Source organism: Lepeophtheirus salmonis, chromosome 6 (genome assembly GCF_016086655.4).
Source record: "Lepeophtheirus salmonis chromosome 6, UVic_Lsal_1.4, whole genome shotgun sequence".
In the NCBI taxonomy this organism is placed as follows: Eukaryota; Metazoa; Arthropoda; class Copepoda; order Siphonostomatoida; family Caligidae; genus Lepeophtheirus; species Lepeophtheirus salmonis.
In genome coordinates, this window is record NC_052136.2 from 1649817 (window position 1) to 1793995 (window position 144179).

Consider the following 144179-nt stretch of genomic DNA (forward strand, 5'->3'; position numbering starts at 1 on the left):
ATTAATATAAAAAAATCTAGTATATCAAATATACGGTTCCCGTCAAATTTGAAAAATAACCTTACTTTTTGAAATCTATAAGGCAAAGCGTATCTGTATGAAATACATTCATGAGGTGCATTGCATATAGTGCTCCCTGATGTATATCATATACCAGTACACTATAAAGAAAAAAAAGAGTATAATATAGAGGGAGCGCTTTATAAAATGAATTAAATCTCGCAAGCGTTTAGTTGAACTCATATTAAAAAAGAAAAAAAGGAGAAGAACTTATTGATATATATCAAAATAATGTGAGCTAAAGTATCATATTAATCTTTTTTCTCTAGCAGTTATTATTTTTTTCATTCTTGAGGAGAGAACGTCTCTGTATTGAGTGCGTAGCTGCGTGAGAGTGTGCTTATGAAAACGGGGGTAACGCCAAGGATTTGTTTGTGACTTATCTTCTATATTATTAAAGCAATATGTGTCTCTTCTTCGAAGCCTAATAACTAGTATCTAATAGTTTAGAATCGGAACAATAATATATATTTTATTTAATAAAAATGTATATAGGAACACTATTTAAAAAAATGATAACGAAATAAAGAATATTTTAAGACATAAATTTCAACAATTTACTATTTCAATAAAGTAGATCATTTATTTTTCTTTCCTGCGGCTCGCTCCTTTTATACAGCAGACACGTTTTTTCTATATTTTCTTTAGAAAATACACAAGATCTTTGTTTATTTATAAAAACTAGTTGTGGGGATGGAAACACATCAGACTATAGAGCGTTTGTCAAGTGACGACACAATTTTAATGTCCTCCATTTTGGGGCCCTGAACAAACAGGTTTTATAACAATTTTTTCAATAGTATTAAGAAAAATAGTGTACTATTGAATATCATAATGGGACTAACTAATAGAAGGACTTAAACCTTAGTATCTTTAAAAATGTTTTCGCCCAATTGCCTTGTTTTATTATATACTGGGTATTCACAAATATGCAGTACACTTCATGCGGCATATCATGGACCACACTATAACTCCTGCACTCAAAGGCTACTATGGAGAGAGGGAGTGGATCTGAACTCAAGAATAGGCCTCCTCTCACACTTGAAACAACGTACAAAACTACTTGAAGTGCGACTTGGGTTTTAATACATTCTGATCACAAGACTTATGGCCGCCATTAAGCCCAAACCAGAACTCCTTGGATTATTTTGTGCGAATGTTTGTGGAGCAGAAGGCTTGTGCTATCCAAAACCTAAAGGTAGAGTGTCTAAAAACAGATGTTAATCTCCACTTGAACAACATGTCTGCCGAGAGTCCTACTGCAAGTCCTTCCGTCACCGTTTTGAGGGCTGCATCAGTGAGAATAGGGGAATCTTTCAAGTAAAATAAATAAATGAAACACATCTCTTGTCTTTTTTTTTAGGTATACTTTTTTAGCACCTCTAATTACTGTGAAGATCTTGATAAAGCGGTATTAAAAAAGTGATCTGCATATTTGGTGACACCCGGTATATGGCCCTAAAATGTATTTAAAGAATGTTATAACAATTTAATTTCTGCCTTGTTGTTTATCTACCTATTATGCTGTTCTTTTTTTTAGGGATTGTCAGTATATATTTCTTTGATTAAATTCAAATATCAGTATTTATGATTGGCATTAGGTAGTAGGTATTCAATTGAGATGTTAAGTCTTTTTTATTCATAAAGCCATTTGAGGGAGTTTTATAAAGGTTGATTGGAAATTTATGTAGAAAAAATGTCACTTTTGAGGCACATTTTTTTTTTCCAAATTACATTTATTGGACCTTCCACTTTCAAAAATGGTGCATGGAGTCTGCATACATTATTAAGGAAGCCAGGGTTGATTATCACACTTAATAATAGGTGATTTAAAACAGTTCTGAGTTTTATTTTGACAATAACATTAACATTCATAGATTAGATAAAATTTGCACCGTTTTGTTGGATAACTTTTGTCCTTTTGAAGGCAATTTCATAATTCTGCGATTGATGAAGTCTTCGTATATATTGATAAAAAACTTGACCAGCTCATTTTCACAAGCCTCTCTTGAGGTCAGTTTTTTATTATAAAGAAAATTTTGCAAATGCTTTAGAAGCTAATAAACGCTTGATGCTAGGTTTGTACTATACGGCAGCTGTGACAAAACCTCCCAGCCAAGCTGTCAGAGATTCTGGGGCGTCGTTAAATGTGGCCTAGCGTTATTTTGATAGAATACAACACCTTTTCTATTGGCCAATTCAGACTGCTTCTGCACGATAGCCTGCTTCAATTTGGTCAGTTGTTGACAATATCGGTCCGAACTGAGTTTTTTCCCGATAAGAACAGCTCATAGTGTATGATTCCTTTCTAATCCCACCAGACACAAAGCATAACCTTCTTGGCCGTTAATCCGGGCTTGGGGATCGTTTGAGCCGCTTCACCGTGCTTTTACCAAGATCTTTTTTGGCTATTGTTCTTATATAGGACTTTAATTTACATATTTGACAAAGTATAATTAGTTATCAAAAGTACATAATAATAGCACCTATAATTACAAACAGTCGCAACAAAAATTACATAGACGTTTTTTTGTGTTATTTCTTCTTTCTTCTTTGATAATTTGTTCTTTCCTCTAGTAAAAAAAAACCCTCTCTAAATGGAATTTGATATCTTAATACATAAATCTTTATTCATTTTATGTAGAAACATCAGGGTTCTAAGAAAAAGTTATTAAGAAAGTTTTTCAGAGTCACAAAAGTAGTACTTTTAACTATGTAACATATATAGTAAGTTTATATTTAAATGTATCTCTCAGGATACCGATTTTCCGGGGTTTTACACCAGCAAGAAATTCCCAAGAAATCTTGGAGTTAATTACGTAATAAATACGCTTCTTTTCTGTAATTTATTCAATGAAAAGTTGAATATATATATGCCTAGAGTGTTTTCATATTAGCATTGTTGATGTCCCTCATTTTGGGGGCCTAAAAGGGGAATAACCCCTTTTTCATTGATATTAAAAAACTAATAAACTATTGCTCTGTATATACATCTAATAAAAAGTTTTATTATATATCCTAGCCTAATATGTATTAAAAATATGTTAGTACATCGTTATAGAATAAATTTTTATTATCTAATTATCCTACTTTTCTCTTCCTTAATCGAACAAAAAAAACTTTGATTTAATTTAAAAAATGAATATTTAACATTGGTGTCAAGTAACATTCAATGCAGCTGTTAAGTTTTAATATTTTAAGAGCCATTTGATGAAGTTTCATCAATATTTATTGGAAATGTGTCCATTTTATCAAATTTGAGAAAGGTTGTGCCCTTAGAGGTCTTACGGTTCAAGCAGTTCCGGTTCTTGAACTGCTCGAACGACACCGGAACCGACAAAGTCGAAGCGAGACCGCTATACTGCTTATCGATCTCGGTTATTGTGCTTTTGTTCATATACATATATGATACATAAAGAAAAGAAAATATATATTATAAAAAATAAATTAGCTTAAATCAATAAGATAATTTTCTGATTTTTTTTTTTTTGCAGTTGCATCGTTTTCCAATGATTTTTTTTTTACGTTGCCAGAGTGATACAGTTGTATCTGAGTTCCAAATAGCTCAGGACTTCTTATGGATCTGGAAAAGTGGCTTCAACACCAGACGGTGTAAATAAAAGAGGGAAGGGTGGGGTAGATTATGGATCCAGGTCCGCTACTAAGCTTGACTGTCCCCTATAATATGACAACTATAATATTTCTATTCCAGGGTTTCTCAAACTTCACTATGCCCAGCTCCCCCCCCCACACACTTATATATTTTTAACCGAGACCCCATTTGTACGAGTTTTCAGGGCCCTGCTGGAACTTGGGGCACTATGCACTCTGTGTATAAGGTAACTACGGCCCTGTTTGTATCTAATATCATTTCTTAGGCCCTAATTTTCTAGCGATGCCCTTTGTTTTAAGTGCCTGTTGGCAAACTGAGCTAAGAAAGTAAATCTTTCAAAAAAGAACTTTTACCCCTATTTTGACATAGAAATTTTCATTCAGACCAAAAAAAAATTCTATTAAAAGTAAAAATACTTTTATATTTTTTTTTTTTTGGGGGGATACAGCTTCTCCAGCTCACACTGTGCAAACGCCCTAATTTTACTTTTAAGACGAGAAACATTGAAACCAAAAACAAGATATCCCGTGTAAAATCCGTTAGTGGTTTAAAAATACATTTTAGATTAAGATTTTAACAATTTATGTTGTAGTCAAATGATGTGTTATATGCAGGGATATAACCAAGCAAAAGTAAGCAATTCACCAATGCATACTAACTAATTTTGGATCTTTCACGACTAGTTTGAAATTTATCTTTTGCCCTTACATTATTAAATTATATTATTATGGGTGGGCGTAGTTCAATGGACAACTTGCTCGGAAGAAGTTATTTCCTTAGACTCAATGTGCGTAGATTCGATTCATGGCCGCTCCTAAAGAAGGAAATGTACATAATTTGAGGGGTTTCCTCAGGATTATATTTTTGGGTGGGCTTATTTCAAAAATTAACATTTATTAGAAAATAAATACTTGATTTTTTTTTTCCAAAGCGATAATTTTAAATTCTTCAAGGAAAAATTCCCCATAGAGGCCCCACAGATGTCCCTAAATTGTATATAGACTTCAAATATAAGCATTGTAATATTATAATCTTCAGTAAACATTTAGGTACTCAATTTCTATCAACAAATCATTCTTATTGGCCCTTTGTACGATCTGAAAATCGCACTTAAAAGGGTCAAAATTGATCATTATTATAAAAGATTGAGAATTTGATCAATTCTATTTGAAAGTTCATATTGGGGTCAATATAAGACTCTTAAATCAAATGAACCTTCTAAACTATAGTTAGTATTATTGAGTATCTTAATTCATCCCACAAATATGAATACAAAGCCTGTAATTAACACAAATATGTCTATGAAATATTGAGCATATTGTACCAATATCTGAATTTAAAAAAAATATGTATATATTTTTCTCTAGGAGAGACCAAGTAACCAACCTACGGAGATTGAGTTCAAGAGCACATTGTCCACTGAACCCCATACTTTTTCTTCCCAGAATTTTCCTGTATTTCGAAATTTAAAAATAAGTGTCACAGAATCTTGTGAAAAATAATTTCCCTAGTATATACTGATTTGCAATATTTCTTACTAAGAGTGCAAAGGATCATAATTTATTTAAATAGTACTCTGCAATTTAACATACAACAAAAGCAAGATCATGTATTTATTTATTATTATTTTTTGAAATATTGATGCCCTGAATACCTCCGTTAACCAGCAGTGGAGGATCAAGAAAAAAGACTACATGCCCATGTGTCCAAGGGTTTCTGGAGGCGGTTGGAGGCTGTCATTGAGGATGATGGTAAGCTATATTCAGAATTAATGTGCATGGTTATAGTAAAAAATATTATAAAATAAAGAATTTTTATTTACAATATCATCCAGATCAATTATGAGTATTTTAATGACTACTTAGAGGCAGGCCTCAGTACTTTTTCCACGCCTCATAAATTGCACCAATAAAAATTCAATAGCTAAATTTAAATTCGTTTAATTTCATAAGATATTCTGTCAAACCATTTTTAGGCAATACTTATTTTCGATGGTAAACGCACGTTCCTCACTACTGATATCGAACCTGATATTGAATGACTGTATTTCCAAGAAAACTATAGATTCTTATCTCTAGGATGGACCCACGGTACCCTGGTACTACGTCTACAGCCTGATTGCCTCACATTATAAAAAGGAAGCTATGTTGCCGCTCACTGTTTAATGAAATAAATTTGTATCCATACTATATAGTTCAATGACCGGGGGATTAGGTTTCACATATTAAAACACCAATGATAAAAGTAAAAAAAGGTAAATGAATCTACACATCAAGGAACAATATTTTGAGCATAGCCTGTTTATTTGATCTTTATTTTTGTAACAAAAAACAAACTTAATGGAGAATTTTTGTAAAGAGTACTATTAGATTCGTATCGGCACTGTGTATACAAGAAAATAAATTTATAAATATAATCAATACTTGAAAAAGCTATTTTTGTATGTATAGAGGAGGTAAATGAACTAAAGTAGCCTCATTTTGTTTTAATTTGGCATGAATGTGAGGGGAAAATACTGGGGTTGGATTCTAGTATTTAATAACTCAAACTTAAAAAATACTCGTCTTTTTGTCAAAATGTCTAATTATTTGACAATGACTCGTACTTGCCAGAAATATTATTTCTTTGTGAAATTCACTTTACTTGAACTCAAATAATCAAAATCAATCGAAATATTCAAGTAAGGATTTGTCAAATTTCAAGTACCACTAAACAGGATAGTAAAAAAACCCACAGACGCTTCTTTCTTATAGAAAGTTTTCCCTGACGTCATAAATTGCATCATAATTGAAGGAGATGTCATTTTGGTTATCAAAGTTAATATTTTTACTACATAACATCAACAAAATTCCAATAAATCTTGATAAAAATGCATCAAATAGTTTTTAGAGATAAGAAAATACTTCAAACTTGCATTGACTACTACTTAATGCCAGTGATATTTGAATTAAATCAAAGTAATTAGTGCTGAAAATCCCTTGAAAATGTTGAAATTTGTACAACTTTTTTTTTTTTTTTTGATCCATTAGGGACGAACAAAATTGGAAAGTTAGAGAAAAGTATATTATTCTTTCCATTGTCATAGTTAATTTTTATCATACTATAGAAGAAAGATTGTTTAACGATCTAATACCATATATTTAATACATTTTATGGTTAGATATCTAGGCATTAGAGGGATACATTTTTGATTGACAGTAAGGTTTAAATCCTTTTATTTGAAGGCATATTTTGACATCTAATAGTTCACCATTTTTTGTAATATTAACGCTCTATTTCTGTAGCTTTGTGGGCATATTATTCCAAAAGAGCACAGGGAAGGCTGCTTATTTAGACACTCACAACAATCTTATCAAATACGTATCAAATTAATATTTTTGATTGCCCCTGTAATTAAATATAATATATAACTAGACAGTAAGGTTTAAGTTCTTTTATTTGTTGATCCTATTTTGAAAACCAATAGTTCACTATTTTTCTTAATACCTAGTATGAACAAAGGTTCATAAAACTTGTTTTTGTGTAAACTCTCAAAATGGACAATATCAACAAGGCTCTCGTAACGTTAAAACACTCTATTAAAAGAAAAAAACAAAATTGTTTAATAATAGGTTAGAGAAAAAGTAATTTGCATTTCTCGCTTTATTTCAATACTTTATAAGAAGTGTTATAATCCACTGATTTAAGCAAAGTATGCCCCGTTCTGTATGATAACCTGTTGCCAACGAGATTCCCGCTTCATAATACCCTTCTTGTAAAAACTCTTGTCTATATTGGGGAAAAAAAAAATTGGACAGCCAATTTTCACAGACCTATATTGAGGGGCAATGTGTACTCCCTAGCGCGTTGCCGATAGACAGGGCTTAGTGTCAGGTCTGGACTGTGAGGTGGATGCATAAAAACTTCCCAGCCGATCTCCCGGAGCCTCTGGCGCGTCATCCAAGATGTGTACGCCTGGCGTTGTCTTGATGATGTCTTGTTGTCTCCTATTCACAAATATTAACACAGTAGAGGCAGAATTAAGGAGGGAAAAAATTTCTCAAACCACTGTTGTGCAACACGAACCGAAAGGTAATAACAAAAGTCTTATGATTGATTTCAGAAACTCTTTTTAAGTCTTTTTTATGGAAACGTAAATTTCCTTTTGTGTGTTTATTTTTTATTTTTCTACATCTAAATATTTATAAATAAAGACGTTGCGGTTTAGAAAAAAACCAAAAAAAAAAAAACCTTTATGTATGACGTACGTCATTATTTTTAAACATAAATTATTAAACCAAAATATTTCATCTATCATTTGACAAAATTGTATAAAGCTAGCATTAACTATCTATGCGATATTTAATGGACATAAAAAAACATCTTTTTTAATTCAAACAAATCATAAATTTTTTGTTAGGACTGGGTAAAAATATTACTACAACTTCTATGAATTTTCTTTGTTTTTTTTTCCACGTATTTTTTGAAATACAAAAATAAATAACATTAAATATATATTAATCAATTCTTGAATAACCGTGTTCATTCTCCAAACAGTAATTTTAACGCTTGTTTGAAACTTAAATTATTCAACCAAAATGTTTCATCTATCATCTGACGAAATTGCAAAAGCATGGCATTAACCATCCATGCAATATTGAAACATTTTAGTATTAATAACTAACAAGATTCAATTCCTAACATAACTTTGCCCCACACAATAGGTGACTCATAATCCATAACTGCGGTGCCATCAACTAAAATTTCGTCACTCTATATATTCTCTATGGTTTTTGGAGGAAACAAAGAATACTGCTCCTGACATTTCATTAGATCAGCTACAATTATCTATGACAAGAGAGGAAGGAGAAAAGGATATGAACAAGGACATTTGATAGAATTACTCCGATGTCGATACCCCATTCTACTCTGAGTCCAAAAAGGACTTACAATTATATCACCGCAACAAATCCTCAGTGTTACGCTCCGGCTTATATGAGTACACACGAATGTTCTATCAGGCTTTGAATATAATTGAATCTATATAGGAAAAAATGTTCACTACTCATGAATTAAATAAGAATGACAACAGCTAAGGAAAATAAAATTCCTTCTTTATAGTACCAATTACAAATCAACAGGCCAGCTAAAAAGTACACCGGATTGACATCTTTGCGCATGAACATTGTTAACTTATATTAGTTTGCAAACAGAGCGATACAGATTGACCTTGCGGCAAAATAATACAACTTTCTGTATAATAATATTATTTAATATAAAAATGTAATTCACATAGATGACGTTCTAAAAAAAATCTTTTCATACGGCATTTTTTAAACAATGATCTTCAGACTTTTGCACCAACTTGTAGATAATATGTATATATTTTTAAGTTTGTCATACCCGATTGATTTTTTAAAATGATATCCCCAGCATGGCCTTACCTTTAACGTTTCTCAAAACCTTTCCTAAAAAAAAACACAAAAAAAAACAAAAACATACAAAAATCAGTTGGTAGAAGTTATTCAATTTTTCTCAAACCATATAATTCAGGGGTGCCCACAGGGGAAGGCTGGAGGGTCTCACTTCGAAAAATTTATATTTGAAATTTTATTTTAGACATTTTCTCATAAAAAATTTCATTTTTGTGAAAAGCTCAGGATTTTTGAATTTTTTTTCCAAAAGATTAAATTTTTTGAGAATAGCTATGGATTTTTGATTCTTTTTTAAATGTAATATTTTTTTTCTAAAGAATTCCAAAAACCTAGCCACTTCCAAAAAAAATATAATCCTGCGTAATCCCCTGATGTTTTTTGTTGGCTGTCAATTTTTTACTTTTTTTCTCCATATTCTAGCTATAAAACATTTAACACACATGAATTTCCTGGCGAGAAGCTACTGTAGAATAGTGCAAAAATTGGGCAATTGCCTAAATGAGTTTAAAACTCGGTTTGGAACGTTTTTATAGATTAATTGTTGACGACTTTTCATTTGTATTTTTCAAATGGTTCTAAGCATTGGTGCAATGACGTCATACGTAGTTTAAAGTGTTTTATATGTCACGGCAATGATATAAGTAAAAAAATTTACTTATATCATTATATTAATAATTGTATTTTGTGGTTGGCTTTTGATTTTTCTACTTTTCTCCCTTTATCGAAGGACTACTAGCAAGAAGGACATGAGATAGAATTGAGACACCTATGGACAGTAGTCTCAAATTCAATTCATTTATTACTTTTCCATCATTGATTCGATTGTTTTTGTTTTACGTTGATGACGTCACAAATAATAATGAGCAATGAAATTAAAGGGCTATAGTCAACAGCTGAGTCAATTCTGTCTCCAGTCCTTCTTATCTAGTAGTAGTTCTTAGATAAGGGAAAGAAAGTAGAAAAATTGACTGCTGACTGCGTTATTTACTTATATCACATTTTAAAAAATGAGCAGGAAGTGGCACCCTCTTTCGGAAAAATATACAACTCCCTGAATGATAATATTATTTAAGAAAAAATATAGGTGTATGCAAGGTTAATAGAAATACTAGGTTATACCATAACGCATGTACGACATATGTTTGACTTCCACCACGCTTTTAATATCAACGTCATAGTAGATGAGTGGTTGTGTGTTTTGTTCAAATCGGGTTTTTCTTGCCCAGCAGTCGGTATGATACATTAAATTTAAAATTCTAGCAATAGTGACGTCATAGACTATAAGTAGTTGCGTGGTTTGTACAAAATTTGCCTGTCTTGCCCAGCAGTTGGTACAATACATCAGATTGAAAATTCTAGCAATCCCGATTACATGTTGGTGTAACTTTGTATTTCTATTAACCTTGGGTCTGTGTTACTCACATAAATGCATTGTGAAAATTCGTCTCAGCATGCACCATTTTTTTAAATAACAAGCAACAGACTGTTATACCACCTTGAAGAGAATATAATTTATTTTAGTTTGCTCATGTTCTATTAACTTATAATATAATTGTATATAAAAATATTTATTATTTCTCAGAACGAATAACAAAACTCCAAAACAGAGGTAGAACTGTTTGTAAAATAACAAACCATATCGTGCAGTTCTATTCTTAAAAAAACATACAGGTATTAAAGATTCAAAAATACATACAAACATATTTTAGTTCCGTATGATAAATATCTCGTAAAAATACGAGTAAGAGGTAATTTTGATTAATTACTTTGTAGGTATTTTATTCTATTTATAGTCCTGGATCTACATGGAGTTCAGAATGTAGATATTGTAAACAATATTGTTTCTTTTTACCTTGTTCTTGTATAAAAGGTCGTCCTGAATTTAAGCCTTTTAATAAAATTACTCACAGATTAATGGTAACTTGTAAATAGGTCCTCTCCATTTTTGTCACAATATTTCTGACTTAGATAACAAAATATCTACGAACTATACTCTTAATAAAACAACGTAAAAAATGAGACAGTACTCTATACCGCCCTGTAAATATCAAATTCCATTTCAATGAATAATATGTATAGGACGTTAATTTGGGATCCACTAGAAGACATTTCAACATTAGAGTGATATTTTTTTAATATTTATATTGCATAATTGATTAGGGGTGTTACTATGTAGGACTGTATCGTTCGCAAACTTTTGACGTCCGGTTCGCTCCTAAATGCTAAATATGTGTCCGAATTGGATGTAAATGTTGTCTCAATCAAAGAATTTGATTAAATGATGAATAATTATTATTAATGGCGAAATATTATAGAGTATGAAAGATACTTTAAGTTTTATGTGATGTAATTCAATTATGTGACTGAAGTACTTTACTCATATATTTGTTATAATTATTAAAAAAGGCACTTGCGTAAAGAAAAAAACTAAGTGTAGGGATTAGAAAAGGAAAAACGGTAGTTGCGTGTGCTCTTTCTTCTTTTTGTTTATTATTTAATTGGTCGTCGTGGTGTTAACTTCTCCCTCCGAAATAAGAATTTTCACCCGTCTATGGTGTCAATTGCTTTAACAATCCATAATAAAATAAATATATATTAATTTGGATATACTTAAAATATTTTCCTTGCAGTAATGATATCTTAAATGTAGAAGGTTCTCCTCTTTATAGCAATAATTCATTTCTCCCTTCAAAAATCATATCACAGGCAGCTGTTATTACAAAGCCCCTCTTACACAAACCTCAACTCAACATATATCTAGAGTTCCAAACATGTTCCAGCTATATACACAAACAAAAAATAACTAAGTAAACAAAGCTCATACTGTTTGATGTACAAGAATATCCACTAAGACATCCCTATACAGTCAAAACCTGACACGATCTCAAATTTCAAACACTAACAGGAAGACAAATTTTTTGTCGAAAAATTGAAATGACTCCATGGCTTTATTTTCTTGGGGTATTAATATGGCTTTGAGCTTAAATTCTACACATTTTATAATGGTTTGAGTTTTTTTTAATCCTATTGAGTTTTGCTGCGATACTTGGACCTCGTATCTGCAAACAAGTCCTTCCGAACGTCAAATAGTCCTTATAGACCATGGATGTCCAACCTTTTAATATAAAGAGCCGCATTGCCACTTGAAATATATTAACCTTTTAACCCCCTGCTCGACCGTTTGGTAGAGTGCATTTTGAGTCACCATATCTTGGATATACACCTAGAAATATATTCTTCTATTGTTCAATGCATAAAAATCATGCACGTTCTTTAGAGTACACATTTATCATAAAATCAACATCTGCTCCATTTGGTAGAGGCTTTTAAAAAACCATTGTGGGGTCTGTTAAAAAGAGTTAATGGGGGAACAGAACCTATTAAATTTCGTACAAAATGGTTCTTAACAAACTATTTAATACAAATTTATGTCAACTTAAGACCAAATATAAAGCAGGCTAATTTATTTTTTAATGCTAAACTGCTTCTAAAAGGCCAATCTGGCATCATTGTTAGAGTTTCAGAAAATACAAGATAACGTCTAATATTTCTCAATGTTTGTATGTATTATGCAAGTTCTACGCGTTTTGATGATATTGTGACAATTTTGCTACAAATCACTACTTGAAGTGAGATTGAGAAGTGGGATGCACCTAAAAATTAGTCAGGTCGCAAAGTGGCCAGCGGTTTACGGGTTGGACATCCCTGCTATTGAGTTTTTTTATTTCCCATCACAATTTTGATTTCGTCAATTTTGGGAGGCTAAACAATCAAGTTTTATAACAATCAAAAGCTTATTTTTATTAACATCAAAGAAAATAATAAAGCTTTTGGATGTAATAATGAACCAAAGAATAGAAATACTTAAATTTTATTGTCAATATAATTTGTATCCCTCTATGGCCCAGTTTTATTATTAATAAGGCTCTATTATTTATTAAAAAATATGTTATTATATCGATATACAATCTCATTTCGATAATGTATATACATACAAAGGGTATCCTGTATAAGTTTGCACACACGTCATACTTTCCCTTTCTATATCGACATTGGAGACAGCGTCAGAGTATAGTTGAAATTCAACTCTCGCAACCTTTCAATAGTAAGTGAATAACTTTGGTACGTCAAGCGCAGGGACGCGAAGTGAAACGAAGAATATATTCATGGAGGAAAAGTGGAAGTATCTCGACTTTTTGAGGGACGCGAAGTGAAACGAAGAATATATTAAAAGAGAAGAATATCAACTTTCTCAATCTATTCGGTTAATTAGCACTTTAATGCTTCACGAAAAGTAAATGGAGGATAGTGTGGAAGAAGTTGTATATTTGGATCTGATGGAGTATTTAGAAGAGGGAAGGGGGCAGTTTCGCTCAGAGTCCATCCGTTGACTGAGGGCGGAGGACATCATATCCCATTTAAAAGAAATCCTTCCATTTTCCCCAATCAATATATTCTTCGTTTCGCTTCGCGTCCCTAGGCTTGACGTACCGAAGTTGTTATTTCCTTACTATTGACATCTTTTAGCAAAAAAATATAAATTCATGAATATTAGTATTATATAACCTTTGTTTAATAGATAAGTTAAGCATATTTAGAAATAATTTATTTGTACAGAAAATAATTTATCAAAGAATGAAGTATCAAAAAATCTTGAAAAATTACATTATTTCTATTTTTGTTAAATTAACTATTATTCAGTACAAAACCACGTACCATAGAGGGTGTACTGCTGTAATTACAGAACAGTGAGTTTAGCTTCCCAATCGATCCAAAAAAAAAAAAAATAATAATTAAAAATCTAACCAATTTTAGGGATAGTATTCAAATATCACTCTTTATTAAAGGAATCTAGTAGTATTACATGCATGTGTTTAGTCTTTTTTATTCTTAAAGCCATTTGATTAAGTTTAATCAAGATTTATCGGACAAGGGATTATTTTATATCGTAAAAATATCAACTATAAGCCCCAAAAATGGCGTCTCCTTCAATTATGATTCAATTTATTACGTCAATGAAATTGCTCTATTGACAAGATATATTAATAAAAATATATTGATATCAACAAACTGTCACAGTGGATTATTAGTTCGAATAATCATTAGATTTATATACAAATCCCATCACAATTTTGAAGCTTTATGTGTAAATACTATGAAATAGAATCCCCAGGAGAACAAATAACATATTTTTTCAAATCCTTTAATGGGATTGTAAACATTTGTTTATTTGTTAATATAAATTCCCTTTAATCGGTTAAATATTTGATAAACACCTTTTTTCATATTAGGATTTCAATGGAGGAGAGAGATCAAATCAGTAAAAGAGTTCTACTCAATTTTTACCTAGTTCAAAAATAAAGTAAAAGCGATCATAATCATTGAAATGTTCAATGTTGTTATCCTTAAAGTATCTGCAAGGGCGTCATCACCTCCAAAAGAGATTATCTGGATACACAAACATCTAAGGGCATAAAGGACTTCCTAAACAGAGACAAGAATAAGCCAAACCAAAGAAACAGAGAGGAAAGATTGAAGCCCAGGGGTCAGGACGCACCTTTCATGCCCCGTATAACCCATCTAAGAGTGTGAGTAAGTTAAAATGGTGTCAAATTTAAGAGGCTCCCTCTCTCGGGGAATTCAATCCATATTCAGAAATTCATACTCATACTTCAACTTCCGGGATTGGCATCTCTTTTTCGGACGAAAAGTTGGAGCAAGGAGATAAAATTACATATCCATACTCCTAAAAGCATAATTTTTGCTCAAATTATTCGCAAATTTACCTGTATCATCTTTGGAAAATACAATTTTATACTTATGGAGATGAAATCAGGAGAGCTGAAGGCACCACTTCAGCATCTCGTTATTACAGAGTGAGTAGTTTCATTGCAGTTCAAAACATCATTTTTGTTATAAAGGCCCAATTCCTTCGTATCTCCTTGGATAAGTGAGATGACCTCCGTGTTATCTTGATGTGATCACTCACTCCCATTTTCTGCCTATTTATCTTCTGGATCTTTGTTTTCAATACCGATTTTTCCAACGGAATTTGATTTTTGGTGTACTTCAAGGTTAATAGAAATACAAGGTTATACCATAACGCGTGTACGACTGATGTTTGACTTCCACCACACTTTTATATTGACGTCATAATTAAAGAAAGGTTGCGTGTTTTGTCAAAATCTGTTTTTCTTGCCCAACTGTCGGGACAATACATTAAATAGAAAATTATAGCCATAATGACGTCATAGACTATGAAGGGTTTCGTGTTTTGTCAAAATCTGCCTGTGTTGCACAGCAGTCGGTACAGTACATCAAATGGAAAATTATAGCAAGCCCGATTACATAATGGTCTAACCTTGTATTTCTATTAACCTTGGTGCACATGAAGTTTCCCTAATAGGCTGCATATAAAGAATTTTTCCAGGAAAAAAATGACGTTAAATGCGCTCTGATACCAAGAGCTCACGATACATAATGTGACCGTATATTATTTTAAAATGAATTCTAAATAGGTACAGTATGTAGTGATGAACAAGATGTTCAATTTAATAAAAACTAAAAAAAAAACAAAAAACACACAGCAGTAACAGCAAACCACTCTAGAATTATATTAAAATTGCCAATTGTCGTTTTATTGTTTTAATTATTAATTTTTTCATTGGAGACAGATGAGTTTTAAACCTTGTACATAGGGGGATTCTTCATGAGACGATCCACTCCGATGGTGATACATGTGTGAAGTGAGTATCTAAAATGAATCTATAACTAAACAGTAAATAAAAGCCTTCCTCCAAACAAGTTGGAAAGAAGGAACACAAATTCAAGCATAATTTATATACTTTATTTCTTTTAATTTATAATGGAATATGTATATATACCACATTTCAGATCAACTCCAAAAATTAAATAATTACCGAATTCAATTACGGTCTCTTCAGTAGCATATTTTTGTAGGTCACATCAATCTCTGCCTCCTGTAGCCCGGGGCCCTCATTTGTCCTCTTTTCCTTCTGAAAAATGAGACTCATCAAATTCTTGTGTGAAGGATTCAAAGATGGAACTTTTAAGTTTGAAGCCTAATGATAGGGGATTTCTTTATTAATCAAGCCCAATGTATTTTCCGAGAAAGAAACCGCTGGTTCTTTGGGCCTAATAGAATGGAAATAACCTTGTAAAGGCCTTTGCTTCTCAGGAGGAGAGTGCCCCAGTCTATTTTTGGGCATACAAAGGACGACTCCCGAAGGAAACATGATTGTCTAAGCTCAATTCATCCTCCCCAAGGACTTCTTAGTGAATTTTAGAATGAAACATTAGACGGGAATGTGCCAGTAGGTATCATGCGACAGAAGGATCAAAGCCATGCTGTCCTTGCGGGGGTGAGTTGACTGGCCGAGTTGCAAGAACTTTCCTTCCTTCTAAAATGACTCTTGGCATCATAAATGCTCCCTTGAAGGACAAGTAGCAAAGCTGTTCCTAGTTAGTAGCTACTCTTGAAATAATAACAAAATTCCTTCCCCTAGCGGACAAAAAAGTAAATTTTGAGCAAGACATTTTTTAACTATTGATGACGTTGGAATTCGATGCAAAAAATGGTGCTTTAGTTCTGGTTAAGCTGTGAATGATTCCTAATATATATTATTATCGATAGGAAGAATTGACTATCAACTGATTTGGCCCCCTTTTCTGTTTTATTGTGAAAGAAGGGCTGCGATATACAATAAGAAAGAAGCAAATAAATCGTCGGTTGACAACAAATACAAAATACTAGTGAGGTGATCTGAATATAAGTTCGCATTTTGGGGTTATTTGTTTAATAAAAACATTTAATATATTTAAGGATCTAACAAGGAAATTGACATCCGGTAACCTCTGTTTGTGTACATTCATCTCTGATTCCTCTCTAAACAACAACCTGCAACGGATCATATTAGTGATGGGACGATTAATTGGAATCGGACTCGGGAGTCAAGTATTAATATTTTTTTTTAATCAGGATCACCATTGGGAAAATAATGTTTAATTTGCAATTACCATTTGTATTACTATTACTAATGACTAGTATTGAACTATTTATTACTTTTCTAAGTTATTAAAAAATAACACCCCTTCCACAATACAAAAACATTAATTTTCTGTTAAAAACTATCTATTTTTGTAATTTTTCTCCTAAAATTTTTTTTTTCCAAAATAAATTTTTAAAATTTTGTACCTACAAAATTATATTTTTGAGAACAGCTGGGGATTTTTTAAATTTTTTTCTAATTTTTTTTTACAAGTTTGAAATTTTTTTAAATTTTTCTACATAAAAAATAATTTTTGAGAATAACAATGGGTTGTAAATATATGTAGATTTTGAAAAATTTTAAATATCAAATTGTATATTCAATTTTTATCTTTTAAATTAATATTTGAAATTAATTATTGGAATTTTTTTACAAAAATTTTTATTTTTGAAATGTTTTTTCAAAAAAATTGTTAAAACATAGGCCCCTTCTCCCGCTCCAAAAAAAAAAATATATATGTATATAATCATATAGCTGATAGAAAAATGGTATTTTTTAACTGTTATTAAAAATATTACAGAATCGGAATCGGTAATTTTTACTAGGATCGCATCGGAATTGTCATCGGGATTTTTTCCGGAATTGTCCCATCACTACATCATATTAATACATTATATGATATACTGAACATTGAATACATTATCCTAAAAAAACATTAAATCTGTTGCTTCACAGCCATGAAGTCGTTTTATAAAGTCATAGAAAAGGCATAAAAATATTATTTTTTTTATTATTCAAGTCCTTGTGTGCGAATGGTACTTTTACTGCCTACATTTTAACATTCATATTAAAAAATTATAATACATTTCTCCTCCTGACTCGCACTAAAGGAGCGCGGACTTTCAATCAAACGTAAACACAAAAATAAATTTCGACATAGTTAGTTGATTTCTACACTTGGTCTAAGCCTCACGTGCGATTGTTATTGATATGAATAATATTATATTATAAAACTGGTGATTTAAAATGGGATTAAAGCTTTAATAAATACGAATATAACATTATTCAGAATGGAGCTTAAAAAGAAGGAAAGTGTTCTCAAGTCCTTGGCCCTTGGGTGCTCTACGTTTTCAATTTGTACAGGTATGCAAGTAGAAATGTCACTTTCTTTTGAATCCCTCTGAACAAAATAAGCCAAATTGAATCCAAACTACATCATTTATATCCTTCCTAATTTCTATTAGGAAGGCTTATACGGATTAATTCTTATGAAGAATTGCAAATTGCATTTAAAATTCGTAAAAATGCATCGTCACAATTATATATTCAGAAATTTATAGATTTTATTTGGGGAAAAGGGGGCATATGCGGCCAAATGAAGGCTCAATAATCAATTGTTGAATTTAGACGATAATTGATATTCTAGAGTATCTCCATTCGGTGCAGAAATTTGCATACAAGGCCCCTATAACAGACTCAAATATCTGTATAGAAAAAAAAATGGGCATTTATAATTTTCTTAATGAATTTTATTGTTTATTGTTTTTGTGGTCAACCAAAACTTATGTTCTATTTATTTATATATATCGTGTACATTTCAGGGCCTCTCTGGAGTCCTTGTAGCCCTCGTTAGCTGCAGTTTCTTTATTTTGCATTCTCTGTTTGTGAAAAACATTTCTTTTTCTAAATAAAATTAATTTCATTCAAGTTTGATATCATTTTTTGATTCGATTCTTTTGTTACGCATGAAATTTATTATTCAATGTATATCAATCACTGATAATCAAGCACAACGACTAAAGTATTTACTTTTTGAAGTACATTGTATATAATATAATGTTATCCTTAACTACTTGAAATAAATGCATCAATGTGTTGTTAGTCTTCATTTCAAGGTCACCTATAGGTCAAAAATGTCTCACATTAATGACGTTCATATATACATTTATTATAGATAGTATTATGTCAGTCCTAATTTATTCTCCAGTCATAGTACAATACTAAGATACTTGGGACTGGTCTTTCAGACTGACAGTTCTAGAACTGATTAGAAAAGAAGAAATACAGTTGAGTGATGCTGTTTAGGACTCAACTTTAACAGTGTTAGGACTGATATGCAGGACTAAACAGGACGAAACTCCCGTCTTCAGTCCTAAATAAAGATCACCACAACACTAATTATACATATGTTATACATATATTGAGTCTTAAATCTACTCATGCTTTTTCCATTCATATCTGAAAACACACTTGTTGAGACACACATTCGAAAATGTATTTCCATTCATTCCTTTCTTTTAAGCGCACTTTTGTGCAAATGTAGTAGGCTACTACGGGGGAAAAATCCTTTGTGGCGAGATTTAATTTCTGAATTTTGAAATGGTGAAGTCACGTATCAATTTTTCTTTGTGACAACATATGTAATCCCCGACAGCAGAATTCACCTTGTGAATTCATTGCGTAATTAGTTATTGAGTACTAATTCATGATACCTTCTACGCGCCCCCTAGCGTGTACCCAAATAAATCGGCCATATGGTCGTTTCGCCATTGCGTTTTACCTGAGGTCCTTGGGTAAAAGATGTCTTAAGAGTACAGTAAAAAGAAACAATGAACGGCTAAACGAACGCCGTTCAAAGATTTTTCAGGTTAATCCTACAAAAAAAAAAAAAAAAAAAAAAAAAAGCGTTCAGCTCCTCAATAATGAACGGAATGCATGAACAGTGCTCAACACCTTATCCTGAATGTATTCAAAGCTATTTTTGTATTCATTTACCCGACATAATCCAGTTTTTTCTTCATAGGTCTCTTGATCATTTGTGGTCTATTCTTCATTGTTTTTGGAGCCTTGATTTTCGTATTTATAATGGATCTCTCAAACTACGTTATTGAATCCGTAAGTACTATAAAATAATTGTTATAAATGTAATGTATCTCAATTCCCTCTTTATCTTCTGTAACCTTGAAAAAGATTATTAGTAGGACTTCCAGGGAATTTCACTCTTCAAAGCCAAATTGTTTCATTTTTTATAACCCACTTATTTAACCTGACCCCCCCATTGCTCAAGTAAAATTAATTACATCTACGTTAGTAATGTGCAGGTTCGCTTTTTTTTTATAGAGACTTTAAATCCTGTTTCTTTTGAATTATGTAACACGACCCGCAGTAATGTATCTAATTTGACTTCTATAGTTGTTTTTTTTTCTTCAAAAAACATCATATTCAAACATTTCTTACTTTAATTCAATCCATTTAATTGAAATTTATAAGCTTATTTGCATGCTTCATGATTATATTACTTTTTAAATTCTATTTTTAGTGTGACGTAACTTTTTTTTTTAGCTTACAACAATTTATATTCTCAAAAAAATGGGAGAACTCACAACGCTTAAATGTTAGGTTAAATATGACTTTTCATAAAAAAAGGTCCCACATCAAATTCAAGGTTACCCCTTTCTAAAATTGAAAAAATATATGCGACATATAATGTCTGGCATAAAAGTGTAAGAAAGGATAGACTCTAAGATCACTCTCTGTCCATGCCTGAACTTTTTTTTTTAGTTTAGCTTTTAAAGGGTTAAGACCGAATCTAAAAAGAATAGTATTGGACATAGTTTCATTCTAGAGTCCATCCTTTCTCACTCTTTTATGCCGAACATTAAAGGACCACATTATTTTTTTTAAATATGTTTTTAGCAGTAATATGCATCATTTATTGTAAATATAAGTTGGGAGAAAGTTTTAAAAAAATAACTAATTTATTCATATTAATTGAAATGGACGATTATCTGTACCAATTTGTGGATGGATGATAAAAAAATTCCCTCCAAATGGCACAATTACGCGCCAGTCAGTATCAGGCTAAAAAAGTTAAATGCATATGGCATAATTTTTTTATGTCCATAGCTTACCTAGAAGTGGAGTAGTACAAATTAGTGGTGTAAGATCCAGCTGATCTCTACCGCCATTCATTACAATAATGTCAATAATGCAAGACGCAATGTAGACCAGCTTAAAAAAATAATTCAACAAGTTATTTCTCCATACTTTCATTCTATTTCTCGTTTTGAACCGATATTTAGGTCCAAAACACGAATGTAGACCAAATTTAATCTTTTTCAATTAGTAAACCAATTTTTTCGATCTCATTATATAGACAAATTACTTTCGATTTCAATCTACGGACCGATTTTCCCCTACACGTATTTAGGAGCTGTACAAAAATGATTTTTGGCACATATATACATCATATGACGTTATTGTGCGAATGTGTACAATTTTGAAGCAACATTATATGATTAGTATTTCTTTTTTTTTTTTTGGGGGGTGATTTCCTGTTTTATAGAATTTTTAAAATAAAAATACAAAAATTAAAATAATTGTTTATAAAAAATTCAAAAATCTATAAAAAAAAATTAGATTAAACTATATTTCGGAAAAAAAAATTTCAAAAATTTATAGCTATTCTCAAAAAAATCACAAAAGTAAACTGCTATTCACATAAAATTATTTTTTTTTGGAAAAAAAATACGAAAATCCATAACTGTTGACAAAAAATTATATTTTTTAGAACAAAATTTAAAATATTTTTTTTTAAAGTTCCCTTAATTGGTTAGATGGAGATGCACTGATTAAGTATAAGTAAACATTATAGTATTACAATTACTCCATCTAACCCAAGAATCTTGTGTGAAGTCCATATACATACATAAAGTATTATATATTTCTTTCTCTAGGAATCACCTGGGATCGAACGCACATTGAGTTCAAGAAAATAATATCTCCAGAGATATTTTGGAAAAAAAATTCAAATTTTTTTTTCTTCTTTAGGACCGACAAAGACCAAATTTATATTTTGTATCGGTCCAGGCCGAATTAGTTGGGGCAAAAGATCCACGGATTTCCTTGAAGATATATATAATTATCTAAAACCATTTCAAATAAAAATATATTGCTTTATGCAGATTAGTTAATTAATTATACAATGATTGATTAAATACCAAAATAAAATGGTAAAATTCTTCTTTCTTTTTTTTAAAGCAACTTCCGCTATCAAGCACGTCCGATGTGATACAATACTGGATAAAACCACCAATCAAACCATACCTGAAAGTCTACATCTTCAATGTTACAAATCCTGGAGATTACTTAAAGGGACAAAAGCCAAAACTACAGGAAGTGGGACCCTATTTCTATGAGTAAGTGATAGCATTAATTATTCAAAGGGAGAAAGGCCAGGAAAAAACAGAGTATGAAGACTATGCTAATTGTTAAATTACCGTGCAATTAATTAGGACGACATATGTAAGTAGTTATTTTCATTGATTGTATGAATGGTAACATCTTATGGAGAAAGAATTGCAATACACTTTCACTTTCATTAATGAGTATTCAGATCAATTTAGAATGACTCATACTTTTTATTTTACAAAAAAAGTGAAATTTTAATAGCATTTATTATTTACTGTGATCTTCCCTTTATACCACGGGGAAGTGCTCCATGTGTATACAAATATTATGTGTATATTAGTGTTGAGACTCGGTCCGAAACCAATTTTCTCGGGGTTGGTCTTAAGTGGGGTTTTTTTAAAAATGTTTCTCTAATTGGTCAGATCGAGTTGCAATGATTAAGTATAATAAACATTATTGTATTGCATTTACTCAATCTAACCTAAGAATCTTGTGTAAAATCCATGTACATTAAGCATATTTCCTTCTCTAGGAACGACTAAGTTGTGAACCATTTAGCTCTTGAGAATAGTTTTTCCCGAACTTGTCGTCCATTGAGCTACGTCGTTCCACTCAAGACATATTTTTGACCGATTTGAATCAATATTTCAATTCATAATTATTGCAGCCTTCTAATAATAAAAAATGACTTCAGAATTAACGCTTTGGGTGAGTATGAAAGTAGATTGAAGGTCTCATTATGTGGAGGGAGTTGTGAGTTTATCTCTAATGGAGTATGTCGGAGGGGGGCTCGGAGACAATTTGTGGACTGAGGAATGAGGCGGGAGGAAATCACCGGGCTTTACACATTAACGCTTGTTCAATCGTCCGAGACAGGCAAATATAAAGTTTATATGCTGTTTGAAGGGACAAGTGGTCCCAATTCATGCAAATTAAGTTTGTTTCGTTTGAATTTTTTATATGGCCATTTTTTATTATTTTTTTGGAATTGGTAATATGAAAAATGTTCTTTTCCTTAGGAGTTGTCATTATTATGTATTTCCTAAGTAGTGAACTTCTTTCTCTAAATAGATCCAATTATGTACAAAACCTGATTGAATATTCGTGTCTGCTCATAAAAAACGGAGAGTGCCCTTGAGGATTTAATTAAAATGTTGTGGAGTCAATTGTAAGTCCTAATTGGACTACGAGTAGAATTCTGGATCGACATCGAAGTAAGTCTTCCTAATTTCCTTGTTCATTTCATTCTCCTCCTCCTCCCTTGTCACAGCTGATTGTAGCTGATTACCTCAAGAAATTTCTTCAAATTGTCAAGGTTACCTTGTTCGTTTCGTTTTTTAACATTTTCATTATAAAATCGATTCTTCTGTGGACTTTCTAGTTTTCTTCCCTTAATTAGTGCTCTGAACGTTGATTGGTTGAATTTGAATTAGCTCTTAACCAATCAACGTTTAGAACCCTAATCGGAAGAAAGGTTGCGATATATACTAAAGATAACAATGTCTCCGAAGATAAATCAAGTCTTTCATATTGAATAAATGTACATATTATATAATTAATGAACATTTTAAGAGTTTTTGTTTCTGCATAGTTAAAGACAAAGTTTGTTCATGCCCAACATGGGCCTCGGCGGCGATACTTCACAAACATAAGAATATACGGTGTATTTTGATGTCAGCTATAAGAGTGTCTACTTTATTTAACTTAATCATTCTTATGAACGTTGATTAGCTGAATTCGAATTAGTTCTTGCTAAGCGGTAAACACTTTTCAACAATTATTGAATGATATATTATTCCATATTTGGGAAGGATTGACTCAGAATTGGATCCCCCAGTTTGTGGGTTTTTTTTATGTTTCTTTTAGTATGAAAGTTTTCGTGATACAATAAAGATAACGACGTGAAATATGTATATTTCGTTGAATATAAGAAAATTATGGGGATTTTGTAGTTTGTCCGTTTTTTGCAGTTGCCAAACTAAAGAGTTAATTTTCTTTTCCTAAGCTGTTGCCATTATTATAGGAGCAATAATTAATGAAGGTTGAGTGATTGAAATTAATTCATATTTCGATATATTAAAGTATAATCAATTAATTACAAAATAAAACAAACCTCAGCTATCTATCATACGTACAAGTCGAGAAAATGATACATGAACGTGATCAACGAATTTCCATTACCGCACACTAAGCAGTTGGGCGTCTCCAGGACACCATCAGTAAGTCCGAAACGTCGGAGAGGAAGAAGGGATCTATCAAAAGGATCAAACTGGACCTGGAGAAGTTAAAAAAAAATAGCCCAGACCAATCCCCTCAAGTCCAAGTGTAAGAGATCTCAGGGTTTTACACCAGACTATGCAGAGAGCTATCAAACGTCTTATTAGGGTGAAGAAGCACCTTTTGACACCAGCAATGAAAGAAAACCATCTCCTCTGTTGCAAGACTCTTTTGAGTATTTTTGAACACTTTTTTGACACTTTCGTCCCCTCGTACAGCCCTGATGCCAACCTTCTCGACTACACCTTTTTCAGTGCATGTCGAGGGGAAGTCTTTCAGTGTCTGTCATCCAAGCACCGAAGCCCTCAAAGCCACTGTCAGCCATTACTGGGGCGCAATTACAGGGGATTACAATTGCAGTGGGTGTCAGGCCTTCTGCCACCGCCTAAAAACCATCATTGCCACTGAGGCCGGCTACATTAAGGATTAAGAGAGATCAGACACAGATCTATTTATAGTATTAATTTTGTTGAAATTCTATTCTTAAATAATAAATTATATCTTGTTGAATTTTAAAATTCAAAGTGGTTAGATTTTGATGGGCCACTTGGACCAGTGTATAATTTGTTGTCAGCTATCATTATTTCTACTTATTTTTCCCTCATCAGTGGTCTGAATCTTGATTGCCTGAAATATTTGAATGAGCTCTTGTTAAGCTGTGAACAATATTAAAAAAAAATTCATTGTTAAATAATATTTTCATAGCTAGGAATAATTCAACAACTTCTGATTGATTTTGGGGGGGGGTTTCTGTTTCTTTTTTGTGTAAAGGTTGCAATACACAATAAAAGTACAACGTTCTATGGGATTTAAGACGGAACCAAAAGGGGCGTTAAAACTATGAACGGCTATACATCCGTATTAAAATTATAGGACTATTGTTGGACAATTGTCTATTAAAGTGACTCGAACAAGGCATCCAAATCAATTAATTTTTTTTAGAAAATATATTATATCAACTTTTTCTTGTCTTTAGATTATAATGAAACAATACAATTCCATTTCCTGAGGTAAATTCACTAACTAAGGGATATCATATCATGTTTGATACGGTGGATCCCTTCCTTCTTTTCATGATGTTTGTAGCCTTCGAATCTCTGGTAGATTCTTATTTTATTACAAAGATTTTCTACGAAAAATGTCTACCCTCAATCTTACTCTGAGCCCAAGGAGGTCTTAGAATTATAACTTTACAACAAATATTCAGGGCTACGTTGCGTCTTTTATGACACACACAAATGTTCAATCAGCTTTTGAATATAACTGAATCTATTTAGGAAAGGAAGTTCACTACTCAGGAATTAAATAATTATGACAGCTCCTAAGGAAAAGATAATTCTTTCTTCAGATTACCAGTTCCAAAAAAACGGGCCAGCTAAAAATATCAATGGATTAACATCACTGATTATTTGTGTGTAGTCTGCAAGATATTTGTGCTCCTATGAGGTTTTTCTCCCTATTCTGAAAATTCCAGCGTATTACAGAGCAATAAACTATAGTTAATATAGAGATCTCTGTGTACAGATATGTCATCTAGTAAATTTGTAAACATATACTTTTCTTTTTGATTTACACTCACGAAGATTGAGACAATTTTCTCATCCATAGTTATTTGTGTCATTTTTGTTGAATTCAGAGTAGAATTGAGGATAGATATCGAAGTTATTACAGCATATCAGCTAACCTGCTCTTTCTCCATACATTCTTGATTGTATCATAGTGGCCATGAGATTTTTCAGTTTCCTTCATTTTCACATACCGGTAGGTCATATTCATTACAACTCTACAAGTGTTTCTCGAATGATGGCATGTGGAGAGGTTCTAAGATGTTACGCCCCAGGCAGTTTCGCCTTCATACATATTATTAACGCATAAATGTATCTTCCACATATAATTTAAAGTTTAAAATGAGTCTCATCCCACTTGAAGTCATTTGTAATGCCTTTTTGCATTCAATTAGTGTAAAATAAGTGCATATAATTCAATTTTAGAATAGAAAAAGTCAAACATGAATGTTGGACTATTTTATAATGAGTTCGAACCGACTTTTTTATACACTGTAGTACTTATGAGAGGAAGAAACTATATAAACAAATAATATCATAGGACGAAGTCTTATCATATCGCCAAGAAGCTTCGAGAAGGACCCCTACCAATAAGGAGCACAACAGATCTGGCATATCAGGAGTCACATCATGAACTTCTTAGTGAACCATCAGATCGCCATAAGGGAATCTTCCCGCAGCTAAAGTACAACGGTAAAAAAAAAAAGGGTTCGAATTCATTATAATAAGAAACAACATTTATTTCATATAAATTACTTTCAAAATGCCATAATTTCATAATTAATTACAAAGGACTTCAATTAAAGGAAGACCTTAAATTATATGTAACATTAAATGATATGAGGACGTAATTTCCGGTCACCATGTGGGGGTAGGGAATAGGTGAGATTGACATAAATATATATTATTTACTACCTACAAAAAATGTCGTTGTGTATAGAATATGTGACTAAAAGCATATTTCGAAGAGTCTAGTGAATGATAAAAGATTGAGAGCCACTGGTCTATAATTTAGAACTTATTTTACGCAAGAAACCAAATAAAAATATAATAATTTATTCACTATTCCCATTATCATGCAATTCATGCTAAAAAATGATATAAAATTCAATGCATTCATTGGAACTTTATTGAAAAATAGATATGGAAATTATATGCAATAAATCTTAACTTAAAGAGTAAACCATGCAAGAGTGACGAAACTCGTTTTGCATGATGAACATCTCTTCTTATCAATTTACATCAATGCTAAACTTTACATAATATGTAGATTCATTTTCGGTACTAAACACACACAAATAAAAAAAAGAAAGATTATTTATGATAAGTAATTTAAAATGGCAAAATATGCTGGCACATTTCAAAAATTGCAATGTTTACATACTATGTATACACTAGTGTTGGGGTGCAGTCCAATATTGTTACAACTTTTGTTGGACTGAGACAAAGCTATCCCGTCGTTATCTCTAATGTATCTCGCATCCAAAAAGAAACAGAAAAAAAACCCAAAATCATCTGGTAGTTAGCCAAATAAGTCAATCATACCAACTGCTATATATTACTTAAGTCTCCCAAGCCTATGTATATAGTGTTAAGACTCGGTCCAGCTCCTAATTTTTTTTTTCTGTTTGGTCTAAAGTGATTTTTTCTATAACAATTTTTCGGTCCAGACCGTGAACCCATTTTTTTCGGTCTCACTTTATGGAACGATTTTATTAATCGATTTCAATTTATAAACCGATTTTTTTCGGTCTCATATATTATGAAGGACTAATTTTTTGTTTCGAGATCAACTGTCATTCATTTTGTTCTGTTTTTTTAATCTCAAAAGTAGACGATACTTTCCAGAACAAATATTGAATACATATAAGAGACGGCGGAGTGACAGTTGGTATGACTTACTTATTTGGCTAACTACCAGATGATTTCTGGCCTTTTTTCTGTTTCTTTTTTGATCAAATGTTTCGTCATACATTAAAAGTAACGACGGTGTATAACTATAAGAGCATTGTGGGAAGTTCAGATAAATTGGTAGCCTTCTTTTGTACTCCATTACATTCAGATCAACAACTGATTATAAAGTATTAATCAATATTAAAAAGTATCAACCAAAATGTATACTTTTATCTATAGAATTTCTTATTTATGTATGTTGCCGCTCCTTTCATTCAGCTGACGCGTTGCTCATCTAGTTCATTATATATTTTCTTTGATTTTATCTCTATGCCTCAAGCTATCGTTTCGCCAATTTATTTTAAAGCTTTAACAAAGTATGCATTTATGTTTGAAATGACGTCACGCATGTTAAAGAACTGCAGTGTACCTGACTGGAGGTTGCTATCACCTTTAGCTAGCTTATAATGGCTAGATGCAACATGGATTTATGACATAGATATTTATAGCTATATAAAGCTAACAGTCTCATTTCGCCATTTTGTTTAGAAGTTTTAGATTTAACTAATCTGCCCTTTACATAACTTGGTCTGGATCGGTCACATAGAAAAATTTGATCTAAAATAAAATAAAAAATGGCCTATATCCGATCCCACGTCATTATTTTTTTTTTTTTTTTTTTTTAGAAAATAAATTAAAAATGACATTTTTAATTTAGACAAGGAAAATAATATATGTACGATCTTTGGTCCAGATCGGTTTAAACAAAATCATTTAAGACCGAACTGAAACTGACTGCGTCTCAACACTAATATTCACAAAATGTTTCCTTTTGGAAAAAAAAAATACACAAACATAATTTATATATTTATCCAAACAAAAAGATACAATTTTTGTATGTTATTTATGTCTTGTACAAGTTGTAACTTGTATATGTTAATTGTACAAGTTGTAACTTGTATGAGAAAATTGTACAAGTTGCAATCCAAAAATGATTTGAAGTGTTTTAAATGAAGAATTTATTGCCTACCTGGGATGAGAATAATTCAACTATTAAATATTCCATGGACGGTAAAAAACTGCGATTCGGGAGGCACATACCCCAGGCTCCGGTTTTGATTGGAGCCTCGCGTTGCAAATAATTTTTGACTATATCGACAAAAATAAATTAAATAAGACCATAAAAATAGAGAAAAGATTCACCTTTTCTTAAATGGGTTTAAAAATATAATCAAACCTGTATTTAGCGGTTAGATAAAGGAAACTGACAAATCGGCCGCTTAATGCAGGCTTCTTCTTAAACAATATTTGCTTTTTTGAAAAAAAAACTAAATTTGAAAACTGGATATGCCCGCTTAGTGCGATGGCACGCTTAAAACAAGTGGACGTTAGATCTGGTTTGACTTAAGTTCTTTTAGAAAAAAGTCAACAAATGAAATATTGACATAAATGTATTAAAAATGTCATTCTAAAAGCAAATGGAAGATTTTCTATCTTTTTGCTACTAAAAAAAAGGTCATTTGAAAAAATAGAAAAGGGCCTATGATTTCATTTTCTAATAAAGTTTAAATTTTAACAAATAAGAGAAAAAAAAGACTCGTCTATTATTCTTTATCTCTACTCAATCTAAAATTATGTAATTTTTTCCAATTTTGATGAAAAAATATTAATTGATGAGTAAATGTTATGTGGTGCTCAATTCAGTGCCAATACCACCAGTTATATTACTCATAAATGTACAGGGGCGTCCCCAGGATTATATTTTGAAACTAAAAAATTTTGTAATTTTTTTCCCAAAATTTACAGCTATCCATAAAAATAAACATTTTGTAAAATAAATTCAAAATTCCATAGCTATTTGCAAGAAATACATTTTTTTGTGGAAAAAAAAAATCCAAAAATTCCCAACTGTTCACAAAGTATTAAATTTTTCGGGGAGAAAAATTCAAAAATCTACCTCTTTTCACAAAATTTTGGAAAAATTTCAAAAATCCATAGTTATTCACAGAAAATTAAACTTTTTGAAAAAAAAAACAAAAAAAATAATCAATTTTATAGTAAAAACAAAAAATGCCTTAATTTTTGGGGGTGGGGGAGTTTCAGCCCCTCCAGCCCACCTCCTGCGGACACCTCTGATTTATATTAATAAAGCAAAGTTTGTGTCCCAAGGACTCATTTTTGAGTGAGCGGTTAATATTTTAGAACTACACGACTACTTGATCTAAAAAATAACAATGTAGCAACGAGGGGGTGTAGTTTAGCTCAGCGCAACATACAAAAAAGAATATATAAAATCTATATTATTAAATAAAAGTTTGTTCGTCTGTTTGTCGACGCTTAATAATTCAGAGCAATACCGGGTACTCCCTCTAAAGCATAATAAATATATAGTTTTAATAGATAAAAATAAAAGAGTAGCATCAATTAATAGTTGGTAATTAAAATAACACATTTCCTAATTGAATAAGTATTATGAGACTTATAAATTGTAACTTGTACAATCTGCTGATACAAGTTGCAATTGAACAAAATCTCATCCTTACTAAATGTACCTAGTGTTTCATTAAAATCTGAACTCTTTGACATTTAAACTTCAACAAGGTATAATTTAATTTATTAATTAACTATATATTAACCAACAAAGACTTAGACTTGTAACTCGCCAATAGATCCTCAGTGTTACTTTTCCCATTCATGAGCACATGGATTTTATAATTAGACATTCCCTTCTCAAGTATGAAAGAACAATGAGAGCAGCTTAGGCAAATAAAAATCCTGTTGAAGTTGCAACTATAAAAAGACTCGCGCTAGTCTGAAGTTATATTTTTTACAACTATAGCAATTAAAATAGTCACCATGATTGGAAACTATTTTTTTTCCCCCTTTGATTGAGATGTTGTGTTTCTGATTGATTTTACCCCAAAAAATATTAAAATAACCTCTATAACTTAAAATTTCTGGTATTGTGGCCTACAGAGTGTTTTTTGAAAATATTGTATACCAAGATCTACATAATTTAGTATTATTTTTTCGTCTAGAGGGAAATAAACAGAATAAAAAAGCATTAAATTTAGTTTGTAGGTATATTTTTCCAGATTCAAAGTATTATATTTATATTTGCATCCTCTTCTGAAATGAAGAAAATGCCATCTTTTAGGGTTTCTACGCGGGTGTCCAGATAAATCGATTTCAATTGCTTATATCTCGGCTTTTGTAGGTGGGATTTTAAAAAATCATTTAATTCCGAATAGCCACGAATGTTGTTAGCAAACAAAAAAAGTTGGACAAAAATCAGTCGACAGTTACAGATGGAGCAGACCAGAAGATATATGGAAATTGCTTGGCGCGGGATTTACTCCGTTTGTGATTTTCTGGTCTTGCAAAGACCAGGAACGTGAGCAAGATAATTATCAAGAGAGCCATCAGTGTCAACCTGGGATATCTCTCTAGGGTCAAACATCTACTTTGTGAGTACAACAAGGTCATCAGGGTGATCAGAGCAACAAAATCATCAACTGAAGGATTCTTGATATTTTTTTAGACGATAAAATTTTCACGGTTGAACATTCATCCAACCGCAGAAACGACAGAGGGATCTGTTCAGCTCTTTCTAAAGTCCACGCCACTATGAAGACGAAGAAGCCAGTCGGAACCATGATTCTGGGTGTCATCTCCAGTGAGGGGGACATAATAATCTTCAAGAATGGCAAAAAAATGAAGGAGGAAGTGTACCTGAAGGTGCTTGAAGAAGTGGTCATTCCATGGGTGGCTGGATAGATGAGTAGCTCAAGGAAGAAATTACACCTTCCAATAAGATAGTGCATCGGCCCACAAGGCTAAAAAAGTACAAGGTCTTGGCCACAACATGTCCTCACTTTTGGAGCCTGGATTTTTGGCCTGCAAACAGTCTGGGCATGAACCCATGCGATTTCTATCTCTGGGGGAGTGTCGACATGAGGCATATACCAATTATAATTCGTCTGTGGAGGCCCTGAAGACGTCCATTATCCGTACAATGCCATAGCTGGATCCGCACGAGGTGGCCCCATCCTGCTAAAGCTTCCGGCGCCGTGTGGCCAAGGATTTCAAGAAAGGTGAATCTCATCATAAATAATTGAATGTCATTAAATTTAGCTTTCAAATAAAATAAAAATATGGTTTTATAAAGGTTATTTTCATGTTTCTCGAAGTAGAATCAATCAGAAATACACTATCTCAATCCAATCGCAAAAATTTGCTGACTAGTTTTCTTTAATGAAAATTCAGTGTAGAATAGACATGTTAAAAAAATAAGAAAATGAACATTTAACCCTAACAATTTGAAGAATGTTTCGGAGGAGAGAAAGAATAATGTTATTGACGTTTCATTAAGATCAGCTACAATCAGCTGTGGCAAGAGAGGAAGGAGAAAATGATATACACAAGGACATTTGCTAAAATTACTGCGATGACGATCACCAATTCTAGTCTGAGTCCAACAAGGACTTACAAATATATCTCCGCAACAAATCCTCAGGGTCTCAGGTCCTCTATCTTTTATGCACACACACGAACGTTAAAACATATTTTGAATATTGTTGAATCCATTTGGGATAGGATGTTGATTACTCAGGAATTATATAATAATGCCAACTGCTAAGGAAAAGAAAATTACAAATTAACGGGCCAGCCTAAAAACACACCGGATTGACATCTTTTTGTATGAGCATTGTTTACTTATATTAGTTTGTAAACAAAGTGACAGAGCTGCAAAATAATACAACTCTCCGAATTATAATATCATTTAATATACAATGTAACTCACATAGAGAACTTCTTAAAAAAAATAACTTACTTATGCCATTTTCTTAAACATTCTGTGACAGACCTAGTCTCAACAATATTGCATGATTGATTAGTCATAATGAAGGAGTAAGTTATTAACTAGAAAACTTACTACTTATTTTTTTCTACTAATAGTGATTAGCTAAAGACGATATTAATATTTCCCAACCACGACAGTAGGCAGCAAATATAGGGGCGTTTAATATATATAATAGCTAATAGTGAAATACCGACCTGAAGTTCACTTCCTACAAACACTCCCAAGTGGCACATCTTGACATCGAAGATGAAGGAAGTCCGGTTGAGCAGGAGCCACAAATTAGGGAATTTCATCAAGGATAAGCGTCGTCCTGTAACTTTCTTCAGCGACGAGAAGAAGTAAACTATAAACATGGAATACAGCAGCCAAAACGACTGCTTCTTAACTGACAAGAAGGAGAAGAATGGGTCGGCGCTGACAAGTACGGCAGGGTGGTGAGGACAAAGTCATCCCATAGATGAAGCCAAAGATGCGGGCAACGAGTGCACGTTCCAGCTGGGCTTAGCCCCTTCTCACAAGGCCAAAAAGACCCTCGACTTGCTCAAGTAGGAAAACATCGACTTATGGTGCCTACAGACTTGGCCCTCTAACTCTCCCAATTTGAACTCTATGGACTATTTCTGTTCGGAGGAGTTAGAAAGGCAAGTCTGTTGGAGGCCTTACAACAGTTTGGCCGATCTCAAGAAATCGATCGTGTAGAACTGGGCCAAGGTAAATCCTGCAAACGTCGTCTCGGCCTGCTCCTCCTTCTGGACCCTCCTTGACAAGGTCATCGCCACCAACGGCGGACACATCGAAGAATCCTTTCCTCTATCGATAAATGAACAACTTTTGTACAAAAAAAAATTCTGTAAAATTAAAATTTCCACAGTTATATCCCATTAAAAAATGTCCCAATTTACCTGCACATCCATGTATATTGAATTATTTATCTCCATATGATTCCAACCTATTGAAGTCCCATTACTTGGGGGATCCAGATAATTTGATCCAAGATTAAAAAAATATGTAGATACAATTCCACCTCTTGGTTCTCTTGGTGTTTGGGAGAGGCGAGAAAAAGTTATTATACTGCAAGTCCAAGTTGAATCTCAAGTTTTTGCTCATAAGTTCAACTCCTACTGAATATTTTTATCGAGTTTTGTTCAAGTCTCGGAGAATAAAAGATACCTTAGAAAGTACTTATACATTTAAAAAATTAAAATTACTTTCTAGTACAAATCAATTATCGAGTCATTGATTGTGTAATCTAGTCGAGTTACAAGTCTTCAAATATGGAATCGAGTACATGTCGAGTGAAGAGAACACCTTAGCTTTCATAACGTTTCATTAGACCAGCTACAATCAGCTGTGACAATGGAGGAGAGGTAGAAGGAAATAAAAAAGGACATTGGCAAGAATTACTCCGATGTCGATCATCAATTCTACTCTGAGTCCATCAATCACTTACAATTATAACTCCCCAGCAAATCCTTCTTTTATGAACAAATACGAATGTTCAATCAGGTTTTGAATATAATTGAATTACGTAGAAAAGTAAGTTCGCCACTCAGTAGTTTATATAACTTTGGCAACAGTTTAGGAATAGAAAATTCATTGTTCAGATTACCTATTCCAAAAAACGATCAAGCTAAAAAATACACAGGATTTTCATCATTATACATACTACCTCGTTTGTCCTTCAAGATGTTCTGGAAGCGCTTCACAAAATTGGCAAGCAAATGTAACGAACTGTAGATTCAGGTACTTCACTCTTGCATACCGTTATTGTCGTAGCTTTCATAGCCTCGAATGAACAGTCCCTGTCTTCTAAACTTGATAAATAAAGTGTACACTTGATTGGAACTCAAGGAGTTGTTTTGCAATTCCGAGCTTTGTCTTATCTTAACTGTAGAGAAAAATAATCCTCTCCCGAATTACCATGATTAAACTGTTAATGCTAGAATGATCAGGTGTTAGAAGAGTATAATAACTTTTTTAAACAATTCATGGGATTAACTTTATAAATATATGTCAAAATTATCTACACCACCCTGCACATTCTATCTTAATTAACAAATTATTTTTCTTAATTAAATGTATATGCTTATATTTTTTTAATGGCTTGCAGAGAAACATGGGAGAAAGTGAATACTAAATGGACCAAAAATGATACTCAAGTAGAATTTGAACAAAAGAAGATTTATCATTTTATAGAAAATTTATCTGCTGGCTCAGATACAGATCAAGTTATAATTCCAAACATACCCATGATTGCTGCCATGGCAAAATTGAAAAATTCTTCATCCCTCATTAAAATAGCACTATTATCCATTCTTCAAGTATTTAACCAAAAACCTTTTGTAAAACTCTCAGTCAAAAAAATACTTTGGGGGTATCACAATCCTCTGATCAAGCTAGGTAACGATATTTTACCTAGGGATGAAAGATTTCCTTTTGATAAATTTGGAATCCTCATCGGAGTAAGTTCAATTGACTTCATTTTATATTACAATTATAATTAACAAATATGATCTTATTTTTACAGAAAAACGGGTCCACATCAGGAAAATTTAAAATCCACTCTGGAGTAGATAATCTTTCGAACCTCGGGGAAATTATGAGCTTTCGAGGGAAAGATAAGCTTGATGTTTGGAGTGGAGATCAATGTAATGATATAAGAGGTACCGATGGCACAATATTTCCACCAGGTTTTGCGAAAAACAAAACCCTCTATGTATTTAGTCCAGATTTATGTCAATCCCTTCCACTTGTATTTGAAAAAGAGATAATAACCAATGACATTCCTGGATATAGGTATGTTTACATATCATAATTAAATAATACATGGCATCAATTAATTATAAACAAATTTATGTTATTTTTAATCTTAGATACATCCCACCTTCTAATGTATTCTCTGGTCCGGCAAAAAACCCTCGTAACAAATGTTTTTGTGACGAAAAGAATAAATGTATGGCACAGGATGGATTAATGAATATATCCCCCTGCCAATACAATTCTCCAATAATAATATCATGGCCCCACTTTTATCAGGCAAATCCAAATCTATTAAACGAAGTGGAGGGTCTAAATCCGGATCCCGAAAAACATCAGTTCTACATAGACATTCAACCGGTAAGGGTCATTGAAGGGAAAAAAAACTTTTACAATATTGCTAGATATAAATTAACTAATATTATACCTTTCAGAAACTCGGAAGTGGCTTGCGCGCCGCCGTCAGAAGTCAAATAAATATTGCAGTCACTCCAATGGAAGGTGTGGGAGACTCCTCTAAACTACGAAAAGGTGTATTTCCTCTAATTTGGGTCGACGAGGGACTGGACGAAATCAAAAATGAAGAGGTTCTCAACCTCTTAAACATGGCTGTGAATTTACCGACCGGAATTAAAAAATTCGGGGCGCCTACAACCATCTTCATTGGAGTACTTTTGATCATAATTTCCTTACTCATGCTCTTTCATAGAAGACATAATAATCGTGTCGCACAATTTCCCTCCGTAAATAAAAGCACAGATAGTTTATAAAACAGGTTATTTTAATATATAGAATAAAACATAAATTGAACAAATTAAAATTGAGACTATAAAATTTAATCAGTTATGCAAGCAATCCTAGACCAATAGTATCCAGGCATAGATTTCGAGGGTTTTGCATCAGGACAAAGTTGAAGAGGATCGCCTCTGGAAGAATCCACATAGCACCACACTTTCAGATCTGGCTTTGTTGAACCAACGTTACAGTTACCACGACCATCCTCCGAATAAGTAGCTGGATACGCACAGGTACAGCCCTTCCATCTGGACACATCACATGAGTCACCACAAGTTGGATAGTTTTCTAACAATTCGGCTATGTAATCCAAATGATCAAGCCCCACGACGGGGTCTAACGAAGGAGAAGACCCACGGAAAGTGGTATCCATAGGAGGACTATTGAGAAAAGTAGGACTAGGAGGTTCTATGAGATAATCGTTATTGGAATTTGAGAGAGAGAGGGGTTCCATAAATCTATCTTTAGGATTTGCAGCAATGGGACTATGGCCATAGACAGCTCCTCTCTCCGAGGGTAAAGTCCTGTCTGTAGAAGATATTACTGAGGCTTCATCATCCATCTCCACTTCATAAGACGAAATCCCGTCCTCTCCTCTCACGACGATGACAAAGAGACAGAGGGGCAACAAATACTTCCATAAAGCTAACCGACCCATTCTCGAACAGTTCAATTTATCTACTGAGGCTCTAAGTTTTAATAGATCATTTCTAAGAAAAACTTTGCATAGGTACTCTTGATGTTAATCTTGTAAATAACTCTACATCGTAACCTGTAATAATAGCTTTGCAGAGTGCAGACTCCAGTTGTGATAGATAAAATAATATGTACAATGATAGCGTTGATACAATTATTATTTGAAATCATTTCTAAAGAAGTAAATGCATATACATATATATTATATAATTAATTAATTATAACGTATCTTTTTATTTTAAAAGAAATATTTACATAATTAATAAGTATTATAACTATCTAATGAGCTCTTTATATATACTCAACGAATTTTTTTTCATGACTTCCAACGACATCGTTTTTCAAAATCAATTACAAAATTGAGAAGCTCCTTAATTATACATCATAGCAAATGGACTATTATGTGCATACATTTTAAACAAAATGTAATTGGGAAAAATGGGATTAGTAATTAAATATATTTTTTCCTCGAGCTGTAAAATCACTCAGATCTCTCTTTGTTTACTACAATTTTGCCATGGATAATATGAGTCGGAAGATTGGATTACTTATATAGTCACTCGGAAAAAAGCACATTTGATATTTGAGTCAGAAAAAGTGTCTATTACCACAATAATAATTGAAATTGACTTTTTAAATAGCCATGCAGAAGAAAATACATTAATCCGAGAAATATACAAGTCAAGACTAAATTATATAAGTATATCATCAAAACTGATATAATTTCTTTTAGAAACTAACAATTATTGGCTCTGTTCTTGCAGTTTTTCTCATGTTCTTCTCGGTTTACCTTAAAATGATTGTGGTAAAAAGGTCGGGGACAAAATCGTTGAAGTAGAATCTTATCATGGTAAAATTGTGATGCATATTATAATTGTGACACAAAATTGTCGTGACTAATAATATCATCGTGAGGAAACATGCCATGAAAGACCCCATTTCATATCCCATGTGCAGGTAAACTACTAGGCTCGGAGGTAGGTCAAATTCTACTATCACATGAAGGACTCCTTTTAATATCTCAAAATACGCACCGGCCCATGGGCTGTTCAGATACACCGCTAGGTTTCATGGCCAGAGAAGCGGAAGTGGAAAAATTTAATAAGTGTTTAGGTCCAGTACTTGCCTCCACTACCCGTAGGCTGAGCTGTATTTTGGGATATTAGAAAGATTCCTTGAGGCTCATTGAAGCGGCGACGGAGAAGTTTAACCTGCCTCGGGGCCAAGCAGTTCACCCTCACAACCCGTAGGCTGGGTTTTATTACAGCATATTAGAAAGGGTCATTGATGCTCAGAAACGTGGCGGTGGTGAGTTTAAACTCCCTTGGGACCTAGCACTTCATCTGTACAACCTGAGAGCCGGATTGTGTTTTTAGATATTAAAGGGGTCCATGATGCCCATGGAAGCAGCTGCAGTAGATTTTTTTTTTTTTTTTTTTCATCATTCAATAGTATTGTCTTGGAATGAAATTACTCATAGTCACAATGCTTATAAATAATTATGTCTTGCATGATAATGTACACCACGATTTTACCACGGAATGATATTACCCTAACGATTTTGTTCACAATCATTTTACCGGACACTGTTCTCCTCAACTCATATTCTACCTAGAGCCTTGAGACAGAGATGGATGAATGAGGAAATATCAGTTCAATATTCAGTTGTGCTTTGGAGATTCTTTTCATTATAGTACTTCTTTTTCGCAGGTTTTTTTCCCCAAAAAAATCAATCCTAACTTATATTGATATTTTGATCTTCCTCAGTGACTGGATTATTCGTGATGTAATTTCTGTAATAAGAGCTGGTTATTAGTACTAGTACAGGTACTAGTCCCTGTGTTTTTTATTTCATAATGACACTATTTAATGATTCTTCACCTTCGCAATGAAAATGTCCTCGATTTTCATTTCAAATATCTGGTTACCTTAATATAAAGCCTATAATTGATTGATCAAAATACTGTGTCAAGAAATTATTTGACTAAATGTATCTTCGGTGTAAAAATATAAATAGGTATATTTATAATATTATTGATTTTAATTCAATTCAGGATTGCTTATGTTGTAACCGACCCCCCAAACATATTACATTGAATATTAATTTTATTTTTTTATGTTAGAACTTAATCGTAAAACATCAAAATATACTCATTTAAAAAGGAAAAATGATAGAGATATAGATTAATGTCTTGAGCCAAAATCTTATATAATGTACAATACTCAATATCAAGACCCTTAAATATATTGATCATTATTGAAATTAGATTGAGCTGTTAAATATCTTAGTTAAAAAGACATATTTACATACTATTAAAAACTTAGTATTTTTCAGTCAAAACTCAAATAATTATTAATCATAAAAACTTAAACGATTAATGAGTCGTAATCGTATTATTTAAAAGTTAACATGTATCAGTGTTTGACAGAGTTGATGCTTAGTTACTTAATTTTATATTTATAATACTTTGGACCATAGAGAAAATAATAATACATGTCTCTATGCTTTGGACTCTGACTGTCTGGGATTTTTAATTAGTTGACTAGACTCGAGGGAATTATAAATAATTCTAGCTAAATAGACGTTTTCAAGTGACGACAGCATTGATGATGTTGGCCATTTTGGGTGACTTGAACCCAGTTATATAACAATGAAAACCTTTTTTTCATCAATATTAAGAGAAATCCTGAACTATGAGATGTCAAAATGGGTCCAACGCATTAATGAACTTAACCCTTACTGTCTTACAAAAATATATCCTTCTTCTATCCTGGTTTTATTATTATTTATCTGACCCTGTTATTACATCGTTAAAAAATCTTATTTCCATATATATTGTAGATAAAAATTAACTATTACAATACAATGAAAAGAGTACAAAAGTAAAAGTTCATTTTGTACAAGACATTTATTTGATAGGAATTTTGATTTTCAGTACATATTACTGTGACTATATTCAAATATCACTGTTTATCATTGGCATCATCTTTTTATTCATTAAGTTATTTGAAGAAGTTTCATCAAGATTTATTGGAAATTTTAAGTTGTAAAAATATGAACTATGAAAATCCAAAATGTCGTCCCCTCCTTGTTCAATTATGAAGCAATGTGTTATACATTGATATTTTTGTCTTCCTCAGTGACTGGATTATTTGTGATGTAATTTCTGTAATAAAAGCTGGTTAAAAAGTACTTGTCCCTATTTTTTATTTCATATTGATCTAATTCCTCTATACGGACTGTTTGATGGTCAAGAAGAGCCAGTAGAGCACATTCTATGCAATCAAAACCTGGCAAGTATAAAATTTAGTACTAAGAAGAACTCATAATTTTCATTTAATCATAGATTAATAGCTATGATATAAACTTGAAGTTTTCAGATACTTTCATTGTGTTTTCAGTCATCATTATCATTTAAAATCTGATGAGGTTTTGTCGCGATACTAGCGCCATTTCTAAAGACTGACAGTCTTTGGTGTAGCATGACGTCAGAGGTTCCCAAAAATATTTACGTAAGGGGGGATATGAGTAAATAGCTAGTTAGGTTTGTTGTGTGAAAGTGAATGATCTGGCCAGCCTGTTGCTGTTAATAGCGTTTGATCGAGAATCGTTTATTTACAAATTTTCTCCTTGGATTCCACTGCTCATTGGTAGGGTTCCCACTTGACTCATTGAATCCTCACTTCATGACTGGACTCAGTTTGGGTTGATCAATCCCTTAGATGTAGAATTCCCTAGCCGGAGTATTTCCTCATGTTTTCATCTCGTAAACGATATCATTCGGATTCCGAGCCCTGTAGCGACTCCACCTCTGAATCTCATAACAAACGTGTACGCCAATCCGAGCCAGAAGGATATTTGGAGTTCTGTTGGAGAAAGATTTGCTGCCTCTTTGGCTATAGCAATCTTAGTAATCTGGGGGACGAGGAGAAGAAGAGTCCCTCGCACATGGGGTAATGTAGTGGGCTTTCTACACTATGAGAGGCTTGAAACTAATATCCATTGATTTTGCATTTCCGTCCTTTTCGTAGGTCCAGGCGTCATGAGACACAACACTCCGGCGACGAATCAGAAACGGATAATGACGACCCTGTAATTGTTGCCTCCACGATTCCATCCTCTCGTGGAAGCGTGGAAATCATTAAAGAAATGAAATCCCATCGTAGTGATGCTTTTCAACATCGAGAAGCCTTTTCTTCTCTACGATCCAGACCTGCCTACACAGTTTCGACTAAAGAGAAAAGACTCAAAGATAAACAACTGAATACGCCACAGTCTATTCTTAATTCCGTAAGAAGTTCTTCTCCGCACGAACGAAGTTACTCCGTTCATCAGAATGTTTTTCATCCAAAACTGGGCAAGAATCGTCGATCCTCTATTCTAAGAAACTTTGTTAGTCCAGTTAGGCCTAACAGATCCAATGGGATATATGCGTCTATTCGACTTGAAGAGAAGGATCGCTATCGTAAACTCATTTCCGATTATGGAACACAGTCATTGAAGGATTTAGTCAATTATGGCTTTAGTCCCATTCCTAAATCCAAAGCATCTCCTCTGGTTGTTGATTTAATGAAAAGTTATGACGAAGATGAGTTACCCGTTGTTGTGGCTGAGAGCACTCCCATCGTTAGATCACATATTCGCTCCAAGGACAATGATGTGTGTGACATCATCGAACGCTATGTGAAAAATGACTCGATCCTACCTTCTCCTGTTACTCCTCAAACTAATAAAAAGTCTTATAAGATTAATTCCTTGGATATAGAGTTGTCTAAAAGTCCATCCTATAGTGATGATTTTCTACGCAATCTTTTGGACAAATATAGTACTCGATCACGTGAGCGGGAGAGACAAATTATTAATGAAACAGCGAAAAAGAAGTACTATAATGAAAAGAATCTCCAAAGCATTAAAAGTGTGGAAGATCGTATCAGGAAACACTTATCCATTACAGATATTGCCATCGAACTCCCTGAAAAAGAGAAAGAGGAGGTGAAGCTCCCCGAAATTACTGATGAAATGATGACTGTGATTAAAAAATCATTTTCATCCAACAAAACGCTAATTGATGAATATAAGATTACAATTACTCGTAAGGACATTGAAACTCTCAAGGGTCTTAATTGGTTGAATGACGAAATTATTAACTTTTACATGCAAATGATAGTCAACCGCTCGGAAAAAGCGGAAAATAAATTTCCAAAAGTCTATGCTTTTAACACTTTCTTTTATCCAAAACTCATGTCGGGTGGCCATCAAGTTCTTCGCCGATGGACACGAAAAGTAGACATTTTTTCGTACGATATCATTCTTGTACCTGTACATTTGGGTGTACATTGGTGTTTAGCCACCATAGATTTTAGAAAACCTGGGGTTTTTTATTACGACTCTATGGGTGGAAATAATAGTGCATGTTTGGATGCATTAACTAAATATTTAGAGGACGAACATTTGGACAAAAAGAATTCAGGCTTTGATACTTCAGAATTTAAAAATTTGATTGTTAAGGATATGCCTCAGCAAATGAATGGATCTGACTGTGGTATGTTTAGCTGCAAAACTGCCGAGTATTTATCAAGGGATTCTCCTCTTTCTTTCACTCAGAAGGACATGCCCTATTTCCGAGAGAGGATGGTCTACGAAATAGTTAAAAATGATATACTTCACCCCTAACAACAACCTCCAGTTCATATCTATAACTACTTACTATAATATGTTTGTGTACAGTATTTATCTTAAGCAATCTTAATTTGTGAAAATTACGATTGCTTCTTTAAAATAAAGCTTTGGATTTTAAGGAATACAAATACAAGTCTGTGATTACTATTCCATGTCCTTCATTAATCTATTATTATTATTGACAAATGAATCTCTTAATTATCTAATGACTCATGTTATATAAGGACATACATATCTGTACACCTTCTCTTTAAAAGCATATAACCCTTTCATAAAAGACCCTCTCATTAATTTTTGTTTTTTGTCATCATGTGCTGTGGGCGTTCTGATATTTAATTGTATCACCATCAAAAAAACTCGTAGGGTTTATAAAAAATGATTTGAGACACAGTGACTCGAGTTAATCTAGGTACTCTTAACAATTTGGACGAGGAAGTGAGACTATTACATGGTTCTTTAACCTTTCAAGGGTATTACAAGAATATCAGATTGTGTGAGCTTTTTGCGACAAAAGTGAGAGGGGAAGGGTTTTTTTGTGAGTAGGAAGTTGTAAAAGAGATAGAGAATGATGGTTGAGGGATCATAATTTATATAATGGAAGGGATTTTGGGTTCGTGCCTGCTTCTACCGGTTTGAGAAAAATTACTGGATTTGGCCGGATGAAGAGCTAAAAGCTTTATGATGTAGTTCAAGATGGCGCTTGTGCGCCTGGATGACAAACTGCTGCTATTTTATTTAATATAATGTAAAGCTGTTGCAGCTAGCTAGCGGAGAAGGAGAGGAGCGATAACTGATAGCTCGGCTGTTTTGGGCTACTCTGGAACCTCTCTCTCCTGCGCCAACTTCATCGTCAAATGAAAATGTAAACAAAGAGTCTAAATTAAATTTCTACGCGAGAAATTTCCTCAACCCGATTCTCAATTCATTCCTCACTCATTTTTCATTTTTGTGGTTCCCATTTTTTCTTGTTTTTTTTTCCTTTTTGTTGTTTTTATTTTTGTTAATTATTGTTACTTATTAGATTATTAGTATTATTATTAATTACGTCTCCCAAGACTTGAGTCTCTAAGTGAGTTGCTCAGCTCCAAAGTTGTACAATGTTCTTCAGACACAACACGTGCAGTCATCACAGTCAGATCGACGTCCTTTTCGAAAAGACAGATCTCCAGCTCTCAGAAGTTCTGGAGCATGTTGAAGTCATTCAAGAAGTCAAAAATCGAAATAAGCATCTCCTGAAATAGTTGAGTATCTTTCCCGGTGTTCCTAAATACTAAATATGCACTGAATGGCAAATAGTAGACAGAGTTGTCTCTTTGATCCAGGATCTCCTTAATTCGAGTCTTTTTCTCTTTTTCCGCAGTCTCATGACCAATGAAGTACTTTCAGAGCTCATCGGCATCATTATCACGGAACCATCAGAGGAACTCAGTGATGATGTCCGCTTTAAACTCCCTCATATTGCATCAGAATTGCTCAATTGTGATATTCCTGAAATTAATGATATGCTTAGCTCCAACACCGCATTGTTGGAGCACCTCTACTCCTTCATTGAACAGGACTCGCCCCTCAATCCCCTGCTTTCATCATTTTTCAGTAAAGCTTTTGGTGTTTTGATGAAGAGGAGTAATGGACAAGTAAGGAGTACAGCTTTTCATAACATGTGTCTGCATAACGGGTTGTCATGGACTGGGAATAGCTATCTATCTCGCTAATTCATACTGTCATTTAAACCCACCCCATTATCATTACCATGTATTTTATCAGTTCTCTAACTTCCTCATGTGTCAAAATAATTATTTTCCCACTAACTATATTGTGGAAGTAGGGCCGGATTTAACTTGTACGGTGCCCTATGCAAAATGGATTGCATGGGGCTCAAATCCCAATTTGGATAAGGATAATGACCCCTTTTAGGAAATAAATTTCATTTTTTTTCTTATATTAATTATAAAAAAATAAAATACGGGCCACTTTCTACCCTGTGTGGGCCCTAACGGTAGTGCAGGTCCACGGCATACAGAGATTTGACTGTTAAGATTCCTAATTTATCTGCTCTGAGTTCATAGACCGGACCTGTGTGGAAATTTTATTTATTGATAACCCTTATTATTAATTATTGGCTGTTCCTTTACTCCACAACTTGTTGACCAGTCTCATTTATGGACCTACACTACATTATAATAATATATTTAAAATGAACTAATTCATATTTTCTTTGCTAAAGAACTGGTATGAGTATCAAGTGTCATCAATCAAGTTTTATCATTTCCTGAAGGAAAAGAATTTCATAAATCATCTCTTGAAGCACATAGGTACATCAGCTATATCAGACCTGGTGATAAAATTAATTACAAGTGCCGAGGAAGGAGTTAAGATAAACATTCTTCAAGTATGAGTTATTCATATATACCTTGTAATATATCCTTACTCATCTCTATTTCAGTGGCTTGATGAACAAAACTTGGTTGGATCTATAATTGATTTATTGGATCCCGCAAACGATCTTGACACACATGAGAATGCCTGCTACTTACTAATTGAAATACTAGAAGCCTCTAAAGAAAATCAATCAAAGCAAACTACTATCGATCCCATTTTGGCAACACTAGAATCTTCCTACACAGTTGACTCCCTCCTAAAACGCATCCTTGGTTCAGAAAAGTGTGAGTCAATCATTATCAATGGCGTGTCTGTCTTTCTCGCATTATTAGACTCGCCGTATGGAGACTATAAAACAAGCAAAGAAGTCAGAGAGACAATCATCGAGGCTCTTGTTCCTGCTATTCCATCCTTTACCTCTCTATTACTGGATCCGCCCTCTAAACCTACATTGCGAACTACGGCAGGTGTTTTGGAAACACCACTAGGTGCCACTCGGCTCAGTGTTGCTAAATTAATCGCAGCCTTACTCACTTCTAGTAACATGAACGTTAATTTGGAGTTGACTAAAAATAAAACCCTAGATATTTTATTGGTAATCTTTGAATCCCACATTTACTAAGGATTTGTTCTTATATATGTTTGTATTTTTTTAAACCAGGATTTATTCTTTAAATACTCATTAAATAACTTTTTACATTACCAAGTCGTTACTTGTATTTTGAACGTTTTTAATTGGAATGTAGAAGACAAAGCGTCAAAAGTATTTGATTTGTTCTCATCCCATGCAAATATGATGTTCAACAGTTTTGAAGAAAAGGAAACACTTCCTGGAACCGATGTGGAAGAGGATGAAGTAACAGATAATCCTCTATTGGTTCATGTAAGGAAATTGTATTGTCTGCAAATATTTTTTATCATTATAATTTTAGCTTTACACGGATTGTCGTCTTGTGGAAAGAGTTCTAGGTGCATGGGTTGAGAATAACTCAAAGGAACGACAATCTGGATTTCATCGAAAAGGATATATGGCGCATTTAACAAAAATAGCAAATGTGATGGTAGGTATTGGAGATATTAGATAGCGTTTCAGAATCTATATATTTTTTTATAATTATTATTTTCAGCATGAGTTTGCCAATAAAGGTGGCTCAAAGAAACTTATACAAGAACAAATTGAGAAACTCCCTCCATCTACATTAAGTGATTGGGAAACGTTTGTTAATGGAGACTTAGTAGATATCAATGAAAAGAATTCGACTAATTTACAGCGTTCTTTCTTTGCTGATATGAATGATCAACGCCCGGTGAAAAAATGTTTATTTTATTTTAAATTTATGAAACTTCTTTTATTGTGTCTTTTAGTTTGAAAATGAGACTATGTTCAAAAACATTATTAACCTCGATGCAGGCACGGATGACAACAAGTAAGTTGATTTTGCTTTATATATTTGCCCTCAATTTATTTAACATATTTGAGAGAAAGTCTATGCATTGCTTGTTCAAAGTCTTCGCTCACAAGTCTCTTAATCAAGTCCACGGATTTCTGTCTAGTACTTTTCAGGCCATAATAATTATTTATTCATTAATTGAGTCTTAATGTTTTTCTTGAGTCAGTTATGCTAATATTAGTTATGATATAATCAAAAGTAATTTTAACAACCAAACCAAATCTCGATTTTTAAGTAGCAATCGTTAATATTTGTTGTATATTCTCACTCAAATTGAGGTTGTCCTTTAAAAAATTTATTTGAAAGAGTTACTCAATATCTAGAGACAATATTGAAATGATCGTGAAAATATTTGTCTAAAAAAAAAAAGGTATCAAGTCGAGTATCAGTTTTCGAGTACAAACCAAGTTTCGAAACTTTAATTTTGACCTCAATATTTTGAAATTTTAACCCAATGGCCAAGCTCCCACTTCTTCTATTTAATCGCTTTTTGACCAAATTCCAAAAAATCTTCCTTATTTTTCCTCCTAAACTATAATTGAATCTATTGTGATCATTATGTTAAATTAAATATATTGGAAATATTCCTATGTTTTATCATTCTTTATTTGTATCCCTTTTAATTCTTTAGTCCTGCAATAAATATTATTAAAGTTCCTGAAGTAAAGAGTGTAGATTGTGTAGCCTGGATTGGGGAGGATAATTTCATAGTCAAAAATTTCGATTATGATAATGAAAATGACGAAGGCAATCTTAAAGAGTATGATAATGAGGATGACAGTAAGTTTATTCGTATTTTCTTCAGGATATCAAACATGTTAAATGTATATTATCATTATTCTTTAGATGATTGGATTGACGTAGACAATCAAATTGCTATTGACGGCGGAAACCCCTGGGAAAACGCTGAAAATGAGGTAGGAGATCATATCCGTGTGAATACAGAACTATGGGCATCCTTTGATACATTTGACGAGCCCTCCAATACACGTGATATCTTTTCAAATAACTTTGAAATCGAAGCTGGGGATGTAGAGCCAAATGTGGGGGATCATCATACGGAATCCAAGGAGAAAGAAGATGAAAAACATAAAAATGTCGAAGTGGTGGAAGAGTAAGTTTTGCATTTATTGAATACACCAAGGGTTTCTATCTGGTGGGTAGCAATTTCCTTGGGAATTGCGAGTGCTCCTTGATTTTTTAAGAGATTTATTTCCCTCACCTTGATGGAAAATTAAACTGTTAAGTGATTAGTTGGGAGTATCTTGGGTATCAAACTTTTAGGAAAAAGAGTCGCGGATGTCCAAAAGCTTGGGAATCTTATAGTTGATATTTTTTGGTGGATTTATATTACTTTTATGGAGATATAATAATTATTATTATTTTCTTTTTTGCAGATCTACAAAAGTTGTTGAGTCTTTAGATCCATCATCGGAAATAAAAGAGAAAGAGGAGGAGGTTACTTCTAAAGAGAAGGATTTAAAAGCGAAGGAAGAATCGTAACCTAATGTCATAATCAGTAGATATTTTACATGCGTCCGGCCATTCGTTAAAAACAACAACAACAACCCTCTAAAATAAACATTAATTGAACGATATTTTAATCTCTCTCTCAAGCATTGAAGATAATCGTCTCTCTTTGTGTTGAAATTTACATTTTTACTCTCTCAATAGAGCACACACACTCTCACCCATAACACATTCATATATTTCCATAAATAGATACACGAAGAAGGAGGTTCTTTTAACAAACGCCATACACATACATACAAACCGATTTAATATTCCAGAAGACTTTTTTCTAATTGTAAATATATATATAATACATATATTATGTGGAAATGCATCGAAGTGTATTCCATGTTTACTTCTGATCTTATCTGTGGTAGCCTTTATAAATAATATCTATATTAAAATATATATCAATACTTATATATATATTATACACGTTTAAACCTATGCGATTTTATTTCCATTGTTAAATTTTATAAAGCTATTTGTGGCAATAAAGCCTAAGAAAAGTTTTGTAGTGAAGTTCTAATATGTTGGGTTGAGTTTGATGTACTCCTTGATTGACTGACTGATAGTTATAATAAAAAATTAACTAGTGTAGAATGGACGAACTGAGTCCTTTTTTTATAAATAATATTTATTGACGTAGTTCCTAGGAGGTGGCATGTCCCCCTACTCAATTTGTACCTCTAGCTTTACAACATTTATGAAGCTGTTTATTCTTAGAATACCCCCCTCAGTTTAAAAATAATATTCGCTCCCCTGTAAGGGTTGACTAACTTAAAGATTGTTATGTTATTTTGCGGCTAATGTACCAACTAATTTGACAAAGTAGACAACACACAACCGGAAACGTATGGAAACAGGTACTCAAACGTAACGTAGTGTAAACTTTGCTGTGTTAGTCAATAAATGTGTACATAAATTACTGATTTATAATTAATTTTACCAACATTATCGTTAATTGCTTCTTTTTTTATCTGATCGTGCTTACAATAATCCTATGTCAGAAATAGGGATAATCGATAGAACGAACAAAAAGGTAAACTACTCACAAGAGGTTGAGAAGCATTGGTTTAGAACAGGGTTTCTTAACATAAAGTAAACTTAACTACTTCATGTATCCTTAGGGCATGAATCTCTTGACAAACGAAACAAACCAATTGTGACATAACAAAACACAAGCTATCGAGATATATGAGTAGACCTAATCATTTATAAAACATCGGATCAGAAAATGTTTGATATCTACCATGTGTAATTGGGTGTAAATCTTGATGATAAAGCGATCGGAGTGGTAAATTTTCATTAAAGACCTTGTTAATTTTGTCAACATTATTTAAATTGTTATTGCCTTCCTCACGACATGTCCCTTTAAGAATAACATTTTGTTTTAGAAAGAAGGAACAGAAAGAAAAAAAATGCTTATTTTTTCGGAGGAAATTAATACTGTTAAAAAAAAAAAAAAAAGGTTAATGTCATGTTAATACTTAAAAAATTAAATGAGACTATAATGATAAAATCCATAGTTTAAGTGTATATTTATGAGTAATTATGGTCTGAATGTAATGCAATAATAATATGGACAACCTACATAAAAAAATCTAATGAGTGTCTCAACTCTACATTGACAAAGAAATGACTCAAAGAGAGAAAAATGAGGGAACTCCTTTTCGATTATTCATGACTTTGACATGCTTTTGCGCATCCAAAATAGGCTTTGAAGGATCCTCCTTGTCTTTTTTATCAATAGGTTCCGTTAAACTCGGGAATGAGAAAGAAAAGTCCGTAGGGAGCATGACATATGCTATTTTGAACTCATGATCCTCTTTTTTATACATGATATTGTTATCATATCTTGAGGTTAGGATTTTTTGATTGGAGTGATAGGTGTGAACATCCATAACAGGGATCTTATAGATTTTCTCTAAATAACTCTTAACGTCAAGTCGACTCATTTCCGGCGAAACATGGAACTTCACAACATTTCCTGGAATGGATTCATCTCTTGCTTTAATGAGGCGCATCCAAAAGTTCGGAAGGAAAATACGTAGCTGAGGATTGCCCCTCTGATACAGAGGATAAATGCGAGTTGACATGCTAATGAGATGGATCAGACGATCAAAAAGAACTTGATATTTTTAATGATAAGTAATGTCGATAAATGTTCTGATATATAATGTTATGATTATCTCTAATAGTGCCCTCTGTCTCAAAAAATACAACTCAATATGTTAATATTTGTTTATTATTAACTCCATTATGGAAATATAGCCAATCCGAGTGATCCTTGATTTTTTTTCCAACTGTTTGTTTTGAATCGTAATATGACGTCATAAAATAAACGTCAGGAACATTCATTTTATTTATATTTTTTATTCTGTAGTCTCTGGGACAATCTAATACTATCTGGAGGAGCACGAGCTCCAATCAATCCGCCTTTTGTGGTGAAAAACATCAAACTTTGATGATAAATTCGACTTGGTACACTGATATGAACTTTGTACAATTATAAATTAATATAAAGTTATAATTTTTGTCGTAGTAGTAATTTTTCCTCAACATCAATGTTTGAAATCCCAAAAATTTGTTCTTTAACAAAAATGATAGTTTGACTGAATGTTTTCAGTTCAGAATCAAAGTAGATTTTTATTCAAGTGTTTTCTAACGTAAATATTCAAAATATTATGTAACTAATTAATTATTTAAACTAATGAATTCGTCCTTCAAAAATAAAGTATCTGAGTCAATGACTACTTATCTTTATAGTATAAGAACTCATTGACTCAGCCCCATGTGTTGACGTTTATTTTATTATTTATATTCCAACGCAACCTTTCATTAAATTAAAATGTTATCATTCAAATTATTATAAATATATATTATTGCTTCAGAAACGGTTTTAGCAAGAATTTTTTTGGCCTTCAATTAGCATATTTTAGCACTTCACCTGTACAACCTGAGGGCCATTATTTGATGCTCAGGCATGTTTAGCGCCACAACAGGTTGCGTGATTTGGGAATTGTGCTCCTCCAAATAGTATAAGAACTCATTTACTGAGTATATTAATATAAGATAAAAACATAAAATGCGAAAAGAACAATTGACGTCATTTTTTGAGAAGGTATGAGAAGAAAATTCAATTTTCGAGTTAGAAAAAGTGCAATAACTCAGTGTTTATCCAACAAATAAAACTTATTTTGGTGTCAACGAAATTCTATACTTAATATACATCGCAGGAAACTATTTGAAGTTCTTGATTAGGCTATTTTCGATTCTTATAACCTACCTACCATGTTGATTTTCGGTCTCGTGTTTGAACATGCCCCAAATGGCAAATAGTAAATACTAACGATTTTCATAACTACACCCAGTTTATGAGTGCACCTTACTCTTTTTAAAGTTTAGTTTTCTGTTCCTCGTACGACGTCCCCAGTTATTACTTATTGGAACAGTCACAGTGTATTAAATAAATCAAATTCTGTTCTGTTCTTCTACTCGCTTTGAATACATGAAGATGGATATTGAAAGTGATCATGAGAAGATTAAAAAATTCCCATGTAGTTACTGCTCCAGTTCTTTTACAAGCTTTCAAAGCTTGAAGACTCATATTGAAGGGGTTCATGAGAAGATAAAAAAATTCCCATGTAGTTACTGCTCTAGTTCTTTTACACAATCTGGAAACTTGAAGATTCATATTGAAAGTGTTCATGAGAAGACTAAAAAATTCCAATGTAGTTTCTGTTCCAGTTCTTTTACATTATCTAGATGCTTGAAGAGACATATTGAAGGCGTTCATGAGAAGATAAAAAAATACCAATGCAGTTACTGCTCCAGTTCTTTTACACAATCTGGAAGCTTGAAGATTCATATTGAAGGTGTTCATGAGAAGATAAAAAAATACCAATGTAGTGAATGCTCTAGTTCTTTTACACGCTCTGATGGATTGAAGACTCATATTGAAGGTGTTCATGAGAAGATTAAAAAATTCCAATGTAGTGAATGCTCTAGTTCTTTTACAACCTCTAAAAGCTTGAAGATTCATACTCAAGGTGTTCATGCGAAGTTTAAAAAATTCCAATGTAGTTACTGTTCTAGTTCTTTTACACGCTCTGGAAGCTTGAAGACTCATATTGAAGGTGTTCATGAAAAGATTAAGAAATTTCAATGCAGTGACTGCTCTAGTTCTTTTACAACCTCTCGAGACTTGAAAAGGCATATTGAAAGTGTTCATGAAAAGATTAAAAAATTCAAATGTGATTCTTGCTCTAGTTCTTTTACAACCTGTCGAGGCTTGAGGATTCATATTGAAGGTGTTCATGAGAAGATAAAAAAATTTCAATGTAGTGACTGCTCTAGTTCTTTTACACGATCTGGAGACTTGAAAAGGCATATTGAATGTGTTCATGAGAAGATAAAAAAATTCAAATGTAGTGACTGCTCTAGTTCTTTTAAAAGCTCTCAAGGTTTGAGGTTTCATATTGAAGGTGTTCATGAGAAGATTAAAAAATTTCAATGTTGTTACTGCTCTAGTTCTTTTACACAATCTGGAAACTTGAAGACTCATATTGAAAGTGTTCATGAGAAGATTAAAAAATTCAAATGTAGTTACTGCTCTAGTTCTTTTACACAATCTGGAAGCTTGAAGATTCATATTGAAAAAGTACATGAGACGATAAAAAAAATCCAATGTGGTTCGTGCTTTAGTTCTTTTACACGAATAGGAGACTTGAAGATACATCATAAGACTCATCATAATTAGACATAAAGACGTGCAACTTTTCTAAGATGGTAAAATATATTTATACATAAGATTGCTGTAGGAAAATATTAAAAAAATATTTTTTCATTTTTTTCTAATTTATATATATTTATTTTTTAAATGCATTTACCTTCCTTTTTCACTTCAAAGATCGCGTGGCTTGTCCAAAGTGCATGTTTCCATTGGTTTGATAATTCCTAATAAACTAGAAATATGATTATAAGAAATAAATTTATATCATAATAATTAAATATTAATATTGAAGACTGAATTAGGACTAAATTTATCGATACAAAAATGTATATTATTCTTTAAATAGGCTTCGAGGTTTAAGAAGACATATGTCTGTGATCAAAGTTATTAGCTCAACATTAGGCTTTAAGAACTCTTTAATTAAGAATGTTAAATTGCTACACATTAATTCCTCAAATAAACAATTTGCTTCATTTGATTAAAATAGACAGTTTTTGATTATTTAAAATAGTTATTAGAGGAAAATTATTGGAATTAAAAGTTTCATATATTGTAGATCTTTACTATCTTGAACTAGGAAATCCCCTTTAAAGTTTCTCACAAACTAAAAGTGAGTGTATTGAAAACATGGTCAAAAGAAGAAATGAATGACGATAGTTTGTTTCATGGGTCAATGATCGCTGCACTTGTAGCCAAGTTCCATCTTGTTTACCTTGAAGGATCTGAGCTACAAAAGAAAACCAAGGCCACTGGCGAAAGACTCAAGGAAGGTCTCCTTGCTCTTGGTAACGTTATCACAACTCTTGGAGAAGAAACGCATTCTTCAGGTTACAAGCCCATTCCCTATCTAGATTCCAAGCTAACTTGACTTCTTCAAGACTCATTGATGATTGCTTGTTCTTCACCATCAGACTCTAATTTGGGTGAGAAAATTTCTACCCTAAGATATGCAGATAGGTGTAGAAAAATCCTATTGTGAACCGTGAAGGGAAGGAAATTAATAAGTTGAAAAACGAAATTGCGAATCTTAAGGCTCAGTTAGAGGTAATGGAATTACGAATTTACATGACAAGGGACATGAATATGGAGAACTGCAAGACGCGATAAATAAACTGGGAATGAGGAACTTTCTTTTGCACTTATGAATATTGAAGAAGAATTAGCTGTTCTTCATGAGGAAAATCTTAAATCGGAAGCCTTGAATGATAGATTAAAGATTCAACCAACATAATTGTTCAAGGATCCTATATCAAGAGAAACTATGACCGAGTCTACCATTAATGAAACTAACTCAACGATCCAAGTTGAAAACGAAGATTTAAATTATACGGAACAATGTGAAATTGATAACAGAAATGAAACTCCTGCTTCGATAGCATTGAGACATGGCACAATTGACAAATAAAGTTCCTTATCCACGAATTAAGGCGAATGTAACTCGTCAAAATACAGCACTTAAGAAGATTAATCATTAATGTGAATGAAACCTGTATATATATAATGTAGGATTGTATAGAATATATTATATATTTGTATTCAATAGAAACGTCGTAAATTGATAACTTAACAATACACTATAACAAATACACTTCCCCCTACATTAAGTTAAGTGATTGACACTTGGTCCACTCCAGATATTAGTAGGAATCATTATTCCATTGCTTTCAAACGTTTTCGAACGGTCCGAGGGTCAGCACCCAGTTGTTCTGCGAGCTGTTCTTGGGGTTAGCCATCGCCCATCATCTCCATCAAGCAAGCCATGCAATTACGCGTCTTCAATCTTTATCAGTGCCCGGCCGCACTCTTCATTTCTCACGTCAAAATCACTACTTTGGAATTTTTAAAACCACCTGAAGCACTGTGCTCTGCTTAGAACATGTCCACCGTAAGCTTTCACAAGCATTCGATGGGCTTGAGAAAAGCGTTTTTCTTTCAATTGGTAATAGAAAATCAATATTTCTGCACATCGTAGTTTGTAGGCACAAAATTTAACATTTTTACGAGCGAAAAACTTTACAAACAATGATTTAAACAATGTTGACACATGTCGAAATAAGCATCTAATGTCTAACTTGCAAAGCCTAGGGATCAATAGCCGAAAGTCTAATTTCTTAGGCACATACCTAATATATTGGTTTTTTTTCAGTTGTTTGTTATGGAATGTAATATGACGTCATAACATAAACGTCATGAACATACTTTTTGTTTATATTTTTTTATGTAGTATTTCAGATTTTATTGTTGTTGAAAGGGAGCACGTGGAATTGGTTGGAATATTACGGAGTATCCTCATTCATATCAATAAATATGGGTTCCACGGATTTTAATTCCATGGGATTGGATGATCGGCTTTTGGAGTCAGTTGCAGAACTGGGTTGGTCGGAGCCAACGCTGATTCAATCCCGTGCAGTTCCACTTATTCTTGAAGGGAAGGATTTGTTAGCCCGTGGTAGAACGGGATCCGGAAAGACAGGAGCATTTGCTTTGCCTGTATTACAGCGACTCTTGCTTGGAGAAAGTACTGGATCTGTCCGTGCTCTTTTTTTAGGTATATAGATTAATGTTTCATATTTAATCAAAATCTCAAACACACGTTTTTAATTTTTATTTATTATTTATTTCTAGCCCCAAGTAGAGAATTGGTTCAACAAATCCACGGTGTGGTTCGAAGTCTCCTCTCCCATTGTGGAAGAAGTATATCAATAGGAAATCTTAGTATGGGTGAAAACCTTGAAGCGGGTCGTGCCCTACTAAAAACTCCACCAGATCTCCTCGTATCCACTCCCGGAAGGCTTTGGTCACACATTCAAGCTAAAGATATTGATTTAAGCTCCTCTTTGGAGATCCTTGTTATTGATGAAGCGGATTTGACTTTTTCATTTGGATATGAGTCCGATCTGAAAGTAAGTTTTGCAACAACAAGTTATTCCTCAATATTTTAAATTATATCTTGCCTTTTTTATTTGTTAATTATAGGGAATCCTCATTAATTTACCTTCCATTTATCAGTCTGTACTAACGAGTGCAACCTTGAGTGAAGATGTCAATAAGCTCAAAAAATTAGTTCTTCATAATCCAGTTATATTGCAATTAGAAGAGCCACAGTTAGCAGAGGCTAGTCAACTTGCTCAATATTTGATTAAAATCGAAGAGGAAGACAAGTTTCTCCTAATATATGCCTTATTCAAACTACGACTCATTCAAGGGAAGACCATTATATTTGTGAATAATGTTGATAGATGTTATAAAATCAAACTGTTTCTGGAGCAATTTGGTATCCCTGTCTGCGTATTAAACTCTGAACTTCCTGCAGCCTCCAGATGTCATATCGTGACACAGTTCAATAAAGGAATTTATGATATTATTGTGGCTTCCGATGAAAATTTTCTGCTTTGCAGTAATCCTAACGATAAGGATAAAGGGAAAAGAAAAAAAGATACGGAATCGGGGATATCCAGAGGAATTGACTTTCAATTCGTCTCTAACGTTATCAATTTCGACTTTCCCTTGGATGTAGACAGTTATATTCATAGAGTTGGTCGTACTGCTAGAGGTAATAACACTGGAACAGCACTTTCTATGATTGCAGTGAAGGAAATGCTAAGGCTCGAGGAAATTGAGGAAGAGCTTAAGGAGAAAATGTATACGGAGAGCTCCGTGTTCAGACCATACCAATTCAAATTGGAAGAACTGAATGGGTTTAGATATAGGACACGTGACGCATGGCGAGGTGTAACAAAAATTGCGATTCGAGAGGCTCGACTTAAGGAATTAAAACAAGAGATTTTAAAGTCAACTGAACTGCGTGCTCACTTTGAAGACAATCCAAGAGATGCTCAAATTTTGAGACATGATAAATCCCTCTTCACAGTAAAACATCAAGTACATATGAAAAACGTTCCAGACTACATAATCCCTAAGGCTCTCAAGAACATAGTACCCACAGGGAATCGAAGATCCCACGCAAAAAGGAAAATATCAAGTGCGAAGAGGAGATACGAAACCGCAAAGTCGGATCCTTTGCTTTCTATGTATCACTCCAAAAAAAAATGTTAATATGTATTGAATAATAACTTTTTTTTAATCAGAAAAGAATAATATCTATCTATATATATATATACACAATAAGAAAATTGATTTTTTTATAGTAAAAAAAAAGCCTTTCATACACTATTATTTTCTATCTTTGGCTTGTCTCAAGGACATGCCCTCTCCTTTAAAGGCTTTAAAATCATTTGTCACCTCAACTCCATTGGTTGCTTTCTTGGGTTTTGAATTACGAATGAATTTCAGTGTTCCAAAGACGAAGTCTTCGTCTGGTATTCCTCGTACATATTCTCGCTCTTTGCTGTTCCCAGAGGTAGAAGCAGTTCTTTTCTTTTTACCATCCAGCCTTACACCATCCCCTGTAAATGCGACAAAGCCCTTTGGAGCGGGCAACAAATCTGTCACATCCATGGGTTCATCTTCATCCTCTTCTTGTGCACTTGCATTTTTGGAGGAGCTTTTTGCGTCTGGCTCCACGTAGCCCACAGGGGCTGCGAATTCAACATTCATATCACATTCAATAATGCTCACAGCCTGATCAGGCTTTGTTTCAAGGACGCTCATCTGATAGATTCGATCATTGTAGTTAATGGCAATCACGTCCCCAGTGGAGAGACAGGCAAAGTTTCGTAGCCTGGACTCGAGTACTGCTTTAGGGTTGGAGAGTTCGAGGAAGTCCAACGAGTGGGGTTGGAATTTGGAGTAGGTGGCTACGGGGAGTGATGCGGACTCTACTTGGAGAATATCCCCTTCGCCCAACATGAGATTTTCCATCATCCAATAGGGGAGATGTACTTTGCCCTCGTCTGCTACGAATTCAAGGACTCCAGCATGAGAAGTGCGACCTGTTTTACGGTTGGTTAGTTTGAAGAGCATGGGGTACACGATGTTGAGACGACTTAATTGATCCAGAGCAGAGCCAGGAAGGATTATTTTCCCACCCCATTCTAATTGGCTTCGAACGTTTCCACCCAGCATAGAGGTGGAGTAGCAGGCATATTGAGTGTTGAAAGGGCGAGCCGGAATCTCCGGTCCAAAAAAAAGAGAACATTCTATGGACACTTTTCTATTATTCGTCGAAGAATCCAACTCTTTACTTTGACAACCAAAAATATACTTATTCAATTCATCAAAATCCATAGACAATGACAATTGACAGCAGTATATAAATAATAAATAACAAAGAGGTTTGGTGATCAACCAGAGGGCGCTACTAAAATTCTATCACGAAATAAGGCGTGAGTGTCATTTCCCCTCGGATAAAATTTGATGATATCTTCTTTTTTTTTATTTGTCTGAATTTTTCCCCCCTTTACTATATTTCAAGATCCATGCTACAAATTTGACTACATGAATAATTTATTTCATGGTCTTATTGTAGCTATTATTGACTTTTAATTTTCGAGTCTCAAAAATCGGTGTACATATCAGAATTTGGCTTTACATTATGAAATTTGAATTTGTATGTAAATATTTAATAAAGTTTCATACATTTGATGAAAATCATAGTATTTTGGTTGGTTATCTTATATCTATATTAACTAAGCAAAGTTTATCGGAATGATAGTATATTAAACTTTTTTGTTAGCTGGAGGGGCTGTTTAGTTATTGTTTGGAGAGATACTTAGGAGTTAATAGTTATAATGTTATATAATATAATCTCTTGAACAATGAGCAAACTAGATCCCAGGAATTTTTAATTCTCTTATGTAAGCATAAGTCAATGGCTCAATCTTGCGTTTTTCTTTCTACATCTCGCAGTTATTTTGTAGTATCACGCAACCTTCCACAAGAAAATAAACCCAAGAACGACAAAAAATCAGATGGTATTTAGCCAATTTTTCTTAATTATGTAATTATTATTCAATAATTTTTAAGAAGTGTTCACAACTTAAAATTAATTAATTCTAATTCAACCAATCAACGTTCAGAACACTTATTAGGAGAAAAGAAGCAGAAACATCGACAGCTGACAACAAAATTCACAGTATAGTTTTTATTACGAATCTTGTTAATACAGAATTAGCAATATAACCGTGCCAATGAGTTCTAATACTATCTCGAAGAGTACAAGCTCCAATCACGCAACTTGTTGTGGTGAAAAACATCACTTTTTTTTAGAAATTTGACTTGGTAAACTCATACGATTATATTATTATTTATTAGAGTAAAAATATGTATATGCTATACATCTGGGACCACTATATACCCTGTGGTCCATTAAAATATGAAGACTTTGAATGATAAACTTTAACAATATATAATCTATAATTAACAATAGAATATAAAAGAAATTAATACTATAAATAGATGTATGTCTGAGCTTTCTTAATCATTAATGAAGCCGCAGTTAATGGCAATGATGGCTTCCAGGAGGCATTGGAAGTACTGACACCCGCTGCTGATATAGTACTCTGTCATTGTGACCCAGTACTAGCTGGCGTTGGAATTGAGGGCCTCCTCGGTGTTTGGATGATGGTTAGTGCAGGTCTTTATCTCATCATGCACCCAAAAGGTGTAGCTGAGGGGATTGTCATCAGGGCTGTAGGGAGCCAAAAGAAACGAAAAAAAAGTTCAAGCGACTCATTCAAAAGAGTATTGCAACGGAGGAGATGGGTTTCTTTCATTGTTCGTGTCAAAAGCGACCTCTCCACTCTCACAATGCTCTTTCCACCCACCTTTTTATAGTTCTTTTGACAGTCTTGTGTGAAACCCCAATATCTCTTGCATCGGCCCTCACGGACTTGAGGGGATTGGCATAAGATGTTTTTTTTAACTCTTTGGATCCAGTGTGACCTTTTTGACAGAACCCTTCTTCCTCTCCAACGTTTTGGACTTGCTGACGGTGTATATGGTGGACTGGGGACGCCCAACTGCTTGGAGTGCGTGAATGGGAATTAGTTGTTCACGTTCAAGTGTCATTTTCTCGATTAGTATATAAGCTAGAGAGCTTAAGTTTGTTTTCTTTTTAACTAATTTTTTATGCTTTAATATATCGAAATATGAAGTAATTTTCAATCAATTAATTATGGAATTAGTAAGTGTTCATATTTCAATGTATCACCTGGTATAGTGAACTCTGTATCCACACACCAGCAATACTTCATTAATACTAATACATTGTTATTTTTTAGAACTAAATAATACTATAGTAGTACTATAAACAGTTCACCTTGTGACTAGTTTTTATATATTTAGACATACAAACTTTACTTTATTAATATTGATTAAGGTGAAATATCCTTAAGGTTTACGTATTTATTTGGTAGACCACTAGTTTATCTTTTACGTACTTTTTCAATAGAAAAATGTAGAATTACTCATTCTACGAATCCTCTACGATTTCCGTGTAGTAATCAGATACAAATAATTATTTGCCAACAAAAGTAATATTTGACAAGTAAATAAAATAGTTTATACCGTGAGCTTTTTATAAAATCTTTAAATTAAATAATAACTTATTAATTAGCCATGCCATTCCCATTCATTCAGAAATTAAGAATGTGACCAGGGTCTTTTGAATGTCCTGATTTTAATTTTTATATATTTTGTAGGGTTATAAATTATACATATTTGTAGAACCTACAACTTCCTCTGAAAAAAGAAGGGTTTGTTTGTTCAGGATTGTTAAACTACTTTTTCATTTGACAAATATATTAATTATGTACATATATGTGGTCAAAATGACTAATGAGATCTTTATTGTGTCTCGTAATCTTTCAACAAATGAGAGAAAACACAAAGACCTAGTCGAAATCAATGGGTTGTAAGTCAATTATGTCAATCTCCCCCAAAACTTGGTACGTCATTATCTTTATTGTATCACGCAACCTTGCGACCAAAAAGAAACAGAAAAAAGGCCTGAAATCATCGGATAGTTAGGCAAATAAGTCAATCATACCAACTGCCATTTATATCTTATGTACTCCCAGACTATCACTGTCATATTATTTCGTCGCCCTTTTTAAAATGAATTACATATCATTAATATCTATGTAGTATTTTATTCGATACTGTATTATAATATTGCTTATTAATATTTGATTAAAAAAGTAGTTATGATTAGTTATTAAATTATTTCTATGAAGAAATAGCCAAAATTTCTTCAAATAAATAATAAAATGGCGAATATATATATATTATATAAACTACAAAGGATCAACTAGAAATTGTATTTCGGTTCTTTTGGAAGCGGAGCATATGTATTGAATAACTTATTACTTTGTGTATTTATGAAAAAGAGTAAATTATGAACTAGCCATGGCGTATCAAGGGAGAAGAGGGAGTCGACAGCTGAATACAAAATACGGAAATGTTATTTTTGTGCAAGCGAGGTAACGCCGTGTTGGACTATTATAGGTTCTGTTTGATGTACAAATATAGACACTGTGGTGCGCTCTATCCAGTAAAAACCTAACAAGACCTCAAATTTTAAATACCAAGAGAAAGTCTAATTTCTGTCAAAATATTCAAATTACTCCGTGGCATCGTTTTCTTGTAATATAAACTTGTTTTTGAGCTTGGATTTGCATATTTCATAATATTTTTAGTCAAAATTATCGATTTGTATATCGCAACCTCTGCCCCGAAAATAAACAGAACTAGTTGTTCGGGCCTTAATATAATTGGATCCGAATTATATAATTATTACAGGGGGGATACGCAGGATTATATATATTTTTTTGGGGAGGGGGTGGGGCAAAGTTATTTTTATCTTTTTTGAAAAAAAAAATTTAATTTCAAGTTTTAAATTTAAAATTTAAAGTTTTTTTTTGAAAAATCAACAGCTACTCACAAAAAATTTAATTTTTTGGAAAATTTGGTTAGCCAAATAAGTCAATCATACCAACTACTATTTATCTCCATATTACTCCCAGACTATCATTGTCATATTATTTTCCACGATTTCGAAAATGAATTCCACATATTTTAGAATATTAAAATCCTGCATAATATTTTATTCGATATTGTATTATAATATTGCTTTGTAGTGCAGCTATACATTTTTTTTATGATAGGCAAAATTTCTTCATAGAATTAATAAAATGGCCAATATATATATATATTAATATACAACGACTATGATGGATTAACAATAAATAACTGTATTCTTGTACTTTTTGAAATTGCACATAAGTTTAGGAGAACTTCTTATATTTATCAAAAATAGTGCAATCTGAAATAGCCATGAAATATCAACACAGAGCATATACATATAGAGGTCTAGTTACAGGCAAGCGCTATTGGCAAATGTGCAATAGTAGGGTCTCCCCCAACCCTTCAGTCTGTATCAACAAGACAAATATGTAAATAAATCTTCAAAACATTAAATATTTCAACGAAAATTAATTAGGTAAGTTGGTTATAATAAACTTTAAGCCCCTTAAAAGACACTTTAATATTGCTTCCACATTTCAATGGCTTGATAAGACATATTTCTACTTCAACAAAGAAGACTTAGCTCATTTACTTTTCAGTGTCTTTAATCCAAAATGAAAACGTCCGGAGGAACTTATTGTGCTGCGATAAATTGTTCCAACAATTGGAAAGCCAACCGTTTGCATTTCTTCTTAACGATAAGATCTGCAAAAGATGGATTCAGAATTCTCGTCGAGCCGATTTAAGAGGAAGGTCTAGTAAGTCATGCAACGTTAGTCTTAGACTTTGTGATAAGCATTTTGAGGAGTGTATATTCATGAATTAAAAAAAAAAGTTACTGATACCTAATGCAATTCCCACTATTTTCGATGTACTAAATCCTCCCCCCAAAGTAATTCCTGAACGTCGTCTTTTTCTGCGACATATTCAAGATTAGAAGCCTTTTCGCTTGACTTTACTTGAAAGACATTCAGCTGGTATGATTATGATATAGGTAGGTACATATGATATGTATACTTATAAGAAGATATATGACTTTAAAATATATTTTTTGGCAGATAACATTTGCATGGATGTCTCTATACAGTCTATAAAACTCACACCTCTGATAAATGTGAAACACAGAATCCCTTCAATGAACCCATACCTTTCTAAACTTCAGCATTATCTTAACTCTATTCAGCTCCGTGATGCAGTCAGAAAGACCAAACGCTCTTATAGAAATGAAATCAAGACTTTTGCTATCAATACCTAATACAAAAGTCCGCTTGCAACAGATTTATCTTGGCAAAGTTCAAACTACCCGCTGTTTCATCTATACATGAGCCGAATCAAGAAGGCCTCATATTAGATAATTTAAAAAAAAAAAAAAAAAATTATTGGCAATGTTAGTTCAATGTATATTTATTTCATATCACTTCAGCTCCCACATATTGTTGACAATATAGATGTTGTTCAAACAAAATTATAATTATTAAAATTTTATTATATTGACCATTAACTTACATGATAAGATAAATAATTTCCTACGGAAATCAGATATAATCGTAGAATCGGGATTGGCATCAGGAAAATCATGATTATTTTGTGATTCCGATTCTTATTTATTTATTTTCTAAGTTATGAAAAAAAAAAAAACCCCCCTCTAAAATAAGGAATTTTTGATTTTACTAGAAAATTTAATTTTTAAAATTTTAAAATATCCAAAAATTTTATAATAGAAATTTAGTTTTTGAATTTTTTTCCAAAAAAAAAATATTTTCTTGGGAACAGCCGGGGATTTTTGAAATTTTTTTCCAAAAAATGTAATAATTTAAATTCTTTTTTATTTTATTTATTTTTTGTGAACAACTGTAGATTTTTGAATTTTTTTGGGAATAGCCATGGGTTTTTTGAATTTTTTTGGTAGTGGCCATGGGTTTTCTGATTTTTTTCCCCCAAAAATTTAATCTTTGTGAATAGTTGTGGATTTATGAAAAAAAGTTAAATATCAAATTGTATTTTGATTTTTTTTTTCAAAAGATTTAATTTGAAAAAAAAAACATAATTTCTTTTCAAAGATATTCCAAAACCAAGCCCCTTGAAATATAATCATGTGGATGCCCCTGATAGCAAAATGTGTTTTTAAAAAAAATATTCATTTAAATATTAAAGAATTGGAATCGGGATTTTTTTACTAGAATTGCAACGGAATTAGATATTTTTTTGAATTATCCCATCACTACTTTTGACATTGCAAAAATGATTTGATACGTATTCTCCCTAAAGTTAATTACAGTGAAGTATGTGTTAACAATGAATTATTGAGCAAAGTTGTTTCATTAGAAGCATTTAATGATGATAATAGTCAATGATTTAGTAGAGAGTGATATCAACACATAGGTATCTACGTTTATTCATAATATGTACGTCTTTTATTACACCCAAGTATCTTGACTGGCTTCCAGCATCGTATTGAGAGGCAATATTTAAATGATTCATTCGAATTTTTTTCTGAGAGATATTGTGTCGTAAATACGGTCATAAAGATATTGCGATTAGAAAATATTTTTTTCCTTTGACTACGCAGAAATTTAAACTCTTGAAATATTCATTACTCATATGTATATTTATTCTAAATGAATAAAAGATACAATTCATTTTCAGGTACATTGGTTGCTATATCTAACTATTGTAACTCACAAACTTTCATCCAAAGATAAATTAAAAATAATAAAATGACAGTCTGCAGGATTAAAATTTTAGAAATTTTTTTATGTAAATCATTCGTTGTGTGCAGACATGTTCCTTTCTACTGCATTGATAGTATTTCGTGTTAGTGGATAGTGACTTTTCTGTGCGATCATATTTGTTTACAGTTAGTTATCGAATGTAAGCCTGACACTGAAGAGGATTTCTTTTGTTTTCTGTTTTCTTAAATCGAAACACGGACATCTTGGAGCGTGATTTGGAATTTGTCTCTGTTATCCGGAGAATCAAGCTAAGGAATCAATTAATTGATATCTATCACTATTTTGCTTCTCTTTTTGGAAAGGGAACGTGCGTTAAACCTCGTCTGCTTTTTTTCGTTTTTTGTTTCTTCTCTTTTCTTTCTTAAAACTTTGAAGAAGTACCTTCTGTACTTCATATTCATCCCTTGTTAAGATGCCCGATGAACCAACAGACAAACCCCCTGCTAAAAAATAATTCACTCTTTGAACTCTCAACGAAGGGCAATATGCCACCGTCCTTAAACGAGGATACAGCATTGATAAAGATGCATATACTCAAATGAATTTGAGTTGCTACTTCAAGTGGGAAATTTTTGTTCTCATTCTTGAAGATGTTGATGGAAAGTCTTTCAATGCAGATAATGTTAAACATGTTGACATTTATGCTGTTGCTATGCAGTTTGGCTTCAAAGATCACGAAATTACAGGGTCAACTCTAATATTTAGAATAAGCCAGGCTTTATGTATACAAGGTTCCCAATTGATATTACAGGTATTTCAGAATCCTCGAAAGTTGAAAATTAAAAATATGGAGGGCATATTTAAGGAGGTTACCTTTAAACTGAAAGGAATAGACAAGTTCTCCCATGATCAAAAGAAAAATATTGTCAATACGTTCAAACGGGTTGATGAATCAAAAGTTGTCTCCTCCTTGAAGCAATTTGGTGATGTATCGAACCACTATCTGAAAAAGAACCCCATAGACAAAAAATCAGAAGAAAAGTATTTATATTACAGAAATTTGGAGAGATAGCGATTATATCTTTGAAATAGTTGCAAATCCGTCCTCTATCCCCCAAATTGTGCCAATTCAAAGACAGTTAGTCAAACTTAAATTTTCGGGAGTCGAACTCCAATGCCGAAGGTGCTTCAATTTTGGCCATATCAAGCAATACTGTTCTGAAAAAAGGATGAGAACCTTTGAATACGAAAAAGTGCTAAAAAAACAGAAACAATATCAGAACGCCTGTCATCCGAAGTAGAAAAATACCCTCATAACATTGCTTCTATTGTTAATACTAATACCCCTTCCAAAGAACCCGATTCGGTACCTCTGGGGGATTTCAGTGGTGAACTTGGGATATTTAAACAGGGCAAATGCTACAGCATAGATTAAATCTTGCAAGAATATCGTCCAATGGACTGTCTGACCATTATTTTCTTCAGGCAAACATTGGGAAAAATAAAATGAAAAGGAAAAACTCTAGACGGAAAGTCAATGCCGACCTATTCATAAAGGAAGGAGTATAATGGAGTATAAAATGCACGGTGCAAGAATGAGAGAAAATTTTTGAACTATACAATTAAGTCAAACAATTTAAACCTCCTTAAATATTTTTAAAATAATAACGGATGAAGATAATGAACGAGATTATAATATACCATGAAACGGTTACATCGACAGAAAATAAATTATGTTCACAAGTCTTGATGTTCTTAACTCGCATGTATACGTGGTGATGTGTTTGAAAAAAATGAAGAAAAAATGCATGTGTTCTTTATCATGATTAGAAGAAGAAGTTTTTCCTCTCTTTCCTTGACGCAAAGGTGTCAATCAAACTGTCCATGTCTTCATGGAGCACCTTGTCCACCATCACCCTGTCCATGTTCAAGAGGGTGAGGGAGGAGAGCCTCTCCTGGTCCATGGTGGTCCTCATGTGGTTCTTGAGCCTTCTGAGACAGGAGAATGACCGCTCCGCCTCACAGCTGCTGATGGGCATTGAGGCCAGGATAACGATCACCTTGTATAGCTCCGGCATCAGGCGGAACACTCCCGAGCTTATTAACTCCGCAGCAATTTGTGACGAAACCATGTCTTCTGTGTCAATATCTGCCTAGAGAAACATAAATTTTAAACATATAATGCAAAATGAAACATTATAATATTAACCTTGAATTGCTGGAAGATTGCATGGTCTGACTGGAGCTGCTCGAGTTCAAGTCTGTAGTGCTTGGCGACACGCTCAATGACACAGGTCTCCACTTCACTGTCATTGACGATTGCAATGAGATCCATTGTGATGTTTGTATCGTCGGTGGCAAATCTGCTCTCAAGCTCTAATACAATCTTATTGATTGCAACATCGAAATGTGTTTCACGGAAGTAGGATTCAGTTGTTCCTTTCCACTTTATTCTCCTTGGAATCTTCGCCTCCTTGAATTCCAAATCAATTGAGTCCTCCTGGTCAAATACTGATTTCATCTCAGACGACTTCAACTCAGCAAGTTTCCAGATTGATTCAAAGATTTTCTCATTCTTAAGATCTTCAAGAGTCCTAATCACTAGGTTGACGTGTTTCCGGGCCTTTGTTAGGTCAACCTTTCTGCCTTGAAGTTCATCTGACAAGCTAGATGTGTGTCTGAGGAGTGTCTTCAACAGTTCAATGCCGAAAACAAATTCGTGACTAAAGATGCTGTTGAGCAGAGAAGTTGCTGTTGAACTCGACAATGTATCTTTATCTTTTCTCATTATTATGAGGGTCTTCATGATTCTGACCATCCCTAGAGATACAGCGTGTACAGCATCGTAGCGGAGACTCCAGCGGGTAGCAGACTGGTTCTTCAGGGTCATCACCTTGGCATGCTCCTCATCTTTACTTGTTATCTTCACCGACTTGTAGATTGCTGACCTCTTTGGTGACCCTTCAATGAAGTTGTATAAAATTTGTACTGTCCCCATTGTATTTCTCAACAGGGTTATATCTGAGAGAAGATCCTTGACTACAAGATTGAGGACATGGGCGTAGCAGTGGATGTAGACACACAGTGGGGCTGCTTCCTTCCACCTGGCGGCAAGACCCTTCTTGATGCCGGATATGTTGGAGGCACCGTCCGCAGCCAGGGAGACAGTGCGGGCGGGGTTAAGGCCGAGATCCTTGACAGCCTCGTGAAGCTTCTCAAACAAATATTTGCCGTCAGTCTGGGTAACTTTTACAAACTTGAGGAAGCTCTCTTTCTTGATGCCTTCACTCGTCAGATATCCCAGTGACAGACTGAACTGCTCCGTGTTTGACATATCTGATGTCTCATCAACAATCACAGAGAACCAGTAGTCATCATCGCCGGCACAAGTCTTGACATCTTCAATTATATTTTCCGTCACTTTGGATGCTATAATCTCTATCAGCTCATTTTGGATGTCAGGTGAAGTCCATTTGGCAAAACCTGCCCCAGCTGAACCAAATTTTTTGACTTCGGCCTCCAGTTTATCTTTGAGAATATGATTGTCGTGTGAACGCAGGGACAAAAGCTCCAAGAAGTTTCCTCGATTGTTTTCATTAGATTCCGTCAACTTTTCTCTTGTTTCGGAATCGCCCCTAAAAGCCAATCCTTGCTTTGCGAGGAACCCAACAGTTTGGAAAAGATACCTCAAATAAGCTCGCCACTTCACGACTTCCTCAGCATGTTGAGACTGAACATGGCCGAGAACCGAGGTATTCTTTCTCTTTGATGTGAGGAAATTGATCCACTTTTCCATCGACAGTTTGTGTTTTTTGTTGTTAGAATGAACTTTCAACGAGGAACTGTTTTTCCATGTTTTGAACTCAAATTTCCCAAGGTTGGAAATGGAAAATTTGGAACAGGCGAAACACTTGGCTGACTTTTCAACCTCGTCATATTCTAGCCACGGGAACTTACGGAACCAATCATATTGAAAGTCTCTGGAGTATTTGTCATCTATCTGAGGACTGTATGTTTGTAACTTGGGCTGTAGAGGATGATCTCTCTCGACTTTAGGCACAGTTTCCCGCTCAGTCTCCACTCTGGTTCTGGTCTGGATGTCCTTCCGCTTTGGCTCCCGCCCGGTAAGTATCGGGTCACCCAGCTGGCTCGTGAAGACGACAGGGTACTCTGGGCCTCCGTCCACAAACTCCATCTCCTCAGTCTTGCTCTTCTCACCTCCCTGGACATTGTCGCTAGTCTCAGAGTCCTCTGCAGAGGGAATATTGTTGTTGTTGACTACAGAGAGCTGCTCGGGAGAGAAGATTGGTCCGATATCGAGATTAGGAAGTCTTATTCCATGAGAAATCCGTCCGCTGGGGTAATTTGATGAGTCGCTATTATTTTCTGTGTCTGCAGTAACTTTCTCTTCAGCAGAAACGGACTTTTCAGATCTTGGTTCAGGCAGTAAGGCCTCAACTGGAGCAGGGTCATCGGGACAGGAGGAGGCAGTGACTGAGGATGAGGATGTAGCAGAGGAAGTTTTCTTAACAGCAAAGTTCAATGTTTTCTGCTTCTTATGATCAATTTTCACTTGATACTTGCAGCTGGGGTCATTCTTATGGAGTTTAACTTTGTGATCATTAAAGTTGTCCTTTTGTATTTCCCTCTGACAGATAGAACAAATCACCAACTCTCTGTTAAAATGCGTTTTCCGCTTCCCGTGATACATTTCTGATAATTAATAAATTACTGCAACAATCCACTCTAAAAAGTACAAACCTATTATTTATGTCCCTTTTAAGCAGTAATAATTTAATTTATCTTGTATTCAATGAAACAAATTCTCACGCTCTTAAATATTTCAAGAGTACTCCATACGAAAAATGTTGTGTGCGTCTTTTTTTTTTTTTTTGGCTGTAAAGTACTTCGCATTTGCAACCAGTAACGTTAAACATAATATCTAACTCAAATATCCACTCAATGTGAAGTACTTTAAATCCATACGAAAAATGTTGTGTGCGTCTTTGTTTTTATTTTTGGCTGTAAAGTACTCTTGAAATAATTGCAGTAATTTATTAATTATCAGAAATGTATCACGGGAAGCGGAAAACGCGTTTTATATTCAAAGGTTCAATCATTTATATTTATAAAATGACAGGCAATATTTGAAAGAGATATTACGGTAAATTACAGGATTTGAATTCAAATTTCTGCGATGAATTGAGATACCCGAGAGTGTTAACTGTAGTTTAAAACCTCCGTTTTATCTATCTGACTTAATTTGGCCCCAATATTGTCTTAGAGATATAATTTATTAATTTACTAATTCTATAAATGTGCCAGTGAATTTTGGCTACTTTAAGTACAATTTGTGGTGCCTCCAAAGGATTAATCAGAATCATTTTTTCATTTAAATGAACTATAATTTGTTGGAAAATGTATTCCATGTTCAATTTTGAGAAAAATTATCTAGCTTCCTTTTGGGTGGACGTGCTACAAATATGTAATTTTATTATAATGACTCAGTACTATTATGAGTTGGTCATAAGTTACATATATGTAATAGATTTTAATAATTAATTATGACTTAATTCATCTATATTTACATACCTATATGATTGGTGGACGGTTGAGTAAGGTTTTTTTTTTGGTCCGCTGACGCGGACAAAGCGCAATACTGACGTACGGCCCTGCTTCTGGGCATTTTATCATTAATGAGAATGATATTAATAGTCCTCAAATTAAAATTACAACGAGAGGTTTTCCCCCCTCGTGTTAACAAACTCAACAATAGCCTAACCTGACAATCTGATAGAGTCAATTCGGATGAGATATGTAAAAGAAGAAGTAGGGCTAGTCCTAAAAAACCCAACCAATCACATCTTGATTTGTCGAAGGTAGTGGAACATCACACTCGTTCCCTATTGATGGGTAAAAAACACCACACCTGATATTGGTCATTCTCCTATAAGGAGTGGAAAGCAATTAAAGGATTCCGAATCATCACCTCAGGCATCGTAGTCTTAGTTTCTCCTTCATTTCTAAATCTATCATTATGAAAAAAGATCTGGAACCTTTATATTTTCTTAATCAAAAACAGACCAGAATCACGGATTTTTATTTGGAACCGTTATCCAATGATTTTAAATCGAATGTGACCATTAAAAAAAATACTTTGTTTAAACACTAGGGACGGAAAGGATAGAAAATCGAGGCAAAGTAATTACAAGCCCAAAATATATTTTTGAATATTTTTATTCGGGTTTTCAATTAGTAGTCCAAACTGAGAGGATTTTTTTCCCTAAAAGACGTGGATAACATCTATTCAATGGAGAATATTAAGAATTTCATCATGAAAAAGTTTAAAGCTAACAAAGGAATTTCTGGAGGGCTTTTTACCATGTGTCAGGATGAAATTACGCACTTTCTGTATAGAATGGGTCGTACGATGGAAAAGACGGGTAGGATGCCTGCATCATCCACAAAAGAAAGAATAGCTTTGATTCTAAAAAAGGAAATGGGATGGACTCAATCACTGAAGGCCTATTACCGTATTGCATGCCTCTTACATAATTTTATATAGAGTTCTGGATGTGCAAACGGAGCCCATTTAAATAAAAATATTGGAATGGCTCAAAAAGGCTTCTTGCAGAAAATTGACGATGTGTCACAAAACATCCAAATAGCTATCGAATTACTTAGTAATAGAAAAAAATATGGAGCTATTATCGGAGTTGACTTTAGTAAGGCATTCGATTCGATAAATCATTATCATGTTTTCAAAGCAATTAAGAGACTTTTACCCAAAAAGTTTTTTGAATCCGGTGAGGGCACTTTTACATAATGGTTCATCTACTAAAGAAAGTGAACCAATTTATCTGAAAAAAAGCTGCATACAAGGCTGATTGCCTCTTCTATTCATTGCATTCATAGAAGATTTAATTATACATATTTAAAAAAAGTAGGGCGGGTTTGGTGTTTATTTTAATGACAAATCATATCTGATCAATGCTTATGCTGGATGACGTCACTTTAACAGTAATAGCTAATTCAGAGTCACAGCTTCTTAAAAGAATCAAATTCCTGCTCGACTTCTTCGAAAAGTATGAGAAAAGATCTGGTGTAAGACCCAACAGGCAATATACCTACATTCTTCCTCTGGCTGTTTGGAAGCCAAGTGAGGATCAAAAAGTAAGAAGTTGTCAAGTCAAAAATAGAATTAAGATCTTGGGCAGGATTTGGGAGTGTCAAGGCGTTCATATTTTGAATTGGCATTCTATAAATTTTGCTACTTACAGAAACCTGTCCAGGCAGAGGCATTTGAATCTTCAGAAAAGAATTGATATAACACACAATTATTTCTTCAAGTTATATACAAAGCAACTGCTTCCCTCAATTTGCTATGAAATTGATGAAAGAGGGACAAGTGTGGCTTAAAAATCTATTTCACCAATGCCATTTGACCCCCATAAAAAGGCCTAAATCACTCATTGGTGGTGGAATTGCACGTCTAATGAATATAATTCCGAAAATATATATCAAGATTTTTATTGATATGTCCAGGAAACTGGACGTTGAATGGAGGAGACAGGTTTCATCCAGTGAGTTCTACCATAGACTTATAATTGGTACGGACCTCACCAACGAGAAAATTACTGCTCACTCCCCAGTATGAGATGCAGCTCAACTTATTATTTGATACATTCCGAGGCAACGTTAAGAAGCCTGTCTTCTTTAGGAATCTTAGCCCTCCCAAGAATTTAGAGGAAGAAGCCATTGAAAAAAATATTTTAACCCTTCACGACCTAAAAGAGAACCCCCCCCCTTTTACGATGGCTGATGGATTTACTACCCTTTAAAAAGAGCGACAAAAGAGTTTATTGCTCCTAGACCCTGGCATCTTAAAATGACTTTTATTAATCCAACAGACGAAGCTCAATCTATTTGTGAATACGTTTTAATTTTTTGAATAGTACGAAATTTACCGCTCAATTTTAGATCTCTGCCTATTTTATCAAATTTTATAAAGCAAAGCATGCAAATATTGTGGGAAATTTTTTAACAATATACCTTTGTGGATCACAGGGCTGTCTAAATTTGGCAAAGATGCGTCGCCATCAACAATAAGGGTCTGGAAAATGGACCTTTGAATTTAATCAAAGCTTTTATACTCTTCGGATTATATCAAAGGAAGACGCATGTCTCCACAGAAGTCTAAAGCCATTGATTTTGCTTTATTAAAGTCTAAGGCATTAATTGCTGGGAAGCTTACATCCTATGAGCCAATATACTCTTACGAACTTAGAGCAATTTTTATGGCATCTGCTGATAGATATACCATCCTTTCCTTCAAAGTCCCCAATGCTGATGAAACGTCCTGGATCCCGGCGGCAAAAGAAGTGAAATTATATCCGTCGGTATCACTCCAACATAAAAAGCTACTACAGTCAATTCTCAGAAGTTTTGGAATTTCTAACACGGATTGTTATATTAAGGATGCTTTTTTTATTATTATTGATGCACTTCGTCTTTTTTTCATTTTAAATCAATGACACTTAACTTCCCCCACTAGAATACACTGCTTTTTTTTTCATTTAGCCTTTTTGAAAGTTCTTATATGAAGCAATAGCTTTAAACTATAATGTCTATTTATGTATATTTATTTACGTAATTGCTTTGTACATATAAAAGGAAAGGTGAATAAAAAAAAATTGAAAAGTTATATTTTATTGAAAAATTAAATGAAATTTCAAATATTAAATTTTCTTGTAAAAAGCAAAAACTCCTTATTATTATTATTTTTTTTTTTTTTTGGGAGGAGGAGGAGGGGCTATAGCAAAGGCTGGAAGGGGCTCCATGCAAAATTCGAACATGCTAATAATTTGCAATATTAAATTTATTCAGTCAAAAAATATATTATATAAAAGTTGATAATGATTTAACTTTTTTTTTGAAACTGGAGTCCTAAACCTCTGCTTAAAATTAAATTAAATTATTTACCTCAATTTATTACAAACTAGTTGGTTATACATTTTTTTAACATTTTGTGTTACGTTGACCTCTCAAAATTTAATGGCCCCTTACCATGTTTGATCAAAATAGATATGTAACTTTTGCCGCGAACCTGCTGACTAACAAACAGAGACAAAAGCAGAACCTCTGTACAACTTCGTTGGCGTACGTAATAACACCCAAAATCAGTTGTTAACAGTACGCCAATTATTCCCAACTATGGAATAATTGTTCGCAGCTAAACAAGAGCTAATTCAAATTCAAGCAATCAACGTCCAGAACACTGATAAAAAGAAAATTGACTAGTAAACACTCTAAAAATATACAAGTTACAATTGTATGATCCCAAATACTTTTAGCCTTGTATACAGCCTTGGGCATCATTGCTTATTGATTTTATGTCTATTAATGCCTTTCATTGCTTCAATCCTTCTTTTGACATTGTAAACGGTTGCTTCGTAAAATTGACTCAAGGGGTTTTTCTATTTCTTTTTAGAGGAAAGGTTGCGTAATACAGTAAAGGTAACGACGTGATATTGAACGTAGGATCTCTATTTATTTTGATTAGGCCTTAGACGAGTCGTGACCATTATTATATCACACAACCTTTCATCCGAAAAGAGACAGAAAAAACACACAAAATCTGTTGGTAATCCTGCCCAAATAATGTAATTATTATTCAATACTTGTGGAGAATTATTCACAACTTAAAAAGAGAATTGATGGAGAATGGAGGATTGCTTTCAGTCTACACATATATAGTACACATATTTCGTATAAAGGGGGCCTCAGCTAAAAATGTATTAGTGTAGGGGGGCCTTGACATAGTAAAGTTTGGCAAACACTGGCTTAAGAAATATTATAGTTATCATATCATAGGGGATCGTCAAGCTTAGTAGCGGACCTGGATCCATAATCTACCCCACCCCTTCCCTCTTTTATTTACACCGTCTGGTGCCTAAAACCACTTTTACAGATCCATAAGAAGTCTTCAGCTGTTTGGAACTCAGATACAACTGCATTACTCTGACGATGTAAAAAAATCATAGAAAAATGCTGTAATTACACAAAAAAAAACTCTGAAAATTGACTACTTGATTAAAGAAGCTATTTTTTTATAATATGTATTGTATTTTCCGTATATATTCTATATACGTGAACAAAAGCACAAGAACCGAGACGGATAAACAATATATTGCACTCTTGGTTTGACTTTGGCTGTTCCAGTTCTAGCGGTTCAAGAATCGGAACCGATAGACCGATACAGGCACAACCTTGTATTTCTATATACGATTCCCTAGATGACAAGTTTCATATATTTAGAAGATGATGTGTTATTAAAAAAACAAAAGATAAAGTAGTCAGAGATAAGTAAAAAATAAATATATAAGTGTTAGTTTCTGCAAAAGATAATCAACTTGTTTATTGCTATATTTTATAAAGTGTATTACATGTATGGCAAAACTACGAGTACGTACTAAATAACATGTGTTCCATCCATACAAAAGTAAGATATAACTTTTTTCCAAAATATTCAGTGTGGATTACATTTTGTATTCTTCGATAAATTATCACCTATTTCCAACAACAAATTATTGTTGTAAACCCTTTGGAAGTGTTGCAAATTGCACTATAAGTATCCAAAATTGATCGTTGCAATAAGAGAATGGAAAATGATAGATTCTATTTTAAAGGTGGCACATCGTGATCAATATAAGCCTCTCTGACTACCAATTAATTTCCGGTCTTTTTCTGTCTTTTTTAGAAGATAAGGAGGAAAGAGCCAATAAGATTATTGCTATGTCTAGGATGCCAGAGATGCGTATTTCCAGAGGTATCTATTAAGCCTTATATTATTGGGAAGTTATATCATTTTGAAAATATTTTGGGAAGTTATATCATTTTGAAAAATATTTGGCAAAAAAAAAAAATCATTGGATATATGATAATATTTAAATCTGCTAGTATACCGGTATAACTATCATCCGGTACCGAAGAATATTAGTCCTACGTCGTACATATGTATTGCACACTAAGTGTAATTCCATGTAGAGATAGGATGGGCTGTGTAACCAGATCCGAAGTAGGCATGATTAAACTGTATTATTCGTAAAGATCCGATAAACAAACTGGCTTCCAGCTTTTTTATCCTGATGAAACAATGCATTTGAATAGTATACTCCCACTACTTTTAATATACCACTTAATACATAGACACTTGACACGCAACCTCGTTAATAGAGTCTTGCAAATAGATGTTAAATAAGGATTCCCTTCAATAACAATTGTATAAAGAATAATTGATTTTTGTTTAAAAAAAAGGCATGAATCATGAAAACAGAGAGAGAAACTTATCCTATTGTCCATTGAAAATCCTCTGTTGTGATCTAAAAAATTGATAATAGAGCTATGGAGGTCTGGTGAGATATTTGTTGGAAAATTTCATTGGTTTGGGATGTAACTTGAAATAGTGCTACAAAAATAATTATCAAGTATGATTCAATTTAAATGAAGAAAGAACTAATTTTATAATAAATTTCCTTCACTTACTTTTATATCTAACTTATAATCCCATATCTCCTATTAAAAATCATCAAAGGAAGACATTTTTTGAGGAAGTATCCATGACATAGTTATTCAGTAGTTAGTTCCTTCGTAGTTCATCAATTTTCTCTTGTATTGGAGAAGAGCGTCTCTTGATGAACCCTATATAGACATCTATAGATTACTTTACATTTAGTAGTTAATTCACGTTTATCTGATCATCATAAATAGAAAATCCATAATTATTTATTTATACTTGTATGCCGTCAAAAGTTACTTCATGAGTTTTTACTTAAAAAAACTATTTGATAATACAGTCAAAAAAATTACTAACAAATTCGAAAAAATTATAAAATAAGTTTTTCTTTTCTTATGCCGTAACTGTAATAAGATTTTTTCCTTTTTAAATTTGACCTCATTTGAAGTACTTCCGGAACGCTGGAACTTTGACGGCTTTTGATGGCACATAGAAAAAATTAGGAGGTAATTACCAACAGCTAAACACATCTCATGATTCATGATAATTTTGAATTTGGTCAACTTTAAAAAATAGCGTAGACTCGACTACGTAGTCTCCATAAAGTTACCCTTTTAACTGAATAAACAAGGTGAATTCTGCGAAGGGAACAAGATGTTGCATACAACATCAGGGGAAATGACAGAAAAAGATAATGTGACGTCATCTATGGTATTATAAAAAGCAGCATCTTGCGTGGGAAAAAAGATTTCACAAAGATCATGGATCTACTCAAGACAACAAGCGCGTTTCGTTTCTTCATTTTAAAACTTTAGATGAAAGTGCCCTTTATAACCGTCCCTGAGGAGGCCTTAAGTATCCAAAGTGAAGTCAATCCTTCAAACCATCAACCACAGACTCCATCCTGGCCCTGAACCTGGTACAGCCTGGTTGAGGAACTCCTTGTCCATGTTTCATTCACAGTTTTGTGAATGAAAGCCCACAAGGAGTCAACTGCAGTGTTATGTGCTCATTTTATAAACCCTCTCTCCAAGACACCCCACACATAGTAGTCCAAGGGTTATCTGGTTACCTAGGAGGCCCCCCCAAAAAAGAAGAAGTCTTAAAAGCGTGGGGTTTTCCAGAATAAATTATGTTCCAATTAACGAACTTGGACAAATCTGACAAATTTAAAATTCTGACATGGCATCAGATCTATACTAATTATCTACGGAGTTATTTGGGCCCTTGAGCGTGCCTGGCACGGAGACACACAATACTACCGGCACAGTGTTCGTATTCGGAGGACATCCAAATAATATGTATTTTTTGCTAAACAGTTTTGTCAGCTAAATCTAATAAGTATACTTTCATAAACATTGTTTAAATGATATTGAGGTTTAAAATTGTTCCAAAATTAAAATCACAACCCCGTATATATTTTATTAGAAATTTGACACTTTTACTAACCATATTAACTAGAATTGATGAACCCCCGAAGAAGGATTCTAAAGCTCATTAAATTAAAAATACTCATAACTCTAATTGCTTATAACAACTCATAATATGAAAACTCTTATAGCGTAACATCGTTAATTGTCATGGATCATTTCATCTGCCATATGTCATTCCTATTGAAACATGTCCGTGTTTTTCAAATGAAGAATTCTCAATTGTATAAATACCTGGTTATATAATCGCTGAAGAATTTTGGAATTTTATATACGAGGGCATCCGCAGTGGGTGGGCTATAGGAGCTGTAGCCCCCCACTCAAAATAAATAATTTTTGTTTTTACTAGAAAATGTAATGTTTGAAATTTAATTTAATTTTTCAATTTTTTTTCCATAAAATGACAGGATTTTTGAAATTTTTAACAAAAAAATTGACTATTTGAATTTTTTTTCAAGAAATTTTATATTAAAAATTTAATGTTTGAAATTTTTGTAAAAAGCTATGGATTTTAGAATTTTTTTCAAAAAATTGAATTTTTTGTGAATAGCTGTGGAGTTTTGAAAAAATTTACTATTTGAAATTTTTAAAATTTATTTTTGAATTTTTTATGAGCAGCTTTGGATTTTTGAATTTTTTGTTAATATTTCTGAATTTTTGAACTTTTTGTTAATAGTTATTGATTTTTGAAATTTTTTGTGAATTTTCCCTCCAAAAAAAAAAAATATATGTATATAATCTTGCGGACGCCCCTGTAGACATATCAGTCGATTTTGGAGTAAGGAGTAGTGAATGAACCAATAAAAAATACAACCACAATATCTACAAGTTGGTGCAGAGAAGACTAGCTCTAACTTGGCATAATCTAAAATGTTAATTTTATCTAGTGGTACATATTTTATTATTTTCAATCCAGAATGACACTGTTGCAAAATCCCGGAGGAAGATAACAAGACATCTTATTTTTAAACAAAGCAATGCTACATCACAACCGAATATCCAGACAATGTCTCAGGTTCAGTGAGATGTGTCTTCATAACAAAAAAATCCCGCCTAAACCATGGTCTTGTATGTTGCGGAGTCTACATTCTCATTTTTTGTGGAGAGGAGGAAACGGATCAATGCAGATGCTTACGTAGAACTTTTTGATTGGAAAGTGCTACCTTTGGCTAGATAAAAGTTCGAGAACAACTTTGTTTTTCAGTTAAGACGGAGCTCCGTGTCATTGCACCACTAAGACCCAGACCTTTCTGAGAGACAATTCTCCAGACTTTTGGTACCTCAACATGTACCCACCCTCCTCTCCAGTCACAAGCCCCTTAGACTACTCTATCTAGGCCCATTTGGAGGAGAGGATGTGTCCTACTTCTCACAGGAGTGTCCAGTCTCTAAGGGTTTATATCAAGAAGGAGTGGACTAAGCTCGAATCTGATGATATAGAGATATAGTCCTCGTATTTATGAAATTATTAGAGGTGAAGGTTCACCTATTGGATAAAAGTTGTGCCGAGCACTATTTTTAGACGATTTTGATTAATAAATGCCCTCACCAAATCTTTCGTTAAAATTTTATTCCTGAAAAACTGAAAGAAATGAATTGTGTACCATCCTCTAAGATCAACCTTGCAAATTAATAAAGCAAAATTTCCAAGTATGAATGTTTAGAATGAAGATAAGGCATTTTTGATCAAAGAAATAACAGTTTAGTTATGTTGATGAAATCTAGGAGTTGTTTCATATGTAGTGTTGAGCGTTTATAGAGGGTCATTGAATACAGTACTATAATATTTACATATTTTTAAAATAAGAAATAACAATATAGCCGTAATATTGAAATATCGTTGGCGTTTTACTTGTAGCATCGAGCGTGTAGTCAGGGTGCATTGTTTTTGTTTGTTTTCGTTATATATAGTAAAAAATACTAAATGTGAAATGTAATTAGGTTTAGGAGCGAGAGCGTGAGCCAGTGAGTGCTCTAGTGACTAAAGTACTCCCTGGATTATCAAATCATTTTTTTTCTCAAACTCTTACTATTATTCTTTCATTCACGAGGAGAGAACAAATATGAATTGATATAAATATTGAGTATCTATGTGTGAGTGAGCTCATAAAAAATGGAGAGTAAAGCTGAGGACTTGTTGTGGAGTTATCTTCCATATTCTTTATTTTGAGTACATCTTATGACTACGTAGATACTTGATCTAAGAAATAACGATACAATCGAGCGTGCACATCATATTCAAAAAGAATAGGGAACATATGTAAAGTTGTATGAAACTGTATGTAAAATGAATGAAATCTCGCAGGCATTTAGTTTAACACATATTTTGTACAATTCTATTCTGTTTAGAGTTGTATAAAATATGAGTTGAGGACTCATTTTTAAAAACGAGTGTGTGTATTTAAAGCTCATTTAAAAAAGAAAAGAAAAGAGAAGTACATTATATAAAATAAAAATAATTAATGTTAATGCAGATGAGGTTTAGAACGAGTGTTTATACTATCAGAAAAACTCCATTAGTTCAACGGAAAAACTAAAAAGATGATTGATTGTTTACATTTGTTCATTGATTCCATTTGGGTAATGGAAACGATGATGTATTATAACTGCTCCTCTGGACTTAGTTTTTCATGTGAAGAATGTGGAAATTGGATTGAACATAAAAACTACTTCTGGGAGAATATTACAGAATATATGTTAATAATGATTACTAACAATGATAATAATAATTAATAACAATAAATGTTTGAATTTTCGAGGGAGGAATGATACAAAAAGATTAGTAATATATTCGAGGTTACAAACATATATATAGTTATTAGTGATGTAAATCTTGTGTCATTTTTTGTGGATACTTTTTTTGGAATTGGTACTCTGAAGAATGAATTTTTTTTCCTTGGCTGTTGTCATTATTATTTAACTCCTAAGGAGTGAACTTCCTTTCCTACTAGATTCAATTAAATTCAAAACCTGATTGAAGATCATGGTGTACTTATAAAAGATCAAGTATTAGTAGATAGGTCTCTCTGGGACTAAGAGTATAATTGATCGACATTGGAGCTATTCTTGTCAATGTCCTTGTTTATTTCCTTTTCTCCTTCTTCCTCGTCGGAAGAACAGCTAACAGCTAAGCTTCTCTCCTCTAAAACATTCGTTTAATTGTCATGGTTACCATGTGCATTTATCAGTTTTTTTTAATACTCAAAATAGCAAGATTTTCATCAGTATCTATATTTCAATTTACGCTTGCCGGTAATCAATAATTTTAACATCGTATCTAATTTACTTCTTATATAACTACAAACTAATTCTACTACAATTGCCTTGTTTAATAATACATAATGCTTTCATGAAAATATATTAAACATGAAATGACTCTTTCAACAAAAATTTCCTTGATTTTATAATCCAATGTGTAACATTGCAATGGATTGCACACCCATGCAATCAATTTTTTTTTTTCAGTCCAACTCTTAACTACGTCGTCATTGAAGCATTGTTCATTTGTATTCGCCTCAAAGATTTGTACATAATAATATGTGCACAGCTCCCTAGATGGAACAAAGATATTGTAATTAGACTCTGACCACGATTTTATTTATTGTATAAGATTATTTCTGAATTTGAGGTAGTGGTTTATCAACTCGAATAATTATCGGATCAGTTCGACTCGTCTATATTTACTAAGTAAAAAGGGTTTTTATTTTTTCATAGCTTGATCGAAATCTTCCTCCTAAAGATGATCTTCTAGGACTATGAAAAATTTGGTAGATAATTTTTATACCATGTTACAATTTTTGCCACACTAATCATAATTTAAATTTGGGAAAAAGTTGAAAAACGAATTCCCCTATTAATGACTTCTTTTCCATTTTTTGAAAAAATTATTTAGCATTAATTTAATGAGTAGTGATGGGATAGTTATTCGGAATCGGGAATCGCAGAATTGCGTGTTTTTTGTTTTTTTGGATCGGCATCGAAAAAATAATGTTTAATTTGAGATTCCGATTTTTATTTATAACTCTTCTAAGTTACGAAATAAATTAAGGATTTTTCTTATAAAATTATATGTTTTAATTTTTTTTTTCAAAAATTATAATTTATTTTTTTAATTTTTGTTTGCAAAAAAGTTTAATTTTCCTAAATAACTATATATTTTTGAAATTTCTCTTCTTTTTTGAAGTGCAAAAAATTTAATAATAAATTATTTTTTTCAAAAAAGTTTATATTAGAAATTTAAATTTTGATTTTTTTTCCAATTTATTTTTTATTTTTACAACGAATGCGGATTTTTTAAATTTTTTTATGAAAATTTTAATCTTTTGTGAATAGCTGTGGATTTTTCAAATTGTTTGAACAGCTTGAGATTTTGGAATTTTTTTGCCAAAAATTTAATTTCCTTTAAATAACTATGTATTTTTGAATTTTTTCTGCAGAAAATTTTGCTTTTGAAAAAATTTTATATCAGAAATTTAAATTTTGAATTTTTTTCCAAAAAATTTATTATTTAGAGAACAGGTGCGAATTTTTTTTTTTTTTTTTGAACAGTTGTGAATTTTGAAAAAATTTCATTTACAATATAACAAAATCGGTGTTGGGATTTATTTTGGAATCGTCCTATCACTAATAATGATATTTTATTTTCTATAAAGTTCAATAATTAATATTATCATTTCCTTTGTCTCTTATATTAATTATATTATCTAATAAGTAAGTGAGAGGGACAGATAATCCATGTGTACCTACAACACCCTGTAGAACATCCTTTTCTCACCTAAATTTATGTGACAGTTTTTTTTTAAAGACAGTGTCACCGCATTCCTTTACTCTCTTTACTGACTCATTTCTCAAAAATCTCAAACTGCAATACAAAATAAATATAATATGTATTGCATTCTTGAGCACAATCCTTCACTCCCTTCAATTCTATCTGTGTAAGTACATTGTATATTTATAAAAGTCCAAATTTTTCCTTAGCCTGAGAGGCAAGGAACTTCTTGGCAAGTTATATTATTATGCATTGTTACAAGTATATTTTTAGAGAGCTTTTGTGCATGTTGCAACTTGTATAAGTATATTGTACAAGTTACAATCTAGTAATAAGAGGAATAAATTAATTTAGGGAAGCCCAGGGACCGTTACAACAGGCCCTTTTCTTCAGAGTGAATAAAGTTGTATCTACAAAATCTATATAAATTTTTATGCTATAATTAGGGATGCCATTTTTGTAAAGAAAACAATTAGCGTGAGGAGAAGGCGGGAGCGGGACTTATGGTATTACTGAAGAGCAAAGCATTAGTAAGCTTCGCTCATTGTTCTAAATAACGAGCGGGAGTGCGCTCATTATTTTAGTTTGTGTTCTTTTTTCTGTTTCTATCCCTTATGAGATAACATCAACAAATTTGCAAGATAAAGAATAATTTTAAAGATTGAAAGAAAAGACGGTTAAAGTTATGTCTCAAGATAAGCAATAGCCTTTTTTTACCATGCCGTATCGGTTACTCTGTTTTGTTTCAGTTGACGAGTTTGCCTCTCGTATTCCTGGACACTCTTAGCAGACTCAGATATCAGTTCCCTCAGAGACACCGTCAGCTCTTTCCTGTGTGGAGATACAGTTGGAAAAACTAAATTTTCATTTTTTGTAAATGACTTTTCCCAACTGAAATACGATTTTCCTATATTTTTATGTTGTACATAAGATTTCAAAATCTCACGCAAGCAAATGATTTACCTAATTCATTATTGTAATTACTTCCTATATTCAAGATTATTTTCAGTGGTATCACTTTAATATTGGGTGTGAGTGATAGAAGATATTAAACCCTATGGTTATTTTTAAGGGAGTCTCGTTATTCCTTAGTCTGAATTACATTTAAATAACTAATTTACATTAACTATAAAAAACTATTTCTAAGGGTATAGGGGTTTCATCACCATTTGGTTCTTCCTTGTTCAAAAATTTAATTTCCTATAAAGCTAGAAGAACTGGGGACTCGGATTCGTAATCAAAACTTCAAACAAACCAAAACTTGTCAAAAGGACTGGATGAAAAAAGACAAAACACACACCATTGATTTAAAAATAAACAGTGTATTTTAATAAAATGAAGCAAATTGTTTATTTTGGGAATTAATACGTAGAAATTTAACATTCATAATTAAAGAATTCAATAATGTTGAGCTATAAACATTGATCACAGACAAAAACTTATATACAAGCTCAAGGTATTTATCTGGCTTAACTGGATGATTTTGCATGAAACTTGGATTATATTGAATTTAATTGCAAAAAGAGTTTTCAAATTCAAATACACCTATAACTGCAAAATAATGAACGCCACTCATTTTTAAAATGAGGGAGAAATGAAGCACGCTTACAAAATTAGTGACTGAGCGGGAGTGCGCTCAGGATTTCTTGGCGGATTAATACTCTGCTGAATAGGGTATGAGCCATGTTGTATTAAACAAGGTGGATATAAATACCAGGGTAGACCATCATGAAATCGTGCTTGCTATAATTTTCAATTTGATGTATCATACCGACTGCTGGTCAAGAAAGACAGATTTAGACAAACACCGCAATCACTCATACACTATGACGTCAATATCAAAAAGTGTGGTGCAAGTCAAACATTTGTCGAACATGCAGAATGGTATAACCTTGTATTAATATTAACCACCTTGATATTAAATAATTATGACCTTTGTTACTAGAGATGTATAAATCATGTCCTAGAAAGTGGGATCAGCTTTACCTAGTTGGTAATCTCAACGGGTTATTAATTTACAAAGCTGTAGTCATTATTATTTAATTCTGGAAGTCAGAACATCTAAGTTTTAACACCTAGTTTGTTACTCAGGACAGATGAAAAGTAGCAATAGGTGTTTGTTCGGGAGTTATAAGTTACAGACTTTGTTAGACTCTGAATATAATTGTATGTTATGAGTGGAGTCCCCATATCATTTTCAAGCCATTGCTTAGCTTAAAAGGTATTTTTTACCCCTCAAGAAGTAGTGTAAAATTAAAACACGAAATTATTTTTAATCCATTCTTTTGGATATGGCAAAAGTAGCTTTATACTAAACACAATGCCTTATAAACTAAAAACAGATTCTCATGAAGTTTGAAAAATTCCTCTAGGTCTAATTTGGCCTTTATGACCGAGCCCTTCTTCCTCTCAAAGATTTTTGACTTGCTGACGGCGTAGACGATGGCCTTGGAGACGCTCAACTGCTTGGAGTGCACGAATGGAAATTCGTCGATCCTGTTCAAGTGTAATTTTCTCGACTTTTACTTAAGCTGGAGAGCTTAAGTTTGTTTTGTTTTACAACTAATTGTTTATGCTTTAATATATTGAAATATGAATTAATTCCAAAGACTCTTCCTGCATTAATTATTGAATTAGTAAGTGTTCCAATTAAAATAGACCAGGGGTAATTAGTTATTATAATCAAGTGAGTTTGCATCTTTTTAAAAGCTAGATTAGCAATTTGACTGTATGGGGGAGGGATAAAGGCTGAGAGTAATTGACTTAGAATCTAAATAAATGGATTATGAGATTAATGAAGAAGGAATTGAAGTACCTAAAAGGAAATATGTGTGTACTACTTTGTAAAGAAAATGTCTTTCAATTAATTATAATAAGACAGTTCTCAATATTTGATAGGAAGGAATAGTTTAAATACTTTGTAAGAGAGACTGAGCTAAAAGTAAAGAGTCTACATAAATTGCGTCTATATTTTTGAATATGTAGCATCAAATCTATATTAGAGAAGATCACGTGATTCCCTTTCATGACTTCCAAGCAGGTGGCTAATCAGTCATAGGGCTAGAATCGTGGCTATCATTATTTAGGACCGCGGTCCAGTCCTGTACGTTTTCTTTCAGTCCAGTCCAAGTTGTCAGCCCTTAAAAAAAGTAAAATCGATCACTCGGAACGTCATTAATAGTGTTTTTTACTTTTTAACTATTCCGTTATGTAATAGAATATGTTTATCAATATTTTTGCATGATACATATCTTATTTGACATACTGAATCATTGTCGATTTTAGGAAAAATTCAAAGGACCGGTCTCAAGGACTCACAGTCCTAAGGACAGATCTTAACACTGGACTTGAAAGAATAAATGTGCACCTGTGGGAAGAGATTCTTTATATAAAAGTAGTGTAGGCCAGAGGTTTCCAAACTCTTTTCTGGTTCGACACATAAAATATGTGGCTAGACAATAAAATCCCTATAAAGTTCAACCCAGAGGCAAATAAGATAAGTTATTTGACTATATTGATCAAAGAGAAGGATTTTAATTCTGTATATATTGAATAATAAATCAGGAATATATATACTACTTGGAACCATTTACATACTAAATAAAGTAGAAATTGAGACTCACAAACCAATAACATTACTAACTGTGTATGTGAAAATAGTCTTATAAACGAATCAAGGTCTTAATTTGGACAGGTTTTCACTTTGCATTGAACAAAATAGGTCTATTTTAAGTTTAATTTTGAATACAGGGAATGGAAGATCATGGCTTTATGTTAAGCTGCGATTTGAATTATTTTGGATATAAGTTAATATAAGAAATGTTTTCTCACATGAATAAGATGAATCAAATAGTAAAAGTCAATCCAAAGCTGTTTCATCCAGTAATGAGTACTCATTAATGATTAAAATCCAGAATTGGTCAAGTGTTTTTGAATCAAAATCCTTTTTTTAGTGCTTGGTCGCACAAAAGTTTGATAAGCGATTATTCTATGTCAAGCGACCGATGATTAGCTGTAGCGGTAAAAAGTGTGTATCCTGTTACGTTTTGTGGAGCACTATCTTCTGTGAAATACTTTATAAAATGATCCAGAAGAAACTTATAAAAATATGCACATTCATCATTATTTAAGCTTTGATATCACAATTTTTTCTTTTTGGAAATCATCTCGTGACCCCTCCATTGTGCCCTGCGATCACCACTTTGGTAACCACTGGCATATGCTACAAATAATCTGCACTGCGCCCTCAGATATTTAAAAAACTTTTGATGGTTATATATTTATGTGATGTGTTTTGTAATAAACCACGAAGTAAATACCTTTAATTATGCCTCCTTCTCTAAAGATTGAAATAAAACTACTTGGGGGACCAGGGCCATTACCCCAGCCCACTTGTGTGAAATTTTTATGTCATCGATACATCAAATTATCGTATTGTCATATAAATTCTAAAATGTCAAAAATGATTTTTTCAATTTGTTATTCGTTAAAATTTAATTTCTTCCAAAAGATTGTATATATGTTTAAAAAAGTTTTTGTGTTTTTATTCTTTTTTTTTATAGAAGGAAAACGTCATCAGTAGACGAATTTTTTATGACGTAGTGGAATTAAAAGTACTTGTTCTGATATCTTTTAGTATAGTACTCTTTTAAAATGCATTCCGAATGTTTATAGAGGTACAAGGTTAGACCATCATGTAGTCGGGCTGGCTAAAATTTTCAACTTGATGTATCCTACCGTCTGCTGGGCAAGACAGTCAGATTTAGACAAACACCGGAATCACTCATATACTATGACGTCAATATTAAAAAGCGTTGTGGAAGTCAAACATCAGTCGTACATGCGTTATGGTTTAAACTTTTATTTCCATTAACCTTGGTATATACTGATTAGCAAAGGTTTCTTCAATTTGCAATTCTTCCACATAAATTATTTTTTTAACAATACAATTTGTTTCTTACTTTTTTATCAAACACATTTTTTGGGGGCTCAGAAATTTCGATGATACCTTTATTGTAGGACTAATTTTTTAATGGCGTAATGGTGCTGCAAATACTGGTACTAATTCAAAACATTAGCATGACACCAACTCTGACGGCACCAATTAAAAATCTCTAGCATCATTATCCGTGGAATGATTCGAGTTCCAATAATTTTGTAAATTTTAAATTATGAAAATAAATTGAAAAATTAATTTTGTATATTATAAATTAAAGCAAAAAACTAATGTATGTAAATCACACCAATATAAAACTCAAGAGCTGAATTACAATTAGTTTATTTAAATAAAATATTATGTCAAACCATTTTTTGGCAATATTTATTTTCGACGACAAACGCATTTTCCTCACTTCTCCAAACAATGATAGCAACTGATTATATTTAAAGAAAAAAAAATTAAATCTCACCTCTAGAATGAAACCACACCCAAGTCTCTTATAAATCTATAGCCTGAATACCAGGCATTATACAAAAGGAAGTTATGTTGTCACACCCAGTATTCCATGATATACAAAATGGCGTCGTTTTAAGATTATTATTCTTTGTAGGACTTCAGTAGAAATGATATTTTTTTACTTCATACTTCTGAGCAAAAATTGACTCCTTTATTTATCTTACCTTTTTCCGGGGTACTAGGGAAACTGCTTTAAGGACAATTGTCCTGGAGAAAATTGGCATGGAGGAAAGCTGCCAAGTTAAGAAAATAACCCGTATTTTGTTCAAACTTAATGATGAATAATAACACTTTATAAATTCGCCTATTATTATTTACGACAAATATCTAAACATAATGGTTTGTGCCATCCCATAATGGAGTAACTTCAAGTGTGAGTAATATTATTGTAATACAATTTCCTTGCAATTTTTCAAATTCAATCCAATCTTCTAAGAAATTGATCAAGAGGATTAGTAAGGGGGGGGGGAAATAAATAGATTTCAATGCAATATTTTTGATCAGACTTGAAGGTACTCTTTTGGCGGATGGAACAAACCAATATGTTTGGATATTTGCCGTAAATAATATTAAGCGAATTTATCATGAAGTTTGACCAAAATACAGGCAATTTTCTCGGAGGAAATATTTCTTACTGGTCATTTTATCCAGGGCAATGTTCCACGGGAAGTTTTCCGTGCTCGCTTTTTTGGATAACTTCCTGTACCAGTATCTCTTTAGACATCCGACTGAAAGTCCTTGATATACGTATATTTGAGTTTCTTATAATTGTACCAATTTCATTCAATAAGAATCTTTAGAAACCCCTTAAAGGTATTTAGTTCGAGTATAAACTTAAATTCAATTTGAGATCCTTCTAGATGAGAACGAATGTCATGAAATAAGATAACATTAGTATTTTGAATATGGCATGCACAAATTAATAAAAAAATTACATTTGCAAGATGGTGTAGATACTCTGTATTATAATAAACAAACAAATTACTATTGATGGAACAATTAATTGGAATCGGAGAATCGGGTTTTTTTTCTGGAATCAGAAACGGGGAAATAATGTTTAATATGCGATTCCGATTCTTATTTTTACTGTTCTAAGTTATGGAAAAAATAGCCCTACCCCCTTCGCCAAATTAAGGAATTTTTGCTTCTTATTAAAAACTTAAAATTTGAAATTTTTTTTCCTAAAAATTTAATTTTCTGTGAATAATGATGTATTTTTTATTGTCGTTTTTCTTATGATTGTTTTTTCTTTAACCCATATCAGATATGTCTAAGGATTGGGTTATATTCAGTTAGAATGTTTGTTTGTCAGAATTATAAATAAAGGTATGTCTGGTTGGCTTTAAAAAAAAAAAAAAACAATGTATTTTAGAAAAAAAAAAACACAATGTATTTTAGATAAAAAAAAAATCCAAAAAATTTCATTTTGAGAATGTAATTTTTTGTGTTTTTCTCCATTTTTTTTTAGAAAAGCTATCGATTTTTAAATTTTTGTCTATAAAGTTTAACATTTGAAATTTGTTTCCAAAGAATTTAACACCTGTGGAATTTGGAAATACTTTAATCCAAAAATATTAGAATAAACATTGGTTTTGAACTTTTTTTCCCCACAAATTAAATGTTTTGTGAACAGTTTTCAATTTTTTTTAAATCCAATTTGTATATATGTATTTTTTTTTTTCCAATTTTTTTTTCTAAAAAATTAAATTTTTCCAATTTTTTTCTAAGAAATTAAATTTTTCAAATTTGTTTTATTATTATTTTTTTAAATCCAAAAACTAAGCCCTGAATATAATCCAGTGGACGCCCTGATAGCAAAATGCTATTTTTTAAACCATTATTTAAAAAATGTAAGAATTGGGATTTTTTTTAGAAAATTACAAAATAAGTTACTTATAAAGGGTTATATATTTTGCTTTAATTTCATAGTCACCAGATGGCGCAGAGATCTTTATTTATAGTAAACAAACAATTAATTAATTCATTTAGGATCAAACACTATTGTCGTCCTAACCTTTTCTTAAAGAACAGAAAACAATTGTACATTAAAAACAGTTTTTAAAAAAAATACTGTTGACGCTAACTTGGTAATGGACACACAACTTCAAAATATGTAGTTGAAACGCCTTCAAATTAAGATGTCATGTTATTGACATTAATTATATTATCAAGTATGTGTCGTATTTACATTAATAAAATATTTTTCACATTCGATGTAAGTAGTATTTGAGATAGAAACAAAGGAAATCTGACCACTCAATGTTAATCACGTAGTCTATACATTCTTACATAAGTACATTGGAATTTTTCTACTTTAGGTAGAAAATCGATCAGGACATGGAAAATAAATAAAAATCACAAATTATTGCAGAAAAGTGCTTTAGAAAGAGGTATGAAGTCCCCCTCACTCAAGACAACACCAGGGTCCATGATGGTGGAGGAGTGTTTACTCTTCCACTTTGGAACAATCTTGGCCTTGCTCTCAGCGTTCCACCTGTCTTTCTTTCTGTTGCTACGGGCGTCGACGGTGAAAACTTTTTGTGACAAAAAAATCTCAGACTAGGAATTTTGCCAGTCTTTGACTGCCTAAAGATCTTGATGGATCACTTCAGGCGCTTGTCTTTGGCTGCGACTAAGAGTAGGTGAGCTTGGCCTCACAGTGAGGTTCAGGGGCAGTTTTGATTTGGGCTTAGTTGCTTTCGTCTCAATTTACCTCTTCGAACTAGCCATAAATGTCCTCTTTTAGACCCTGTACATAATATATGCTCAGATAATCCATCTTGAGGCTCAAGGGGGGGGGGGTCTTCTTGAAAAGTCCGCCTATGTTATAGGGATGTCAGTAATATTTTTGTTTGGGCTAAGGGAGAGGCTCATAAATTTGATGACGTTATAATCATCCTGAAATTTCTCATTGAATTGAAAAACCTAAACGTTATTCCATTTCAAACAAAACCCTTAAACTATGTTGGTTTTTAACCTTGATGTAAATTGCATTGTCTCAGGGTAAAATAATTGCATATCAAATTTAAGCACATATTTGAAATCCATATAAACTTTTACAAAAATAAAACCAACTTTTGTATAAATTATAGATTTTGTCATACTCGAAACTTGGCTCAAACTTTTAAACAGAGTAAAAATACACCCCACTGCCAATCTTACAGCATCTGTTGCAGATGCTGTTTTGCGTTAGTGGGCCGGTGAACAAAAAAACAAAAGCAATCCAGAGTTAGTGATAACGGAATAGCCAATAAAGTTAGTGGATTAGCGTTTAGCGGACTATCAAAAAATTTAATATAACATAGCTAATAGCAACCGACTCCATGTAGAATAAGAATGGATCAAAAATAGGTTTGTCATTATAATTTACAATTTTAATTATTTTATGGTCTATACAAAAATATTTATGGGGTTATCCTGTATAGAGAAACGTAAATACCTAAATACTCAACTCATTTTTCAACACTTATAAATTGCATAATATTATGTATTCTCATATTTTCTTTATGCTTAATTGAATAAAATGAAATAAAGGACCTACCTATAGCAACACCTACGCAGTTAAATGTGATGTAATTTTTGACTCAGACTAAATATTGCAAGATATGTAAAGGTGTATGTTTTATTTTTTTTTTTTTTTTTTTTTTTTTTTTTTTTGAAAAGGATAATCAAAATTCCTAGACAACTTTTTCGCCCTTGGAAGCCAAGAAATACAAAAACACGTAGGTAAAGATATAATAAATTCGTTATCCATCAAAATATTTATAAAATACAACATCAAAATTATTAATGTAGGTAAGTTACACACATAGAGGACTTACCTGAAAATTCTTCTCTTTAAGTGTTAAATTTTTGATACGCAACTTTAAAGGGATATATTGTGTATTAAATATATTTTTTTCCAAAAAAGTTTCTTATAAATTATATAGTAATCTATATTTTAAAGATTTTTTATTCTTTAAGTTTTTGAATCTAATTTGATGTAAACTGTCTACTTCAATATTGAAATTAATCGGTTTAGCAAACCAGTCATTACTAAAGATTTCATTAAAATATCCTAAAATAAGTAATTTTTTTACACCAAAAAGTTTCATTTAATTCTATTTAAGATTAATGGAGTTGTATAATTCTAAAAGTATTAAATAGAACCCATCATTAATAAATAAATAATAATAATAAAAAAAATCATACAGTGGAGCGTGTGAGATGTAAATAACGTGATTCAAAATAATCTATGAGATGGCGTTCCATGTTAGGACACTAGAATACTGAATACATAACGGGTGGTCAGTTGAAATATGAAAACTTACTTATTGAAATTAATTCATATTTCGATATATTAAAGCATAAACAACTCGTGACAAAACAAAACAACTGCTAGCTCTCTAGTTTACACGTACAAGTTGGGAAAATGACATTTGAAAGTTTCTATTTGCACACTCCAAGCAGTTGGCCGTCTCCAGGACCACCGTCTACATCCATTATCAAGTCCGAAACGTTGGAGAAGAAGAAGAATTGTGTTAAATAGACCAAATTGGATCTAAAAGAGTTTAAAAAAACAGCCAAGGGTAATCCTTTCAAGTCCATGAGAGACCATACAAGAGATCTCGGGATTTCATACCAGACTGTCCGGAGAGCCTTCAAAAATGGTAGAGAGGCCACCAACAATGAAAGAAAACCATCTCTTCTGTTACCCTTTTGAACTTTTTGTATTACACTTTTGGCCGCCCTGATGCTAACTCCATCGACTACAAGAAGACCTGTAGTGTCTTTCATCCAAACGCCGAGGCCCTCAAAGCCACTGTCAGCCAGAAATGGGATGCAATGACAGCAGACTACATCCGCAGTGGGTGTTCAACCTTCTGCTGTCGCTTGGAAACCATCATTCCAGCTAGGGCGGCTACATTAATTAAGATTTAGAGAGCTCTGACCCACATCTATTTATAGTATTAATTTTGTTGAAATTCTATAGTTAATTAATAAATTATATCTTGTTAAAGTTTAAAACTCAAAGTGTTTAGATTATAACGGACCACTCGGTATATATGTAATAACTATAAATTATTCATCAAGAAATAGTAGATACAATTTTTTTATGTTCCTTTAATTGGTTAGATAGAGTTGCACTGATTAAGTATAAGTAAACATTATAGAATTACAATTACTCCAACTAACCTAGGAAGTTTGTGTGAGGTCATATACATAAAGTAAATTTCTTTCTCTAGGAATCACCTGGGTGCAAATCTACACACATTGAGCTCAAGTAAATAATTTTTCCTCAGCACGTTGTCCATGAGCAACGCCAAATCCATAATTAAATTAATAATTGCTATAAAAGTAGAAAGGTTTCAATTTTATTTTATATTTAATTTGTGGGAGGCTCCTACCTATCAAAAGTTGTTCCTTGCTATGAATACATACTCTGCAAAGTTTCAATTCTATAGAAATATATTTGCATACAACCATAAGAAAAAAAAATAATCATTAGCTATTGTCTTGATATTGCTCTTAATTATATGATTTTTAGGCGTAAATATAATTTAAATACAAACATAGATTTAGACAAGCTTGCTCATAGCTTTGTGGTATTTTAAATTATATGGAAGACAGATTTTAAATATTTTGTCTTGTATGATGTATTGATACGTGGAACCTCTCAAAATAAATTTTGTATTTATGAAACATGTTCGAGTAATTTTATGTTATAATATACTTAAAGATAAAACGTATTAATAAATGTTTATTTCGATACTAATGACTATCAAATGTAAAAATTAATTGTTTTTCGAAAACAAAAAATCATTTTGAATGTTGAAAGATTCCAAAACCATATTTAAAATGTATTTGTTATGTATAGAATTCGAATATTTTTTCCTTACATTTCTAAATGGATGCTAACACGGAGGCATTCGCAGAAGGGGTGGGCTTGAAGGGCTGTAGCGCCCAAAAATGAAAGAATTATTTGTTTTTTCCAAAAAATTAATATTTAATTTTTTTCCCCTAAAAATTTGATTTTCTGTGAATAATTGTGAATATTTGAAAAAAAATTTATATTTGAAGTTTCCCTTTTGAATTTTTTTTCTAAAAATTTGATTTTTTGAGAATAACTGTGGATAGTTGATTTTTTTTCATCAAAAAACTTAATATATGAAGTTTATTTTTTGAATTTTTTTTCCAAAAAATTAAATTTTATGTGAAAAGTAATGGATTTCCACATTTTTTTCAAAAATTATTTTTTTAAAATGATACTTTTTCCCCAAAAAATTATTTTTTTGGGAACACCTGTTGGTTTTTGAAATTCTTTTCCGAAATATTAATTTTTTTGTGAAAAGCTATGGATTTTTGAAATTTAGTCCAAAAATTAAATTTTTTCTGAATAGATATGTACTTCTGTATTTGTTTTTTCAAAAATATAGTTTTGGAAATTATGTGTGAATAGCAGAAGATTTTAAAATTTTTTTCGAAAAATTTAATATTCGAAATTTAATTTAGATATTTTTTTCAAAAAAACAATCTGTTAATAACTATGAATTTGATATTTTTTTCCAAAAATGTAATTGTTTTGTGAATAGCTGTAGATTTTTAATTTTTCTTACAAAAAATTTATTTTTATGTAAACAGCTGTGGATTTTGGATTTTTTTTTTTTTCCCAAAAATTAAATTTTTTGTGAATATTTAGGATTTTTTTTAGATATTTTTTACAAAAAATGTAGTATTCGAAATTTTTTGTTAATAGCTGTAGAATTGAAATTTTTTTTTCGAAAATTTTTATTTGTTAAAATTTTATTTTATAAATTTTTTCAAAAAAAACCCCCAACAATACATATATATATATATATAATCCTATGGACGCCCCTGTAACAAAACCCCTTACCTGGATTCCTACCTACTTTTGCAGTATATTTCTATACAAAGGTTCTATTTTTAAATAGGCAGGTTTATTTCATCATCATTTAATTTATTCTCAAATGAGTAGAAACGATAAATTCAATAATCAATTCAAATATCAATTTCACGGAAGGTGACTTCTTTTGAGTCCAAAGTATTCTACAAATCTTCCTCTTGAATCCATGATTATCTATCCTTGAAAGTGTGCTATTTCGTATTTTTTGTAGATGTACAAGACTATTCCTGAATCGAATTCACAGGGAGTCCCCAAAGCGGATCATCCAGTTATCCAATCGAATCCTAGTAGACAATGGTTCAGTGGGAATACCATCTCTCATAGTACAAGAGTAATTGAATTATCATACACAGACTCGCCTATTGATGTACACCTATCTCCAATAATGAGCGGCTCTCAAAATTCTTTAGCAAGTAGCGTGCTACACATTTTAAAAGAGCAATAAAATCGCTCTTGGTTTTTCGCTCATATATATAAAGTTGTAATAGTTTTTCCGTTTCTACTTCATATGGATAGCATCAAAAATATGAGAGTTAAAGAATAATTTTAAAGATTACAAGAAAAGACAATTGAAGTTATGTCTCTAAGATTAGCAAGAATCTTTTTTCTATGCTGTATATGTGGCTCTCTGCTGCCTTGGGTTGAGGAGTTTGCGTCTCATATAGCTGGCCACTCTAAAAAGTCTCAAAAATAGGTTCCCTCAAAGACATCTCCTTCGTATGTGAAGATTAATTTGGAAGATAAATCCTTCCTTCTTGTAAACGAATTTTCCCTACGGACGATTTTCTTATATTTTTATGTTTTGAGTTTTGATTTCTATATCAACTTCATTATTATAATTAAAAGTAATTTAAATATTTGACAAAATTGCAGTTACATCTAATCAAGCATAAATGTTAGCTTCTAATTTATAGACTGCTGTCCTTAGCTACCGTTCATAGAGTATTCTCTAAAGATGGTCAATTATATAAGGATATATGTCAGAATTTATAAGATGAAAACTTTGAAGTTACATCTAAAAAAAAAAATGTTTTTGAATCTTTCAACACTCGTTTTTGAATTGTATTATGTCACTAATTGTCAAAAACAAAAACCCTTTATTGTCTTTTTCTGAAGGCCCTGAGGGGGATATATAAAAACTAAGGTCATATTTGTTGTCAGAGGATCCAATTCAACTATTTCCATCTTGTAATTACTGTCTATGCAAATAGTATTTACTGTAGTTTGTCGTTATTTCATGTATATGTTGTTGCACCATTCGGCGAGATATTTTTTTTATTAGTTTGCTCACGTTCATTATTTTTCTATCAAATGAATTGAAAATTAATAATATATATTTAATACTAAAACTAGAACGATGCCAACTACATTCATAAAAGGATAGAAAATTCTACAATTATTCTTCTAAAATTGACGATTTCTCCTTTAGTATCTTACGGATTTTTTTTTTTTTTCGATATCATTTGAAGGCTTTTAAGGATACAAGGGCTTCCGCAGGTCATATTTTGGGAAGGGCTAGACTTTTGGAATTTTTTTGGAAAAAAGTCAAAAAATTCAAAAATCTACAGATGTTTGAAAAAAATTAATTTTCTTACAAAAAAAAGTTGAAAAATTAAATTAAATTTGAAATATTAATTTTTTTTAATAAAAAAATTCAAATATGAAATGTTCTAGTAAAAAGCAAAAATTCCTTAATTTGGGAGGGGGTTGCAACCCATCCAGCCCACAACTAGCAGACACCACTGGGATATATTGTGTATATTTGTGATACTAATACTTCAATTACAGACTTCTTATTGAATATTTTTGACTCCAACTTACTCCAATTTGACAACAAATTTTCTGATAAAATTGTTATAATTTTTTAAGTACATACCTTAGATGTGTCTCATTACTGCATTCAAATATGAGAAAAATGTATTGAATAATAGTAGGCCTTAATACCTACTAGTTAGAGAATGTTCATAGCATGAAGTCATAAATGGAATTTATTTAACAATGACTTGAAAATTAATGGATTTGTAAATTCTATGCCCTATTGGTATATAAAAGAAACCGGGAACCGAAAATTGACATGATGATCCTAACAATTTAATAAAAGTTTGTCCATATACTGGGACTATTATTATAATGTACTCATCTCTATTATACAAATTTTGAGAGGTTAAAAGTAATTATTCTACAATGTTCCAATGAGCAATGTTGTTGAACATATAATTAGCTATCGATTTCTGAAGAAAAGCATTGTTGTAGTCGCCACCATGAGTACGCGCTACGAGAAGAGGATTGAGATTGTAGCGCTCCTCTGGGCGAGATAGTCCCAGAAAGCCATCTGGGAGCAGACTGGGGCATCGGGGAAGACGATTTACAATGTCTCCATGCCGTTGAAGGTCGGGGAGGACCACATAGAATCAGCTGTCAACCACCTGAAGTGGGCCTTCAAGAAAAAACCGAATAAATCAATTACTGACATGGCAATTGAAGATGGACAAGTCCTCTCAGCAGTGTCCAAGTCTGTAAAAAAGGCAGGAGGAAAACCTTTGCGGCGTATGCCACGACCTCTGTTGACAGATCGTCAGAGAAAAGTCCGTGTGGAGCGTGAAAAAAAGATCCTGAACTACCTCAAGGGAACCTGTGGACTAATTGTGATCTTTTCTGATGAGAATACCCTTATCTTTACCCTTTCTTCAATAGGCCGAATGATCGAGTGGTGACATTTGGAGATGTGGGAGAAGATCAGTGATATGTCTACACTGCAAAAGCTTAATAGAAACACAAAGTTATTCCATGTTTCTAATCGGGCTTGCTAGAATTACCATACAGACTGCTGAGTGAGACAGACACACATGACGTCATAGAGTATACCAGCGGTATTCTAACAGTAACAATCAAGGATGGAGATATATATTTAGCTCCTCTTGGTTAAAGTTATACTCTTTTATGTCACTATTAAAAAGCTTGGTGGAAGACAAACATTTGTAGGGGAAGCGTTATGGTATAACCCTGTATTTCTATTAAACTTGTCCATCACCAAAAGCTCTCATTCAGGGATGATTTTAGTCCTGGTTGCATCCAATGGGAAGACCATGAATCCTGTGTTGTTCCCTTTAGGATAATTTCGGAAGGCTGATGAGTACGTCAAAATTCTGAAACCAAAGTTCTCCTATAGATCAAATCCATCGTTGATAATTATCCCTGGGTGTTCCAACAAGATGGAGCACCTTCCCACACTGCAAAGAAAACTCAAGAGTAGTGCCAGTCCAACCATGCACTTCTGTGCAAAGGACTTCTGGCCACCACAGAGCCAAGAATTCAACCTCCTGGACTATTCTATCTACACACACGTGGACTCCAAGGCCTGGAGGAGACGCCACAACAGCACCTGCACCCTAAAGACCCCTATTCATCACGGCATAGGCCTCCATAATCGCTGAGTACAAATAGAGGGGCTGCAGCATCTTCTGCCACAGTCTGGAGATCATCATCAAGTCTGAGGGTGGATTCTTTGACTTAACATGTTCTTTCTCTTTCAATTAATAGTTAATAAACATCTTTCCTCATTCACCCAGGATCCTGCCATGCACTTAATACTTTGTGTTTTAAAATGAGTAAAGAATAACATTTGGGCCTGGAATAATAAGTTTAAGAAAATATTAACTTTCTGTTAGTAAAAATAAGAGCAACCAAACCCCAACGTAGTAATCCTGCCAATTCGTAAAATGTTTGGGAGAAAAACAGCTTAATTGTCATGATGTTCCACTTGATCCACTGCAATCAGCATGTTTCCATTCATGCTACTACGAGTCCAGTAAGAATTTACACTTATAACTTTCGAGCAAACCCTCATGGTTACTCTTCGTCTTTTACGACCTCGTGATTACTTCATGCTTGGATTTTCCCTTCTCAAGAATGAAATAATAATGACTAGAGATTTGGAAATGATAAAATCACCTGTTTAGCTGGCAACTAAGAGAGGTTGCGCCCACTTTCTGGGACATATTTTATACACTTCTAATCAGATGTATTTTTGTAATTGTTACCTGATAAGGTTTTTTTATTTACTAAACCTGTCATAATTATTATTTTATTACTGGAGAGAGAACAATTGGAATAAAATAATCATTAGTGCCTGAATAATGAAGAGTATCTCTGAGGTTTTTTTCTATAGAGTTATAAGTTTAAGTCTTTGTTGTACTTGGAGGGGAATTGAGGATGGATATCACTGTTGCTAATACGGAATGGGATTTGTGTTTATTCCTTTCATATCATAGCTGCTTGCAGCTTATTTAATGTCATGACAGCTAAGCTGCTCTCCTCCAAATAAATTGTTACAACGTTATTTTTCGTTTTTTGTTTTGTTTTTTAATATACCAGCATTTGAAATAATTTTAATAATATTTTTTTTAGTTATACTAGAGAACTGTAAGCGTAGGCTCAAGCCAGACCATGACAAAAGGAGTAGAAGAAAGGAAACAATGACCTATTAAACAATAAACAAATATGAAATAGGAGCACACGCGCCAACCGATTTTCCTATTCTAATTAATAAACTTAGTTTTTTCCTCACAATGTAAATTCTACCAAAGGTCCCGGTTCCTTGGGCAGAGATGTAAATCCGATAATTTTTTGTCTGCTTTTTTATATATTCAAAACCTGATTGAACATTCGTCTGTACTCATAAAAGACAGAGCGTAACCCTGCGGATTTGTTGGGGAGTTATTATGCTAAGTCCTTGTTAAACTCAGAGTAGAATTGGGGATCGACATCAGAGTAATTCCAGCAAATGTCCTTGTTAATGTGTCAATGTCCAGTGATGTTTATCGGCTGCATTTTTAGCTCACTCGTTTTTTTGGAGATGTCAACCTGAAGAGGGAATTTTCTTATCCTAAGCTACCATCATTATTAATTAATTCCAGAAGATTGAATTTTCTTATTCGAACTAAGTGGTATTATTATTATTATTATTTAATTCCTGAGGAGAACATTTTCTATTTCTAAGCTGCTATCATTTCTATTTAATAGAGTATGAGCAAACTACAAAAATCTATATTATCCGTTAGATGGTCTGACAGTCTGTCGCTAATTACTTAAAAAATGGCGCATACTGAGAGGAATTTTTACACCGCGTTCTATATCAGAAACATATATACTTGCTATTTTCTATTAAATATTATTATCATTTAGAGAGTTGCATTATTATGCCACAAGATGGCGCCACTCTCTGTCGCTTTGTTTATAAAGGAATATAACTAAACAGTATTCATGCCCGAGGTGTGAACTTCTTTTTCTACTCATATAAGCTTACATTAATTTTTTTTTTTATTTTTTTATTTGGAATAGAAAGATACATTTCCTAAAAAGTTAATTACACACAAAATATGTAAATCTAAATAAGTCTTTACAGATCACACATATTCCGCGTAGAAGTTTTTTTTTTTTAACTGTAGAAACATTTTTTTTTTTTTAAACAAAACAATCTTAAATAGAAAACAAAAAAAGGGAGGCGAGAAAAAATAACAACAACAACCTCACCTATAAAACATCATAATAAAAATATAAAATAGCATCTGACAAATTAGTAAAAAATATCTAATTAAAAATGCAAATTACAACACGCATGATAAAAAGCGAAATTCATTAAGAGCAGCGTGGGCTATATTTTTGTGAAGTTTGATGTTTTCATAATTGTACCTTGCAATCATGTTTTGCCTTTTTGCAATGGATTTGGATCCAATTCTGAACGGAAGAGACATGTTGTTGAAGCAATAAATTTTTTCTTCTTGGGTGGACCCTCTCCCTAGGTAGTGAGTTAATATATACGATACCTCATTGAAAATTTGAATGTGCTCATTAAATACAGAGATTAACTATGAGGATTTGTTGCAAAATTTAATTCCATGTCTTTGTTGGACTCAGACTAGAATGGAAGATCTACATCGGAGTAATGTTAATACAAATACAAGGTTATACCAAAACCGCGCGTACGATTGATGTTTGACTTCCCCCACGCTTTTTAATATATACATCATAGTGTATGAATGGTTGCGTTTTTATCAAAATCTGTCTTTCTTACCCAGCGGTTGGTACGATACCTCAAATTGAAAATTCTAGACATAGGGACGTCAGAAACTATGATTGATTGCGTGGTTTGTCAAAACCTAGTTTATTTCCTTCTTCTCCCTTGTAACAGCTGCTTGTAGCTGATCTAATGAAACGTCATCTCAGCTTAGCTTCTCTCCTCCAATACATTCTTCAAAGGGTCAGGGTTACCATGTTGATGTTATGTTTCTTTCTTTTTTTTAACAGGCCCAAAATGCTACCTTCTTTCCAGTCCTCTAGAGCAGGGGTCATTAAACTACGTCCCACGGGCTAGATCCAGCTCTCGATGACAGTTTATCTAGCCTGCCAACGGTACTTGATTTATGAAACGTATGGACTACGAAACTTTTTCATAAAATTTGAATATATTATTGGGAAAACTAGAAGATAATAATTGCTTTGTGCTTTACATTGACTATTGCTCCAGTATATTTTATGTGTATTATCTTTTAAATAACTATCAAGTATCTTTGTTTTGTTCTATGCATTTCAAGAAATATATATTCAGTGCACATATAGCACCTGTAGAGCTACATTCATTTTCTCTCTCTCCGTTTAGGTATCCCACAATTAAGCATCTTTCCCATTCTTTCATTTTCAGATCCTGTTTCCTTCACTCTTCCTTATTGGCTGCTATAAAAGTGAAAAGTGGAAACCGAGTATCGTGTTTTCAAAGAAGAATGGGGAGTAAAGTATGTATTTCTTTGTGGAAACAAAGAACGAGAAAGCTAGTTGCTTAATATATAGCAAAGTGTTGCCGTTTTGAAAGAGTGTAATCTTCGTCGTTACCATGAATCAAAACATCTAGCAAAAGTTTTCTGGGACATTGGGACACTCTGAGAATTATGAGTCCATGAAATGTAGTTTAGAAACTCAAAGAAACTTCTTCACGAGAAAGTTTGCTGAAAATGAATCTGTTACTGTTACAAGTTACAAAACTGAATGATTAAGCGCCCTGTACTCGTCAATCTTTTATTTATCAAGCCCGCTGTAATAATTTTTTTTTTTTTTGGTAACCCTTGGATCTAGAGACACATACATTTGTTCATCTCCCTTGCAACACAAGTCACCCCAATTGCCCCATTAAGAATGTAGCTGTATTTAAACACATATATGGGATATTGACTTTGCAGGTAAATTATAAACTTTGTTTAATTATTCAAATAAGAGTTGAAATTATTCTACTTACTTTTTCGTAAAAGTATATCTACATATTTAAAGTATGTCAAAGTATTCTTTTTACTAGTAAGTATGTATTTAATGATACTTAATTTAATTGCCTTTAATTAACGCATTTTTGTTTACTTAAGATTTAATGTTGTAGGTATTTGGAATAAATACTTTTTCTTCAATCCACTAATATATGTAATATCTTTCTTTGAAGCCTGAATTTCGAATAGGTTTTTATATAGGTATATATTCTGCTATTTAAAAATAATAAGTACCACAGTTTGAGAACCACTGCATTAGAGCAATATCGGTTCGTAGAAAATTATAAACTTTCTACGAACCGATATTGCTCTAATACCCCCAGGTTCATGGTATTATTATTTCCCCTATTGCAGTTTGATTAAACCTTCTACACCCATATACTCTTTGGGCTGAAACAAAAAACCTCAGTAATCATGCTTAAAATAAGTTATTTTGCAGAAAAACAATTGAAAAATCGAGACATTATTCCTTTTCAAACAAATCCAATAAAATATAATTGTTTTTTAACCTTGATGTAAATTGCATTTTTTCAGGATTGGATATCAAATATAAGCACAAATTTGAAGTCTGTATAACATGTTACAAAAAGCTAATTAACTTTTATATCAATTGTGTTTTTTTTTTTTCATGCTCAAAACTTAGGTTAAATCTTTTAAATGGGTAAAAATACTCAAAAATTTCAAACCAAAATTCTCAAACCTCGATTTAATACCAAAAAAATAATTACAGATTCGTTATTACTATTAGACCGTCAAGTACAGCTAGAGTTGAATATGGAATTTAAATGATTTTTGATAAAGTACAATTATGTTGACTTGTACTATTCACAACATATTGTTTGAAGTCATACATTAATCATCTCATAACAATTTATAGATTTACCTTACACGGTAATTGTGCATAAAAGGATTGCATCATCCGTCAACAAAAAATAAAAACTGCAATTCATTACTTAAATAATGACTCAGTCTAAACAATATGTATAATATACATATTGTTTTTTTAGTTTATCTCATAACTTAACTATTTCCTGTCAAATGAATTCAAGGTCAGATCTAATATTGTTCTTTATTTAGTATTTTGAGCGTTTTGTTTTTCTAAAATTAAGTTAAGTAAGACTTGGTCGGGGGTGTATCCCACCCTCAATTAAGGAATTTTTGCTTTCTACTCAAAAATGAAATATTTGAATTTATATTTTCAAAAAAGGAATATTTGAAATTTAATCTAATTTTTCAATTTTTTTTCCCATAAAATTTAATTTTCTGTGACTTTGAAATTTTTCACCAAAAACAATTAATATTTGAAATTTTTCTTGAAAGAATTGAATGCTTAATTTTTTTTTTCCCATTTTTTTTTTGCACAACCATAGATTTTTGCATAAAAAAATTGCAAAAAATTTAAAACTTGAAGTTAAATGTTTAATTTTTGTTAAAAAAAAATTAATTTTTTGTAAACAGCGGTAGATTTTTGAACTTTTTTTGTAAAAATTTAATATTTGAAATTGAATTATGTAGAGTTTTGAAATTTTTTGTGAGTAAGTGGGTATTTTCGAAATTTTTTTCCTACAAATTTAATATGTAACATTTACTTTTTGAAGTTTTTGTCCGAAAAATATTAATAAATATATTTTGTTCAAAAGAATTCCAAAAACCAAGCCCCAAAAAAAAGTATTTATATATAATCCTGTTGACGCTTCAGTAAGAATAAGCATTATATTTTATTCTTATTTTTGAAGTAGACTAAATCTAAATTTAATTTTTCAATTTGAATTATTTTTAGTATAAAATGAATATTCTTAGAGTTTTTTCTATTACTCATGAATAAATTGAATAGTTTAATCAAATTGGACATTTTATAAATTGATTAGCTGATCCAAATGTCTATTTATAAATTCATTATGCATTTAAACTAATTATCCATACAAAAAATGACAAATATAACGTCAACTCCTCAGAATTTTATAACATTTATTATTCTGCTTAGGTTCGATTTGTGTCGAGACTTTGTGCTAGATCTTTAGTAGTTGTCGTAGAGGGATCTTAAGTGATTCCTTCTAGACAGATTTAGACCGATAAGGACTGGGTGAGAGGAAAACAATTATGTGGATGGTTGGTTGAGAAATGTTATGTTGTTTTTATATGTACGCATTGCCCATTATCAGGGTCTTGCAGATAAGTTGGGACTGAATTTAACTGCTTTCAGATCAATTAATTTTCTTTGGAAAAAAAAAGTGTAACAATTCAATTTATTCTTTATTTTATTGACAATAATGTTATTCAATGTGATCTCCATTTTTGGCAACCATTCTTCTGATTCTTGGCCTGAAGGTCCTGCACGACTTGACAACTTGTGGGATTAATAGCCGCCCAGTGCTTGGCAATAGAGGCATTCAAGGCCTTGATGCTGTTGTGCCTGGTAGCACAAACCTGTCTCTATAACTTTCATAGTCCTAGGGGTTCATATCAGGGGAGTTGAGGGGGCAGGTTTTGTGTTTCCAAAGAGGGATTTTATTGCGTTTAAAAAGGTCCTTAGTCTTCATGGCCGTGTGTCCAGGAGCAGAGTCTTGCTGAAAAATGAACTAAGTTCCATTGGCCTCTAAAATCATCCAGGGAATGACAATAGTATCCAAAACCTCGATGTATGAAGCTTTTCCGACTATTCCTTCGAGTTAAAGAAGAACGGGGTATCACTGACCCGTTGCTCCCCAGGACATACAAGCTCATAATGGATGGTGGAAACTTGGCTTTGAAGACGTGAGGAACACCGGACTACTATGTATCACGGTACCACTATGTTAGAGTACCAGTATACATACCAACAACACTAATTCAAATATATTTGATTTACACAGCAACAGATTTTGAAACAAAACCACCATATATATTCTTTTTTAAATAACACTTACTTGCTCGTTTATTATCAATAGACCTCATATGAAATAGTAGTAGTACAGATCAAATTATATAAGATACAATGATTGGTTTAAAAAAAACTTATCCGTAGATCAAATACTCCAGGTACTTTAGTCAACAAGTCCATCAGATTTAAACAAAAGAGTAATCTCCTTTTCTGGGGATGCGGCGGGATCAGATCCATGACTAATATTGCGTCCAATTTGAAAATGAAAGTCTTCACGGATGGTTCCTGGTACAGAATCCTTTGGATTTATCTCTCCCAACATGACACGACTAGCGTTGACAGGCCTTCTAAAGCTATGGCTAAACTGTCCATATATTTTACTAATCCTTCAAAGAAGGTTTTGGAATAAAGATTGGTATAGTGCCTTCTCAACCTTCGTGGCCAGTATAAACTAATGATTCCACGTTGGACGCCATCACTGCTTGATCATAATGAAAGTTCAAACAAAACCATAAGTATTCAATCACATTGGATTTTCGTAGTGGTATTCTCAATAAAACATGGGCACATTGCGGAAAAAATCATCTTTTATTAACTAATTTTAAAAATGACTATATATTTAAAGGACCTGATAGGATCTCCAAGTGTAAATCCTAAAAAGGAGTCAGATACTCCGAGTTATCATTTCCTCGTCATATAAACTTTGCTTTGAGCCTGGATTCTATGTATTTTTGTACCGATAACAGGGACATACATCAGATGACAAGACAACAATAACGTACCTATACAAGGGCGTCTGCCTAGAGGGGATGTAGCCTCCCCCCCAAATTAATGATTTTTTAATTTAAACTAGAAAATTTAATATTTCAAATTTATTTAAAAATTTTCAAACTATTTGTCTAAAAAATTTAAATTTTCAAATTTGAATTTCCTTGAACAGCTATTAATTTTTATTTTAAAAATTGAATATTTGTAATTTAAATTTTGAGTTTTTTTTCCAAAAATTTAATTTTATGCGAATTGTTTTGGATTTGTAACATTTTTTTCAAAAATATTTAATTTTTTGCGAAAACTTTGGGTTTTTAAAATTTTTGAAATTTAATTTCATCTGAATAGCTTTGGATTTTTGACATTTTTGTCAACAAAAATTATATATTTTGAATTTAATGTTTGACCTTTTTTATTCAAAAATTTAATTTTTTGAGAATTACTTTGGATTTTTGAAATTTTTTTCCAAAAAAACTAACAATTTGATGTGAATAGCTTAGGATTTTTGAAATTTTCTTTTTAAATGTTTAATTTTTGGGAATAGCTTAACATTTTTGAAATTTTTTCAAAAAAATTTCATTTATGTGAATAACTGTGAATTTTTTTTTTTTTTTTTGTGAATGTCTACCGATTTCTGACATTTTTTTCCAAAAAATGGAATATTTAAAATTTATTTCATTGAACACCCCCCAAAAAAAAAAAATACATATATATATGTATAATCCTACGTTAGTTATAAAACTTTCAACTAAAATAGTGTTCATTATGAAATTCCTTTGAAAGGGTTGTCAGTAGGTATAATAAACATTTATCAAAATACATAATTGACATTCCAAGTATCTTTGAGCTCTTTTTCGGATTTTGAGTGAATTCTTTACTCAAGAGAACAACAACTGACACTATAGATAATAAATGAGTGTTTTTATTTATAAATAGGTAATATTATCTTAATGTATATTCTAAATATGTGCCCCATCAAAAAAAAGTAAGCTAGAATGATTCTTCTCAAAATGGAGTATGGATAACTGTTGTATTGTTTCCCCCATCCAAATTAAGGAACTTTTTGCTTTTTACTATAAATTTTAATATTTTAATTTAAAAAAATAAATTCAATATTTGAAATTTAATTTAATTTTTCAATTTCTTTTCTTAAAAATTAGATTTAATTTTTCAATTTAAAAAAAAAAAAATTAATTTTGGGTGAATAGTTATAAATTTTTTCTCCTCAAAAAAATTTTTACATTAGAAATTTAATTATTCAAATTGTTTTCCAGAAAATTTAATCTGTGTAGAACAGCTATGGATTTTTGAAATATTTGTCAAAAAATTTAATTTTTTGTAAATAATCATGGATTTTTGAATTTTTTTTCTTCAAGAAATTGAGCATTTAAAATTTAACTTTTGATTGTTTTGCCGAAAAATGTAGTATTTTGGAAAAACTATGAATTTTGAGAGGTTTTCCAAAAAAAAATTATGTTTTTTGTGAATAACATGATTTTTTAATGTTTTTTTTCCAAAAAAAATAATTTTTCAATTTTTGGATTTTTTTCATAAAATCTCTCCCCCTTCCCCCAAATAAACCTGCGGACGCCCATGAGGAATATTATCATGGCTTATTTTTCAATGGATTTGTGGCAGGGATCATCTCAGATTCAGCTGAATATTAAGGGATGTACTATGTTCATCTGTCAATCATTACTTACGGTTAACAATCCGAAAATATTAACTTAAATTCGAGCAATTTTGTCATATGTAATATATCAAGGACGAGATACGTTTTTTGAATATTTGTATATGTAGTTTAATAATTATTTCCTTTATACTACCGGGATGCTTTTAAGCTTCTACACCCCTAATATACTAAGAATTCGGAAAAATATGTATACGGAAATTACAAATATTCTCATTTTGATGTTATATGCAATTGCTTTTCAAGTCAAAGTGTGCCATGATAATATATAAGGAGCTTTCCTAACAAGTAAAGAGCGCTAGTAAATAGAAAATATTTTATTAGATATTCAGTGTTTTTTTTTTCAATGTTTCATTCCTGGTCAGTTAATTAGAGAAAGCGAGTCAAAAAGCACTTTACAAATTCGAGAGATTATTCAACCCGGAAGAATGTCTGCAAATTTAAACGATGCCGCTATGGGTGGCAATTATGAAGAGGTTTTGATGCGATTAAATTTAGGAGAGGATCCGAATCAAAAAATGTTCCCCAGATACTCTACTCCGTTACACGACGCTACCACATGTGGAAGAGTTGATATTGCAAAGCTCCTTATCGAAAGGTGAAATTTTTTATTTTCTTATAGCTTTATTTATTCATTTGACTTGAACAGTGATTCCCAGCCCTTTTATTCCTGGGGAGTAAGGCGGTATATTTGTCAACTTTTTTGCATTTCGATTACGGCTTTGACCAATATGCGGGACGCAAAGATGACATTGCAGAAGTCTGGCATTTTGGCATAAGTCATTTTTTGAGCACATGATAAATTTTTGGATTACTAAACATAATCGAAATTCGAAAAAAGTAGGCTTATAAGTCATGCTCAATCAAACGTTTTATTTATTATTTGCGTAATCTCTTAAGGAGCCTTAGTAGAAAATCACTCTACTAGAGAATAGAGACCCTTGAATCACTTTCGAATGGAATATTCCAATACCTTGAGATATGAGTGTCCCAAAATAATAGTTATTTATTTCATTTAATATGTCAGATGGAGTCTTACTAATGAAGTATAAGTGACAGAGAAATTGTCTTTGAAGTCCATAAACGTTTAGCATATATCCTTCTCTAGCAACGACCGAGTATCGAACATAGGGAAATTGATTTGAAGATAATAGTTTCTCCGGATAGCGTTGTCCATTGAGCTACATCTTACAATTGAGTTTTTGCGCTGACATACGATCTTTATTGAGTTTAGAGCTGGTCTAGATTTGCAAAGGACTTATAGTTATAAGCAAATTTTGCTATACCTTATGATTTTCTTTTTGTATTAACGAGCCTGGCCAAGGAACTAATTAAACTTGTATTGCGAGATATTACTGTAATGGAAAATGAGATAAATTTCGTATCAATTTGACTGTAATTTTATGTTCAAGTAAAGTTGTATATTATAGATATAAGTCTCACAGGATTTGATTTGTTCTGTCAAGGAATGTTTTATATTGAACCTATGACTTATTTTACCAAAAAGTGAGCTTAAGTGCAACTACTTTTTATGTGTTGAAAGATATTTTGACAGTTTTCATAATTTCAATGTGTAACTGATATTTTACTGATTCTAATAGTCATCTAAATTTACATACAATATAGGGGGGCGGATGTGAACGCATTGGACTATAAAGGCATGACTCCTCTCAGACTGGCTCGTCGCTACGGTCAAGATGATATCGAAGCCTTTTTGGAGTCCAAGGGAGGCAAGGATCTTGTACAAAAGCCTGAGAGAAAACCTTCCGTTGGTGTTGATCCCCCATGGATCCGTAAGACCTCACGACGAGAAGAAGTCGCTTTTGGAAACTAATTAATTATGTACAAAAAAAAAAAAAAAAAAAATCGCACAAAAATTAGGTACTCTTTTTTTTATAAGACTGTGATAAATACCCCTAGTTCATTTATCCCCAAAAATACACCACTTGTTCCCAATTTGTGTTTATGTACCTATCATATTATAATGAAGTTTTTAAAAATGTATAATATTCCATTTTGATCTACAAGGAGGAGAACTTCATATCTAACGTTGTATATCACAGTCAAATTGTGTATTTATAATCGATTTTTGAAGTTAACCGGACACCTACTAAAAGTTTGTTATTTTAAGTGCCACAATTGATAATTTTGCAAAAATAATATTGCTCTGCATAGTCAGTTATTGACATCATATTACGGAAAACACTATTCAGGAAGACGGTGTTGAGTCATTGTGGTCAGTTTACAATTGTAAAAAAAACGTATACAAAAGGTACAAATATGAATGTCAAGTAATATATTTAAAGAAAATAATATTTTAAACTTGTATATTTTTGGCATTTCATCCCTTTGACCTAGCGAGAAATGTTTGAAACAACACGTTTACTAAATGGAAGACTTCAAATTATGTACAAATAAAAAATAAACTAATCATCCAAATACTAATTATAATGAATTATTCATTAATTATAATTTATTTCGCTTAATAAATAGGGGTGAAAATGTTAATTCATAACTTATTATAGATCTTCAACTTTCTTTGTCAAATCATTTGCATTATAACACCATTGCTTGACAATGGGTTTGGTGACCTTTTTGGGGTTTTTCTTTGTGTTGACACATACTTCTTTTGGAACCTTGACACAATTCTGTTTAGGCACCAATCTGGAGAAAATAAATAGAATTAGTATGCTTTATGTTAACTTGTTTTAATAATGTATTAACCTTGGGACAAGGGAGGATTCCATGCGGCAGTTCTCTTCCGGCTCAAGATCACACTCTTCTTCTGGGACGTTTTGGATTTGAGTTATGGATTCTTCATGACAGATTTCCTCTCCTGGTTTAGTATTGCAGTTGCTGGGAGCACAGACTTGTCTGGGGACTTTTTTGCATTCGACATCAGGGTGAACCTTTTTGATGTTTTTCTTGACCAGTTCACATTTTTGAACAGGCCACTTTTCGCATTTCTCTTTGACGGCAAAGGGTTTATCAGTCTCTCCTTGATCAATGTGGAAAAGCTCCACAGTCACGTTTTGGCATCTGAGTTCCTCTACCATTTTACATTCAGGTTCGTCTTGTTCGAGCTCATAGGTCTTGTACTTGGTTTCACAGTGGTTTTCGTACTGAGTGGAGCAGACTTCAGGTCCTTCAATTCCGTCTCCACATTCTTTGACGTATGGAGTGTGACATTTCTTTACTTGTTCAGTGTGGGGCTAGAGAGTAAATAGACAATTGGATCTAATATTCTGCCATTCTTTATATAATACTTACAACAGGCTTGAAGGTAATGTGGCAGTTCTTTTTGAAGTTGGTTTCACACTTCTTTTCAGCAGCTGAGGCATAATCCGTGATATATGTCAAATGACACTTTTTCTTGAAGCTATGATGGCATTCCATTCCTCGCTCATAGACGGTCTCCTCAACTTGAATCACTTTGGGAACACATCTTTGACCATCCTTGTTAATTTCTCCAGGAAGATTATTGTCATCCAAAAAGACATTATTAGTGAGGCCCTCTACATTTCCAGATGAGCCACCCCCTTGTCGTAAAAGGTTGATAAGATCACCCTGACCGAAATTTCTTTGGGCCTCAGTTTGAGCATAGAGCTGAGTAGTGATAACCTTGAATAAGAGTATATTAAAATAATTTTTTTTTGTATTTGAGGGATGAATGCAATCTAGAAACATTGGCCTACCAAAATAATTATTGGTTTAATGTTCATGATTTGCGTATTGACAATGGAATAGTATTATTATTGTTGTTTGAGTGCAAATCCAAATCACCACTGACGATATCCATGATTTCTTGCTAGGCTTTTATACTTTTAAAAACACATCAACAATAAAATGCATATTTGCTTGTATGCCTGCTCTTAATTACTTTTTCATTCCCGTTAACTTCTTAAATCCTTCATCCTGTGTTCATTCATTTTGAAATGTTTTCTTTTCGATGCAACCCAAAATTCTGTTGTTCTACTTCAATATTATATTATGAGTTTTTTCTTTATTAACATTTGTTATTATTTCATTAGTTATTATTTTTAGGAGATGTAATTATGTTGGATATTTTGCCAACTTCATTTCCAACATTAAATAATTATCATAAAAGGGATTTCTTATCCTATATTATCTAAATTATATAATAACATTTGATTAACTTTGTTTTTTAGTGACAATAATATTTGTTTAAATTTACTTACGATTGAATATTAAAAGTTTTTCAATTCCTTATACTATTATTGGCCCTACATTGCTTCCCTTTAAATCCTCAGGTGTTACTTTCTTGGGATGTTTAGCAATCTCATGATGAATATGGATAGCAATATAAAACTTAGAAATGATTGTATATAACTAGAATCAGAGAACCAATTGATTACTTTTTTCCATTATATTTAACTATCTGTGAATTCAAAATCTACAATTGTTATTAGATAAAAGAATATTTAATTTTGTAGGTAATAGATAGTGTCTAAATTAATAATTCTTTAACAAACACGATGCGTTGCATAGAGAATAAGACGTTTCTCCATTTGGCATATTCATCGTTTGGATTAAAGATAGGATAGAGCCCCATTTTCTCGGATCTGGCTTGGTTAAGATCTTTAGACGTAAATATTTGAATAAATTTTATGTATCCATACTTTGGAATCCAGATCCAAAATAAAAATTAGACAGATAAGTGTCTCGAATTTTATGAGTATTGTATCTCCTATGTTTTGACCAACAGGTTTGGGCAGAAAAAGGTGAACAGTTAATTAATGTTAATTTTTGCATTAATATACGAAGGTTTTTGATTATTTTTTGACATTCTAGTTCAGCCATGTTTGTATTTAAACAAACTTAAATAAACTTTTCCTCATCTTGTCATCATGAGTGAGCAAAAAGCTAAAGGTAGTGCATCTCAGATCACCTACGAAGTTGAGGTGGCGTATATTATAGACATTATGAAGTGCTCCAGGAGCCTGGTTTTCAAGGTGGAAAATATCAAGAATTGTGGAGAAGATCTCTTCAGGAAAGTAGGAAGTAGAAGGCACCATTTAAAGAGGGATCTGGAGTTCCTGTCGAGCTTGGAGAAGTAGATAAAGGAGGATCTCAAGAAATCGGTGAATTACCTCCTTCGCCAACAACTTCTCCATGGCGGATAGGACCACCAAGAGGAATGTAAAAGGCGACTTAGGACTGTGTTCATACATGAGGAACTCACACCATCTATTTTTTTTTTTTTGTACTTTGAGGGGCAAAACTATTGTTCATCACATCCTTAAACGATACAAGACTTCACCAGGCTTTGCTAATGGTCATTTCATTTATTCTAATTCATGCTTAACTCAACTTTTTTGAAATTGATGAAAGTGGATGGGCCAATTAACGGTGATTGCTAATCAGATGTATTTTTCTAGCTCGCCTGGATTTTTTTATTTTTTTTGCCTGGACAATCTCAGTAGTCAATTTTCTTTTCCTAAGCCGCTATCATTATTATTTAATTCCTGAGGAGTATTCTTCTTTTTCTATTACATACTATTAGGGACTGTTAATTTATAAAAATGAGCAAATTCAATTAGGGCCCAACTTTTCTATTTTTAATCTTGGTAAGAAAAAAAAAAAGAAGATCGGTCGCCAAACCCACCCCCCACTATCCCAAAAACTATTTTTTCAACCCCAAATGCTTGTTTTTTAAAAAAATATATTTGAAAGTAATAAGAAATAACTCCCGAATGTCGTGATCATTAAAGGCCTTTTTTACTTGAGCAATATATTTAAAACATTTGAAGTAAATAAGGTTTAGTTTTATATTTTATATTTTTACAAAGGATTACAGTCAAGGATTGGATTACAATGAGGTCAAGGATTACAAATAAAGTCAACATCTTCCAATTTTTATTTTAGTGGGTGTGCTAAGCTGTTTTATTTTTTAGAGTGATATATTAGTTCGATTTTCTGTTCTAAATTGATGAAAAAGTTATGTTTGAAAAGTTTCAGTCTTCAAAAATAATTTTTGTGACCCTTATTGTTATTTGCAAGACATTGTCTTTTTTTAAAGGGATTCAAAGGCTTCAAATGAAAGTTATGTTTCTAAATTACAAAAGTTTCTTTAAAGTTCATTTTCTCCAGTGATACAGAACAATATAATCCAGATTTTTCATTTTGAAGAAAAAAATTACAGCCCAACGAGCTTCGTACTTCGGATACTTAAACAATCAGAAACATTTTACTGACCTCCAAATTGAATTAAATAAGTATCATAGCTTAGTTTTAAGTTTTATTGCAAGTAGCTTAAGTAATAGAAATGACTGTTATGTGGAGTATCAAGATCAAAGGGACACATAGTAAGATAACTGAACATTAACAAAATCTTTTTATGAAGTGAGAGAAGAAATCCAAAATAACTTTTGTAAAAAAATGATTCAGTATTGCTGAAGGATATCAAACTTCCATGGAGATACGGAAAATGGTTTGGCTTTAAATAACTAAACAACTAATTTTTTCTTAGAGTGCTAGAGTCCTGTAATACCAAAAATTAGAGCTAAAATAGAACTTGTTTTTAAATTTTTTCAAAAAACTGTAACTATTTACAAAAAATTTCAAAATTTAACTTTTTTTCACAAAATAATAAATTTTTCGAAAAAAAATATAAAACATTATCTTTTTTGAAAAAAAAATTTACAATCCATAGCTATTCACAAAAAAAATATATCCTTTTTTGAAATAAACTTTAAAAATTCGCAGCTTTTCACAAAAAAAAAAAAAAAAAAAAAAAAAAAAAAAAAAAATAGATTTCGTAATAATAGTTTCAAATACTTAATTTTCCCGAATGACCTTTTTTTATAAGAAATAACTCTTACAAAAGAATAATTCCCCCATTTTTGTACAAATTTTTAATCCTGACCAAAAAATTTATAATAAAAAGCAAAAAATCCTTAATTTGAGGGGGGCTACACCCAGTCCAACCTACCTACTGCAGACACCCCTGTTATATATGATATACTCGTAAATGAAACAGAAACGAATATCTCCGTGTTTGCATAAGAGATGGATTTGTTATAGAGGTATAATTATAAGTCCTTGTTGGACTTAGAGTAAAATTGAGGATCGATATCGTTTTGTTGGATAATTATATTATACGGATGTCAATTTTCTTAAGAATAAGCTGGAGGACCCAAGTGAAGTGGTATATTCAGGGATATCAGCTTGATTTTTAATTAAATTCATTCACCTCTACTGTTCGACCATGTCCGAACTTATTTTGCTATACTTTAAGTTGGTGGTCCAAAACGTATAGTGCTTCATCAAAAGTCTACTTGTCCTCATGTGGGTTATAATGTTTGGAAACCTAACTTCTTGTTTATTCAAAAGCCAGAGCTCTCCAGCTGTGGTAATATTGAGAACTGAATAGTATTCATTCCTTGTAGCCAGTCTTAGATTGTAGTTTACTGGTTCGTCATGGCCTAGGATCTTGCATATAATTTCAACAAAAATAATACAATAAATAGATGTGTGCCTAAGCTCTCTTAATCATTAATGTAGCCGCCCTTAGTGGGAACGATGGCTTCCAGGTGCTGCCTTTGAGAGCCTCGATGTTTGGATCACGGACACTGCAGGCCTTCCCCTCGACATGCATCCAATGTAGTGTCTAGGATGTTGGCATCAGGGCTATAAGACGGCCAAATGTGTCAAAAATAGTTCAAAAGAATCATTCAAAAGGGTCTTGCAACAGAGGGGATGGGCTTCTTTCATTGCTGGTGTCAACAGTGGTCTCTCCCTTCAAGGGCCCTTTCCACCCACTTTTTGATAGCTCTCTGGACACTTTGGTGTAAAACCCCAAGATCTGATCCTAGGAGCCTGACAGACTTGACGGGATTGTCCTGGGCTGCTTTCTTAAACTCCTCTGGGTCCAGTTTGGACTTTCTTTCTCTCCAATGTTTCGGAATTGCCGACGTCAAAGGGGGTGATACTGGAGACGCCTTACTGCCTGAAGTGCGTGAATTGAAATTTGTGCATCACATTCAAGAGTCATTTTCTCAGCTTGCACTTAAGCTAGAGAGCGCAGGTTTGTTTTATTTTGTAAGTTATTGTTTATACTTAAAAATATCAAAATATGAATTAATTTCAATCACTCAACCTGCAATAATTACGGTATTAGTAAGTGTTCAGATTTCAATGGACCACCCAGTATATAAATAATAAATACTGTAAAATTAAAGTAGTTCTTTTTATATATAAGATGAATCCCGTGTTTTCGAATTCTGTAACCTGATCGAACTTGTAACAAATAAATTTGAATAGAAATTGATGAACAATCTAATTTTTGATAGAACTGAGAGTCATATAATTGTAAAAAACACAAACCATCCCGCGGGCTAAAAGTCAACTCGCACATCATTGGAATTGTTGTCATATCTATACAAATCATATCTGGGAGACAAAACTTTAGCAAAAGATATAAGATATGATCTTACTAATAAAAGAATGTTAAAGAATCGGAAAAGAAACCATTCATAGGATTTTCTAGGAATATTTGTAGAACTTAAACGTAAAAATTTATGAAACAAAAAAATAATCATAATATTTTCTAAAAGTAGAACAAAATTAATATCGAGTTGCATCAAAAGGAGAACATTTCAAACTGAGTGAACATAGGATGAAGAATTAACTGTTAATGGGGAATAAAAAGGAAATTAAGAGCAGCCATTTAAGCAAATATGCATTTATTGTTTTTTAGGTATATAAGCCTGAAAAGACAACAAGGATATCATCAGTTGTGATTTGGATTTGCACTAAAACAACAATAATAATACTATTCCATCGTCAATACACCAAATCATGAACATTAAACCAATAATTATTTTGGTAGGCCAATATTTCAGGATTGCATTAATCCCTAACGATACAAAAACAATTATTTTTAAATACTTTTATTAAAGGTTATCACTACTCAGCTCTATGCTCAAACTGAGGCCCAAAGAAATTTCGGTCAAGGGGATCTTATCAACCTTTTACGACAAGGGGGTGGCTCATCTGGAAATGTAGAGGGCCTCACTAATAATGTCTTTTTGGATGACAATAATCTTCCTGGAGAAATTAACAAGGATGGTCAAAGATGTGTTCCCAAAGTGATTCAAGTTGAGGAGACCGTCTATGAGCGAGGAATGGAATGCCATCATAGCTTCAAGAAAAAGTGTCATTTGACATATATCACGGATTATGCCTCAGCTGCTGAAAAGAAGTGTGAAACCAACTTCAAAAAGAACTGCCACATTACCTTCAAGCCTGTTGTAAGTATTATCAAAGGAATGGCGGAATATTAGATCCAATTGTCTATTTACTCTCTAGCCCCACACTGAACAAGTAAAGAAATGTCACACTCCATACGTCAAAGAATGTGGAGACGGAATTGAAGGACCTGAAGTCTGCTCCACTCAATACGAAAACCATTGTGAAACCAAGTACAAGACCTATGAGCTCGAACAAGACGAACCTGAATGTAAAATGGTGGAGGAACTCAGATGCCAAAACGTGACTGTGGAGCTTTTCCACATTGATCAAGGAGAGACTGATAAACCCTTTGCCGTCAAAGAGAAATGCGAAAAGTGGCCTGTTCAAAAGTGTGACTGGTCAAGAAAAACATCAAAAAGGTTCACCCTGATGTCGAATGCAAAAAAGTCCCCAGACAAGTCTGTGCTCCCAGCAACTGCAATACTAAACCAGGAGAGGAAATCTGTCATGAAGAATCCATAACTCAAATCCAAAACGTCCCAGAAGAAGAGTGTGATCTTGAGCCGGAAGAGAACTGCCGCATGGAATCCTCCCTTGTCCCAAGGTTAATACATTATTAAAACAAGTTAACATAATTTATATAATTGCTATTTATTTTTCCAGATTGGTGCCCAAACAGAATTGTGTCAAGGTTCCAAAAGAAGTGTGTGTCAACACAAAGAAAAACCCCAAGAAGGTCACCAAACCCATTGTCAAGCAATGGTGTTATAATCCAAATGATTTGACAAAGAAAGTTGAAGATCTATAATAAGTTATGAAATAACATTTTCACCCCTATTTATTAGTGAAATAAATTACATTTAATTCATTCAACTTAGCCATTATTTGTATTTTATTTATTTGTGTTCTATGTAAATTTTAAATGGGGATTTTTTTTTAAATTTTGGGGAAATAATGGGATTTTTTTTTACTAAAGAAAGTGTTAAACCGAAAGTTTTCAATGTGGAAGGCTGGAAACAGAATTGTTCTAGCTGAAAAATATATTTTTAACATATCAATACATAAAATATTCAAATCAATAAAAATAAAAAATGGACTAAAAAGTCGCATAGTTAATTATGTGTAAATGTTATCTGGTTGATACTATTGAAAGTTCATTCGATCAAAACTTTGTAAAATCAATCATCTAAATTCTTAAATGAGCTATAAAGTTTTTTTTTTTAACATTTACAGGGAGCGGGGATCAAATTGTTGCCTACTTTAAATCTTGATAACTTGAAGACAACATTATCAAATAAAAAACCGGTTACCAAATAGGAAAGCTATTCTCGTCAGCTGACGATACGTAGTTCAGTTAGCATCATGCCGTCATCATATGAGGAGATAAAGAGCTATAAGTGGAACGAGGAGCTTTCGAGGTCCGCATAGTCATGGCATTGGTTAATAATGGAGGTGAAATCTCCAATTCAACGATTGCTTCAACCTTAGGAGTGAATTTACGGACTGTTCACCGTATCCGTAAGAAGCTAGAGGACACCTGGGATGTTGATGCCACCATAAAAGAGGGCATGCTGACAGGAAGGTCAGGGACACCGACTTTGTCGACAAGGTGAAGAAGATGGTTGAGGATGACCCTACCAGGTCCATGAAGGTCATGGTGAGGGATCTGGTGATCTGGGTGTGACAACAGGACTCAGCACCCTGCCATGTGTCCAAAATCTCTATGCAGTGATTAACCGATAACTGTTATGACGTCGTAACCAAGGATTTATGGCCTCCTAACTCTCCCGACCTTAATACTTTGCACTATTTTTTCTGGGGCTATGTCGAGAGACATACCAACAGACATCCCCATAGCACCAAGGCCAACCTGATGGACTCCATCAAGGAGGTATTCGGCAACATGGACAATGAGATGGTCAGAAGAGCCTGCGGCCGGTTCAGAGGCCATATTGAGGCCGTTATTGATGCCAACGGTGATTATATCGAATTAATGGCTACTCTATACCTATATGCTCGTCATAGTTTTGATTTTCAATAAAAAAGTTAAAAAATGTATATTTTGTGTTGTTTTTTGTATAAAAAAGTAGTCCCATTCAGTCGAGGATCTTGAATATTATCTCTAATGGAGTCAAATAAACAAGAACGGAATTGGTTTTAGGGGCTGACTGTTTTGCTGTGATTATGTATCTTTATCTTTGTATTTGATGATTTCACTTCATGTGGGTGTGCCATTATCGGTCTAGCGGTTCAAGGGGTTCTGCTTCTTGAACCTCCATAACCGGAACCGACAAAGTCTAACTGAGACTGCAATACATATATTGCTTATCGGTCTCCGTTCTCGTAGTTTGTCCCTATATAGACAATATAAAAAAATACACAATAAATTATAAAAAAATAGATTAGCTTTACTCAATAAGTCAATTTTCTGAGGTTTTTTTTTGTGCAATTGCACTCTTTTCCAGGGTGATACAGTTGTATCTGAGTTCTAAATAGCTAAGGGCTTCTTTAGTCTCCAGACGGTGTAAATAAAAGAGGGAAGGGGTGGGGTATATTCTGGATCCAGGTCCGTTACTAAGCTTGTCGGGGACCTATGATATGAAAACTATAATATTTCTTAAGCCACATGTTCCCAAGTTTTACTATGCCATAGCCCCCCTACATTAATATTGTTTTAGCTGAGACACCCTATTTATGTAACATGCGTACTCTGTATTTGTAGAATGAAAGCAATTCTGAATTTTCCATCTTCCTGTACCCCTCTCCCTAGCCTCCCCTTACGGCCCACTTTCAAAACCATCGTCTTATGCAGCCTTAGTTTTCGGGGCCCCTGCTGGAACTTGGGGCAATGTGTGCTCTGTGTATAAGGTAGCTGTGTCCCTGTTTATCTAATATAACTTCCTCAAGACCGAATTTTCTAGCGACGAGCCTTGCTTAAGTACCTGTTACCAAACTGAGCCTGTATTAAAAAGAACCGAGACCGAAGACTGGAACAGAGATTGATAAAGATGAACCGAGACTGGGACTTATATAAATTGCTGAACCTGAACTGGACACAACCTTGTATAAGCCATTCTTCTCTAATATGATTCAGATGAGTTGACTCTACGTGTTATTAACTCAAACGACGTAATACATGGATTTTTATAGTAATTTATATAAATCAAGGACTTTTATAAAGTATTCCTGTCATTTCATATTCAGCCATTCATAAGATTATTAATTCAATGTAAATAAAAATTAATAACTATTATCTAAATAAAATTTAAAAGTAGGCAATAAGACTGTAGTTACCGGATATTTTTTCAAATTTTTCATATCCCTTTTGAAGTTAAGAGGATATACATACATCAAGCAAAAGAAAAAAAAGAAGGTCTTTGTGACTCTTTCCGGATCAATTTGAGAATCCCTGCCTTCAATATATATATGTATGATTTAGTTATCCAAGAATGATTTTAAACCTAACCATTTGCTCATCATAAATTATTAATATTTCAAAAACCAAAAAATGGACTGTATTAGTATTAATATTTGGAAATGAAATTAGAAAATAAAATACCAATAACGAGTACGTTGAATGAATTATATATAATTTATTTCGCTTAATAAATAGGTGTGAACATATTATTTCATATCTGATTATAGATCTTCAACTTTCTTTGTCAAATCATTTGGATCATAGCACCATTGCTTGACAATGGGTTTGGTGACCTTCTTGGGGTTTTTCTTTGTGTTGACACACACTTCTTTTGGAACCTTGACACAATTCTGTTTGGGCACCAATCTGGAAAAAATATATTGCATTAATATAAATTATGTAACTTTGTTTAAATTAAGCCTTCACCTTGGGACAAGGGATGATTCCATGCGGCAGTTCTCTTCCGGCTCAAGATCACACTCTTCTTCTGGGACGTTTTGGATTTGAGTTATGGATTCTTCATGACAGATTTCCTTTCCTGGTTTAGTATTGCAGTTGCTGGGAGCACAGACTTGTCTGGGGACTTTTTTGCATTCGACATCAGGGTGAACCTTTTTGATGTTTTTCTTGACCAGTTCACATTTTTGAACAGGCCACTTTTCGCATTTCTCTTTGACGGCAAAGGGTTTATCAGTCTCTCCTTGATCAATGTGGAAAAGCTCCACAGTCACGTTTTGGCATCTGAGTTCCTCTACCATTTTACATTCAGGTTCGTCTTGTTCGAGCTCATAGGTCTTGTACTTGGTTTCACAGTGGTTTTCGTATTGAGTGGAGCAGACTTCAGGTCCTTCAATTCCGTCTCCACATTCTTTGACGTATGGAGTGTGACATTTCTTTACTTGTTCAGTGTGGGGCTAGAGAGTAAATAGACAATTGGATCTAATATTCCGCCATTCTTTATATAATACTTACAACAGGCTTGAAGGTAATGTGGCAGTTCTTTTTGAAGTTGGTTTCACACTTCTTTTCAGCAGCTGAGGCATAATCCGTGATATATGTCAAATGACACTTTTTCTTGTAGCTATGATGGCATTCCATTCCTCGCTCATAGACGGTCTCCTCAACTTGAATCACTTTGGGAACACATCTTTTGCCGTCTTTGTTAATTTCTCCAGGAAGATTATTGCCATCCACAAAGACATTTCTTGTGAGGTCCTCTACATTTCCAGATGAACCACCACCTTGCCGTAAAAGGCTGATAAGATCCCCTTGACCGAAATTTCTTTGGGCCTCCGTTTGTGCATAGAGCTGAGTAGTGATAACCTGTAATAAGAATATATTAAAATAATTGTTTTTGTATCTTGAGGGATGAAAGCAATCCCGAAATATTGCCCTACCAAAATAATTATTGGTTTAATGTTCATGATTTGCGTATTGACGATGGAATAGTATTATTATTGTTGTTTGAGTGCAAATCCAAATCACCACTGATGATATCCATGATTTCTACCCATGTTTATATACCTTAAAAAACAATAAAATGCATATTTGCTTAAATGCCTGCCCTTAATTTCTTATTTATTCCCCGTTAACATCTTAAATCCTTCATTTTATGTTCACTCAGTAGAAATTTTCTCCTTTTGATGCAACCCAAAAATCATATTGTTCTATTTCATTATTGTCTCTTTAGTTTTTTTTATAAAATATATATTTTTTTATTAACATTTGTTTTCTGTTTCATTGGTTAATATGTTTATAATTTATTGTCGACTTAGTCCTGATTTTTTTCAAAAATATCAACAAATCTTTTGCATAAGGGAGAGTGAGGATACATGTTACGAAAAATCTTTTTTTTTTAAACTGACATAAGTTTTATAATTTAAGAGATAATTCAACGCCCGGGCAACATGACATAGATAGTTAGATTAAATAAATAATTCCAAAGTATCTTTGATGTAGTATAATAATTAATAACGGTTTATTGGTGTTTTTGAATCCATCTAAAAGTAAGATACTTGATACACCAGGAGGGCACATGATACAAGGTAGGAGGAGAACTGATACAGGGTAGGATTATACATTTTACAACAGGAGGAAACATGTAAAAACTGTCATCGGTTATGTTCAAGCATTTATCTTACTTTTTATTACAGTTTGTCAGCATAAAGGAAATACTTATAATTACATATATAAGATAAGCATATAAAACATTTACAGAAATTGAGTATAGTTAATAGTGATAAATATATTCTTTTTTTTTACCATTTACTGTGATTAATAATTAAAGTGTAACATGAGATTACACAAAAAACAAAACTTTATTAAATTTATATATATATGTAATAAAAATGGGGGGTAAGAAGTCTGCTCCATTGTTTTAGAATCATAATAAATGATGTGAACTGAATATTGAAAATAATAATATGTTACAAGTACAGATGCTAATTAATTGAAGAACATGATAGACTATGACATTTAATAAAATTAAATTAAGATCTCATGTTTTATAATATAAATATATATCAATAAACACTTACCTAAAATGTTTACTTTTATTGTCAAAAATTTCAATGTCGAAATTATCTATTACTGTAAGCATTAGGCAACCCGGTTTTTGTGTGGATTTGATGTACAAAGTAAAACATTCAATTATAGAAGAACAGGATGGTTCAATAAATTTATATTTTAAAGTTACTGGAAGTGTAACATTTTTCCTCCGTAACAAGTATCCTCACTTTGACAATCATTTATTTAGCTAAATTTTTATCCACTAATTCATTTTACAACAACTCATTACATCTGATTATGCCCTACTCCTGAAATTTTTTGAATAATTATTCCGTAATAAATTACCATGTATGGAAAACCTTGATTGTGCTGAAAAATGCCTTACTATTTTCATTTAAGAAATGGCTTAAGTATAGAATAATTTCCGGTACTCTGGAAGTAAGGGCTATTTTTTTATAGTTAGAAACGCAAATGGGGCTTTTTTCGGGACAAGGACGAGAACAGTGATCACTTTCTCTTTGAATGTGAGACGCTCTGTCCAATATATAACAAACTTTTGTAGGAGATGGCTTTTTATATATTGTATGCGAAATGTGCTACTTCGGACTACTGTTGTCAAACTTCACCTACGTTTTTTAAAACGGATAGTCCTTTTATAAACAAATTATATCATTCGGTATTTTAAACAAGTTTTTATTTTATTTTTGCATGATATATGAACTTTGGGTTTTTCTATCCCTTTGATTAATTTTTGGGTTTCTGTTTTGTTTTAGTGAACGTATCTACTACCACTATATTGATATATGCTTTTCTTATTTTTCATTATGATGAAATATCCAAATTGTCGGGTCAAAATCTGTTCCTTTTTGATAGAAAATACAATTGACAAAGGTTGAGGGAAATTGAACAGTATTTAAATGTAGCTCAACGACCTCAAAGGTTTGAAAATTTGTTAATTTTTTCAAAAAAAGTGACTTATTTCTTAGTTATTGTAAAAACGATTCACGATACATCTTTTAATATTATTTAACTTTTTAAAGAAGATTTCATTTGTTCTAAGAAATAGTTCTGTTGTTCCAAGAAGAAAAAAAATACTTACAATTTCAATTACAATGCAAAATAATAGAAAAGAAAACTAATATATATACGAGTATAAATTGCTGTGTGCAATTTTTTAAATTTCCTATTTTATATTACAAAACATGGAGATTTTTCATAGTAATACTTTCACGTTGTTGAATAATTAAAGTCAACAAAAGTTACCGTTCATTCTTTTTGATTTAAAAAGATACAAGTGGTAAATTTTAAATCAAATTAAGCTATATGTTGAGGTTGCTCAACGGCTTCAAAATAAATTTTTTTCAATATTTTCTTGCCTTATTTTGTCTAATATATAATTTATGGTTAATAGATTTTTTGACATAAAATAATTTATATCATAAAAATAATAGTTTCTACTCTATGAAGCATTATTATATAATATACATTTAAATAGTTGGGTTTCTGAGTAATACAGGGTGACGACTCAAAAACTAGAATAATCTTCGTGGCCGTCTACCCTCAGTTCTAAAAGTCTGGCCACATTCAAAAGAGCTGACAAAAAGCTACAATTTGATGTTTATTTTGTTTTTGTGCGATCAACGCTTCTTGGATGAATCAAGAGCTAAGATTGAGGGAACTTTCAGGACCAAAAACTCAGCTCAGGTCATGGTCCTCGGTATCGTGGCGTCTGACACCAGCAAAATGCCTCCTACGAGAAATTCAACACTGACGTCTACTACAAGGTCCTCAGGTACCATGTCTTACCATGGTTGAAGATCCCTTTCCCTGGGACAACTATGTGTTTACCCAAGACGGCACCCCGGCACACACGTCGAAGAAGGTGCAGCATTTCTGCAAGGAGAACATGGCTGCCTTCTGGCTAGAAGAATTCTGGGCTTCGTCATTACCCGACATAAACCCCCTGGACTTCCCTTTTTGGTATGTCTTGGAGGGCAAGACGAACAACACCTATCATGTAAATCGATGTCTTGAAGACCGGTATGATGGAGGAGGCAAGTTTAAACTGCCTTGAGGCCCAGCACTTCACCTATACACCCTGAGAGGCGAGGTGTATTTTGGGATATTATACAGATTCCTTGATGCTCAGGGAAGTGGAGGCGGATAAATTTAATTTTTCTCAGTGCCTTATAGTTCACCTACATAACTTGTGGGACAGGGTGGGCTATGGCATATTAGAAGGGTGCTATTCTGGCATGTTTCTTCATCATTCAATAGTTTTATCATCCCAATATAATATAAATTTTAACGAAATTGAACACGATTATATTGTCTTGCAATGAAATTACTCGTAATCATATTGCTTCACGGTGATATTACCCAAGACGTTTTTGTATTACAATGATAATGTAAATAACGATATATTATCCCAACGGTTTTATCCACAACTTTTTTACCACAATCATTTTACCGTGAATCCTTTCGTTTGCCACATTTTCTGGTATCATTTAAAGATTACAACCTCGGGAGAGGAGGTATTTCCCACGCATGCATTTCTCCAAAACTTGATATGTCTTTAATATCATTAATTGATTATTCCTGGATAATTTTCTTTAATTGAAGATGATGATATAGGAAAAATCTGAAAGCTATTCGTGATGTAGGCAATTTATTTCCAGTCAATTTGGTAACAAATACACCATTAAAATATAACTTAATTTGAGATTGTGTTGTGTGCATTATCGTGTCTGTCTCCTTAATTCAAGAAAGTGAGGAAACTGTGGAAAAGGTGATAGACCAAGATCAAAGTTATGAGCCCTGTGCTGATAAGTCTAATCAACACAAAACAACTACCATTGGTTATGATAGTACAAGTAGTTGCACGGAGGAAATTGTTAATGTCTGTGTTGATGCTGGCACTAATAAAAATAATTGTAAAGATACCATAAAGACCAAGGAAACTGACAGTGTCAGGGAAACTTCTACTGAGGACCACTGAATGCCAGATGAGACCTTCTAAATCAAGCAGCAGGTGTAAAAGACACTGGAAAAACTTCAAACGTCGTGATGGCAAAAAGAGTCCCAAATAGATTTGTTCTTCGATTCTTCGAAACCCTACTATTGGATAAACCCAAACAAAAGAAAAAAAATGATTATAGGCTTTTATATCAACTCTCAACACTGCAAAGCAGCTAACTCTGAATTAAAACTCATAAAATATCAAATAGCCTTAATAACGGAGCCATACGCCAGTAACGGTTGAACAAAAAGCCTGGCTGTAAGTGGGTATACTATTTAAATACTATAAAAAAAATATGATTTTTTTATTTAAAAAAAAAAATCTGAAATCTGAAAACTTACTAGGTGAGTAAACTTTAATGATGAAAGAGGAATTATTGAAGATGAAAGATGGTTCAGCACTCTATTTCACAAAATTTACATTCCTGTGATTAAAAGACGGAAAAGTCAACTCGGAGGTTGCATTACAAGACGTTCTATTGTCATTCATAAAATTTACATTTTCATTTTAATAGATATAAAAAGAAACCTTGACACTGAATGGCACCGAACTGCGACTAATAGTGAGATCTATTGGAAGATCATGTTTGATTCTGACTTGACGAACGATACCACTTCCATGATATTCCCAGTTTGGGGTGCAGGGCAAAGAATCCTTTGAAATTTCGTTCCAGTTTGATAAGGATACCACGATTGATGTGAATAAAAAAATCTTGGGAAAAATGTTTTCTTTCAAAATTTACCAAGCCCAAAAGATCTAGAAGATGGTGCCTTCAGGGAAAATGTTTTTACCTTACACGATTTTGAAGAACCTGTACCTTTTCTTGATGGTAGATTCAGATACCCTCTATTAAGATCTTTGAAATAAAATAAGTTGCCAAGGCTGTGGTATCTAAAAATCTCCAGGCACTAGAACAGTTTCAAAGTTGATGGCATATGCAAAAAATACATAGCATTACTTAATCTCCCTCAAAATTGGGAAAAAAAAAAGATCGTTGGTTCCTTAGCAAAAATCAATGAAGGAAAAATAGTTTATGGCCCAACTCCGGATCTCTGCGGACTGTATCATAGCGTGTAAAGATTGTTGCAAAATCTTCAATTGACAGTCTATGCGTTTGTGGAACGCCAAGTAGTCAGCCTTTTAAAGTGTTTTATAACTTATAATCTGCAAGAGCTCTCAAAATGCACGTCAAATGCTTGCAAGGGCATTATCCTTTTTGAACTTGGAGGGCGCAGGACTACCTCAGATGCTAAATCAATAGAGTTCTCCATTCTCAATGCAACGGCTCTTATTTGACTGAATATGACATCTTACAAACTGTCATAGCTTTACAAAATTTAGGAGTATTTTACTAGCAACTGGAACAAGATAGGCACATTTTTATCTCTGAATATACCTTCCCTGGGAAACGACGATTCTTGGACGATGCCTGGGACAGAGGTAAAATACTTCCCAAATCTTTTTTTGGAATACAATAAGATTATAAGAATTTAACAAATCCATTTAGTACGTTTTATGTTTTTGTTTGGTTTGTTATTTTGCTTTTGTTTTATATATTAACATATTAATAAACGGGGGGATACTAAAAAAACACTTACTAATTAAATAATAAATCGAGATTGAGTGATTTAATTTAATTCATATTTCGATTTATTAAAACATACACAATTAGTTACAAAATAAAACAAAGTGGGCTATCTAGCTTACGTACAAGTCGAGAAAATGACACTTGGATGTGATAGACAACATTTTCATTCACGCACTCCAAGCTATTGGGCGTCACCATGACCAATGTGTACGCCGTCAGCAAGTCCAAAAACGTTGGAAAGGAAGGAATGCAAACTGGACCGGAAAGTGTTAAAGGAAACCTCACAGGCCAATTCCCTCGAGTTATTGAGTGATCGTTTCACACCAGACTGGTTTCAGAGCCATCAAAAAAGTGGATGGAAGTAGCCTTATGAGGGCGGAGAGACCAATTTTGACACCAGCAATGAAAGAAACCCATCTCCTGCTTTGTAAAACTCTTATGAACTCTTTTTTTTTTTTTCACTTTTACCCCCCCCAGCAGTCGTATTATTTTGTTGAAGTTTAGAATATAAATGTTCAGACATTAATAGACCACTGGGTAATTCCTTTTATCCCCCAAATCATATAACAGGCAGTTGATATTAACAAAGGGTATTAATTCAATGAGAAAAAATGTATATGTACCTTTTTGCAGATTAATTTGAGAAGCTCTACTTTTGATAAATATATTTTTTACATATAAATATGTATATATTTTTATTCCTTGAAAACTATTTTTAAATTTAACCTTTTCCTCCTCATAAATCATAGATATTTATTAAAAACCATTCAATAAAAAATGGACAATATCAATATTAATATTCGGAAATCAAATTAGAAAATAATATATATATATGAATAAAATACCAATAACCAGTAAGTTGAATGAATTATATATATAATTTATTTCACTTAAAATATAGGTGTGAGCATGTTATTTCATAACTGATTATAGATCTTCAACTTTCTTAGTCAAATCATTTGGATTATAGCACCATTGCTTGACAATGGGTTTGGTGACCTTTTTGGGGTTTTTCTTTGTGTTGACACATACTTCTTTTGGAACCTTGACACAATTCTGTTTGGGCACCAATCTGGAGAAAATAAATAGAATTAGTATGCTTTATGTTAACTTTGTTTAAATTAAGTCTTCACCTTGGGACAAGGGAGGATTCCATGCGGCAGTTCTCTTCCGGCTCAAGATCACACTCTTCTTCTGGGACGTTTTGGATTTGAGTTATGGATTCTTCATGACAGATTTCCTCTCCTGGTTTAGTATTGCAGTTGCTGGGAGCACAGACTTGTCTGGGGACTTTTTTGCATTCGACATCAGGGTGAACCTTTTTGATGTTTTTCTTGACCAGTTCACACTTTTGAACAGGCCACTTTTCGCATTTCTCTTTGACGGCAAAGGGTTTATCAGTCTCTCCTTGATCAATGTGGAAAAGCTCCACAGTCACGTTTTGGCATCTGAGTTCCTCCACCATTTTACATTCAGGTTCGTCTTGTTCGAGCTCATAGGTCTTGTACTTGGTTTCACAATGGTTTTCGTATTGAGTGGAGCAGACTTCAGGTCCTTCAATTCCGTCTCCACATTCTTTGACGTATGGAGTGTGACATTTCTTTACTTTTTCAGTGTGGGGCTAGAGAGTAAATAGACAATTGGATCTAATATTCCGCCATTCTTTATATAATACTTACAACAGGCTTGAAGGTAATGTGGCAGTTCTTTTTGAAGTTGGTTTCACACTTCTTTTCAGCAGCTGAGGCATAATCCGTGATATATGTCAAATGACACTTTTTCTTAAAGCTATGATGGCATTCCATTCCTCGCTCATAGACGGTCTCCTCAACTTGAATCACTTTGGGAACACATCTTTTGCCGTCTTTGTTAATTTCTCCAGGAAGATTATTGCCATCCACAAAGACATTTCTTGTGAGGTCCTCTACATTTCCAGATGAGCCACCACCTTGTCGTAAAAGACTGATAAGATCACCTTTATCAAAACTTCTTTGGGCTTCGGTTTGAGCATAGAGCTGAGTAGTGATAACCTTTTAAAAGAGTGTATTATAATAATGGTTTTTCTAAATGGAGGGATGAATGCAATCCCGAAATATTGGCCTACCAAAATAATTATTGTTTTAATTTTCATGGTTTCTTTATTGAAAAATGAATAGATAATAGTATTATTGTCGTTGTAGTGGTATTTTAAATCACCACTGATGATATCTATGATTTCTTCCTGTGCTTATATATCTAAAACAACAACAACAATAAAATGCATATTTGCTTGTGTGCCTGCTCTAAATTTCTTTTTTTTATTCCCCGTTAAATTCTTAAATCCTTCATCTTGTGTTCATTCAGTTTGAAATGTTCCCTTTTATTCTTAGATGCAACCCAAAAATCACTTTGCTCTACTTCTATTGGTCTCATGAGTTGATTATTGTACACATTTTTTTAAAACATTTGTTTTCTATTTAACGAGTTAATATGTTTATTAGGTACAATTATATTCAATTTATTATCGATTTAGTCCTGAACAATTATTCAAAATTATAAACACATTTTTTACCCCTAAATTAATTTTTTTTTAAATCCAGGCTTTCTTGATCCTGCCTACTCATTACAATGCAACATTCTATTTCGATACTTTTCGTATAAGTTTTTCAGCTAATTACTTTGTTGAACACACTCTCTCCCTTTCTGCAACAAAAGGTATCAAGAATACAGACAACATTTTCCATGTTTGTTTTTTATCACGTAGGCATGAAATCAAATTAATATTCTTCCTTGATAGTATATTTAATCCATCTTATACCAACATTTGCTGAGTTGTAGTATTGGAGTTTGATTAGTGTTTGAAGGATAAGTTTAATTGGTACAAACTTTTTTTATGGCTTTTAGCCATTTATCTCTCATCTCTTATAACTCAGGGATCTTGTTGTACGTCCTGGAGAAATACAGCAATATTGAATACCCACACAAATTAACATCCAGAGGTTAATAAAGTTATAGAGAGAAAAAACACTTCAAAATAACATATGAACGTACCCATTCAAGGTTGTAAGTATTAGTTTTGGGTTTCAGACCGGACTTCCTAAGCCGGTCTGACACTGTTATGACTTTTGTTGTACCAAACTAATTCGGTCTTTTAATATAGTATATGTTAGGTCTCATAGAAAAATTTGGTCAATATCGGTCCAAAGGAACAATTCTGTCTAGTTGTGTCCCAAAGAAATTGGTTTTATTTAAAATTCCGTCTAGACCAATTTTACATATATAAATTGATTATGAGGTCATATGTTTTTTTCTAATTGTGCACACGGTACAATGACGTCATAGGAAGCTCATAGGAAAACAGTTAAGGTACTCCTAGAATACAAAAACTCTGAATTCGACCATCTTTTGGGATGGATAATGAGCTATGCTCATAATTCTTGAGCAAAAAAGGAAGCTCGCTCATTATTTTGAATAACAAGCGGGATTGGCAGTGCCCTAGCGATTTTAGAAGAGCGATAAAATCGCTCGAATTTTAGGTCATTTATATAAATTTGTACTTTTGATTGTGAAATAATAATTTTAAAGATTACAAAAAAAAACAAAAACGGTTAAGTTATGTCTCTAAGATAAGCTAGAATCTTTTTTTTTCTATACTGTTATGATTCTGTGGCTATTTGCTGTCTTGGCTTGACGAGTTTGCATCTAATGTAGCTGACTACTCTAAGAAGACTCATATATTGGTTTCATCCGAAACACCACGAGCTCCTTCCTGTGTAGATATACCAATGGAAGATAAATCTTTCTTTTTTGTGTACAAATTTTCCAAACCGAAATACGATTTTGTGATATTCTGATGTAGTAAATTGACATAAGATCTCAAGTAAGAATAAGTTCAACAACTTGAGAACACAGCCTTGAAGCTCTAATTAATTATCAGAAATAACTGGATGATCGTGCACGAAACTTTGTAATAACATGTCCCCTAAGACAGTGGTTCCTAAACTTTTCGTGCCCAGGGCATACCATAACAAAAATAAAAATTTCACGAAAAACTTATAGTATTAAACCAATAAGTTAGATTATTATAAGATATTGTAGCTAATCAAAGACATAAGATAGGTTAAGTATGATTTTTGACATCTCGGTCATTTAAGATATAAAACATTTCCGGACATCCTAGTGTTAAGGGATTAATTCATGGATATGAGTTCCCCATGTGCACTGGAGTAGGAGTTCAGTCCTTCTAAATGTGATATTTTTTAATGTTGTGGTTAGAGACTGAGATCTAATCATTTTCGCTGGTAAAATAACAACAGCATCAGTGTAGATATTACTCAAAAATAACTCGATACTTTGGTTGTTAATGAAGCCCTCTGAAAACTTAGATGGGGATCCTGAATTATTTCGATGTACCTTCAAAATAAATGAATGAATGAGGAAAACACTTGAAACGGTGGAGAGTCTTGACTATAATCCCACCGTATGAAGATAAGAGAGTCTTTCCTCTTGAACGGAATCAGCTACCCATGTTTAAGGCCTGGAACTTGGGAGTTAAATTTGACTTATTGAATCCCTCCTTTGTATGAGGACTCTAAAGAAGAATCCCATCCTCATTTCAAGGTGAAATTAAGATAAATAAATCTATTAAGCTTTCTAGCCTTCGTATGATTAATTTTCTCTGGTATTTTAGGCTAAGAACAACAATATAAGAGTTTCCAATGTCCGAAAAACATGCACCATTCCATCAGTAATACATAACTTCACAAGAATAAAATATGTAAATGGGACGGCAGCTCTCTGCTGATTTTTTTTTGTCTCTAGTCCTTTTCTTCTAATAGTCCTTGGGCCAATGTAGGGTTGTCACAATTTGTACGGCACACTTGAACTTGCCTCAAGACACACTGATTGGGAAGTACTACCGATTAGAAATTAATATTATCTGATGTGCCAATGTGAATTCTATCAATTAAATAATTGTTATTCAAAGATATTTGAATATTTGGCAGAATTACCGTTAGATCTAATCAAGCCCTAATGTACCTTCTAATTTATACACTGCTTTCATCTGCTATTATTGAGAGAGTATTTTCAAAATATAGTCAATTATTAAAGGATAGATGCCAGAGTTTAAAAGATGAAAACTTTTAAAAACAAAAAAAAAAAATTGTTAATGAATCAAATATTTAATAGTTAAAAAACATTGGATTAATCATTTCATGTATTTTTTATTTATTTAAATATAATTTTTTTATGAGTTTGATTAATTATTGTACCTTATTTCTCTTCATTTGTTGGAATAAATGATATATATAAATTTATGGAAATTAATTGTAAAGAGTTGTCAAATTCAAATACTCTTATACGAGGGAAAAATTGAGCACCGCTCATTTTTAATTGAGCAAGGGAGTGCTTATTGATACAAAAAAGGAGTGAAAGGTCACTCACAAAATTAGTAACTGAGCGGGAGCGGGGGCGCTTAGGATTTCTTGAGCAGAGTAATGATCCTTTGATCCCTGTATCTTCATATCGGCAACCAATGGCAAGCATGCCACTGCTGACACGCAGAGGCATATTCACTGGTGCCCGCAAATTGGAACTTATTCCCGTAGTTTGTGTGTGTTTTTAACGTTATGGTTGATAGTGGCACACTTATTGATTAGCAATATTGAAGTTGGCACTCTCTGTCTCAAAGATTGCCTACCCCTGCTATAGATAATCTTAGAACTCTCAATGTGCGTTTTTTTATCCACCCTGATTGTGAAAAATAACAATATACGATGAAATGTTGATTGTTGTGAACTGAATATTGAATTAGTTATTACTTATTAGTTGTTACTAATAAGTAATAACAGTCAACTTGGTCATATGAGTATTCAAAATCGTAAAAAGAAGCCCTATTGTTAACGTTCCGTCGTGGGATGGAATGATCCTTATGGAAAAGGGTTTGAAAACATAATTTTTTTTGTTTCCCACGTCTTAATATGGAACAATAACAACCCTAGATCAAGGCTAGTAATAGGGTGAATGAGGATGGGGACCATGTTGAAGTTTCATTATTGGAGTCACATATATTCCAAACATTTTATTACGAAGTAAAGGCACTTATGAAAAAAACCTTAGAACAATGAGAGTAGTCAACAAAGTCTTACGTTTTTACTGCATACATAGATATTTAGAAGTATATAATAAGTGTAAATCGTAGGAAATTAATAAATAATCAAATGCATTATATGGTTAAGCAATTAAGGCAATATAAAAATATAAACTTAAATCAATGAAGCACATAAATAAATACATATTTGCATTACACCATTATTTACACTTGGGTAATAAGAAAATAATTTTAATTGTTCATGCCATATTAATATGTTTTACAATTGTCAAGGAACATAATCTATTATTTAGTGTCAATAAATAGTGAAATAATCTTTTTTTATATACAGTTTTGTTACATCGTAAGCATTTAGTGTGATCCGTAAGTTATGTATGTATTGAATATTGATGTGGAGTTCCTCAATCCTCACAATCGAATTATATTTAAATACAATGACAAGGGATTTAGTAATTCAGAAAATGACTTCCGACTCACTAACTTTTAAAAGATGTTAAACTAAATTCATATTTTCCAACATAGATCTACTCAAGTTATAAGATCACCGATAATTTATTAATATATTTATCACGTAGAAACTGTTTATGCATATATGTAGGTAATAGGAACGCTGAATATGTTTCGCAGCTTTGCTGATAATGATATTTAGAAAAGAGGACCCCCATTAAATTCATGCTCCAAGATCTTTTTCTACTTTTTCCAATGACAGAAGAGACTCACAAGAAATGATGGAATTAAATACTCTTTAAATTTATTACTCTGTCAAATGTACGTACACTTGAGTCAACTTTGCTCGTTAGTAATTCCAGTCTCTTCTTCATATCTCTTGGTGTCAAGAAACGGCCGTGACGCTCTTTATCACTAAAGGTTCTGGGATGGACATTTGAAAGATTCTAAGAAAATTGACAATCTATCGATAAAACAATGTATGAACACAAAATTGTAGATAAAGAGGCTTGTCGACAAAAATATCGAACATAGATTTGCAAAAGACCATTGTAGGGAATTATTAATGCTAGTCTTGGTGCTTCTACTAAGCAAGGAGTTAAATTTATTATACCTCGTAGAATGCACCATCCAGGTTGCCTATCAAAAGTATTATATAGTCTTAAAATCTGGATGTTTACATCTGAATTTAAATTAACTCCCATAGAAGAAGAAGATTGCGATATATATTCAGATATAGAAGCTTACAACGACCTTAATTTAATGAAGTCATTAATAAAATACTCAAATATTAATAGTCAAATTTCCAAATCAACATCATGCCAACTTTCTAGATATTTATGGTACTTGTCGGAGGAACATATAGGACTCGCATTTTTTGAGGATCGAGTAAGTTTGTCATCTAAGCTGAGCTTTTTTAAAAGTAAATGATAGAGAGCAAAAACAGTTCTATGACAAAAAGGTACATACAAATTTAGGAGACTTTGTCACAGATAGGACAATAAATTTTATGAAAATTTTGAAGCTTCCTCATGGATTTTTAGAGGCTGATCCTGCATCATAGAATGATAAGGATGATTCGAAACAGGGTCTCTCAAATCTTATTAATGATTTTGCCACAAAGAAAATAATGACTTGTTGATGAAATACGAGTCACAGCTGCAATTTCTTCTACAAGTAGTTGAACCCATAATAGATTGTACATGACTCCAAGAAGAAAACTTTAATAAATACATATAATTTTTTTTTTATATTTAAAAAAAAAATTAAATATGAAATCATTATCTAAATATCAATATTCTAATTTTCGAAAAAAACAACTAAAAAAAATTACAAATGATTTTGTTATTAAATTATAATATTTACACATTGCAATATTACTTATTAACTTAAAAGTATATATTTTTACTTTTAATCCAATCCTTGTTCTCGGTCTCAAATGACCTTGGATGCCATTTTTTTGTACAATAAGGTTCTAATGAATTTTCATTGCAATATTTTCTTATAAAACACATAAAAAAGGTTACCAAGATTGGCACTTTTTTTTGTTAATCTAATATAAAAATGTATTTGCAAAATTTTGTAGATATCAGTGGCTGCTTTATTTTTTGTGATGTACAGATAAACAGACAGATAGGCAAAAAGACTACATTTCATTTAAATATTTGTATCGTTATTTTAGACTCGTGAAAAATGATTTATCATAAGCATTCATAAAAAACTTCTGATAGAAGTTTTGTAGCGAACAAGCTCCATCACCAAATATTGTCTTCTTCCCTTCTTTTTTCTTTATTAATCAAACCCTTTTATTATTAAGAATAGAGGATTTTAAAGTACTGTATATATAAAAAGAATTACTATAAAAGGTCGAACATAAACAGAAATAAATACATTATCAAACTTATTATATTAAGATATATTGGTTTATTTTACTCGTCCCCACACGTACTACAGTTTAACGTAACTAAATTTGTTAATTTTACTAAAAAGCTGCAATGTCTAGTATACGGATGATATTAAAACAAAATAAGGTTTTTTTTTCTAAAAATATGTAAAATTTCAAAACTTTCGGACCATTAAGAGAATCTCTAAATATTTATAGAATTTGTTGTAACTTTGTGAATCGTATTTCTTTATCAAAAAAAAAAAACCCCATTGTATCCTCAATTTTATACATTTTCACAAAAAGTGATTTAATTGGCATCTCAATATGGATGGATAGATTATGAATCATTCGGAACATTATATGTATTCAAAATCAAAGTACAAATTATGTAAATAAGATTTATATAGATTTTTGGCTTATGTTTAATTATTTTCCTTCATTTGCATTTTTAGGTAGAGAATGTGTATTAGTGCAATTTTCTTTAATAAGTTTTAAGTTTTTTTCTTTCTTTTTTGAGTTTTCTTTAATAATTTTCTGTAAAGGCCTGAAAACGAGAACAGGGCAATTGAGTAGTCCAAGAAGATTTTTAGGATACCTCTCTTCCCCAAGACCTCGCCTAATAAAGTCAAATTTCAAGGTCCTAACGGAGAGCATCAATCAGCTCGAGAAAAGATTGCCTTTCAAATTTTTTGGAAACAAATTTCAAAAATCCACACCTGTTTACAAAAAAAATGAAAAATCCATAGCTATTCACAGAAAAATCAATTTTTTGGAAGAAAATGAAAAATTTATTTTTTGATATTAAATTTTTTCGGAAAAAATTCAAAATTCCACAACTATTAAAGTAAATAAAAATTTTTCGAAAGAATATTTTTTTTTTCGAAAAAATCTCTAAATCTATTGCTTTTCACATAAAGTAAACTTATGTTTTTATAAAAAACATTGAAAAATAAAATTTTAATATTAACCTTTTTGAATTTTTTTTTCAAAAATCCAAAGCTATTCACAAGAAATTAATTTTTTTGGAAAATAATTTCAAATTTCTAATATTATATTTTTAGCTCTACTGCATAATTTGCCAGAATAAACTTTTTTTGAGAAAAGTAATCATTAAAAAAACAAAAATCTAGTAAAAATGAAAAAATTCTAAATTTGGGGGGATCTAGCCAACCCTCGTGAACGTCCCTGCTTATAGACTCAGACTTACAATCACTTCGAATACAATTTGTCTTGGAATATCCGGTATTTTTAATAAAAAATTGTATAAATGATTTTTTTACTGATGGACTATGTGGATTTTCCTTGTTTTGACTAGTAATTACATTGGAAAAAAAAATCTCTCAAAATTGTCAAAATGATTCGAATAAGAATGCTGAAGGATAAATTATATTTCATAAGACCTAATTAGTATTACTTAAGTAAAAGTTTAATGAAGTTAAAATTTTATCAACTTAAAGCTAAAAAGTAGAGACCCGAATAAAATGATTTTTTAGTTGTATCGAAAAGGGAACATTTCAAAATGAATGAACACAGTACTATAAAAAATGTTAACGGGGAATAAAAAAAAATTAAGAGCAGGCATAGAAGGAAATATGCATTTTATTGTTTTTCAAAGTATATAAACATGTGTAGAAATCATGGATATCATCAGTGGTGATTTGGGATTGCATTAAAGTAATAATAATACTATTCCATCTTCAATATAGAAATCATGAACATTAAACCAATAATTATTTTGGTAGGCCAATATTTCAAGATTGCATTAATCCCTAACGATACAAAAACAATTATTTTTAAATACTTTTATTAAAGGTTATCACTACTCAGCTCTATGCTCAAACTGAGGCCCAAAGAAATTTCGGTCAGGGTGATCTTATCAACATTTTACGACAAGGTGGTGGCTCATCTGGAAATGTAGAGGACATCACAAGAAATGTCTTTGTGGATGGCAATAATCTTCCTGGAGAAATTAACAAAGACGGCAAAAGATGTGTTCCCAAAGTGATTCAAGTTGAGGAGACCGTCTATGAGCGAGGAATGGAATGCCATCATAGCTTCAAGAAAAAGTGTCATTTGACATATATCACGGATTATGCCTCAGCTGCTGAAAAGAAGTGTGAAACCAACTTCAAAAAGAACTGCCACATTACCTTCAAGCCTGTTGTAAGTATTATATAAAGAATGGCGGAATATTAGATCCAATTGTCTATTTCTCTCTAGCCCCACACTGAACAAGTAAAGAAATGTCACACTCCATACGTCAAAGAATGTGGAGACGGAATTGAAGGACCTGAAGTCTGCTCCACTCAGTACGAAAACCATTGTGAAACCAAGTACAAGACCTATGAGCTCGAACAAGACGAACCTGAATGTAAAATGGTAGAGGAACTCAGATGCCAAAACGTGACTGTAGAGCTTTTCCACATTGATCAAGGAGAGACTGATAAACCCTTTGCCGTCAAAGAGAAATGCGAAAAGTGGCCTGTTCAAAAATGTGAACTGGTCAAGAAAAACATCAAAAAGGTTCACCCTGATGTCGAATGCAAAAAAGTCCCCAGACAAGTCTGTGCTCCCAGCAACTGCAACACTAAACCAGGAGAGGAAATCTGTCATGAAGAATCCAGAACTCAAATCCAAAACGTTCCAGAAGAAGAGTGTGATCTTGAGCCGGAAGAGAACTGCCGCATGGAATCCTCCCTTGTCCCAAGGTGAATACATTATTAAAACAAGTTAAAATAAAGCATACTAATTATATTTATTTTCGCCAGATTGGTGCCCAAACAGAATTGTGTCAAGGTTCCAAAAGAAGTGTGTGTCAACACAAAGAAAAACCCAAAGAAGGTCACTAAACCCATTGTCAAGCAATGGTGCTACGATCCTAATGATTTGACTAAGAAAGTTGAAGACCTATAATAAGTTATAAAATACCTATTTATTAAGCGTAATAAATGATCAATATTATTTTTCCATAAATGTTTCGTTGCTTTTTTTATACTTGTTGCTGGATTACAAAGATTGTCAAACTCATTTCACATTATAATGCATGAGATTTTAACGGTTCATTCTGTTTTTAGTTTCTAGAAATGTGGACTGTCAACAAAAAAACAAACTACATTTTTTTTAAATATTGCACTTTCAGTGTACAAAATGATTCGTATCAATAAAATATTGAGAAATTGATCGTGATAAAATCAAGTCTCTTAAACCAAATTAAGGGCTCTAAATTATAGTTACAATTATTGAGTACTTTAACACATCCCACAAATTTGAATACAAATCTCACATATATCTTCAAAATTTTTGGCATGTATTTTAATTGGGATTTTTTTTATTTTGATTTCTTGTTTATATGTTGACGCATAAAGAATTCTTAATTTACCTTACATGACTGAGGATAATAATAATATAAAAACAGTTTTAGTCATAGGATTTGACCAAACATGACTCAACTATCTGACAATTATTGTAACCTTTCCAAGTCATGACAATAATGCATATACTAACTAAACATAGAATATAATTAAATGTATTTTATGTTCAAACTATGTAGATAAATATTTGCCAAAAGATTCAATTATGTATTTTTGTCCTATATCATAACAAACTTTCACACTTTCTTGTTATTAAAATACAATAGGATTTTTGTTAAGTAAGTGCATATTTCAGAGTAGAGTTACATGAAATATGTTCTGCCGGTATGAAAAGGTTAAATAAATTGAAAAATGTCAGGGTAATCCTTACTATTAGAATAATGTTTGACATAAGATAAGCTAGGCTGTCATGACGTGTTATTAGATCAGCTGCAAGCACCCATGAAATATTATTATTTTCATCTATGTTTATAAGTGTCTCTCATGTCGTCTTAACAAAAATCCCTGATCATTACTAAATACAAGATCGTACCTCACTTCCCCAAAAGTGCCTTTCATCCACGAACATTAAGTATTAGATATTATCATAGCTTGTGATAAATAAACGATAGTTGTGTCCCTTAACTATTTAATTCTAGAAACACAAACAATATTTTTAAGTATGAAATAAATTCAATATTTGTACCACAAATATAGTTTTAAAGCTTTTAACTACATATACCCGGCAAGATAAATTATCTGAACACTTACTAATTTAATAATTAATGAATGTTGAGTGGATTGAAATTAATTCATATTTAGATATATGAAAGCCTAAACATTTAGTTATAAAACGAAACAAATCCGAGCTCTCTGCCTTACGTTCAAGTCGAGAAAATGACATCTGAACGTGATAGACGATTTTCTGGAACTAGAGGATTAAAAAAAACAAAAAAAAACAGGCCAATCCCCTCAAATCCATGTGGCCAATGCAAGAATTCTTGGGGTTTCACACCAGACTGTCTAGAGAGCCATCAAAAAAGTGGATGGAAAAATCCTTGTGAGAGTCGAGAGGTCACTTTTGACAGCAGCAATCGAAAAACCCATCTCCTTTATTGCAAAACTCTTTTGAATTAGTCTTTTAAGTTCTTTTGAACTCTTTTTTGACAATTTTGGCCCCCTTACAGCCCTGATACCAACTACCTTTACTACACCTGTTGGTTAGATGCCGAGGGGGAGGCCTGTAGTGTTCGTCATCTAAACACCGAGGCGCTCAAAGCCACTGTCAGCCAGCACTGGGATGCCATGACAGAGAACTATATCTGCATCGGGTGCCAGGACATCTGCCGCCTCCGGGAAGCCCTTATTGCAACTAAGGACGGCTATATTATTAATTAAGATAGCTCAGTTAAACATCTATTTATAGTATTTATTTTGTTGAAATTCTAGTGGCAATCAATAAATTATATCTTGTTGAAGTTTAAATGTCAAAGTGTTCAATTTTTAATGGACCACTCAGTAAGAGATTATTAAAGTGACTTATTTAATACCATATAATCCGAGATAGATAGCAAGAGAGATGTTCAGACATATCAAGTTTTGAAATAATGGTTTTAATATATGTACATATGTCCGACAATATAAAATACTACACCTTGCTGGTGTTGAAAATCCTCTAGAGAAAGTGGAGATTTCTCCATAATGGTTTCAATTTGTATTTCATATTGATCTACTTTTAGGGATAAGGTTAAAGATCTTATCCTTCTTTCAGCTTTGTCTAGATGGACTTGAAGATGTAAATTGTGTCAAATAAGGAGAATATTTACGTTTAAGTAGTATCCACAGGATATTTGTTCAATACAAAGTTTGTCACTGTGGCACAACTGAGTACATTCACTAAATGCATATTGTTAGAATAAGCACCACATATTGATAGGACGATGAACAATTCCCTTTTAGTTATAATATTTGCTATAATAATTTTCTTATTTAAGATGTAGATGTCTTAAATTAATGTTAGTACTATGCAAACTATTTCTCGGTAACCGGTCGTAAATCATAGAACTGTTTTAGAAGTTTCGCTTTCATTTACGTTGAAGTGTCCATTGGAGTATTAATAATGATTGTGATATATACCCGGCAATATAAAATACAATTCCTTGCTGTTTTTGAAGATCTTGGAAAGAAAGTTTTAGAACTATGAGATTTTCCATAATGGTCTGAAATAACCTATAATTTGAATGTCATACTTATTGATCTACTTTCAGGGATAGGATCTTAGATATTATCATTTTTTGGTTTTGTATACAATAGATGGACTTGGCCGATGCGAATTATGTTAAATAAGGAAACAATTTATGTTAAAGTATTATGTTTTGGATATTTTGGATATTAAATATTTACAACTGAGTACATTCACTTAATTCCTATTGTTAGAATGGACATTAAAAATTCATAAAGCAAGAAGATTTTTTTGGACTAGCTAGAAACATTTAGTTATTTTAAAGGCAGATATCTTAAAATGATTTTTGTAGCGTGCAAACTATTTCTTGGTAACTACAGGTCATTCCTGTTATCGTAAATCATAGAACCATTTTAGATGTTTGATTTTGTGACCTGCCATTGTGCCATATCAAATGTTTATTTCTCTGTCTGAGAGTCTGTAGAGCCTAGAATAGCTGCAAGTTGATGGCTTCAATGACACAGTTAATTTTAGTATCTGAATGTATGCAGTATGATATTAAGCTCTTATTTAGTTCGATGTTGTTTCAGAAGATCTTGAAGGAGCGGTCTTTTTTCACCTACAGAGAAGCTGCAATGTCTAGCCCTTTCGTATCTGAATATATGATTTTGGCAAGTGCAACTTTTGGAGTTTTGAACAACAAATAATTATAAAGAGTGTTTAGTATAGAGATCTTGTTATGACAGAACGGTATCTTCCAAAAGTGATGAGTGATGAGAAGTAGCTCGCCATATTCGGGCATTTTATAGGGTAGCATCATCTTTCAACCGCCTCTGGATGTATATAATTTATAACTAGCATTGATAATTAAAATTACAAGGGAAGAAATTGCAGTTTTAAAGTCCATAATTTTGAATTGAATGTGTTCTGTTGGGAACAAGTGTATTTTGAATAATAATTATTTGGAAATAGTCTATCATTTACGGCATACAAAATATAATATTATTTATCCAAATACAATTTTAGATTTTTAATTTACAGGTATTAATACAATGAAAAAAAATATAACCAATTTGCCCTAATGGCAAAGAAATTTTTATATAACTAATTGTATTTTTATGTTTGGGTAGAAGTAATGGAAGGCTAATGAAAATATATTTGTCAAATTGAAAACATTTATATTTAAATTTAATTTTGCACACAAATCAGTAATTTTTTAATAATATTTTAACGATAAACTATAATGGGTCAAAAATTAGGAGAAAATGTGTTATAAAAATTTAGATAATAAGATAAGAAAACTACTATTATATACCATAATATATTTGAAAATACTTTAGATAAAAATTGCAATCAATTCAAAATAATTAAGGTAGAATTATTTTGAATTTATTTCAAACTTTATCAATTTGTTCTACTTTGATATTATCTCAAATAATAAACTCATGAGACAATATTGAAATAGAACAATATGGTTTTTGAGTATCATCGACAAGGGAATATTTCAAACTGAATGAACAAAGTATGAAGGATTTAAGATGTTAACGGGAATAAAAAGGTAATTAAGAACAGGCATACAACCAAATATGCATTTTATTATTATTGTGTTTTTTTCAAAGGTATAAAAGCCTAGGAAGAAATCATGGATATCATCAGTGGTGATTTAGATTTGCACAAAAAGCAATAATAATACTATTCATTCTTCAATACACCAAATCATGAACATTAAACCAATAATTATTTTGGTAGGCCAATATTTCAAGATTGCATCAATCCCTAACGATACAAAAACAATTATTTTTAAATACTTTTATTAAAGGTTATCACTACTCAGCTCTATGCTCAAACTGAGGCCCAAAGAAATTTCGGTCAGGGTGATCTTATCAACATTTTACGACAAGGTGGTGGCTCATCTGGAAATGTAGAGGACATCACAAGAAATGTCTTTGTGGATGGCAATAATCTTCCTGGAGAAATTAACAAAGACGGCAAAAGATGTGTTCCCAAAGTGATTCAAGTTGAGGAGACCGTCTATGAGCGAGGAATGGAATGCCATCATAGCTTCAAGAAAAGTGTCATTTGACATATATCACGGATTATGCCTCAGCTGCTGAAAAGAAGTGTGAAACCAACTTCAAAAAGAACTGCCACATTACCTTCAAGCCTGTTGTAAGTATTATATAAAGAATGGCGGAATATTAGATCCAATTGTCTATTTACTCTCTAGCCCCACACTGAAAAAGTAAAGAAATGTCACACTCCATACGTCAAAGAATGTGGAGACGGAATTGAAGGACCTGAAGTCTGCTCCACTCAATACGAAAACCATTGTGAAACCAAGTACAAGACCTATGAGCTCGAACAAGACGAACCTGAATGTAAAATGGTGGAGGAACTCAGATGCCAAAACGTGACTGTAGAGCTTTTCCACATTGATCAAGGAGAGACTGATAAACCCTTTGCCGTCAAAGAGAAATGCGAAAAGTGGCCTGTTCAAAAGTGTGACTTAGTCAAGAAAAACATCAAAAGGTTCACCCTGATGTCGAATGCAAAAAAGTCCCCAGACAAGTCTGTGCTCCCAGCAACTGCAATACTAAACCAGGAGAGGAAATCTGTCATGAAGAATCCAGAACTCAAATCCAAAACGTTCCAGAAGAAGAGTGTGATCTTGAGCCGGAAGAGAACTGCCGCATGGAATCCTCCCTTGTCCCAAGGTTAATACATTATTAAAACAAGTTAACATAATGCATACTAATTCTATTTATTTTCTCCAGATTGGTGCCCAAACAGAATTGTGTCAAGGTTCCAAAAGAAGTATGTGTCAACACAAAGAAAAACCCCAAGAAGGTCACTAAACCCATTGTCAAGCAATGGTGCTATAATCCAAATGATTTGACAAAGAAAGTTGAAGATCTATAATCAGATATGAATTAACATTTTCACCCCTATTTATTAGCGAAATAAATTATATACAATTGATTATACTCATTATTGTTATTTTATTTATTTATAGTCTGTATCTGAATAAGCGGGTTTTTTTTCTTGGCACTAGGCATTTCTCTACCTTAATTAAATGAGAATCATCTTTGCTTGAGATTCAATTATTTTAAAGGTATCTCATGGAAACAACCGTCAATTATTCATCTTAAGAGAATAATTGCGAATTACCTTGTATATTTTATCGCGTGTAGTTGCTGAATCATGTAAGGAAACATTGAGCTTCCATAAATTTTACAAGATAAGGGGGAGACACTTAAGTTATACATAAATTTGGCAGGTATCTGAGATATA

General features: G+C 32.6%; 15 protein-coding genes across 20 annotated transcripts; 8 read left to right on the forward strand and 7 right to left on the reverse strand.

Moving 5' to 3' along the window:
* Positions 1-17892: 17892 nt before the first annotated feature.
* Positions 17893-36462, forward strand: LOC121119597 (scavenger receptor class B member 1). Its single transcript, XM_040714302.2, has 7 exons — positions 17893-18239; positions 19900-19991; positions 22137-22294; positions 34996-35347; positions 35413-35681; positions 35759-36002; positions 36077-36462. The coding sequence occupies exons 1-7, from the start codon at positions 18167-18169 to the stop codon at positions 36410-36412; spliced, it is 1524 nt and encodes a 507-aa protein (XP_040570236.1). The 5' UTR covers positions 17893-18166; the 3' UTR covers positions 36413-36462.
* LOC121119598 (uncharacterized) lies at positions 36406-37128 on the reverse strand. The gene has a single exon (XM_040714303.2). It carries the CDS (start codon positions 37093-37095, stop codon positions 36478-36480), a length of 618 nt encoding a protein of 205 aa, XP_040570237.1. The 5' UTR covers positions 37096-37128; the 3' UTR covers positions 36406-36477.
* A 3496-nt stretch (positions 37129-40624) lies between these two features.
* LOC121121020 (uncharacterized) lies at positions 40625-42960 on the forward strand. The gene is made up of 2 exons (XM_040715886.2): positions 40625-41087; positions 41166-42960. The coding sequence occupies exons 1-2, from the start codon at positions 40888-40890 to the stop codon at positions 42805-42807; spliced, it is 1842 nt and encodes a 613-aa protein (XP_040571820.1). The 5' UTR covers positions 40625-40887; the 3' UTR covers positions 42808-42960.
* Positions 42961-43205: 245 nt separating this feature from the next.
* On the forward strand, positions 43206-48586 carry fmt (phosphatase 6 regulatory subunit 1-like protein fmt). Of its 5 annotated transcripts, none has more exons than XM_071889216.1 (12): positions 43206-43326; positions 43835-44053; positions 44174-44447; positions 45038-45202; positions 45257-45787; positions 45854-46075; positions 46125-46253; positions 46320-46499; positions 46558-46619; positions 47275-47423; positions 47490-47757; positions 48041-48586. In XM_071889216.1, the coding sequence occupies exons 2-12, from the start codon at positions 43911-43913 to the stop codon at positions 48144-48146; spliced, it is 2229 nt and encodes a 742-aa protein (XP_071745317.1). In that variant the 5' UTR covers positions 43206-43326; positions 43835-43910; the 3' UTR covers positions 48147-48586. The 5 variants fall into 5 exon arrangements, with proteins under 5 accessions (XP_071745317.1, XP_071745318.1, XP_071745319.1 ...); XM_071889217.1 differs by having other exon boundaries at positions 43216-43283; XM_071889218.1 differs by having other exon boundaries at positions 43221-43248.
* A 1086-nt stretch (positions 48587-49672) lies between these two features.
* Positions 49673-50549, reverse strand: mRpL23 (mitochondrial ribosomal protein L23). Its single transcript, XM_040716012.2, has one exon. It carries the CDS (start codon positions 50252-50254, stop codon positions 49799-49801), a length of 456 nt encoding a protein of 151 aa, XP_040571946.1. The 5' UTR covers positions 50255-50549; the 3' UTR covers positions 49673-49798.
* Positions 50550-54916: 4367 nt separating this feature from the next.
* On the forward strand, positions 54917-58448 carry Ddx56 (putative ATP-dependent RNA helicase DDX56). 2 transcript variants are annotated; one of them, XM_071889219.1, is made up of 4 exons: positions 54917-55052; positions 55115-55438; positions 55516-55793; positions 55867-58448. In XM_071889219.1, the coding sequence occupies exons 1-4, from the start codon at positions 55046-55048 to the stop codon at positions 56944-56946; spliced, it is 1689 nt and encodes a 562-aa protein (XP_071745320.1). In that variant the 5' UTR covers positions 54917-55045; the 3' UTR covers positions 56947-58448. The 2 variants fall into 2 exon arrangements, with proteins under 2 accessions (XP_071745320.1, XP_040571943.1); XM_040716009.2 differs by lacking the exon at positions 54917-55052 and having other exon boundaries at positions 55198-55438.
* On the reverse strand, positions 56951-58077 carry Ufd1 (ubiquitin fusion-degradation 1-like). Its single transcript, XM_040716011.2, has one exon. The coding sequence runs from the start codon at positions 58075-58077 to the stop codon at positions 57064-57066; it is 1014 nt and encodes a 337-aa protein (XP_040571945.1). The 3' UTR covers positions 56951-57063.
* A 7717-nt stretch (positions 58449-66165) lies between the features above and the next one.
* LOC139905618 (zinc finger MYM-type protein 1-like) lies at positions 66166-70430 on the reverse strand. Its single transcript, XM_071889064.1, has 3 exons — positions 70338-70430; positions 66697-69135; positions 66166-66640 (listed from the first exon to the last, which is right to left on the reverse strand). The coding sequence occupies exons 1-3, from the start codon at positions 70428-70430 to the stop codon at positions 66314-66316; spliced, it is 2859 nt and encodes a 952-aa protein (XP_071745165.1). The 3' UTR covers positions 66166-66313.
* Positions 70431-107514: 37084 nt separating this feature from the next.
* LOC121119304 (uncharacterized) lies at positions 107515-110809 on the forward strand. Its single transcript, XM_040713935.2, has 2 exons — positions 107515-107785; positions 108814-110809. Exons 1-2 carry the CDS (start codon positions 107616-107618, stop codon positions 109019-109021), a joined length of 378 nt encoding a protein of 125 aa, XP_040569869.1. The 5' UTR covers positions 107515-107615; the 3' UTR covers positions 109022-110809.
* LOC121119303 (uncharacterized) lies at positions 109627-110984 on the reverse strand. The gene is made up of 4 exons (XM_040713934.2): positions 110883-110984; positions 110458-110808; positions 109912-110399; positions 109627-109851 (listed from the first exon to the last, which is right to left on the reverse strand). The coding sequence occupies exons 1-4, from the start codon at positions 110907-110909 to the stop codon at positions 109707-109709; spliced, it is 1011 nt and encodes a 336-aa protein (XP_040569868.1). The 5' UTR covers positions 110910-110984; the 3' UTR covers positions 109627-109706.
* A 3277-nt stretch (positions 110985-114261) lies between these two features.
* Positions 114262-117277, forward strand: LOC121119305 (uncharacterized). Its single transcript, XM_040713937.2, has 4 exons — positions 114262-116034; positions 116109-116459; positions 116518-117004; positions 117064-117277. Exons 1-3 carry the CDS (start codon positions 116008-116010, stop codon positions 116920-116922), a joined length of 783 nt encoding a protein of 260 aa, XP_040569871.1. The 5' UTR covers positions 114262-116007; the 3' UTR covers positions 116923-117004; positions 117064-117277.
* A 2696-nt stretch (positions 117278-119973) lies between these two features.
* On the reverse strand, positions 119974-121301 carry LOC121119307 (uncharacterized). Its single transcript, XM_040713939.2, has 4 exons — positions 121216-121301; positions 120791-121141; positions 120245-120732; positions 119974-120184 (listed from the first exon to the last, which is right to left on the reverse strand). Exons 1-4 carry the CDS (start codon positions 121240-121242, stop codon positions 120040-120042), a joined length of 1011 nt encoding a protein of 336 aa, XP_040569873.1. The 5' UTR covers positions 121243-121301; the 3' UTR covers positions 119974-120039.
* Positions 121302-127792: 6491 nt separating this feature from the next.
* LOC121119306 (uncharacterized) lies at positions 127793-129139 on the reverse strand. The gene is made up of 4 exons (XM_040713938.1): positions 129038-129139; positions 128613-128963; positions 128067-128554; positions 127793-128005 (listed from the first exon to the last, which is right to left on the reverse strand). Exons 1-4 carry the CDS (start codon positions 129062-129064, stop codon positions 127861-127863), a joined length of 1011 nt encoding a protein of 336 aa, XP_040569872.1. The 5' UTR covers positions 129065-129139; the 3' UTR covers positions 127793-127860.
* A 7862-nt stretch (positions 129140-137001) lies between these two features.
* On the forward strand, positions 137002-138329 carry LOC121119308 (uncharacterized). The gene is made up of 4 exons (XM_040713940.2): positions 137002-137094; positions 137169-137519; positions 137577-138064; positions 138125-138329. Exons 1-4 carry the CDS (start codon positions 137068-137070, stop codon positions 138267-138269), a joined length of 1011 nt encoding a protein of 336 aa, XP_040569874.1. The 5' UTR covers positions 137002-137067; the 3' UTR covers positions 138270-138329.
* A 4277-nt stretch (positions 138330-142606) lies between these two features.
* On the forward strand, positions 142607-143872 carry LOC121119296 (uncharacterized). Its single transcript, XM_040713926.1, has 5 exons — positions 142607-142633; positions 142708-142896; positions 142950-143057; positions 143116-143602; positions 143663-143872. The coding sequence occupies exons 1-5, from the start codon at positions 142607-142609 to the stop codon at positions 143782-143784; spliced, it is 933 nt and encodes a 310-aa protein (XP_040569860.1). The 3' UTR covers positions 143785-143872.
* The last annotated feature ends 307 nt before the right edge of the window (positions 143873-144179 follow it).

Coding starts and splice junctions, on each gene's coding strand:
- LOC121119597 (XM_040714302.2), top strand. CDS start 18,167: ATGGAGCTTAAAAAGAAGGAAAGTGTTCTCAAGTCCTTGGCCCTTGGG. Junction 22,295..34,995: donor GTGGGACCCTATTTCTATGA/GTAAGTGATAGC, acceptor AATGGCTTGCAG/AGAAACATGGGAGAAAGTGA. Junction 36,003..36,076: donor TCTACATAGACATTCAACCG/GTAAGGGTCATT, acceptor TATACCTTTCAG/AAACTCGGAAGTGGCTTGCG.
- LOC121119598 (XM_040714303.2), bottom strand. CDS start 37,095: ATGGGTCGGTTAGCTTTATGGAAGTATTTGTTGCCCCTCTGTCTCTTT.
- LOC121121020 (XM_040715886.2), top strand. CDS start 40,888: ATGTTTTCATCTCGTAAACGATATCATTCGGATTCCGAGCCCTGTAGC. Junction 41,088..41,165: donor AAGAGTCCCTCGCACATGGG/GTAATGTAGTGG, acceptor TCCTTTTCGTAG/GTCCAGGCGTCATGAGACAC.
- fmt (XM_071889216.1), top strand. CDS start 43,911: ATGTTCTTCAGACACAACACGTGCAGTCATCACAGTCAGATCGACGTC. Junction 45,203..45,256: donor TTAAGATAAACATTCTTCAA/GTATGAGTTATT, acceptor TCTCTATTTCAG/TGGCTTGATGAACAAAACTT. Junction 46,076..46,124: donor ATAATCCTCTATTGGTTCAT/GTAAGGAAATTG, acceptor TTATAATTTTAG/CTTTACACGGATTGTCGTCT.
- mRpL23 (XM_040716012.2), bottom strand. CDS start 50,254: ATGTCAACTCGCATTTATCCTCTGTATCAGAGGGGCAATCCTCAGCTA.
- Ddx56 (XM_071889219.1), top strand. Junction 55,439..55,515: donor TGTCCGTGCTCTTTTTTTAG/GTATATAGATTA, acceptor ATTTATTTCTAG/CCCCAAGTAGAGAATTGGTT. Junction 55,794..55,866: donor GATATGAGTCCGATCTGAAA/GTAAGTTTTGCA, acceptor TGTTAATTATAG/GGAATCCTCATTAATTTACC.
- Ufd1 (XM_040716011.2), bottom strand. CDS start 58,077: ATGGATTTTGATGAATTGAATAAGTATATTTTTGGTTGTCAAAGTAAA.
- LOC139905618 (XM_071889064.1), bottom strand. CDS start 70,430: ATGACCAATATCAGGTGTGGTGTTTTTTACCCATCAATAGGGAACGAG. Junction 69,136..70,337: donor ATCAAGATGTGATTGGTTGG/GTTTTTTAGGAC, acceptor TCTATCTGTCAG/AGGGAAATACAAAAGGACAA. Junction 66,641..66,696: donor CAATCTTCCAGCAATTCAAG/GTTAATATTATA, acceptor ATGTTTCTCTAG/GCAGATATTGACACAGAAGA.
- LOC121119304 (XM_040713935.2), top strand. CDS start 107,616: ATGTCTGCAAATTTAAACGATGCCGCTATGGGTGGCAATTATGAAGAG. Junction 107,786..108,813: donor GCAAAGCTCCTTATCGAAAG/GTGAAATTTTTT, acceptor CATACAATATAG/GGGGGCGGATGTGAACGCAT.
- LOC121119303 (XM_040713934.2), bottom strand. CDS start 110,909: ATGAACATTAAACCAATAATTATTTTG. Junction 110,809..110,882: donor TTAAACCAATAATTATTTTG/GTAGGCCAATGT, acceptor CTCTTATTCAAG/GTTATCACTACTCAGCTCTA. Junction 109,852..109,911: donor GAATCCTCCCTTGTCCCAAG/GTTAATACATTA, acceptor TATTTTCTCCAG/ATTGGTGCCTAAACAGAATT.
- LOC121119305 (XM_040713937.2), top strand. CDS start 116,008: ATGAACATTAAACCAATAATTATTTTG. Junction 116,035..116,108: donor TTAAACCAATAATTATTTTG/GTAGGCCAATAT, acceptor CTTTTATTAAAG/GTTATCACTACTCAGCTCTA. Junction 116,460..116,517: donor ACATTACCTTCAAGCCTGTT/GTAAGTATTATC, acceptor TTTACTCTCTAG/CCCCACACTGAACAAGTAAA.
- LOC121119307 (XM_040713939.2), bottom strand. CDS start 121,242: ATGAACATTAAACCAATAATTATTTTG. Junction 121,142..121,215: donor TTAAACCAATAATTATTTTG/GTAGGGCAATAT, acceptor TTCTTATTACAG/GTTATCACTACTCAGCTCTA. Junction 120,185..120,244: donor GAATCATCCCTTGTCCCAAG/GTGAAGGCTTAA, acceptor TATTTTTTCCAG/ATTGGTGCCCAAACAGAATT.
- LOC121119306 (XM_040713938.1), bottom strand. CDS start 129,064: ATGAAAATTAAAACAATAATTATTTTG. Junction 128,964..129,037: donor TTAAAACAATAATTATTTTG/GTAGGCCAATAT, acceptor CTCTTTTAAAAG/GTTATCACTACTCAGCTCTA. Junction 128,006..128,066: donor GAATCCTCCCTTGTCCCAAG/GTGAAGACTTAA, acceptor TATTTTCTCCAG/ATTGGTGCCCAAACAGAATT.
- LOC121119308 (XM_040713940.2), top strand. CDS start 137,068: ATGAACATTAAACCAATAATTATTTTG. Junction 137,095..137,168: donor TTAAACCAATAATTATTTTG/GTAGGCCAATAT, acceptor CTTTTATTAAAG/GTTATCACTACTCAGCTCTA. Junction 137,520..137,576: donor ACATTACCTTCAAGCCTGTT/GTAAGTATTATA, acceptor ATTTCTCTCTAG/CCCCACACTGAACAAGTAAA.
- LOC121119296 (XM_040713926.1), top strand. CDS start 142,607: ATGAACATTAAACCAATAATTATTTTG. Junction 143,058..143,115: donor ACATTACCTTCAAGCCTGTT/GTAAGTATTATA, acceptor TTTACTCTCTAG/CCCCACACTGAAAAAGTAAA. Junction 143,603..143,662: donor GAATCCTCCCTTGTCCCAAG/GTTAATACATTA, acceptor TATTTTCTCCAG/ATTGGTGCCCAAACAGAATT.